Source organism: Cryptomeria japonica, chromosome 3 (genome assembly GCF_030272615.1).
Source record: "Cryptomeria japonica chromosome 3, Sugi_1.0, whole genome shotgun sequence".
Classification (NCBI taxonomy): Eukaryota; Viridiplantae; Streptophyta; class Pinopsida; order Cupressales; family Cupressaceae; genus Cryptomeria; species Cryptomeria japonica.
Window position 1 is genome coordinate 724,926,603 of NC_081407.1, and position 144,179 is coordinate 725,070,781.

Here is a 144,179-nt window from a genome sequence, read left to right on the forward strand (position 1 = left end):
GGCATCTACCCCTACACCTTTAGAAGTTTCACAAGAACCTTCCATATTGTCCTGATCAAAAAATACACCCAAGGATGCAATTATCCAAGAGCTATCCATAATTGATTGCCAAGATAATCCAATTCATGATGCACATCCTTGTCATGTTTCAGAAGTACTAGACCCAATGCAACCATGCACTTTATTGCCATTACCTATTTTAGAGGACCCCATTCGAAGTCCCTCTTCCTCATGTTCAAACATTGATTCCTTGCCAGAATCCATCACAAATGTTCAAAGTGTATTTCCTTCATGCCAAAACATTGGCTCCTTGTCAGAATCCCCCATGCATATCCAAAGTCTAACCCCATGTCAAGAGGATAATTTAGAGCATGAAGAAATGTGTCTTGAAATAGATGAAGATCAAGATCTTGAAAACCTTATCATCCCATCCAATTGTTGACCAAGACCCCATCTTCCCAAAAACTCATGATGATTCCCCTATTCTTGTCCATCCTATCCAAAGTCCTATTGACACTCCATTCCCCAAGCAAGATCAAGATATCCCAATCCATTTAATCCCAAACGATCCCCTTCCATTCCAAGAACACAATGTCCTTTCAAATCCCATTGACATTCTAGATATTCCTTCCATCCTTTCTGATGATCCCTTTGAAAGTCAAGAGAAAAGCACCTTTAAAGAGGATTCCAATGATCTTCCTCCTTGTCAAGATCAAATTATTCCTTTAAATCCTCCACAAGATCCTTTTGTTCCTCCATCTCCTTGTCTTAATGCTCCATATACACTCCAAGATCACATTTCTTTTGATGATCCCATTATTTCTCCCATTCCATCTCTTGAAGAGCCTATCATTGAACCATGTCCACTACACAATCCTAGTCCCTCTCATGATCCTATTCCCCCTCATGATTCTAATGTGTCAGTGCAAGATGTTCATGAACCCTCGACATGCATAATGGGTTCTTCCACTTTAGTCCATTCTGATCCACTTCAAGATCTCATTATTTCTCTCATATCATATCCACCTCATAATAGACTCGCGTCTTCTTCCCAAAGAAAAGAGTATCCTACAAGTCAAGATATTCATAAAGGCAAAGGAGTAGACCTTCATGAGAAAGAACCCCTCCATATCAAAGAAGATCTTTAGGGTCATGTCTACACAACCACTCTCAAGACGTTGGTATCCCTACTAAATCCAACATTCCATCAAAATCCAAACATATCCCTTCCCCATCATACCTTCCATCCATCTTAGGTCCTTATATCGCTTCGTCCTCTATGTAAGGTTAGCAAAGGCACACATCCTTGAGTAAATTTCATCCATCCAAAATAACTCCACTTCATTCATATCTATCCATGCATTCCTTTCCCCCTCCAAGCAATTTGGATGCCAAGTATAAAAGTCATAAGTCTAGCAATCCACATGTATTCAAGGATCAACATGTCCAATCTAATCGACATGTCAAAACAAAGAACAATATGATCCAAAAAGAAAAAGAAATATCCAAAAGGTCACAAAGGCCCACTGAGAAAAATAAAGCAAAGTCAAAATATATATGGGTTCCTAAATCCCTTGTGCAAGCAATGCACTCCAAGGAACCACAAAAGCATGAAAAAACAAAAACCATGTGGATCCCTAAGCGGCTCCTTGAAGCACAAAAGCCTAAAGAAACATCAAAATTGGCATCCAAAGTTGCTATTCCTCCATCCAAACATTCCAAGTCTATTCCTCCATCACCTTCTTTATCCATTTTGGGCCCTTATGTCCCAAAATCCATATCGTTCCTTCGTCAAAATCTCAATATCCAAAATGCATCTTTCCTCCATCAGTCCATCACCCCTCAAGTTGTGTGCCAATGTCGATCTTGCCTTCATTTCCATCCACTAAAGTCCAATTCTTCCAATACCCTATCCATTATCCAATGCATATTTTCCATCCTTCGATCCCTTTGATCCAATCCTTTGCATAAATCCTTGCCTTAGTTTCATCTCTTTTTCCATGTCCTCATCCTACCAATGTCTTTGAGCATACTTTTAAATGTCATGGTCCATTTTTTTTTTCAAGGCTACTATCCAAAAAAAAAAAAAGACGCTTGAGTCCTTCTTCCATCCCCTGTCATTTGTCCATCTCCTATTGAAAAAGTCAAAATACAAAAAAAAAGAGAAAAAAAGAAAAGAAAAAGAAAAAAATAAAGAAAAAATAATTTGTCCACTGGTGAAAACCTGGCAAACAGGCGCTTTGGGCAAGTACCATGATGAAAACCTGGCAAACAAGTGTCATGCATAATCTATGAACTTCTTGCACACCACACTTGGGGGCAGGTTTCCTCCTTCATATCCTATTGTCCTTCACTATCCTATCGAACCCCTGTCATTAACCTTCATATCCTATTGTCCCTCATGTCCATTTTCCCTTTCCACCTTTGATCTTGACAAGGCTGAGGATCGTCATGAACATCATGTATCTTGTTTGCAGCTTTTAGTCTATCATAGCTTTTGGTCTTTATCCATTTGCTTATTATAACCTTTCATCCATATTCCCTAGCTTATTGTGACTTTCTGCCACTATCCTGTATCCTATCTCGACCTTTAGTCTATGTCCCTTATCCATTCTTGGTCTTTCTTATCCTATCCATATCTTATCACTATCCATACACTCTTTTTCATTCCTTGATCTTGATCTGACATAAGGACACAAAATTTAAACATGGTTTTACAAACCTCTTGACATGTCCCTCATGCCATGTTATTGCTTTACATTGTCATATCCAGTCTCTTGTCCCATCACGCAATAGCCCTTGAAAATTGCATCTGCGTTGTCTCCATAATCAAAGGCCTTTGTCTTCCCTCTATCCACCATCATTTCAGCAAGCCTATTTATTCACCTATCATATTCCTTGCCTTGCTAGACACTGGGGGCAAAAATCATAAAAAAAATAAAATGTCCTAAAATAATTCAAAAAAATTGAAAAATGTCCTAAAAAAAATTCATAAAAATTGAAAAATGTCCTGAAAAAATCTCTTAAAAATTGAAAAATGTCTTGAAAAAATCCTAAAAAATTGAAAAATGTCTTGAAAAAATCCTAAAAAAGTCATATAAAGTCCTGAAAAAAATGAACACAAAAAAACATTTCAAAACATTAAAATCCAAAAACAAGCATTTTGTCAATAAAGGATCTCTTTTTGTGCATAAGACAGATCGCTGAGTATACATCCAACGACTTGCAATCCAACACTGTGCTTTAATGAAATCATGCGTAAACAGATGAACTCTTTCAATCAAACCAGACATTCAAACTGATCCGAATTGTCATATCAATCAACCTCAAAATCATTTGTCCTTGTCTCCACTATCATGGGTCTTATACAGGGTGTGGTATGCTCGAAACCAGACTGTGTCCTGTCTTAGACGGGGTACCTCATTCCCTGAAATCAGACAGCATGATTGTCCTATCAACACTTTCAACTTTTGACAATGAAGATCAAGATGTTTGTTTGACTTGTTGGAATTTGTGCATCTTATCTTTTTACTGATTTATCTTTGGCTTCGATCATGTTCCTATTTTGCTCGATGATGTCACTGAGTGATTTAGAGTAACCGAGATGGTTCATGGTCCCTTTCTTTTTGTTGTGATTGTTGTTTGTCTACGATGTGTCTGTCTTATGCAAAGGGATTGCATTATCTCTCTGGCCTTCATTGCCATGTAGCACCGCATCCATTTTGCCATATCAAATAAAGGTTCTCACCTACTTCTGTGCATTGGTGAAAGCAAGTTTTTCTTCATCTCTACCTGTCCTCTGTCTAATTTCTGCTTACTAACATTTCTTCCGTTAGTCTTGTCATTCTATTTGCTCCTATCAAGTTTTGTCATTATTATCGATCAATTGGCCTCTTTTCTGCATGTTTTCGGCCAATTCCTCGACGGGGCATGCATATGTCATTGCCAGTTGTCTGGGGCATTTTCATTATCGTTCTTTGAAACAACGCTTAAAATCACACTGTCTCAAAGAGCGACAAAATGTAGACACCTAAAAATGGTCAACGCTTGCGGAATCGTACTTTAACATTTGCGCATTGCCTCATTTTAGGTTTTTGCATCGCATTAACATTTTCTCCTATGTCACGCACTTGGTCTTTATCATTTGCGAGCATCGAGTCCTTCTTCTGCATTCTTCATTTATCTCGCTTTCAAAAGCGAGATAAATGAAGAATGCAGAAGAAGGACTCGATGCTCGCAAATGATAAAGACCAAGTGCGTGACATAGGAGAAAATGTTAATGTGATGCAAAAACCTAAAATGAGGCAATGCGCAAATGTTAAAGTACGATTCCGCAAGCGTTGACCATTTTTAGGTGTCTACAAACATGAATACAACAAATATTATTTCAATAACTATAAGAACTTAATCCAAAATAAACATTTCATTTTTGCAATAATAACTTAATAGAGTAATGCCTTTCTTTAAAGCATATTTAGAATACAATGTACTAAACATTACAAAGGGGTGAGATGCCCAACTAGTCTCTCATTTCTATTAAATGAGGACTTTAAATAAAATGAATACATTTCTTTTTCAAAATAAATACAACATATAGCTTTCTTTTACATTGCTGTAACTAAATTTTAATATCCCATTCCCTACTATTTTTCTGCAAATCAAGTAAAACCAACAACTCGTAGATTGTCTTTTTTCTTTTCTTTCCAAGCATCCTACAAATAAATCACAAGGCTATGACCATGGAGAGCTCACCTCCCAGCCTAGGCTTTCTAGAAGCCATCCCCAAGCTTGGAGAACCAAGCCCTAGATAGGTTACACTCAGGAAAACACAACAAGCAAGGGAAAAACATACAACAAACACTTTCCCAACCAAGGCTACACTTCATCACAAATGCGATGTTTTTACTTTGGTGGAAGTGGACCAAATACCCCAAGGAGACTACAAGAATGGTAGATCACAAAGCCATTTCATGGCAAACAAAGATATATCATAAGTTCATTAACCCCACATCCTTATGCCCCCCAAGGCATTCATGCCATTCTTTCTCTCCTTATGACCCCCGAATGCATACACAAGGCTATGCAGCAAGGGTCACACATACAACCCTTGAGATCACTCTCATAAAGAGAGCCTCTCACTCGAGGGCTATCAAAATCCTTCCACCCACAAGGCCATCCTACTCTCCCAAGAGTAGAAGGCCTTGGTTACTCCCAAATCACAAGAAAATGCATAAATGAAATAACAGATAGGTCACATAATAATTTCACAAAGGAAAATACAAGAAAACAACTTTTACATACAAACAATCTTTCCAACATAAACATGCAACGTGAAATGGAGAAGATGAATCCAACCTTCAATCTGCCCAAAGGTTTGCTAGAGCTAGTTTGAGGATGAGTAGCCCAATTCCATAATCTCTTCTTCTACACTTAGCCAAATTTCTATGAAAAAACTCTTCTTTTCAAAATTGCATGATCTCCAAAAATGGAGAGTGGGTGATTACCCACAAAATCTCTAATCCTTGCCTAAAAAGGCCTTAGTGAGAGTTCTCACAGGTTACTAAAACTGAAAAAGGAAAAAGTAAGAGAAAGTGGGGAAAAAGATCTCACATAAAAAAGGAAGGTTATCTAACCTAGATGGAACCTTCTAAATTGAATTTTCGCTCACCTTAGGAAACCCACTTTTTCAGGTGACTAAACAGTCAAATGGGAGTAGTCACATGCCTAAAATTACTCCTAACCCATAGGTATACCTTATGGACTTTAGGAAAAACCTTTAAACTACCCCTAGGAGTCCATTTGACCCCATAGAAACCCATCTGAAGTTAACTTTTGGTTAAAACCTGAGTTGACCACTCCAAAGACTCTCTACCCAAGGAAAATTTGGTACCACATTCAAATGTTTGAAAAAGGCTATGATTGAAACAACTCCCTCCAAGAGACAAGTCAAAAATCAAGACACAAATCAACACATGTGTCAAGTGACACAATAAAATACATTACAAAATTACACATGAAATTTGTCTCTTGTTGGATTTACACAAATTAATAAATTTAATTTAACACACATGCAACATTTACTTTCACAAATAAAATATGATACATACGGGGTGTTGTCTCTCCAAATAGACAACCCTTGGTTTTATGAACGTACATAGGTCTAGGTTTGGTTCTCCATAGTATTTGCATGGTCACATGGATAATTTTCCTGCACAACTCAATTACACATTAGTAATTCCAAATAACCTCATATAAAATTAAATACATGAATAAGAATACACATCAAACACTCTGCATACAATTTGACATTAAACAAAATCAATATATCTTATATCCAAATAGATCCACATAAGTAATTATCATAATCCTCATAATTTTGATCCATACATAAGACATGCATCCTATTTCTATCATCATAGTAAAGTCCTGCAAATCCAATAATGACATACATAATCACAAAGTTATCCTATTCTAGAATCATATAGAGTTCTATATCTATAATGCATAGAAATGAAGCATCTATATATATCAGTGTTATCCAAATCATGGAATCATATAAGTTCTAAATCCATAATGTATAAAAATAAAGCATCCATAATAGTCTCAACATGAAAATTACTGAAATGCTTGGATGAGTCGGGGTAGGGCCTCATAGTGGGCTTCTTCAAGGGCAAGAGATATTTCAACTTTAGTGAGACAATTAAAGAGAAGACCATTATAACACCTATGATAAAGAACATTAGACAATTATATGTAGTGAGTAACAAGTTTTTGAATTCAAACGCATGTGGTTTTACTAGGATCATCAAAAAAACTGCCATTCTTAAGATAATTATATATGTGAAATTTATTATTTCGAGTCTATATGGGCACACACGAAACTATCAAAATAAGGTTGATCAGAGACAACAAGAGAGTGGAGAATATGTACCATAAAATGATACTCGCCTAACTAAAATTTAGGCTTGCAAGGGAAGAAGTGCTTGCCATTAAATCTGCATGATAATTTTCTCTCCGAGATATGCCATCGATGGTATAAGAAGAAAAACATTAAAGAAGAGTCATGACTAAATCCTTATATTGAGATATTTTAGATTGTTTGGCTCTATATGCTCCCATTATTTGATTCACAATAAGCTTATATTCTTCATGAATGTTAATATGTTTTATTTCAGTTCCAATCACAACACATAAGCTAGCAATAAGAGCTTCATATTTAGTGATATTATTGGTATAATGGAAATTTAATCAAAAGGAGAGAGGTATTAGCTTTCCTTTAGGTGAGATAAATACCACACCTGCTCCTAAACCAATCTGACATCTCTATCCATTGAAGTACATACTCCACATAGAATCATGAGTAATTACTAACAAGTCTTCATCTAGGAAAATATTTAGGGTAGGATGTGATTTAAGAGAACAAGCTTCAACCAATTGTTTAGCAATAGCCTACCCTTTGATTAATTTTTGTGTTAATAATTTTAGGTTGAATTCAAAAAGTAACATCACCCATTTAGCTAATCTTCTTGTAAGATGACATTTAGAGAAAATAAGATTAATAAGATCTCTCTTGACAATCACTTGAGTTTCTACATGTAGGAGATAATGTATTAACTTTCATGATGCAAAAACTCGAACTAAGTATTGTTTTACCATTGTAAAATATTGAGTTTCATATTCTAAAAGACACGACTGATGTATTACACTTCTCTTTCTCTATCATCATCATCATACTGAGCTAACAAGGAAGCTAGAGCACTATATGAGGTTGATATATATAGTAGAAAGGGTCTATCGGACATAGCCATCATCAAGATAGGCGAGCTAGCGATATATTAATTCATAGAATCAAAGGTTTCCTGACAATCTTGACCCCATTTAAATTGCACACCTTTCTTCAACAAACATGTGAATAGAAGGGTATGATCAACCAACTAAGAAAAATATTTACAGATGGCCTAGATCTTCCCTTGCAAAATAAAAAGTTGAGAGATGTTCTTGGGTGGAGGCATTTTAACAATTGCATCAATTTTGTTTTTATCTATTTCAATTCCTCAACAAGAAACAATAAAGCCTAGAATCTTTCAAGCATCCTCATCAAAAATACATTTAAGGGGATTAAGTCTCATCTTATATAAGTGAAGCCTTTGGAAGTCCTATCGAATATTTTTATCGTGATCCTGGTGGGTCACTGATTTCACTAGACTATCATCAATGTAATCCTCTAGGATCTTATGAATCAAATCATGGAATATAAGGGTCATTTCTTATTGATGGGTTGCGCTTGCATTATTCAACCCAAATGACATGACCACATAGAAAAAGGTAACCCAAGGGGTCGTAATAGAAGTCTTGTATTCATCATCAAGGTTTATACATATTTGATTACAACCCAAAAAACCATCCATGAAGGATAATAAGGCATGGAATATAGTTGAATTTATGATCATATTAATATTTAGGAGTGTAAAGTCATCTTTAAGAGAAGCCTTGTTTAAATCCAAAAAATCAATGCATATTCCAATTCGACTATCAGGATTACCCACTAGAATAATATTCAAGATCCAAGGAGAATATTCAATAGGACAAATAAATCCAACCTTTAGAAGATTCTCTATCTTTGTCTTGACCAATAAAGATATCATGGGATTCATCTTTCAAATCTTCTATTTTACAATCTTGGCATAGAGACTTAACACAATATTATGAATCACACCAGGTTCATCAATCCTTGGCATGTCCTTGTATAACCAAGAAAAACATTGAGATACTGATGTAAGAGGTTTGAATGTACTTTAGATTCTTTAGGAGATATATATTTCTCAATTTTGATAATCTTATTTGAATACTTAGTATCCATGATAACATCAGTAGTATATCCTTGAAATAGTTTACTATGGTCTTCAGGATGAGAAATAGGTACATTTTCTTCATCATGAGATAAGGTTGATGCTTTTAATCAACACTCATAATAGACTCTCCAAAAGTATGCTTGATCATTCAAACAACATGAGAATCATTGCTTATAGTGATAAGAAGGCAATTCTGAATACACACCCTGTGGTATTTTGGATATGTTGATATGGTTTTGTCATTGATGTCAACAATTGTCAACACTTATCAGCACTTGGATTTATTTGGTTATGTTCGCCGGCAAGTCAAGTGACTTATGCACAGTCACTGGTATTTGGTTCACCGGCAAGTTATATTGTTCACCGACACTTGGAATGACTTGGAAACTACTTGGTTATGTCAAAGACATTATTTGATCACTTCGTTTTGGTGATTTGGTTATTGGTAATTTGGGTTTGCATATTTGTTGTTACCAAAAAATAGGTCCAGGATATACATCAGAAGGCATATCTATTCCAGATTAGCATGACACGTCATGGAGATGATTTGTTATTATTGTAAATGCATTAAGCCGACATGACGGTGTTGGCATTTCAATAGAAGGAGATTGTTGATATTCATTAAGGAAATTGAGAAGGTTGTTGAAGATTATTGATATAACTGAAAAAGGATGATAACTATCTTTATAACATTATTTTGTCATTGATGTCAAGAAATTGATTTTCTGATTCAGTATGATGTTGCCATATCTTGAGAAGATTGATTTGAAGAGAATTATGATGTCAGTAAGTGACACATAAAGAATGTGATAAGAAAAAGGAGAAATAAGTTATTCAATGGGTAACTATTACCGAGTTAGACAATGATGAGATTATGATGTTTAGATTGTTTTGATATCCTACATATATTGTTGATTGTAAGGTTAATACTACACTATGTCACTGAGCAAAGAACCTAGTCGGTAAACTCTAAAGAACCTAGTTGGTGAACCCTAAGGTTATCGATATCGGTTAATGAAGGTGGAATGTCTACCGAGTAAAGTTTAGTATTTAGCGAGTTGCAACTGAGTTATGACAGATTGTATTGGATGGATAAAACTATTATTTAATGAAGGACAATGATTAGCTGGAGATGTATAAATTATTGGTATGTCGTGCATGAAGTTTGTTAAGGATCTATGGCAATGGGAGATCAGCAGGAAAATCTACAGTGTAGATTGAACCGCAATAACCTTGTGCAAGTTCCAAGAAAGGAATGCAAGTCCCTAGGCAAGGTAAAATGTTTTTTCAGATCAAAGGATGCATTGAACCTAGTCAAGATTGAAGATCTGATGGCTAAGATTGTTCATGGGAAATGTGATCAAGGAGATTAAGCAGTTAGCAAATTGTTTATAAATAAGGAATTGTTGATAAACAATGTATGTGGGCAAGTGTAAGAACATGGATGCTACATAGTGATTACCGAGCACAGAAGCTTGAAGACCTGTTTGAATAATAGTGTAAGGAGCCTAGCAGAGGGACAAGATAAGTCCTATGACAAGATTATTTTGAGCAAATAAGAATTTGCTTTAGCATTTCGGATGTGAAGTTGCAGATGTATTTATTATTGTTGTATATTTTGTAAGTGACAGAAAATATCTTATTCGAGTGGACTTAACAGTCTTATTTGTAAACCCTCTAGCAAGGTAACATTCTAAATGAGTGTTTGAAATCCTTTGACAAGGTCACTTCTAACAAAGTGAAGATCCTAATAGATCTAAGGGAAATCCCTTAACTGGGTCACATCTAGCAATGTGTTTGTAATCTTTAATAGGATTTTCTTTTAACTGAGCATACTCTAGAAGAGTATATTTCTTAGTGGGTCCGAAATCCCATAGTGGTTTTTTCCTATTTGGGTTTCAACATTAAATCTGGTGTTATATGTGTTATGATGATTATGTGTTTACGAGTTTGCATGTTTAGCATTTTTTGGTTATATTGCTGAAGTATAAGTTACCGAGGTTGAATCTGTTGATTTTATGGAAGATTAAGTTTGTATGATTCACCCCCCCTCTCATCTTGTTAGCTATTGGCATCAAAAATTTACAACTAGTATCAGAGCCTTGGACTCCAGAAGAAAAAGTTTAAAGATACTTGAGGCAAAGATCCGAAGATGTATAAAAGAGATGCACCAAAGTTGAACAAGTCAAGTTTCTCCACATGGCAGAAAAGGATGAAGCTGCATTTATCAGGAATTGGAGAATATGCAACATATTATTTGGAGAATAATTACATACCACCAAGCACCAACCCGATGACCTTGGAAGAGATAAAGGCAAAGCAAGAACATATTCAATATATGATTGAAATAACATCAGCTTTGACCAACTCGGAGTTTAATGATCTAGAAGGCTGTAATGATGCAAAAGCAATGTGGACTAAGCTCATATCTATGTATGGTGGTGATGAACATGTTCAAAGAGAAAAATTAGATAGTCTAAGAGGACAACTTGAATCCATGACAATGAATGAAGGTGAGAACATAACCCAATACAGTACAAGGTTAAAGGAGACTATCAATCAAATTAAAGGAGCAGGAGAAACTATTGAAGAAAAGGATGTAACCAGTAAGTTTCTTAGAACACTTGCTTATGCCATTTGAGTCTCTGCAATCAATGAACTAAGGTCTGTACCAAACATGCCAGTGTCTTTGGATGCTACTATTGGTAAGCTACATACATTTGAGTTAAGTAATTTTGATAACAATGGGTCTTCGGTAAATAAAGTAGAATCTGCATTCAATTCTTTTCATATTGGTGAATCTGATGATTACAATGATAGAATGAGTAAGTACTCTAAAGGGAATCATAGTGGAGCAAGTGAAAGATTTCGCAAGAACATGGAAGAAGTGCACAAACTATAGGAGGAAATCAAGAAGCAAGAAGAGTTTGAAACATTATTAGCCAGAAGGTTGCCGAGAGGAAAAGGTAAGTATAAAGGAAAGCTACCTTTCAAAAGTTTCAATTGTGATAAAATAGGACATATGGCTTCTAACTGCCCTGACAAAGAATCTAGTGAAAAGAGAGAATATCAAGATAACAGGCAAAAAGATAGCCAATACAGAGGACACCGAGACTTCAGAAGGAGAGACAGAAAGACATGCATAGTAGCTGATGAGGAATCCAATGATGATAAATCTGATGAAACTGATACATAGGAAGTTTTTTATGTGGCTATTAAAGATGGATCTAATGAAGAAAGGTATGAAGAAAAAGCCCTAATATCTCACATAAATAATAATGATTCTTGGATCATAGACAGTGGATGCTCACATCACATGACAGGTGATAAACACAAGTTTGTTAAATAGAAGACTATGATGGAGGCTATGTAAGATTTGGTAATGATGCACCATGTCTGGTGAAAGGTAAAGGATCTATAACACTTCTTGACAATGCTAAATGTGATGATGTATACTAGGTTGAAGGATTGAAATACAATTTGTTGAGTGTGGCATAGCTAAACAATACAGGATACCGAATAGAATTTCAGAAAGGAATTGTCAAAGTTAATGACAAGCATGGAAAGTTAGCTGCTACCGGGACACAAACAAAAGGTAATACATTTCATCTGGACTCAACTCAGAACAAGTGTCTTTATGCTAAGATAGATGGCATCCGGTTATGGCATAAAAGGTTTTGTCATGTAAATTTTGATAATCTGATCAAAATAAGTAAGAAGCATCGAGTAAGAGGTCTACTGAGTCTGGAAAAACCTGAGAATGCTATATGCGAAGGATGCTAGATGGGTAAGATGACAAGATCAAGCTTTACAAGTCCTACACTTCTAAAGGAATTTCAGATCTAGTACACACTGATCTTTGTGGTCCCATGAAAGTTCAAAGTTATTAAGGTGATAAATATTTCATATTATTTGTGGATGATTACTCAAGGATGATGTCAGTTATGTTTTTAAAAGAAAAATCAGAAGCTTTTCAAATGTTTAAATGGTACAAGGCAAGAGTTGAAAATGAAACAGGAAGACAACTGAAATGTCTTAGATCTGATAGAGGAGTAGAATTCACTTCTGATGAATTTAACTTATTTTGCAATGATCATGGTATAAAAAGGAAAGTATCTACACCGAGAACACCTCAGCAAAATGGGATAGCCGAGAGAAGAAATAGATCAATTGTGGATTGTGCTAGAACCCTGATGATAGAAAAGAGGGTACCTCAAACATTTTGGAGAGAAGCAATCAACACTGCAGTTTACACCCTGAACCAAGTTCAACTAAAGAAAGGAACTATGAAGAGATAGTATGAGATCTAGTATGACAAGAAACCTAATGTAAGTTATTTTAAAATCTTTGGAAGTAGATTCTATCTTCACAAAGATGACAGAAATGGAAAGTTTGATTAGAAAAGTGAAGAAGGAACATTTCTTGGTTATTCTTCTAGAAGTAAAGCATTTAAATGTCTGATCACATCATCTAAAAAAATAGTAGAAAGTGCAAATGTGAAAATTGATGAATTTGCAGAAAGAAATGACGAAGGAAATTCCAAAGAACCAGAAGATTATGAAGAATTTGTTTATGTTCAACTGAAAAGTCCTACCAAGAAAGCTGCTGAAGAAAATGAAGATAATGTCCAGTTACCGAGTGATGAAGAAAATCATACAGAACCTACTGAGCCTATATTAACCAAATATGTCAGAAGACATCATGCATCAAGTCATATTATAGGAGATAAGGATGATCCAGTGATGACAAGGAACAAACTGAGACATAACACATTTCTGATATCTAAATTTGAATCGAGAATAGTAAAAGAGGCATTTAACAGTGAAGATTGGGTAAATGCTATGACAGAAGAGATTGATCAAATCAAGAAGAATGACCCATGGACACTAATCCCAAGGCTAAAGGACAAAAATGTAATTGGTACAAAGTGGATTTTCAGAAACAAGCTAAATGAAAAAGGTGAGGTCATTCACAACAAAGCAAGAGTAGTTTGTAAAGGTTATGCTCAAGAAGAAGGAATAGATTATGGTGAGACCTTTGCACTTGTGGCTAGACTTGAGGGAGTAAAAACATTGTTGGCATATGCTGCTTTCAAAAATTTCAAGGTATATCAAATGGATGTTAAATCTGCATTTTTGAATGGTATACTAGAAGAAGAAGTTTATATAGAACAACCTGAAGGATTTGTTAAAGACAAGAGTAAAGATCAGGTATGTAAATTAAACAAAGCTTTATATGGTCTAAAACAAGCACCTAGAGCATGGTATGAGAGACTTCACTCTTACTTAATCAAGATTGGTTTTATAAGGACAAGTGAAAACAACAACATGTACATGAAGAGTGATGAGAATGATGAAATACTGATCTTAGCCATATTTTTGATGATATTATTTTTTATGGTGATGACTCCTTATGCAAGAACTTTGGAAATGAAATGAGCAAAGAATTTGAGATGTCATTAATCAGTGAGATAAAGTATTTTATAGGTTTACAGATACTGCAAATGAAAGATGAGATTTTCATTACTCAATCAAAGTACATAAAGGAAATCTTGAAGAAATTTGGAATGGAGGATTCTAAACCAGTAAGTACTCCTATGACTACTAACTGTAAACTATCAAAGAATGATGAATCTGCATCTGTTGATGAGACCCTTTACCAATCTATGATTGGGAAGTTTCAATATGTTGTGCATAGTAGACTAGATACATCACATGTAGTAGGTATTGTTGCAAGATTTTCTGCAGATCCCAAGGAAACCCATATGACAACAATCAAGAGAATTTTCAGATCCCTAAGAGGCACTGAAGATTATGGCTTAGTATATGAAAAGAGGAATGATTTTGATTTAAAATTTTACACTGATGCTGATTGGGCAGGCAACATAGATGATAGGAAAAGCACAAGTGGTGGAGCTTTCTTTTTGGGAGAAAGACTAGTAAGTTGGCTTAGCAAGAAACAAGAATGTATTTCATAGTCAACAACAAAAGTTGAATATGTTGCAGCAAGATTGAATTGTACCAATATAGAATGGATCAAACAACTATTGGAATCTATAAATGAGAAAGTTATTGAGCCAGTAACTATATTTTGTGATAATACTAGTGCCATTAACATTTCAAAGAATCCAGTAATGCACTCTAAGACAAAGCATATCTCTATAAAGTATCATTATCTTAGAGAAGAAGTTCAAGAGAAGAAAGTTGTGCTGGAATATATCAGTTCAAAGGAGCAATTAGTAGACATCTTCACAAAGCCATTGCCAAGGGACATGTTTGAGTATCTCAGAAGCAAGTTAGGGGTCCTACCCCTATCTTCTACTCACTGACAAAGTTTGGTGAAAGCATCAATTCGATGAATCTACAAAATATTATGTGTGGATTGATGCTGATTTACGCACTTTAGAAGGTTTTCTAAAGGTGTGTAGGAAATAGTGAATAGAGACAAGTTTCTCTGACTGAGACTGAGATGATACACAATAAGGAAAATCACTTCACAGAGGAAGAAATCATGATTTAGTTCTTTTACTTTTTGGCATTGTTGTCAAAGGGGGAGAAGACTAAATGGTTGACTGAATGGTAAAGCCCTAAATGAAAAAGAACGAAAGACTAATGATAGGGGGAGTAGTAGACTACAAAAAGGAGAAGACTACATGCAAGACAACAGCTCAGAGGAGATTTTAATAGCCCAAGGATAATAGGAGAAGTCTAATAGCAATCTGAATCTGAATCAATTTGAATATCTTGTTGGTATAATGATTTAATTGTTGGTTTTGCCATCAATGCCAAAGGGGGAGATTGTTGGCATTTCAATAGAAGGAGATTGTTGATATTCATTAAGGATATTGAGAAGGTTGTTGAAGATTATTGATATAACTAAAAAATGATGATAACTATCTTTATAACATTATTTTGTCATTGATGTCAAGAAATTGATTTTCTGATTCAGTATGACTTTGCCATATCTTGAGAAGATTGATTTGAAGAGAATTAAGATGTCGGTAACTGACATAGAAAGAATGTGATAAGAAAAAGGAGAAATAAGTTATTCAATGGGCAACTATTACCGAGTTAGACAATGATGAGATTATGATGTTTAGATTGTTTTGATATCCTACATATGTTGTTGATTGTAAGGTTAATACTATACTATGTCACCGAGCAAAGAACCTAGTCGGTAAACTCTAAGGAACCTAGTCGGTAAACCCTAAGGTTATCGATATCAGTTAATGAAGCCGAAATGTCTACCGAGTAAAGTTTAGTATTTACCAAGTTGCAATCGAGTTATGATAGATCGTATTGGATGGTTAAAAGCATTATTTAATGAAGGACAATGATTAGCTGGAGATGTATAAATGATTGGTATGCCATGCATGAAGTTTGTTAAGGATCTATGGCAATGGGAGATCGGCAGGAAAATCTACAGCATAGATTGAACCACAATAACCTTATGCAAGTTCCAAGAAAGGAATGCAAGTCCCTAGGCAAGGTAAAACATTTTTCAGATCAAAGGATGCATTCAACCTAGTCAATATTGAAGATCTGATGGCTAAGATTGATCATGGGAAATATGATCAAGGAGATTAAGCGGTTAGCAAATTGTTTATAAATAAGAAATTGTTGATAAACAATGTATGCGGGCAAGTGTAAGCACAAGGATGCTACATAGTGATTACCAAGCACAGAAGCTTGAAGACCTGTTTGAATAACAGTTTAAGGAGCCCAACAAAGGGACAAGATAAGTCCTATGACAAGATTGTTTTGAGCAAATAAGAATTTGATTTAGCATTTCAGATGTGAAGTTGCAGATATATTTATTACTATTGTTTATTCGGTAAGTGACAGAAAATATCTTAACTGAGTGGACTTAACAGTCTTATTTGTAAACCCTCTAGTAGGGTAACATTCTAAATAAGTGTTTGAAATCCTTTGACAAGGTCACTTCTAACAAAGTGAAGATCCTAACAAATCTGAGGGAAATCCCTTAACCGGGTCACATCTAGCAATGTGTTTGTAATCTTTAACAGGATTTGCTTTTAACCGAGTATACTCTAGAAGAGTATATTTCTTAGTGGGTCCGAAATCCCACAGTGGTTTTTCCCTATTTGGGTTTCCACGTTAAAGATGGTGTTATATGTGTTATGATGATTATGTGTTTATGAGTTTGCATGTTTACCAATTTTTGGTTATATTGTTGAAGTATAAGTTACCGAGGTTGAATCTGTTGATTTTATGAAAGATTAAGTTTGTATGATTCACCCCCCCTCTCATCTTGTTAGCTATTGGCATCAGAACTTTACAGATGCGTCACTTATTGATTCATTTGCAATTGATTTTATTGTAATATATTTTAGTGAGATGACCTATTCAATTGGTCTTAGGTTATGGTATAAATGTAAGATCTATTTTGTGAGATTGATAGGTGATTGGAAAAAGGGTTGTAATAAGGTATATGCAAAAATAAACAGAGCTATACATGAAGACATCATTTGAAGGTTGAAGGAAGGTTTTTAAAGAAGATAATCAGAACTAAACTGGTACTGAATCCAGTATATGAAGATGCTATTTTAAGTAGTACATTATCATTAGATTTAACCATCCAATTGTAGTCAGTGTGACTCTCATTTTGTGATTGAGCAGTGAGCTCTAGGCAGTTGGCCTTTTTGCATGTGCAGAATCCATATTGTACCCACATACTATCTACAGTAGTATCATTTGATTGTGGGTAAGGCTTCCCACCCTAGTTTTTCCCCTTATAGGGTTTCCACATATAAATATTTGTGTTATGTGTTGTGGATGTTATTGTCTTTTTGTTTCATGCATTAATCTTTACTAGTACTACAATTAACTGATAAAACTATCTACTGACATAAAGTTTGGTTTACCAGTATTAAGAATTAATTTTTGGTTGAGTTAATTTTGGTTGAATTTATTAGACAGCTAATTCACCCCTCCCCTCTCAGTTGTCTCTGAGACTTAACAATCAGTATAAGAGCTTAGTCATCTTTTTACAGAAGTTTAACAGCTCGAGGAGATCCAATGTCTTCTAACTATTTTAGGAAGGAAAGACCGAAAGTTAATGGAACTAATTATGGCATATGGAAGATCAGGATGAAGACACATTTGAATTGCATTGGAAAGGACATATGGGATGTTATAAAGAATGGATATACTTATCCTATTGAAGGTCAACCTAATCCACCTAACTTGGCTAAAGATGAGAAAAATAATTACAAAGCAAGAGAAGCACTTTTGAGCACATTATCAAATCAGCAAGTCATGGGATTATCAAATAGATCTACTGCTAAAGCTATTTTTGACAAATTGGAAATATTGAATGAAGGAGATTCCACAGTCAAAATTACAAAACTTAAATGCTTCCAGGTTAGGTATGGAAATCTGAAAATGGAAGAAGATGAAAGAATTTTTTCTTTTATGGAAAGAGTAAATGAAATTGTTTTGGGTATACAATGTTGTGGAGGAACCTTAAGTGAAGATGAGATTGTTTATGAAGTTTTAATAGCCTTGCCACCGGCATATAAAATTAAAGTTACTACTATAAATGAATTGAAAATAATGCCTAATGCATCAGTATCTAGAGACACCTTGGTTGGAAAACTTTCAGCTTTTGAACTTGAGGAATTTGGTCCTGTTGCTACTATTAAGATAGATCTAGCTTTCAAAGCATCATCATCATCTGTAGCATCGTCATCATCATCTAAGAAATCTGATTGGAAAGCCTTTTATGCAAGAGAACTTGAAGAACTTGAATCACTATTTGCAAGAAAAATGCCTAAAGGTCCAATTGGAAGTAAGTATGAAGGTAAATCACCCTTTAAATGTTTTAACTATAATAAGATTGGTCATATGGATTCTAGATATCTTGATAGACATGTAAGACTAAGAGAAGAAGCTAAAAGAACATATAATCCTAACCCTGATTATCAGAGATACAAGTTTAAGAAGAATATAGACAAATCTTGTTATTATGTTGATGAAGGAGTTACTGATGATTCTGATGAGGATCCGATAGACAATGGATGGTCTTTTGTTGCTATAATAGAAGATCAACCAACATCTACTGTTCAACCGATAGAGTAGGCCCTGACAACTAAAGTTGAAGATAAGGATGAATGGATTATTGATTTAGGATGTTCACATCAGATGACCTATGATAAGAGTAAATTCTTAACCTTTTAGGATTACAATGGAGGTCTAGTAAGATTTGGAGATGATAAAGCTTGTATGATCAAAGGAAAAGGAACCATATCATTTTATGGTAAGTACAATACTGATAATGTTTACTCTGTTGAAGGTTTGAAGCACAATCTTTTGAGTGTTGGTCATTTAGTTGAAAAAGGATTTTATTTACAATTCAAGAATGGTAAATACAAAATCTTAAATAGAACTGGTTTGGAAATTGCAATCGATAATCAGACTAGAGTTAATATCTTTCATTTGAACAACAATGAGAAATCATGTTTGATTGCTCATATTGATGAAAGTTGGTTATGGCATAAGAGACTTTGTCATGTAAATTTTGATTGCATTGTGAAAATTAGTACAACTAAGGCGGTAAGAGATTTACCTAAGATTGTTAAACCTCACAATCCAGTATGTAAGGAATATCAATTTGGAAAGCAAGTTGGAGAAACTTTCTAGAGTATTCCAAAGAAGTTTAATAATGTTCTTGATTTAATTTATACTGATTTATATGGTCCAACAAGAACTAGAAGTATACAAGGAGATAGGTATTTTATGCTAATAATTGATGACTATTTTAGAATGTGTTGGGTTACTTTTCTCAGGGAGAAATCTGAAGCATTTGGGAAATTCAAACTATTCAAAGTAATGGTAGAGAATAAAACTGACAAGAAAATTAAATGTTTGAGATCAGATCAAGGAGGTGAATTCACATCTAAGGAATTTAATACATTATGTGAAGTGAATGGGATCAGAAGACAGTTATCAGCACCCCAGACACCCCAGCAGAATGGAGTTGTTGAAAGGAAAAACATAACTATCTTGGATGCAGCCAGAAGTATGATATCAGAAGAAAATCTACCTCATATATATTGGAGAGAAGCAGTCAATACAACAATTTATACATTCAATAGAGTTCACATCAAAGGTGAAACCGGTAAGACCCCTCATGAACTATGGTTTGGCAATACTCCTACTCTTAAATATTTCAAAATATTTTTAAGTAAATGCTATATTAGAAGGGATGAGTATATTGAAAAACTTGATCCTAGAAGTGATGAAGGGATATTTATTGGTTATTCATCTAAGAGAAAGGCATATAGATGTTTTAACAAGAGATTGTAGAAAATTGTTGAGAGTGCAAATGTGAAGATTGATGAATAGTTTAAAGGAAATTCAAGGTACACAGACTTTGAAATGGCAATAGAGATAATCGCAAATGAACCTACTATGAGTACACTAGTATAGAATGGTGATCCAGTTACACCAGCATCATCTGAGGATTCAACAGTCACTGAAGAACAACATCAAGTAAAAACGCCTTGGTATGTAAGATTGAACCACTCTGAAGATCAGATGATTGGAAACAAATTTCAAGGATTTATGACTAGAGGAAGATTGACAAATGAAGAGGTATGTCGTATTTCTCAAATTGAACCTACATCAATTAATGAGGCATGCAAAGATAAATATTGGATTAAAGCTATGGAAGATGAATTGGAACAAATTGAAAGGAATAACACTTGGTCATTAGCTCCCTGACCTAAAGACAAAAATGTAATTGGAACTAAATGGGTTTTCAGAAATAAAATTAATGAAGACGGTAAGGTAATCAGAAACAAAGCAAGATTAGTGTGTAAGGGATATTCATAGAAAGAAGGAATTGATAAATTATCTTTGAAGGATGAATCAACACCTGTTAATCTGACTAGGTACAAGTCTATGATAGGATGTTTATTGTATTTGACACAAACAAGACCTGATATTATGAATGCAGTATGTATTGTTTCAATATTTTAGAGTAATCCTAAAGAACATCATGAATCAGCAGTGAAAAGGATTTTTCGATACCTATAAGGCACTACAAATCTTGGTTTATGGTATCCTAGAGATAAAATTTTTGATTTATGTGCATACACAAATGCTAATTAGGCAAGAGATGTAGATGACAGACAAAGCACCACTGGTGGAGAATTGTTTCTGGGTAGCAGACTAATTTCATGGTTGAGCAAGAAACAGAGTTGTACATCACTATCAACAGCAAAATCAAAATATGTTGTAGCAACTACAAATTGTACACAGTTATTGTGGATCAAACAAATGTTGAAGGACATAAAGGTAAAATGCAAGGAACCTATAACTATTTACTGTGATAATATGGCAGAAATTGATATATCAATGAACCCGGTATTTCATTCAAAGACTAAGCATGTTTCTATCAAATTCAATTTTCTGAAAGAGAATATTGAAGCAAAAGAAGTGAAATTGGTTTATGTAAATACTAAAGAGTAGATTGGTGATATTTTTACAAAGCCTTTGCCTAAGGAAACTTTTGAATATCTCAGAGAGAAACTTAGAGTTCTACCACCACCGGTAGAGACTTAGAGAGTTGATGTTTGTCATCAACCGATAGAATTAATAAAAAAATATTTTATTCCGACCTTGATGAGGAGAGCTACTTCTCAGGGGGAGTAGTTGGCATGTTGTAATAAGTTGGTATTTTATACTTGTGTAGATAGGAATTTGGAAATCATCAAAGCAAATAACAATTAAACTAGCTCAATCACAAAAACTCAATTGCAATGATAAGAAAACCTACAAACATTCAATAGAGATATGGAAATAAAACATTCAATTCAAATGCAAACCATCACAAATGCGGATGTCTCCTCCATGATTCTTCATTGTCCTTCTTTCTCCTTCAAATTGCTTTGTTTTGTGGATCTCACCTTCAAGTGCATAAGCATAATGTGAAAGCAAGATTGACAAGACGGTAGCGCAAGAATACTAGAAGCATGATTGATTCAGGGATCAGGGACCATGACTGAAGAAATTCATCCAATTTATAGATAAATTGGAGAAACGACAAGATTAGCATGAAGAGATTTGAAAGGAAATTTCAAATAAATAATGACAAATATGACAAATTATGACAAAATTGACACTTTCTATGCGAGATTGATTGATTGACAAATTATGACAAATTGACAAGGTTGCTATGCAAAATTGATTGATTGACAAATTATGACAAATTATGACAAATTTGCTATGTCATTCCCATGAAATTAGGAGAAATATTAGAAAAATAGGAGAATTAGATGAATTAGAAATTAGGAAATTAGAAAATTGATGAAAATTAGAAAATTAGGAATTAGGAGAAATTAGTAAATTGGAAAATTAGGTAAATTAATTAATAATTTTTCATTCATTAATTAATTCACAAAGAGAGGAGGAATTAGTTAGCCAATTAAATAAATATTTAATTGTGACAAGAAGACTTAGGATAAATAAATAAATTATTTAACCTAGAGGGAAAATGACAAACAAGGTTAAATGAATAAATCATAAAACCCTAGAAGATGAATTAGAAATGCAAGGACGACAATTAGGTCTTGACAAAAGATAATTGATGTCGTTTCGATCATGATTCTGATTAACAAAGGACCAATGCTGACAAACGATTTGATTGATAAATGCACCAATTGACGAGGAACAATGACTAATTGATCCAAATTGACATGTTTTAGAAGGATGACGATCGATGTCAAATCGATCGCAAAATGACAAGATTGAAAATGACAACAATCGATGACAAATCGATCGCAAAATGACAAGATTGAAAATGACAACGATCGATGACAAATTGATCGCAAAATGATAAGATTGATAAGAGGACAAAACCCTAATTCCATCATCGATTAGGATTGATGATGTCCAAAATGAAATCGAATTGACGATGTCAAAATATGCCAAATGAGCACACACATTGATGCAACAGGATAAGATCAACCAAAATCATGACTGAAGATTTTTATCGACAAGACCAAATTCAAAAGTGAGACAAATGAAGAATGCAGAAGAAGAACTCAATGCTCACAAATGATAAAGACCAAGTGCGCAACATAGGAGAAATGTTAATGCAACGCAAAAACCCTAAAATAAGGCAATGCGCTAATGTTAAAGTATGACTCCACAAGCATTGACCATTTTTAGAGGTCTACAACTTGAATCTAGTTTTTGTATTGCTTTGGCATTTGATGTCAAAAGGGGGAGAGATATTATGGAAATAAAAATTTGGGGAGAGATATCCTTTTGGGAGAGATTATTCCTAGGGGAGAGACATTATGTATTTTGATTTCTAGTTAATGATCTCTTTGGGAGATTGTTGGTTTTTGGTTTTTGGCATTTTTGTTTTGGCACTTTGATGGTTTTTCCATCTTGTGTTGCCATCAATGCCAAAGGGAGAGATTGTTGGTATTTTGGATATGTTGATATGGTTTTGTCATTGATGTCAACACTTGTCAACACTTATCAACACTTGGAGATCTTTGGTTATGTTCACCGGCAAGTCAAGTGACTTATGCACAGTCACCAGTATTTGGTTCACTAGCAAGTTATATTGTTCACCAACACTTGGAATGACTTGGAGACTACTTGGTTATGTCGGAGACATTATTTGATCACTTGGTTTTAGCAATTTGGTTATTGGTCTATTTGGGTTTGCATATTTGTTGTTACCGGCAAATAGGTCCAAGATATACATCGACAAAGATATCTATTCCAGATCAGCACAACACATCATGGAGATGATTTGTTATTATTGTAAATGCATTGAGACAACATGATGCATCACTTATTGATTCATTTGCAGTTGATTTTATTATAATATCTTTTAGTGAGCCGACCTATTCAATTGGTCTTAGGTTATGGTATAAATGTAAGATCTCATTTGTGAGATTGATATGCGATTGGAAAAAAGATTGCAATATGGTATATGCAAAAATAAGAAGACCTATACACATAGACATCATTTGAAGGTTGAAGGAAGGTTTTTAAAGAAGATAATCAGAACTAAAATGATACTAAATCCAACATATGAAGATGCTATTTTAAGCAGTACATTATCATTGGATTTAACCATCCAATTGTAGTCAGCGTGACTCTCATTTTATGATTGAGCAGTGAGCTCTAGGCAGCTAGCCTTTCTGCATGTGTAGAATCCATATTGTACACACATACTATCTGCAGTAGTATCACTTGATTGTGGGTAAGGCTTCCCACCGTGGTTTTTCCCCTTATAGGGGTTCGACGTACAAATATTTGTGTTATGTGTTGTGGATGTTATTGTCTTTCTGTTTCATGCATTAATCTTTACCAGTACTGCAATTAACTGATAAAATTGTCTACCAACATAAAGTTTGGTTTACCGGTATTAAGCATTAAGTTTTGGTTGAGTTAATTTTGGTTGAATTTATTGGAAAATTGATTCACCCCCTCTCTTAGTTGTCTCTGGCACCTAACACACCCAATAATTCCCTCAAAGATTCTTTGGAAGGGAAGAGATCTAAAGGAATTTCACTATGCGATGCAATAATATTAAGATATTCAGGATACAAAATATTAAGAGGGAGAACATCCACATAAATCATGTTAACATTTAATCATGGTTTTACTTTATAAGATGTAGGTCGACGTCCAAGCCTGGTGTTATAATGATGGGATTTAGGTTGCAAAGGAATCTGAATACCTTGTTCATTAGGTCCACAAATATCGACCATTGTAACTGAGACGTGAGGAAAGAATATGTTGGAAAAATGGTATCTCAACCTTGCAATTACATGAGGTTACTGTTTATAGTAAGTTTTTGTTTGAGCACAAAATGGTGCGAAATTATCCCTGAAGCTTCTGGTTCGCTAGATAAGAATTCTAGTAAAGTTACGTTCCAAGATCACAACTAGTTTTGAAGATATTAAATTTTCCATTTTGGAGGGGTGCAATAAAAGATTTAAATTTGATTTTGATGACTTTAGAGGCCCGAAAACACCCTAAAAAGTGAGGGTAAATGGCATAGCTGTTTACGAGGCAATAGAGCACTTCTCAAGCTTTTTGGCACTTCAAATGGTTTGTCAAGAAGACACACAATTCTCAAGTTATGGCCTCTGGAAGTTTGTACTCTTGAAATAGGAAATATAAAATACATTGGACACATAAATGAGTTGTAAAAAGGAAGGGACATGTCATAGGGCATCTGGAAGGGAGATAAGGTCGGCTACACATTATTGGGTGGTTTTAGCCCATGGTTTTGTAATACCATTTGACAGTTTCTTGTATTTTATCTCCTATATACGAGGTGTGTGAGGTAGAGGTTGTGTGTAGGATTCTTATAGCTATTGAGTTACCTCTAAATCTCTAATTAGTGGTACTCCTATGAATAGCTTGCTCTACAAGTATATTGTAATCTATTTTTATTGCGGAATAATATATTTGATGACTTTTGGAGTTGGGTTTTTCTCCCGAAAGGGTTTTCTCCACGTAAATCACTGTGTTATGGTTTGAATGTTATTATATCTATTTCTATTTTTTGTAACTATTGTGACAATCTGTAAAAAAATTTGCATTACCCTCCTCTCAAGGTTAGTGTAGGAAGTTGTTCCACTACTTAACTTCCTTACAAGTGGTATCAGAGCTTGATAACCTTTGGTTTCAGTTGCAGGTTGTTGCATTTTTTGAACTAATCTAGATTTGAGTGGGAGCTTTTGCAGAAGAAACTTTTTGATCTTGTTACATGAATTTTTCAGATGGTAATTTCATTGGGGAAAATAGAGGTGGAGAAATTTAATGAAACAAATTTTGAGATGTGGAAGTTGAAGATGGAAGATCTACTATTATATTGAGATCTATGGGATACTATTGATGTGAATGTCCAAAGGCCCTCAAATCCTACTGTGGTGGCTCAGTATGATGTTAGGGACTGAAAAGACAAGGGTCTAATCAGACTGTGCCTGGAAGATTCTATTCTGATCAATGTCCATGAAGAAAAAATGGCAAAGAAGCTATAGACTAAGCTTGGTGAAAAGTATTAAGTGAAATCTTTATTAAATCAAATTTTCTTAAGGAAGAAATTGTATTTCTTGAAAATGGAAGAGGGTGGATGAGTTGTAGACCACCTAGAAGAATTCAATATGTTGGTCTCTCAATTAGTATCTATCGGTGTTAAGATGAATGAAGAGGATAAATTCCAGATCTTGCGGTGATCTTTGCTTGATTCGTGGGATTCTCTTGTTATGGCTATTGGTAGTACTTCTATTGTTTTGAAGTCTAAAGATGTGGTGGGTGCCCTACTTGGTGAAGAGATGTGAAGTAAGGTATCCCATAGTTAGAAGGAAGCCCTAAATGTTCATGGAAGACCTAAGGAGAAAGGCAAGAAGAATGTGAAGAGTGATAAGTCCAAATCAAGAGAGAGATCAAAATCTCTTGGAAAGTTCAAACTCATTTGCTTGAATTGTGGTAAAATAGGTCACATCCATAAGGACTGCAAAGAAGAAAAGAAGAAGACTGATTCTGATTCTAAGTCCAAGAAGAAAGATGGTGATGCATTTATTGTAGTTTTGGTGACTTATGTAGGTAATGATGCCTGGTCAATTGACTCAGGTGCATCTTTTCATATGACTACCAATAGAGATTGGTTTTTTGAATATGAAGAATTTAATAGAGGTAAGGTGTACTTGGGTGATGATTCCAATTTAGACATTGTTGGTCGAGGTAAAGTTAGAATCAGGTTTTCTAATGGTAGATTTAAAAGGATTAATGGTGTGTTGCATATCCCTGGTTTAAAATGAAATATGTTATTTGTGAGCAAACTAATAGATGCAGGTGTCTAGGTAGTTAATTATGAAGCAAGATGTAAGATTATTAAGGGTGTTGTGGTAATTTCTAGAGGCGTCAGGTTCGACACTTTGTATAAGCTAGATGCATGCACTGTTCAGTGTAATAGCACTTCTGTAAAAAGTAAATCTGTGGAAGATTTGAGGGTTTCACCTTCAACAGATGGAAATGGCTTTTGGGTACCTAAGGGTGCTCTTTCTTCTGAAGCAAAGTCACCTATAGAGAAGACTAGGTTATGGCACCAGAGGCTTGGCCACATTGGATAAAAGGGTCTAAGGAACTTGAAAAATAAAAACATTATTGAAGGTTTGAATGATTGTAATCTTGACTTTGATTTCTATGAGCATTGCATTCATGGGGAAAAAAACACATTCAGTTTTACTCAAGTTCTCATAAAACTTGTGGTGATTTGGATCTTATTCATTCTTATGTGTTTGATCCTATAGATGTTCTTTTGATTGCGAAATCCACATATTATATTTCATTTATTGATTATTTTAGTAGAAGGACATGGGTATATTTTATAGAGAGTAAATCTAAAGTTTTCAATCAGTTTAAAGAATTTAAAGAAATGGTTGAGTTACAGACTGCAAAGAAAATTAAAAAACTTGAAGACTGATAATGGTGGTGAATTTTGGTGTAATGATTTTTTATAAATTTTATAAAGACTGTAGCATTAATAGACACAAGAAAACTCTGTATTCTCTACAATAGATTGCAATTGCAAAAGGAATGAATAGGACACTGATGGAGAAGGCTAGGAGTATGCTGAGTGGTATTGGTCTAGAATAAAAGTTTTGGGTTGAAGTTGTTGCCACTGCTTGCTACCTAATTAACAAGTATCCTACATTAGCTCCTGTTGATAAAACACCTATTGAAGCATGGTTAGGTCACAAGCCTTCATTGAGACATCTTAGAGTTTCTAGTTATGAGGCATATGTGGATGTGCCAAAGGAGAAGTGAACAAAGTTGGAGAACAAGGTTGTGAAATGTATCTTCATTGGGTATAGTTATGGTGTAAAAGGATACAAGATTTGGGACCCTGTTGCTCAAAAGGCAATTCATAGTAGAAGTGTAATTTTTAGTGAAATTAAGTCTCCTTCTGTTACATTGTAGCCAAAACAGAATAAAAAGGAAGATGTGATTCAATTTCCTTCTAAACCTGAAGGAGTTGAATCGAGACCCCTAGATAGGCAGGAAGTTGAGGAGAGTTCATCTAGCTCTGAATCTTCAGAAGAGGAGGAATAACCTCTAACTCAGCTTGTTCGAAGGTCTAGAAGACATAGACAACCACCTGAAAGGTATTCACCTGGTGATTGGAGATGTATTTTTTCTTTGAATACTAATATGGATGAACCAAAATCTATAAAAGAGGCATTAGGTTTTTTCTTTGAATACTAATATGGATGAACCAAAATCTATAAAAGAGGCATTAGCTATGAATGATCTATAATCATGGAAGATTGCTATGGAAAAAGAAATGGCAGCTTTGAAAAAGAGTGATACATGGGATGTTGTACCATTTCCTAAAGGATAAAAGCCTGTTGGTTGCAAATGGGTGTTCAAGAAAAAGATTGGTTCAAATGGAAGCATTGAGAAGCATAAAGAAAGGCTAGTTGCAAAAGGCTACTCTAAGGTTAAGGGTGTTGATTATGGTGAGATATTTTCTCCTGTTCCCAAAATGCCATCCATTATATTTTTTCTTTCTATTGATGTTGCTTATGATTTAGAGGTTGAGCAAATGGATGTGAAAACTGTTTTCCTTCATGGTGGTTTGGAGAAGGATATTTATATGACATAGCCGAAGCACTATGTGGTGAAAGGTAAAAGTAATTTGGTCTTTAAATTAAAGAAATCTCCGTATGGCCTCAAACAGAGTCGTAGGATGTGGTACCAAATTTTTTATACATATGTGTTGATTTTGGGATTTGAGCATTCTAAATCAGATCACTATGTTTATTATAAAATTGATGGTGATTATTTCCTGTACGGTACATTATATGTTGATGATATGTTATTCATTGGTAAAGGGAAAGATATGATTTCAGAACTAAAGTCTTAGCTCACTGCTAAATTTGAAATGAAAGATCTTGGTGTAGAAAAACACATTCTTGGGATGGAGATTAGAAGAGATAAAGTGAACAAAAAGCTATGGCTAGGCCAGAGTAAGTATGTGAATTCAATGTTACAAAGGTTCAACATGTAGGATTGTAAACCATTGTGTGTTCCTTTTATAGTTGGAATGAAATTATCTACTGCAGATTGTCCTACATCCCCATCAAAGATGGAAGACATGAGAAGAGTTCCTTACCAAAGTGCAGTTGGAAGTTTGATGTATGCTATGGTGTGTACTAGACCAGACATTGCCCAAGCAGTGGGAGTTTTGTCTAGATATATGTCTAGTCCTAGTAGAGTTCATTGGGATGCAGTTAAAAGAGTCTTCAGATATTTGAAGGGTACCTCAAAGTATTTTGTGTTATCATGGTAATTCAGTTGGAGATGTGATTTCCCTTGACATTCATGGTTATGTGGATTCAAACTAGGTAGGTGATATTGATAGAAGAAGATCCACCAATACTTATGTGTTTACTTTATTTGGTGGTGTAATTAGTTGGATGAGTAAGCGACATGTTGTGGTTGCTCTGTACACTACTGAAGAAGAATATATGGAAGCTACTCATGCTCATAAAGAGGCCATTTGGCTTAAGAGACTTTGTTCAGACATTAGAATAAAACAAAGAGCCGTGACAGTTTATTGTGATATTCAGAGTGCAATCTACTTGTTGGCATATGGACACTCCAATGAGACATTGTGTGTGATTGAAGGTTTTGTCATTGATGGCAACCTTGCAATCCTATGGCACCGGCAAGACATTCTACCGGCAAAGCATTATTCAAGTAAGACAGTGCACCAGCATCAGCAAGACCACTCTACGTCGGCACCGGCACCGGTACCGACACAAAAGAAAAGATGTATACCGGCACAGAGGCCGACAGGATTTTTGATATGTAATATCTTGTTTATTATTGTAAGCCGACTTGGCAAATTGTAAAATGACTCTTGTCTATAAAGGAGATCATTATAGACATTTGTAGATATAGAAAAGCGTGCATAAAGAAAATTATTAGGCAAACCTAATGTGCGAATTGTAGGTCAAGGGTATATGTAAAGAACAGAGCAAGAACTAGTACTGAATCTAGCATTGAAGATTCTATTGTAAAGTAGTACAAAATATTGGATTAGCTTAATCCTCATTGTAAGTCAGTGTGACTTCTCACTGAGCAGTGTGCTCTAGGCAATTGGCCTTCCTGCATGTGTAGGCCCCTATTGTAAGTAATATTCTCTTATTGGCCAGTAAGTGAATATTGTGGGTCACAAATCCCACCGAGGTTTTTCCCACACTAGGTTTCCTCATTAAACATCTTGTGTTATGGTGTTCTTTTCATGTGGATGTTTTTGATTATGTTTATTACATTAATTCTTGCATACCGGTACACTGTTACTTTATGTTCTGCATGTTTTGTCTTAAGAAAATTTCATTACCGGTCAGATACTGATTCACCCGCCCCCCCCCCCCCTCTTAGTATCTATGGGAACCCTAACACTGCTTAGCTAAGAACCCGACATTTCATGCCCTGACCAATCACATTGATGTTCAATATTATTTTGTCAGAGATATGGTCGAAGATAATAGGGTGAATTTGGTTAAGGAAGAAAATTTGATGAATGTTGCAGATTTTTTAACTAAGGTTGTGAGCACATAGAATTTTAGATGGTGCTCGAATTCTATGGGCCTCATGGCCCCTAACAATTGATTTATTGTGTTGATACTCCCTTTGCTCTTGCAAGGTGTTCGAGAAGTGGCAGATTTTTTGGGAAAATGGTGTCTCAACCTTGGATTTACATGAGGTTACTATTTATAGTGAGCTTTCATTTGAGCATGAAATGGTGCAAAATTCCCCCTAAAGCTTTTGGTTTGCTAGATAAGCATTCTGATAAAGTTACGTTGCAAGATCACAACTAGTTTTGAAGATACTAATTTTTTCGTTTTGGAGGGGTCCAATGAAAGTTTTAAATTTTATTTTGATGACTTTAGAGGTACCAAAACGCCATGAAAAGTGGGTGTAAACAACTTAGTGGTTTACTAGGTAGTAGAGAACTTTGTCATCTTTCTGAAGCTTCAAACAATTCGTCAATAAGACATGCGGTTCTCATGTTATGGCCTCTAGAAGTTTGTACTCTTGAAATAGGAAATATAAAATACATCAAACACATAAATGAGTTGTAAAAAGGGAAATACATGTCATAGGGCATCTAGAAGAGAGATAAGGTTGGCTATACCTTATTGGGTGGTTTTAGCCCATGGTTTTCTAATATCGTTTGACGGTTTCTTGTATTGTATCTCCTATATATGAGGTGCATGAGGTAGAGGTTTTGTGTAAGAGTCTTATAGCTATTAGGTTACCTCTGAATATCTAGTTAGTGGTACTCTTGCAAAGATATTTCTCTGCAAGTATGTTGTAATTTATTTTAATTGTGGAATAATATATTGGGCGAGTTTTGGAGTGTGGTTTTTTTGGCAATTGACACTCATCTGGTAAGGTTCATGGGATTGTGGGTTGTCATTGATGGCAACTCATCATCTCAAGATAAATGGTTTCATACTTTGGTTAATCGACATTCATTGCACTTAACTGGTATTGGTATTCACATTGCTTTACACTGACACTGACACTGGCATTCACTTTATACCTGGCTAAGTTCTAATCCTGGTAATATGTTCAGATCCTGGTAATGTGTATATGGAACCTGATAATGGATAGGACCCAGCTAAGGAAATCTTTTGGTCCCGATTATGTCTTCATGGATTTTGGTGGTAATGTGTGATGGTTGGCATGGTCACTAGATTTATGTTTGATTTTCATTATGTTTTGGTAGCCGACTTGTTTATATTTCTTGTTGAACATGGTTAAGTTAGAAGGATATTTAAGAAGATCACCTCATTGATGGATCAGATGTGTTAGATGTGATGCAAGCTTTTGATTGTGAATATTTCAGTGAGTTTTGGTATGTCATTGGAAGCGTTTGTCTACAGCTTCACGAGCACAACTTAACTGGTAGCAAAACAAAGTATCAGAAAACTAGAATACAAAGGATGTTATTAGAGCATTCACTAAAAATTATCCAACATGGTCCGATGCTATTTATAAGTTCATTTTTAGTTGTAAACACTTGTATGTGTTCTGTAAGTTAGTGAAACTTCCTATATTTTTGTGTTTGAGCAGTGAGCTCTAGGCAATCGGCCTTTCTACATGTGTAGACCTTCTTATGTAATATTTGTATACCTTGATCAAGTATATAGATATTGTGGGTATCATCCCCACCGGGGTTTTTCCCTTTGTAAGGTTTTCCACATATAAATCTTGGTGTTATGGTATTGCCTTTCATTGTGTTATTCTGTGTATGCATTCTAATTTTATTTACTGATAACCGGTTAATAAGGAATAAGTTCAAAACTAAATTTACTGGTAGAACACTAATTCACCCCCCCACAGTATTCTTGGATTCCAACAATTGGTATCAGAGCTTGGTTCCTCGGAAGAAGTTTAACCACTTGAGGAAGATCCAGAATTTGGATTCAATGGAGACCGGTCTATAGCACTAACTTATACTTGCTCTTGAGGATATTGATAATGAATAGATAGAGAATAGTAAACTAATAAATTAATTGAAGCAAGACCGTGAACACATTATTTCATTGAAAGGAAAGCTTTTAGTTGTCAAGGCTAAGAGGAGAACTTTGTGATCAACTGCAAAATCAAAGTAGTGATGAGGAAGATGATATGAAGGATTATTGTCAGAAACTTACTCAACAGAACATTGTCTTGAAGAATGAAATACAAGCTTTAACTATGAGGGTGTGCAAGGAGATTGAGGACAGAAACAAAAATGCAAAAAACCTAGCTCAAGTGTTGAAGGATAGATCTGAGGAATGAAACAGATTGACTCATGAGAATGATATGCTAAAACTTGAGTTGACCCAATCCCAAAATAATCAACGAGAACTTGAAAGACATATTATAATTATGAGAGATGATTTGGTTATAAAAAATGAGTACAAGGACAAGTTCAAGGATATCTCTTTTAAACTTGATGAATTGTTGAAGAATCAAAGAGATGCTAATGATAAAAGAGGTCTTAGTTATGAAGAAGGACAAAGCTCCGGTACTGCACAACAAGATACATCAACTAGACATAAGCAAAATTATGTCAATTGGAACAAGAAATCATTGGTAAGACAATCTAATGCTCACAAATTCAATGGTACATGCTTTATCTGCAATAAATATAGTCATTTGGCTAGTCAGTGCAGAAATTGGAATAATCAGAACAATGCATCATTCACTGATATTGGAAATGTAAGATGTCATGCATGTATAATATTTGGACATATGGCTAACTAATGCAGATCAAAAGGAAATTAAGTAAATCAAGGAGTTAACAAGGAAGTACAGAAAAAACAATATTGTCTGTTATGCATGCAACAAGATTGGGCACATTGTTAAATATTGAAGTAAGAATCCACCGACAACTAATGGAAATGCAGATGAGAAAGGAAAAGAAAAAGTGAAAGACATCAGGAAATAACATGAGATGAGAAGGGTGAGAAGATCTGATACACCACCGACAGATCAACTAGCAGAGTCATCAGGTCCTACACCAACAACAGATACAACTGATAACTATGGCACTTGGCCTTAGGGGTAGACAAATCATTGAAGATCATGCAGATACCCTAGATTAGATCTGTAGTCAGAAGATTTTGATTGTGGATGGATATTGAGAAGATTCCAGTGGTTTACTAGAATCCGCTTACAGATCATGTGAACCGGTCAAGCCTAACTGACAACATTTATAACAATGGAAAATTAGGGTTAATGATGATAAAAAGGGAAGTTAAGTTATTTTCTTCACACAACAATCAAGTTTTGAAGTGACCGAATTTCTAGAGCATTTCAGAGTTCTAGAGTGAATTGAGCAAGCACTTTCTTTTGAGTAATTTGATCTCTTGGAATCATTTTTGAGGTATTTTTTGTGTTTGCAAAAACTCTAGATTTCATTTTTGGTTGCAATGGCTTCATCTTCATCCAACATTGATACTCCCTTGGTGGTTGAGATTAAGAACCGCCCTCGTCCCATTTTCAAGAAGCATCCGTACAAATCCCTTCTGGATGAGCCATTAGGTGCATTTTTGCAAGTTTATCATGGATTTTTTCATACAGAGGATATCAGGGCATACATCCACTACAACATTGAAGAGCTTGGAGATTATGAGTTGTCCTGCATTTTCACTGAAAACCTAATTTCTAACAACCAGTTGAAACTAGAATTTGCACATTTGTAGAGGAAGGGTTTCACACAGTTTATGCATTTCCCAACTTTTGATGAGGTGGAATGGGTACACTATGTTTTGAGCCACATTCATGGAGAATTTAGCTGGTTGGACCAGCCGTACAAGATTATTGAGGAAGTTATCAAGAATGTCACATGTCTTCACAAAATTGGAGGTGTTCCCAATACTAGATGTAAGTTATCTTACACTGAAATGAATAAACTTACTGCCTCAACTTTTGATGGAAGGTATATGAGGGTAGATGATGTCAAGGACATAGATGTTTAATTTTCAGCAATGGTTACTAGTTATAAGGTTTATCAGTCAAACCGATTAAACTTTGTAGCTAGCAACAACATTTTGGTCACTTATTAGATGGTAAAGGAGGATATCCATTATGATCTTTGCAGTGTAATTCTAAAAGAACTCATGACTAACCTATAGAAGGTCAAGAAAGACAAAAAGAATACTTTCTAGTATGGTTCCTTCATCATTTATTTAGTATTTTTCTTTTGGGGCACTGTTCCTAGTTTTAAAAAGACTCAGTGGGCTTTTGACTGCCTGGTAGCAACCCAAATTGCTCAAATTTTGGATAGACAAGGTGATAAGGATAAGAAAGCCAATCTATGGGCATTTTTCAAAACATTCCATAAGGAAATGAAGAATAGGTCCCGGATTCCTAAATCTATAGTTGAGAAATATAAGGACACAATTTTCTTTATGGTAGATATAATATGGTGAAAAGGGGTGATGGAGAAGTCAAGAGGAAATGTTTTCTCTCCTCAAGGAAAGGAGTGAAAGTTGTGCAAAAGATTCTCTTCAACCTCTCACACACATTACATTTAAAAGAAGGGGGAGAATTCACTAGATCCAATCTCAAGAGATTGAATGCTAAGTGAATTGACAATAAATTAAGAAAGTGAAAGTAACCCCTCTTTTAGAATGGAACAGTTTGAATTATGTGATTTAAAAATAAGTGTAAAAGCGACAAATAAATGATTATAAGCTGAGATAGAAGTGTGGTATGAAGATGTGCACCTAGAATTAATAGTAAAATGTCGAGATGAAGCTCCCCTACAAATTTGGGCAAACGTTATTGAGACCATGTTGAAATTGCACATGGTCCTCTGAAAAATCTATGCAACGAAAAGAGTTTTCTGCCTCTGAAAATGAAGTCTAAATCTGTAAATACAATTATGCACCTATAACCTACACATAGAAAAGAGAAAATGTTGTTGGGATTGGGGGTTTTCCTTCAGAACAAACCCCGGTTTTGGAATTAACCAAATGATGAAAAAGTACTTGCAAGTAATGAAAGCAAATGACTGAAATGGAATTCACCTCAAGAGAGGATGCAATTGAAATATTGAAAGAGTTCTTTGAAAGGATATGTAGAATCATATATCACAAGAGATCTCCTCTTCAATGGTTGAGTACATGATTTGAATACAATACCTAGCCTTGAAAGGAGACTTGAGAATGCTTAATGCTTGAAAGGAATGCTTGAATTCTTGAATACTTGAATGCTTGATTTTGCTTAGGATTGCAATTTCCATGTCATGTATGCTTATTGAAATTATCTTATCTTATCTTATCTTATCTCATCTTATCTTATGCAAATAAGAGAGAAGAGTGCATCTTATATATTTGCCAATTAGGGTTAATTGATTGATTTTTCATCCTAGGCCGACATAGGGAAAATTTTCCTGCTTTCCAAATGCAAATCCCAATGAAGGAATAATGTAGAGGGGGCCCAAAATAGGACAAGGACAGGGGCGCCACACCCCTGTCCCACCCTAATTCAAGATAGGAAGTAACAAAGGAGAGTGCGGGGGGTGAGGAAATGCAAACTTTGAGCAGTGCAAGCTTGTCTTGGGTCTCCAATCAGGCTTAAGGATTCTATTCGCCAATGTGAAGACCCAAATGTGGTTGAAAGTTGTAAGGTAACAATTTTATGATGCTACATTTATCCCCCACTTTAGTGGGAGTATAAGTACATGCAAATACTTCTAGTAAAGTACAAGGAAACAAGATTGAAAGACTTTTGCGACATCAAGGAGGAAAGATACACCAAGACCCTAGTGGACTGAGGATCTTAGGACATTGATTGACAAGGTAAAAGGGAAGATCAAGAGGGAAGGACCATGATTGCATGTAGCAAGGTTTCCCTCACAATGAGTCATGAAAAGAAAGGATACCAAAAAATTACAAAGTAAAGCCAAGCTCACTTAGTAACTTTGAGTATCAAGAAGGAAAATATGAGTAGAGTGTATGTCCCCACATTAAAGTGATCATGCACACCTTATCATGAGTGATTTCTTTAAGGTAAGATACACCTAAGAGAGAGAAAGAGAGAGAGCACGTTATCGCAAGAATTTAGCCCCCAACTGAGGAATAAACTAAAGGATAATAAACACAAACATAAATCATGAGGTATTTTCACTTTACTCGGGGTCAGTATGTTGTATGATAACTCATGTATATCATATATATATATGCATAGAATAGTTGTCATTCCCCAAAGAAAGGAAACTACCTTGGAAGAAAGGGAATAGAAGGTGTCTTTTGAGTCAACATGAAAGAGACCAAAAGAGATCTCAATGCTTTGCATCGTCCTCAAGTAGAAATTACTAGGGAACATAGAAGAATAAGGATACACATAGAGGAATTGTCACAAAAGAGCAAGAAAAGAGAGAGAGGTAGAGAATCTACAGTGCTAATGAAGCTAATTTGGCACATCATCCACTTCCTGATCTTTCTGATCACTATTTTAGGAAGGTGGGAAACACACCAGAGGAGCAACATCAAACACAATAGATGGAGCTATCACAAAATCCAAAAAGGACTATTCTCATGTGCTAAGTGAATTTGTTTGTTTCTAGGAGCTAGGATTGAGGCTTTTGAAAACTTTGTAGATAAATGTTTTTTCACATCAACATATGCATAGTCACTATCAGAAGCATTACAAGTTGTATTACCATCATCTATTTCTTCATCAAGATTTATAGAAAGAGGAGCGCGAAGATGAATGGGAGTAAAACAATAACATATTTTTTTCAACTTATGATTTGGAGATGTAGGTTCAACATCTTGTCTAGGAGAAAAGGGAATCATATGAACTGTTAGATTTTTGGGAGATTGAATAGTTTGAGGAACATCTTCATGAGCTCTAGCATGATGTTTTCGTCAGCGATCTCTCGCACAACAATTCTATCGAGTCTTAGTGGAAGGCTAAGAAGAAGGAGGAACATTTATAAAAGAAGGAATTAGGGATAAATTTAAGAAACCACCCCCAGGCAAAAGTGTAAAATACTGGCAAATCAGACATTATTTTTGGGAGAAAATTTTCATATTGATGGCAAATTTTTTTTCAAAGTAGGAAAAAAAATTATTTTGTATTGCCGATTTTTTCCTAGGGTACAAAAATTACATAAAATTCTGGCAAATAATACCTTGTTCTGTGGGTAAAATAGATATTGTATGAGGTTAATATTTTTCATTTAAAGGAACAAATATATAATTGTATGGGAGAAATTTTTTAGTCCGAAGGAAAAATTATTTATGCATATTGCCGATTTTTATCCACCGCTTGAAAATTATTTAATTTCTTTGGCTAATATTTTGTTATTTATGAAAAAATATATATTTTATTGGTGATTTCATGAATTCACTGCCATTAATAGACAAGTCACATGATACATCACATCACATTAGTACATCACATTGAGTTTGGACTTTGCATTATCGATAAGCGTGGCCTCATTGACATGTGAAGGGTGGCACATACCTAAAATCCATCAATGATTTTAAACCATTCGATGATTGTAGATCAATGGCTGAAGTTTTATTCCAGCCCAAATTTCTGAAGAGAACGTAGTTCAGGAGAAAGTGCCTAGAATGGAATTGGATTCAATAGACATGTATCAAATGTCCTGGTCGATAATGTCAATCATTTAATATATGTCTAGTCACTAACTGCAATCCACTCTGTCCCCGCAACTTCCAATGTGGTACTTGGTATTGGTTTATAAATTATAGTTGTTTCCAATTTGGTACTAGTTTATAGTTGTTTCTAATTTGGTACTCATACATTTATTGGAAAGATTTGCAGATATATACGAAAGATTTAAAAATCATTAAAGCAATTAATATAGTTAGACAAGGTATTATTACAATCAAGAGCTTCAACTATTCATATACTATCTCTGCTTCTTTCATCTTCAATTATCCTTTGGTAGATAAATCATCGGAGCTCACGGTATTTAAATTCTGCCTCTGGTTTAGGTCTATAGGCCCAGGCTATTTAATTTGGTAATCTAATTTCTCAAGATAGACACTCCTATCCACTTGAGAAGTATTTCTACGGAGGACCACATGGTCTTTTTGGGCTCCATTAGAGAGCCAACCCTCCAATTAGTCTACAACGAGGTTGGGATTTTCACTAATGAGGCTATGAGGATAGTGTTGGGCAGAGACTTTCTGCGTAATGAAAATAGATACCGTGTTAACACAAATGTTATATCCCGGTTCTTGGCGTCTTTGTTGATGTTGTTAAGGAAGGTATTTAAAGAAGACTTCCTTGGAGATGATGTTATTGTTGTCATCCTTGGAGAAGTAGGGGTGGGGATCCCTTGGGCGAGTGAATTAACCAAGCTTCTCCTCCCTAACCAAATAGTGCTAGTGGCCAGGAAACTGTTTCTTTTGAACCTGAATGCGGAGCAATTGACGCATCATAGGAAATGGGTGCGGATTGTTAGGGAATTTCTTCAGAAATGGTTCCTCCTAGACAACTTTCCAAACTACAGTTGGCTTGAATAATTCTCTCAACTAATAATTTTTGAAGAATTCTACATCGAGAGAGGGCGAGATTCTTAGGGTAAACCATGAATGTTTCCACTACTTGTGCCCTAGCCCTGACCCCCTAGTAGTTTTATTTTTTGGTTGTGTCCTCATAACCTCACAGGCTTGGTGGCTCAGTCATTTTGGCTTTAAATTTTTTGAGGGACTCAAGTCTCAGACATGTAAAATTTTTAAATTTCTGAAACATAAATGTAGATGTATAAAAATGACCACTTTCCTAAGTGAATATTTAATATTCATTTTATTCTCATTCCTCTATTTAATTAAATTAAATTTAATTAAAGCATTCACATTCATCTACATGATTAAATAAATTATTTAATTTATTTAATTAAATTCATCTAGGCCTTTCATTTAATTTAATTAATAAACCACTTTATTTAATTAAATCCCCTTTCTACTCTTTTTAATTTAATTTAATTTAATTAAATTGTTCACTTCAAATAAATAAATCTAATTTATTTAAATCCCCCATTTGCATCTATTTTTTTTGAAATAAGGCAATTTATTTTAATTAAAATTACCCTCCCATCAACTTGCATTCTCCTACATCTCCCACTTGCCTCTCTAACCCCCCTTCTATATTATTCTAATCACTTCTAAATTAGCCTAACCCATCCCTTAAATATTGTCACATCCCTAAACAAAGGGAAGTCACTTCTCAAACCCTTAAAGTTTTTGGAAACCATTAAAGGCTTTATGTCCTCAACAAGTTAACCTTGAACGTCTTCCAAACTATTAATGATTAACTCAACCCTCTTGCATGATTAGAGACTTTCTCTCTTAACTCAACCCTCACCTAACCCAAGGGTCTCATCAAGCATTCATTTCTTTACCCTTGGTTATCCCTTTAACCCTTGCACAAGAGTTTATCCTTTAGGTAAAAGATTTATCTAATGGATAACCCTAACCTAACCTTAACCCTTACATCCTAAGGTAACCATGAGGTCTTCTCAAGCATTTAATGCTTCTTACATCTACTCTCAAGTAGTCTTATGTTGACAATTGTCACCATGTCATTGGTGAGAATTGTAAACATGGATTGATAACTTTCAATCTTGACCCTTGATAAGATCACCCAATCCTGACCCTTCATTGCCTCGTTTTTCCTATAAATAGAGCCCTTCTTCTCTCATTTTTTCATATCCAATTCTTAGCATCAAACTTATAGACATTTTACTAAGCATCTAATCAAAATTATCTTTAACTAGAATTTAGTCTCTCTTTGATAGAAATAATCTTCATAACATCTTTAATAGGCATTTGCATTATAACAAAATAATCATGGTAGACTAGTATAATATGCTAGGATAGTTTTGTTACTAATCCTTTCATCTTATCATCATATATATGCTAGTTTAATTCATATTTGTTAATATCATGCATATCTAGGATTGCATTCATATTAGATTTATCAAACATCCCTCATTATCATGATTGTCATCCCTAAGTCACTTTTCTTAATGATCTTAGAGTAAAGGCATTGGCCTGAGGGGTCTTGTGAGATAGAGAACAATGGAACATCCCTCGGGAAGTTGAGTTATTCAATATAACTCCATAACTTGCACCAAGAGTTTTCTTTGTTGACTAGGATTTCATTGCTTAGTTGAAAAAATCATTGATTTGGGAGTTAAAAAAAACACCACGCCTTTTTGGAGCAACATCTCCCAATAGACTTAGCAAACAACTGAATTGTAAGATTAAAAAGAATCATTTTGTTCCTTGTCTTGAAAGTGGAAGGTATATGCTCTCCCCTTAATTAGGTGATCAAAAAGCCAAACCACTCTTACGCTTTCAGCATTTCAAGCATTTACAACCTTTAGTAGGCTTGCCCTCCCAAGTTGCTCTTAGAGTGCCATTTAAATGGTCGGTAGGAGGGGAACGACCTAAGTGGGAAATGACTTTATTGCCAAGTGTTACAAACCACTATAATCAAAATTGGAAGGTGATGAAAGTCCTTTCAATGGTTTTTCTCAACGATTAGCCTTCCTCCAGTATCTTTACAATACGTAAAGCCTTTGTTATAAAGGTTGGGAATCCTCTCGAGGGAGTTTATCACTGAAGACCGAACAAGAAGCCTAATTACGAACCTTAGAAATAGAAACCTTGAGTTGAGTCAGTATCCAGACATCCTCAATATAATAGCGCAAGGGTGGGGAAGAATCCGCCCCCAAGATTACTCACCATATATCTCCCAAGATAGCTACTCAATTGTGAAGCAATTCACTTTGGGTTAATTTTTGGCAAAAGGCAAAAATACAGGCACCCCCTTGGGGGTGAACGACTATTTGAGTTGACAAAGTATTGAGACTAGTGGGCTATGGTATTGTTGATGACCTTTGAATAAAGAGTCTGTCTGAATTGTATTATTTGTATGCAAACTAGTGAAAACATTGGGGATTTGAACACATCCTCGTAGAACATACACTCTTTGTTTAGAATAGGCAAAAATGGTTGTCTTTTTTGTGCTATGTTTGCATTTTATACTTCAAAAAATAATCCATTCAAGTTAAACAAGTGTTAAAAAATTTCCACAAAACAAAAAACAGAGCAAACAAAGAAGTTTAGCGCATAGGAGCAATATCCTAGTGTATTTGAGTCAAATTTTAACTCATGAAAGCTAAAACTTAGCGCATTCATCTTAAAAAACAATGCATAACCATCTGAACATTTGGCAACTTATCACTAGAGCTCTTAGGCACCATATTAGCACATTGAGGCATCAACCTAGTGCATTGGGGGAAAACTGTAGCGCTTTAGGCCCAAACTTTAGTGCTTACTCAAGATAGATTAGCGCATAACCATTCTTGTCATAAGAAAAATTTAAAACTCTGGGTTAGCATGTAGCACGGGCAACTTAGCACATTGGTAGTTTCAAATAGCGCATCTAAGGCAAACGTTAGCGCATCCCATCTCTGTCTTAGTGCATAGGTAAAACTAAGAAAAACAGAGAGCAAAACTGAACATTCTTGAAAATTTTTAACATGAGTTTCAAATACCATTTTGGATCTTCAGTCGACCTCATCAGGCAAAACTTGAATTGAAACACTAGAAAATATTCAAAACAATTGAACAAGTCATTCTAGAACAACAACTGTCAGAATCCAAAACTATCTAAGGATAACATTTTTTCCTATCAAAACCAGGTAACATCATCACACTAAACAAAAAGTTCACCAATTAAACGGATTCCATCATCAAGACATATCTAGTTTAAACCTAAGTTGTCAAATTGAGTTTCCATATTGGGAAAGCTCTTATTCCATATCATTTGACACACTTTGTCATGAGGGGGTATCTAAGCCTTCATTTGATAAAGTAGGCTTATGTTTTCAAACAAAGTATCATAATCCAACCAAATCAAAGGAAACCATTGATCAGCTATATATGACCACTCCTTATATTTTTAGAAGAAAAAGTCTTCATCACAACACTAAGTTGAGGAAACAACAACCTAGTTCCCAAAAAATTACCAAACGGAATAGATTTATCTACATCAATCACCAACTCTTCAAATCACATCGCACCTTTCTCCGTCATATGCGCTTGTATCTTCAAGACAAGTCCAACGAATTTGATGAAGAACCATTGAGAAGTGGAGCCTTTTGCCAAAAATTAGCATTCAGTCAATGCTTAAATCGCGGAGGAAAGATCAACCCAAGTTTCTTCCCGAAAGTCTGTATCACTTATAACATACCTCGATTTGAACCACCAACCCCCAAACAACATGAAGAAGAAGATTTTGTCCCCTTTATCACTGAAAGTTTTTATTAGATGCTCGTTGTCACTTGCTCTCAACAAAACAAGAAAAGAGAACCACAACCAAAGTCCAGTATGGGTCGAATATTATCAAATCCTTTAAAGTATCCAAATCTAGAGGACATAGAGATTACTGAGGAACTCTTCCAAGAATGTCAGGAAAGCACCTCATTTCAAAAACTCATGGAAAGACTCATAGAGGCTGACAAATAAAAATACCTACTCATGCTAACAAGCAAATGAGTTAGTATTCCCAAAGAATTTGACACTGAAATCTTTAGGACAAGGTCTCAAAATTAGACTTATCAAGAACAACAGAGAGAAGAGGAAATACATGAACCTGAACAAAACATACCTGAATAACAAAACATACTAGAACACATCCATGCTCGAACTAGGGATAATGATAGGGAAGATGTAATGCCCACCAAAATACCCCAAAGAAATATAGCTAAAAACATGCTAATTTAATTTATTTTTTAAATAATACAACACATAACATCACTTAAGCAATACAGTGAGCACACAACAACAACTAAGTGTTATGAACATAGAATAATTCACTCAAGCTATTCAAACAATTACACAAGCGGAATACAATAAATCATTTCTACTACTCCCTAGGGTATCTCAATGACATTACTTAATCTATCTACATAATAAATAAGCATTTACTTTCTTCCAGTTCAATACCTCATATTCTTAATCATTATACACACATAGGTGCAACATAGAAATACCTAACACTCATGATATGCAACCTTCTTAATCTTTCATTTAATATGAGATTCTATCTTTCAATGCACCACTATTTCCTTTTTCACTTAGTTTCATTTTATACACAAAGACCAAATGTTCCTATTACCATTAACCAACCTCTGACTATAAACATCACCATACACATACCAAGATTAATCCCTTACATTGCATTAACATGATTTCCATTTACAATTAACTTCTACATAGTCATCTATAATTCTATGTTCCTAGCATACTTATTACTTCATCATGATTCCAAAAGCACATAATGCAATACTCCCAAAGCCTCCTTAAACATTTAACCCATAGCTCATTTAATACTCATAAAATCTCTTACACTATATCAATTAACCAACAATCATCTTATTACAAATCAGGTAACTACATGAATTCATCTCAACACAAACAATGATACAATATCCTAATTCCATAACCACTAATAGCATCCACCAAATGGAGATATAATCTTAAACCATAACACATGATACATTATAATCCTTTTCTAAAAGACAAACATTTATTTTACCATCTACCCATACACTTACTAGTAATTTCTATTAATAAGATGAGCAATTCATTCACTAAGAAGATCCATACAATATTTCATAAGGAACCTTCAATTACACCCTAATCATCATAAGATTTCAATTCAATCATTAGATCACTATCTACGAAGTATGATACTATAATTTCAAATTATTTAATCATAACTCATAAACATGTGCTAAGATATATTCCAACATTACTCAAACTCATACATCCTATAAAGACATAACATTTATTCTACTTAAATCATTAGTTAAAGACATCATTTCCAATCTAATACCATTATCATAACATTTGCCCGATTTAGTTTTAACATGGTTCATCAAGAATACAAAATACATCATTTAGTTTCGAACAACAATACTTATCCACATCTCATGCATCCATTTCATTTAATATAAATGTGTTACAATACCACTCAAGGTTCATCATTACAATCATCTACCATAATAAAAAATAACACTATAACTAGAACAACATAGTGATTTCTCATATACATGACTTCTTTTACAACTGTTACATAATAATTTCATTACATAAATCACATCATCATTTACATTCTTGCTGCAACTATTATCCATGAACAATATGAAGAATCATCCTTATCCATGCAAGAAGAATCCAAAGACAGGAACATCCCAATGGTTTAAAAGCACCAACCACCTGACCATGTGGAACCAAAGGAACCACCCCCCATGCTAGGAGATGACACAAGGTCCCAATACACACTCTACATCTAGGCTAACACTCAAAACCAAAGAGACTAACCAACAAGGACTCTCAAGCAAGAACCTACACATAGCCACAAGAATAAACTCCCACAGGCATAAAAATCATCAGGACATAAATGCATCCAATAAGCATAATCATAAATCATAAAGGGGGAACACATGTAGGAGTGGAGTGTCATCACATGCCATCCTCATAACATAATAACACAAGGCACTAGCCTGATGGACATGTGGATCCATCTCAACCTATGAGAGACCAAAGGAGATTAGCTTACCATCTTCACAACCTTCTCATGCTTATCCTTAAACATCCTCCCTAGGACTAAGCCATTAGGATCAAAACTATTCATTATCTTGTTTAAATGAGTTATAATTAACCATCCCAATTGATTTATTATCAATGTTATCACTTGTTTACAAATCATGCGAAACTCCAATGTGCCCTAGTGGTCTAGACTTCATGCATCCTTACAAGGAACCTCATGCCAACCTATCTCTCGTGACCCTAGTCATCACAAGGAAGCCCACTCCTCCTAACATGGCCCAACAATAAATCACAAGAGGCTCTAAAATAAAATAACAATCTACAACATCACACTCATATGCATCCAATGTCTTACTCCCCAAAACAAGGATATTCAAGTAGCCAAAATCACAATGAACCTCATGGCAATACCACATAAAAAACTATAATTAACCATCAATGAAAAGAATCATAAATATCATAGAAGACTTTTAATTCAAATCTGATTTAAATCTGAGACAAAACTGAAAACAAAACAACCAAACTCATATTCATAAAGCCTTATGACAAGGAAACTTTACACAATCAAAACTACAACAACATAAAAAAAATGAGCCACTTGGCCAACAATAAACATAGGCATATCAAGCCATAAAATTTGTTGTCATTAATGAAAGTAAAACCACAACAAGGCCAACTCACTTGCTGCCCTAGAAACACTACCAACTCACCAACCATAGCACATCAATATGGATGAAAGCACAATTCTTTCCCCAATAACATAGGAAGATAAATATGCTTGAACCAACAAAATACATCAAATAAAATCAGATATAAAACTAGAAATCGTCAACACCCTCAACAATGCCTCTAGTACAAGAATTAATCTAGAAAGTACCACACAAGCAAGCAACTAGCAAATTAGGAAAAACTATAGGAAACATTACAAGAAAAAAAACAAAAAACTATAGGAAACCATTTCTCACATTCTAACTTCATTTCTCAAAAAACCAAGAAGAATAAAATAATCCCTTCCAAATCTGATTTGTGAAAATAAGAATCAATTTAAAAATTCTTTTCTAAATCCCCAAACAATATTTCAGACACCTTGCAGACAATCTTTTAAAAAAACACAATGCGAAGTGCCAGTAAAACCACCAACCTAGAAAATGCATTCGAATCCAACCACTAGCAATCTCTAAATCAATCTTAGAAATTCATTCACCAAAGATGCCAGTGAATGCACAGGAAGGCATACTTATCAGAAAAAAAAAAAAAAACCAAGCAAAACCATCCTCCAATCAAAATATTCCAAAAACATTATATTCCATACCTACCTTCCCAAAGTTCAAGAAAATAAAATATATTTTCTACCTACCATAAACTTCGCCAATGAAATCCAAGGGTAGGTAAAATAAATTAAACCATTGACCTGGGGTGAAAATGACTTTTAAATAAAAGAATACAAATTACTCCCTTTTAATTACTTAATGGGTAAAATAATATTACTCAATAAATAAAATTCACTTCAACATTAAATAAATAATTTCCCACCATAGAAATTTATAAATAAATATTAATAATAATAGGAAATCAATAAATAAAAATAAATGAATAAAACTCCAATAAATAATAACTCAATTGAACCCAATAAATAAAAGCTATTAAATTGAATATCAAATACTCAACATTAAATTAAATATATCAAATAATAAATAAATCTTTATTAAATAAATAAATAAAAGATCAAGCCAATTAGATTAAATACATTATTCACTTAAATAAATTCCTTATTAGGGGAAATCCAAATACACAATGAGAAAACCATACCTCAAAACTCACACAAAAGAAGCTAGAGGGATTTGATCTCCAAACCTCAACTCATGACAAAGGGACTTAACCAATACACCACAATGCTTACTTGACCTACAAAAAGGAAAATCAAAATAACATAAGACATCAACAAATCGGCTAACATCGAGATAACCTGACAAGGTGAACATCTTAGACCTAGACTACGTGAGGGGAACTTGTGCCAACTCCGAACCACATGCCATTGGGATTTAAAAACACGCTCAGACCCATGGAGCCAGGTGGAGCCGGTGTCTGGTACCCGCAAATCCTGCATGCACAAAAAGACAATACGACATATGCATATATATTATAACAGACAAGGATTAGAGAATCGCAATGACACATCCTACTCACAATGAGTGATGTGGCATTGTCTCTATCCCGAAGATAGTTAGAAAACAATCAAACACACCATACGATCAACTCATCATAGATAATCATTAAATATGGTCAGTACATAAAAACATCATCAAGTGCATGATTAATATAATTCATGATTATAGTAAGGCATGTAAAATCCATCAACACTTATACTCATCAAATCACATGATCAATATAATATTTTGATAATCAATCACATAATAAGTATATATTGTCTAATAAATCATGTGATCAATAATGATAGTATCAACATCATATAAATCATCCAAAATAGCTTATGCCAAATAATGCCTATCATGCATGAATTAAAAGTCAAATCTAGTCAAAACAAGTCAAGTCAAGTGTGGACACTATAGAGGAACCCTTCCCCCGACAAACAAATGCGCCCATGGTTGCTCTTACACAACAAATACAAATGTTGCAAAGGAAAATATAGGACATGCAATAGGGGACCATAATACGGTATTCTTTAAAAATAAATTGTCCTTACCCCTTTGACATAAGATTGAACATGATACCTTTTCCCCTGAATTTAGACATTCCCAAATATGACAAGTATGATGGTAAGAGTGATCCCTACGATCATGTTCAAGAGTTTTGTACCATGAGTTGAATTTTCTCATGATGGCACTTACTTGATGAGGCTATTCCCAAGAAGTTTGGGAGGGAGGACAATGGAGTGGTTGTCTAAACTTACACATCCTGTCAAATCCTTTGATGAGTTGGTCAATAAATTTATCACTCAATACTCCTACAATATTCAACATGCAATCACCATGTTGGATGTATGTAATACCAAACAGAAAAACAATGAAACATTCATGGTGTTTCTTAAACATTGGAAATGGATGGTTTCGAGATATCCTCAAGATGTGTTCGAAAAGGAAAAGATGAAAATTTTCATCGATAATTTGAACAGTGAGATGAGTTATCTACTCAAGCTCTAGTGCATACCATCTTTTGCCAAATTAATCAAAAATGGAATCCAGGTAGAGGAGGCATGTATTAAGAAAGGAACATTGAAGTTCTTCAAAGAAGGAACTAATTCATTCAACCCTCATTTCAACAACCAGAACATCAATAACACCTTAGACAAATCCAGATTCTAGACCAAAAACAAGAACACTGGTCACGAGGGAGGAACTGATGCTAATGATATAAAATCCAAACAACCAGTATTGGCTTTATCTGGTAATCCTCAAGCTGCCAAGAATCAAAAGGATTTTAACCAAAGCACTAACACTTATGTACCAAATACTAATCTGGGAGCTTCAAATGCAAACAAAACCAACAATACCCAGGGCAACAACACAAATCAAGGACCTAATCCAAATTCAAGGGGTAACACCAATAATTTTCCAAATAAATGCATTTACACACCATTGAGGCAATCCTTAGAATCAGCATTCCGAGAACTCCTAGCAAACAAGATTATCACATTACCAGCTATAAACAACTTTGAACCCCAGGTCAAACCACCTTAGTGGAATGACTCAAACTTCTGTGATTTTCATCGAAACAAAGGAAATCAAACAAATGATTGCATGAGGCTTCAAAACATTGCTCAAGACATGATTGATAGAGGTGATTTAATGGTCGATGGTCTCAAGACAAATGGTGATCATGACGCCTTTAAAAATCCTCTTCCAAATTACAACAAGGATGGATATTCATCATCAAACGATACCAGAGGAGCTCGCATAAATCACGTATACAATAACACCATCAATCATATATCGACAGATGACAATCAAGTAAATGTCATTAAATTTAAAGGCAAACATGAACATCAATCGATCAATGTAACCACCAGAGCTAAAAAATATGTCTTGAAAGGGCATCATCAACATCAAATACTATTCCAAAGACTCAATATGATTTGGTAAGTCAATTGTGTAGAACCCCTGCTCAAATATCCATACTCGACTTACTCAAACTTTCACCTAAACATAAGGACATCTTGGAACAAGCACTAATCAAAACAAATATACCTCAAGATTTGGATATTGACAAATTTCAATCCATGGTGGCTCACATGACAGGGCCTCATAATCTCACCTTTTCCAAGCATGATAATATATCTTTGAGCCATCCACATAATACTCCCCTTCACATTGAAGCGTTAGTCTAAAAACATCAAGTTAAAATAGTATTAATAGATGGAGGAGCTAGTCTCAATATATGTACCTTGAAACTTATCTGTGCATTGGGCTTCTCTAAACAATCTATTGATCCATACAAAAAGATCACCATCAAGGCATATGATGATGAAGAGAGATCATCCAAGCGAACAGTAATCCTACTTATTCAGGTAGGACCAATAGAAAGAGACACTATGTGCCAAGTCTTAGACATAGACTTAACATACAATATTTTATTGGGTCATCCTTGGATACATGAAATGCAAGAAGTACCATCAAATTATCATCAATGTGTCAAATTCCCATATAATGGATAGGAGATTTCCATCTCTGCTGACGATAACCCCTTTCAACATTGCAATGCTATGGGGGTAGCTCAAGACAGTTTGGTTCCGCACAACAAGGAAGCTCAAACTTCCTCAGCACTAGATCATCATCAAGAAAAGCTCAAATCTTTATCCATGGACTTCAAACAAAAAGATGAAAATCAAAGAGCAAGGCATGGGAGAATACTCTTTCGAACCCATGTGTCTAACCAAATTACCAACATCACCAAAATCTCATGGGCAACCTTCTGCATCAACACATCAAGCAACACAGCCTATCACCAATTTTGATGGCAAATTTATCCAATTAGGCACACTAGCACTTGAATCAGAAGAGAAAGACATCCTTAGTTGGCTATATAAGGATGAGGAAGAAGTTAGAGCTGCTACTATGGAGGTAGCTATACCAACACAATAGTATGGAAAAGGATTCCTAATCATGCAACAGATGGGATACAATGGCAAAGGACCTATAGGCAAATGTCAAGAAGGCAGTACAAAACCATTGGACCCTCCTTCATAGTTTTCAAGAAGGTAGTACAGAACCATTGGACCCTCCTTCACAATTTTCTAGGGACAAAATGGGATTGGGATACAGACACAGTTTACCCCCAAAGAAAAAGAAGAACAAATATCAAAAACCTCAGTGGAAAGCAAAGAAGAAATATAATGAGGACTCATGGCAGGAGGCACTACATGAAGAAACATAAACAATAAGGAAAGAGCGAGAACACTAGGAAAAAGAGAAACAACAAGAGGAGTTAGCCATTCAAAGAGAAGAATCATCTTATGCGGAAGTACACCACATTCAGGAACCTATTCCAAAAAGGCATAATCACACCTTGAAGAAATCACTACTCCCCAAGGAGAAATAGTATATGAATAGATGCAAAGAGTACAAGAAGGTTCTGATATGGAATCAGAGAAAAATATCAGACTGGTATCAATTATCAGGGATCTCTTTTCACCTTACAACATACCTATTAGCAAAACTGAAAGACTTTGGGACAACTCTTTGGAGATTGATTCTAATGACTATGAATGAGGCAGTTGTTTAAATTTTACTAAAGATATTCCTAAGAGTACTATTCATACACCCCTATCTCAAGAAGGACACGGCACAAAGTCTAGATTGCTTGAATTTGGTCCACAACATATCCATGAAGCCAAAGAAAATGAGAAGCGACACTATGCGCAAGTCTACACAGAAGATGATACCATCGAAGACCTCGACAAAATCATTAACTTATCTAATATCTCAGACAACCTTAATGATTCCTCTATCATGACACTTACCACAACCAACCTCGACCCACCCAATGACTCTTTACCACTCGTATTTCTTGATCTCATGGACTGGAATGAACCTAAAAACCATGACATACCTATTTTCCGAGATGATGAATCCATTATCCATTACTTATGTACTATTAACCTGGAAATAGACTCTACCAGCAAACAAGGTAACAATATCTACAATTAGGAGGGTGCCAAGTCTTTCAATCACAAAAACGAAAGAAATGAAGGGTCTAATGTTGAAGACCAGTCAATGGCAGCACTAGATCACAAAAAAGTCAAAATAAAGGACACATCTGAGGGTGAAAACCTTTTTAAGGCACCTAAAGATGGGAGACTTGACACTCTTCCTAAACACTATTAGGAGCAATCACCCATATTGATTGAGCCCACTTAGTCAATCAACATAGGTACAGAAAAAGCAGCTAAAAACATACGCCTAGCAAAATCTCTAACAAAAGGAGAAAAATCAGAGTTTATCACATTCTTCAAAGAAAAGAAAATCAACTTTTCTTGGTCCTATGTAGATATGCTTGGAATTGATCCACACTTAATCATGCATCATTTATCTATTTCTCCGGGAACTAAACCAATCAAGAAAAAATTAAGAAAGATGAATCTGCATGTAGCATTAATGGTTAAAGTTGAACTAAAGAAACTATTAGATGTCATCTTTATTATACCTATAGACTATGCTGAATGGATTTAAAACATTATTCTAGTTTCCAAACCAGATGGAAGCATCAGGATATGCACAGATTTTAGGGATGTTAACAAAGACTGTCCAAAGGATGACTTTCCTTTGAGCAACATCGACATAATTGTAGACTTCACAACAGGCCATGCAATGCTATCATTAATGGACGGTTTTTCTGGCTATAATCAAATCAAGATAGATCCAGAGAATCAAGATAGAACAACGTTCACCTATCCTTGGGGAACGTATTGTTGGAATGTCATGCCTTTTGGCTTAAAGAATGTTGGGGCAACTTACCAAAGAGAAATGATGACAATCTTTCATAATATGATGCATACCTTCATGGAGGACTATGTATATGATTTACTAGCTAAATCATTTACTTGGGCAAAAGATCTGGGCATATTAGAGAAAATATTTGAAATATTGGAGAAATTCCAAGTCACGCTCAACCCTAAGAAGTGTGTCTCCGGGGTAACATCAGGCAAATTATTAGGCTAGATTATGTTAGCAAAGGGCATTGAAGTAGATCCAGTGAAGGTACAGGCCATCGTGGAGATGCCACCTCCCAAGAATATTAGCCAACTTAGATCTCTACAAGGACGACTCTAGTCAATCAGGCGATTCATTGCCCAACTAATAGATAAAAGTCTACCATTCAATCATCTGCTACATAAGAACATACCATTCAGATGGGAAGCCAAATGTGCAGAATCATTCTATCAAATCAAGCAATATCTAATGAACCCACCAGTTCTGGTACCACCAATAGCAGGAAAGCCTCTCATCCTCTACATATCAACTACCGACATATCATTAGGGGCATTGTTAGTACAAGAAGATCAAGAAGGCAAGGAACAAGCTATATATTATATTAGCAGGACATTAAATGGTTATAATCTCAATTACACATTCATTAAGAAAGCCTACTTAGCTATAGTCTTTGCTTCTCAAAAGTTTCGACATTACATGCTATCTCACACAATCAAGCTAGTAGCAAAAATTTATCCTCTCAAGTATTTACTTAGCAAAGCAGCTCTCATAGGAAGACTGGCTAAATGGGTCATGATTCTCAGTGAATTTGATATCCACTACACAGAGCATCGGGCTATCAAGGGACAAGTAATTGCAAATCAATTAACTGAAGTGCCACTACCAGATAAGGCACCAATGGAGGTCAAATTTATAGATAGGGATGTTCTTATTGTTACCACCAAACAATGGACCTTGTAATTTGATGGTTCCTACACTCAACATGGCTCAGGTTCTGACATCTTGTTCATCACTCCTGAAGGACACACCATACCTCGATCATATCAACTCATGTTTCCATGCACAAATAACATTGCTAGGTATGAGGCACTGGTCACGAGAATCAAAATGGCCATGGAATGGAGAATCACGGAATTGAAATTCTATGGAGATTCTCAACTAGTCATAAATTAGGTCAACAATGAATATCAGACAAAAGATGACAAGCTGCTACCATTAAAAATAATGGTGGATGACTTCAAACAGTACTTTGTACACATTACATTTGAACAAATACCAAGGTTGGACAATAGAGCGACCGATGTAATGGCTACTATCGCTTCACTACTACAAATTCTAGAGCAACAAAGTCATTATGAGTTTCTGGTAGAGCAACTATTTTCCCCAGCCTATGACAATTCTACATCCCATGTTATCTATGCCTTAACCGGTTCAGACTCTCCTTTATAGGGAACAATATATGAGTATCTTAAAACCAATAACCTACCCATTGACTTATCTCAGAACCAAAAATGCAACTTTATTCGGCAAGCCACCCATTATACCCTAACTGCTGATACCCTTTACCATCGAGGTCTAGTTGGTACTCTTCTTTGTTGCCTTGATCATAATGAATCTGTCTCTGCTTTACATGAGCTTCATGAAGGTATATGTGGCACACATTCAAGTGGTCCTACTCTCGCTAAAAAGATTTTGAGAATGGGATATTACTAGCCGACAATGGAGAAAGACTCTTATCAATTTGCAAAGAAATGTCCTAAGTGCCAAATACATGGCAATCTTATCCATGCACCAACATGGGAATTGCGGCCATTTACAACATCTTGGCCTTTCTGGCAGTGGGCACTTGACTTAGTAGGCAAAATACATCCTTCATCTTCAAATGGACATAAGTTCATTATCACTGCAACAGATTATTTCACAAAATGGATTGAAGCAGTCCCCATGAACAAAGTAACTGGAAAACAAATTGCCTCTTTTATTCTCAATTATCTGATCTGTAGATACGACATTCCCAGTTCTATCATCACAGATAATGGGCATCCCTTCAAAAATCAAGATGTGTGAGAACTATGTGAGCAATTCAAGATCCAACATCATTTCTCTACACCTTACTACCCACAAGGGAATGCTCAAGCAGAGGCATCAAATAAAATAATATTGAAAATCCTAAAGAAAACAGTAAATGATGCAGGTAAGGATTGGCATGTGCAACTCAATCTAGCACTCTGGGCATATAGGACTAGCATTAGGACACTTACAGGAGCTATGTGATATTTATTGGTGTATGGATCAAAATCAATTTTGCCTCTTGAGGTAGAAATTCCCTCACTCAGACTACCTTTGAAAGGCCTCATTCTAGGTGAGGAGTATTGGGTCAACAAATTGCAAGAACTAGAGCTTCTAGATGAAAAATGCCAATAAGCCTATAATCACCTCAAAGCATACTAGTAGTGTATATGCAGAAGCTCCAACCACAAAGTCATCCCTAGTATTATTAAAGTCGATGATCTCATACTCAAAGAAAATTCCAAAATCCAACATGATCGGGAAAAGAAGGGCAAGTTTGAGCCCAACTGGTTAGGTCCCTATGTTATCATATCAACCTATGGATCAAGTGTCTATCAACTTACAACTTCAGAGGGAGATGTGCTCAACAAACCAATGAACAACATCCATCTAAAGAAATTCTATACTTAAGTGGTCTAATGCATGGAAAAAGTGAAAAATGAAAAAAAAATAAAAAAATAACAAAAATAACAAAAATCAAAAGGGTGCAATAAAAACAAGTAGTGAAAACCTGGCAATAGGTGCTACTTGTGAGGGAATAGCTCCTCTATCTATCATTTCTTATATCTTTTGTATCCAAAGTCAAAATAACTGGCCATATTCCAACACTTTATCAAACAACATTATCCTGGACATACTTAGCGTAGTCACTGTCCTTGCTTATCTGAATATCAGCTCATTATATCCCATCATGGCTTAGTATTTACTAAACATATCCACATCGATTAGTATCTCTAACTAGGGGCAACATTCATCTGACTTCAAACAAACAAGAATCACATCACGCCAAGAAAATCTTGTTAGCAACAACTCTAGCAGCCAAGAAAGAAAAATACTGATCCGATCAACAACTTCAACACACATAATGGATGATTTTCTGAAGTATAATTTGTTAACATCTTGCATGAAGTTTTTGACTATTTTTGCACTTAAAACTTTTGAATTATTGGATCCCCTAAATTTTCTCAACGATGCATCGAGCTAGAGAAAGTGGTTGGAGACTCTGATATTTTTTTAGTTTTTTGTTTGTGAGGAGATCACTTGTACAGTGCAAATACTTGTCTCGAGACATGATTCACATCATATCATTGAAGATATTGTTCCACTTTGCACATAAAATTGGTTCAATCTTGTCTGTTTATATGCAAGCAACACTTAGGTCATCTTGGTTCAAATATACCATTATGCTTGTATAAATTTTCAACATATCCACAACTCAATGATGATAAACATGAAGCAAGCAAAAACATGTGACCATATAGGAATGACAAACGACAGAATGAGGATGATCAATTACTTGCATCTCATGTTATAATTAGTTGCATATCATTATCATACATCTCATTTTCAAGATACATCTCACAACATATCATTATCATACATCTCATTTTCAAAATACATCTCACAACATATCATCATCATACATCTCATTTTCAAGATACATCTCACAACATATCATTATCATACATCTCATTTTCAAGATACATCTCACAACATATCATTATCATACATCTCATTTTCAAGATACATCTCACATCATATCATTATCCTACATTTCATTTTCAAGATACATCTCAGAAATCAAAATCATGAATCATACATTCACATCATAAGAAAATCAAAATCTTTTCTCTAAACATTGCATCATTATCATAGAAACATCATATCAAAGCATAAATCATCATTCATAAAAACATCACATATGGATTGGAAAATCGGTGTCATATATATCTCAAAAATGGTCAAAATATATAAAAGATGTCATGTCTATTGAAATACAATGATCAAAATAAAATAGAGACAAGTTTCTTAGGTATGACTATCTCTTGAGGCTGATGGTCTCGTAGCAGATGTCCCAGCACTTGGATCTCTGGGTGGATCACTCCGAGAAGGCCCTATAACCCCTCTTCTCTCTATCCTTGAATGAGTCTGTATGGATTAACTAGATGTCACCGTAGCATAACTAGGAGCTCTATGATCTCAAGGGAAAACCTCCTCATATAAGCACCAATAGTATTCAGCCTCTTTGGCCATGTAATGCATCTCTCTCAGTGTGTCTCTCATAGAACCAACAATCACCACTCTCTCCAAGCTATCTGCCTGAGCCTCTACTCGACCTAAGTGCTCTATCCTTGTATCCCACTCTACGATAATCTGCGTAATCTGGTACTGCTGAGCCAGTACCTCTGCCTGAAGCTGTTGCACTGTCTTTTGTAGGGACCTAATCTATGCATCATCTTGGTGGGTGGATACCTGAACCTGAATGGGTACCTATGTCCTGATACCCCCCATCCCTATCCCTGTCCTAGGTGTCGGTGGAGGTAATGCATTTGATATGCTCCTCTGAGTCGGTCGCCTGAACTCATCCCTCCCACCCACAACTGCTATCACCTCACTTGCCTGACCAACTCCACCAGCTCCAACCACCAAACCTCCCCTCCCTCCCTCCTCAACTACTCACTTGACTAATCCACCTCTTCTCCTCCCTCCATCTCCTCCTCCAATCCTCCCTCTATCTCCTTCATCCCCTCCTGTATATCCTTGTCTCCCTCCATCTCCTCCTCCAATCCTCCCTCTATCTCCTCCATCCCATCCCCATATCCCTCAAATAACTCCTCTCCCTCATCTCTCCATCTCCCTCCTCTCTCAGGCTGCTCATCCTCATCATCATCAAAAGCGGGAATCATCTCCGCTGGATTTGATATCCATGCTATGACATGGGAAATGAAGAGAACTACAAACTCCTTTGTCATCCCAGAATCTACCACTCCAAACCCATAGTCCCATATCTGTCTAACCAAATGCATGTACTCCTCCACATTCACTACACTATCAATAGTTGGACCTCACTCTGGCACATCCTGCCTCCAACAAGCATATAAACATGCTCCCTGCGTTATACCCTATTGTCGACCATACTGCCGCTGAACTCGACTGTGCAAGAACCTCTCAATGATAAAAGGTGTCTGCCCTATCAAGTATCATGACATATATACATAGGGCATTTCTAGCTCATCCTCTGCCCACACCTCATAATCCATATACTATCTCTAAATGACCATATCAATGTCATCTATCACCATCCTCCAATGCTCTAGTTTGCCTAGCTTTCGTTGGACAACTATACTTATATACCCATATGTATAAGCATGACTAACTAGCCTATCCCTATCTGCAATTTGCCTCACTACGGGAATGTGCTCTCAAGCCCACACCTGTAATAATGTGACCCCAACTGATAAAGTGTTGTATCCTAAATACACCACCTAGTGTAGATCTCTGTACAGATGGGCCAACATACAAGATCCCCATGCAAACCTGCGACCTTGTGTCACCACATCCTCTAGCACCAATCCCTATCCCACTACCAGTCCCTTCGACCTATGGTCAGGACGCAAGAAGGCACCTATGAAACCTGCCAGTACAAAAGGTAGTCGAGCATACTCCAAATATATAAACTCCTACTAGGGGATCTCATATCTGCAAATGATCACGGTCAAGACATAAGAAGTCACCTATGAAACCTGCCAGTACAGAAGGTAGTGGAGCATACTACAAATCTATAAACTCCTACCAGGGGATCTCATATCTACAAATTTGATCATCATGAAATATCCAGCACAGAGCATCTATCCCATCCTACTCTATCTTCTCATAAGGCAATAGTGATCCAATCACAGGAATCTATAGTATTTGATAACAGTCCTCTAGAGTGACTGTCATCTCACCAGTCGCCAAGTGAAAGGTGTTCAAATCACTGTGCCACCTCTCTGCCAAACCTATCAACAAACCTCAGTTAATAATATACTGAGGCATGTCTAACAAAGAGGATAATCCACAGCTCTCAATGATATCCCTATCTTCCTGTGTCAATCAAGGAATCAGAGACCATGGTCTAGGAAATCGCTCTCGCAACTGAAGTATGCCAAGTCATTCCTGTAAAAGCAAAACATGTCCAAATATCAGTTCCCACATCTATTGAAATCCAATCATCAAATCAACTTGTAACAACGCAAGTATCAAATCAAGTTCCATATCAAAAATCAAATTCCATATCAACTTGAAACAATGCAACTATCAAATGAAGTTTCATATCAAAAAAATCAGAATCCCATATCGAAATCCAATCATCAAATCAACTTGAAACAACACAAGTCTCAAATCAAGTTCCATATCGCAAATCAAATTCCATATCAAAAATCAAATTCCAAATCAACTTGAAACAACGAAGCATTAAATCAAGTTTCATATCAAACATCAAGACCCATAACGCAAGCACCATATCAAGAAATCATATCCAAAGATCCACATCAACAATCAAAGACCCATATCGAGAAATCACATCAAAGACCCATACCACAAACAACTCAAAAATCCATATCACAAGAATCATATCAGGAACCATATCGGAAATCATGAATCAGAACTCATATTGGACATCACATTCAATGGCAAGGAAAAATTCAAAGATCCAAATCAAAAGAAAATTAGGATCATCATTCAATCAATCCACTTAATACTTCAATAGCAAAAGTAATTTCCCAATCTAAACAAACTTGGGCATCATCATAATAGGCAAAAAACTAGCTAAAAACCCATCCCAAAGCACTTGGAAAACACCTACCCATCCCCAAATTATCTTATATCATCTATTTTTCCCCCGCAATGCCACCTTTCCACTCCTGTCTAGCTACTTTTTTGTTCACTTGCTAAGAAAACCCTCCCATGCGCTACACTACAACCTATGCGCTAGCTAAACTTGGCTATGCACTAAAACCTATACCCTATGCGCTAGGTTAACCCTATGCACTACCAAAACCACCCTACGCACTACCCTATGACCCCTATGTGCTATTCTATCCTATGCACTACATTATTCTCTGCATGCACTACCTTGTTACCTATATGCGCTATTCTACCCTACGCGCTACCCTAATCCTGCGACACACTATCTGACGACTCATAGACACTACCCTAGTTGACAAACCCTATGCTCTAATTGTTTTATCATATGCGCTACGCAACAAACTCTAGGTGCTAAACTGTGAAAATCAAACACAAAAAATTGAAAACGTAGCCAAATTCGACAAAACAAAAAGCAAAAGGGGTAAAATTTGGATGACTTACAAGTGGACCATACGTGGTAGACCTTTGGTATCGATGAATGTGCTCGAATCAATGCAAAGCATATCGAACCGACATCTTGTCACTCTCCAAATGTCACTCTCACAAAAAGTCAAAAGGTGCAAATGATACAAATAAAATCACTTTTTACCTTTTTATAGTGTAAAAGTAAATTAGGGTTAGTAAGTTGGGCATGTATTTTGCTCGTTCTCTCACTTTTAACCCTAGCAAACATCATTTTCAGGAGATGAATCAATTAAACACTGCATTCAAAACAAACAAAATTTTAAAATGTGATTAAATAAAAAACGATTATCAACTCAACAAAGTTTTCAATTATTTTGATTCATCTCTCGAGGGGGAATTATCAATATCATTCATCAAATCTGGGGCATGACATCGACATCTCGACATATGACATCACATCGATTAAATTTTGACGACATATCTGACAATTTTCTTTGAATCAACATGTGCACACACGTCACTTCAAAGAGGGGCAAAATGTAGACGTATAAAAGTGACCACTTTCCTGAGTGAATATTTAATATTCATTTTATTCTCATTCCTCTATTTAATTAAAGAATTCAAATTCATCTATTTGATTAAATAAGTTATTTAATTTATTTAATTAAATTCACCTAGGCCTTTCATTTAATTTAATTAATAAACCACTTTATTTAATTAAATCCCCTTTCCACTCTTTTTAATTAAATTTACATTTAATTAAATTGTTCACTTCAAATAAATAAATCTAATTTATTTAAATCCCCCACATTTTTGTATTAAGTATCATAGAATCACAAAGCTCATTTTTGCTCATTCGAGCATCCACGTTACAAACTTATTACAAAAACCAACTCCTTTCTAGAAAACTTATTACAAATACTAGCTCCTTTCGAGCACCAAACTAGAAATAACAATTGGAAGACCAAGGGTCACAACTTAGAAATCCACTTTAAACAATAAGACAAATACAACCAATGGAAGAACAAGAGTCACAACTTATAATTCTACACAAAGGTGTCCCTCGTGGGAGTTGAACTTGGGTCTCCACATTGAGAACTCAATGCTTTAACCAACTAAGCTCAACCCCTTGGACTTAAATCCCCCACTTGCATCTATTTTGTTGAAATAAAGCAATTTATTTTAATTAAAACTACCCTCCCATCCACTTGCATTCTCCTACATCTCCCACTTGCCTCTCTAACACCCCTTCTAGATTCTTCTAATCACTTCTAAATTCTCCTAACCCATCCCTTAAATATTGTCACATCCCTAAACAAAGAAAAGTCACTTCTCAAACCCTTAAAGTCTTTGGAAACCATTAAAGACTTTATGTCCTCAACAAGTTAACCTTGAAAGTCTTCCAAACCATTAATGGTTAACTCAACCCTCTTGTATAATTAGAGACTTTCTCTGTTAACTCAACCCTCACCTAACCCAAGGGTCTCATCAAGCATTCATTTCTTTACCCTTGGTTATCCCTTTAACCCATGCACAAGAGTTTATCCTTTGGGTAAAAGCTTTATCCAATGGATAACCCTAGCCTAACCTTAACCCTTACATCCCAAGGTAACCATGAGGTCTTCTCAAGCATTTAATGCTTCTTACATCTCCTCTCAAGCAGTCTTATGTTGACAATTGTCACCATTTCATTGGTGAGAATTGTAAACATGGATTGATAACTTTCAATCCTGACCCTTGATAAGATCACCCAATCTTGACCCTTCATTGCCCTATTTTTCCTATAAATAGAGCTCTTCTTCTCTCATTTTTTCATATCCAAGTCTTTAGCATCAAACTTATAGACATTTTACTAAGCATCTAATCTAAATTATCTTTATCTAGTATTTAGCCTCTCTTTGATAGAAATAATCTTCATAACATCTTTAATAGGTATTTTCATTATAACATAATAATCATGGTAGACTAGTATAATATACTAGGATAGTTTTGTTACTAATCCTTTCATCTTATCATCATATATATGCTAGTTTAATTCATATTTGTTAATATCATGCATATTTAGGATTGCATTCATGTTAGATTGCTCAAACATTCCTCATTCTCATGATTGTCATCCCTAAGTCATTTTGCTCGGTGATTTGAGAGGAAAGGCATTTGCTTGAGGGGTCTTGTGAGATAAAGAACAATGGGAGGTAAACACATTTGTGAGAACTTGACCTGGAATTAAACATTTTACATTTAATTATCTATAATTAAGCTCTATTTTGGATGGAAGTTGAAAAGGATTAAAAAGACTTCAAAAACAGTCTGAAAAAGTGACTCGTCACTCGAGTTTGGTGACGTGTTCACTGTCCTCAGAATTTAGACTAAAGTAATGAATTTTTTTTTTCCTTCGATGACAAATAGATATTAATAATAATTAATAAAATTACAACAGGATTCTAGATATTTTTCCCTTTAGGTATTACTTTTGTACTTTTCAGTGTTTTCAAAACAAGTGACTCATAAATCATAATCGTATTTAATTTCATGGACAAACCAGTAAATCAAGGGAGATTCAGAAATAGTTACTAGATTGAGGAATGCAAGTTGCAACAGAGTCTATCTGCGCCAATCTAGTGATATAGAAATTTTGAGTAAAAAGTAGAACACCTACATCCCGCATTTTTTACTTTTTATAATCTCATGGTTCAATTTAAGGATTAGCATTTTCATGCTTGTATCTAGCATTATTTTGAATTATTAATAATAACAGTGATGGGGAAAATGGGAAGCATTAGTTCAACAGGAAGCCAAGTGAAAAAAAATGTACCTAACCGAAGTGGTTAAAACACCAGGTTTCATGATGAATACCGTGATATTTATGACCCTGCTATCCATGGTGAAAAACATATCATAAATATTAGATATGCATTTTCTAATAAGGTGATAGATCCAAGCAGGGCAAAATTTATTGTTTTCAACACAATGTTAAAACAAATAACAAATAAAATCATAGCATGGGATGCTAGATTGGGAAGCATGGTGTTACCTAAAGTATGCCCTTGCCTTGATTTTGTCATGGTCTATGCCAAAAATTGTGATGAAGATAAAAAAGCAATTGTCAATAAAAATACAAAAGAGGAAATTCTATCCATAAATGTGGGAGAATTTTTTCATTTTTTGAACCTAGGGTTTGAAGCACAAAACTCAAACATCCATATTGACCTAGGAAAGATAGCAGAGAATTATGAGAGTCTCGATCCAGGTCATAGAGATTCATTTATCAAAGCTCTAATAATGTGTGGTACTCTATAGGATCTGAATCATAAGCCTCCTTATGATTCTAACATTTTTGTTCCATGGGTTCGGGATACAATTTCCTTGCTGACATTTTTCTCAGGATTGGAAAATGATAGGGAAGTGGGTGCTAGCCTTCTTGAAATGATTTTTAATATCCACTGTGTAACTCGACCAGTAAGATATAATTTTGTTGAGCACATTGTTCAATCCATGCAAAACCAATTACTAATGATAAAAAAAGGTTCTTGTAAGACATTTAGGTTCTCATCCTACTTGTGATATCTCCTTCTATCCAAGTATCGTGCAATATTCGAGACCAACAATCTTCACACTGTGAACTATAATATTGATGAGAAGACTCGAAACATAACAGAGTGTCCAATATATGAATGGACACCAAAGATAAGGATGCATGATAACATAAAGAACTACAACCATTTTGTAGACTTCTTTTTGGCACCAATGTATAATGAAATTACAAGCACTCCAATGCCTAGATTGCTTGTGTCTTGTAGAGATTTCATTCAACTCAGAAGCCAAATACAATTGGCTGACTGGTTCTTCATGGAAGAATATACTGTGTTAAGGTTTTACAGATCAGTAGTAAAACCCTACAGACTTCCAATACATGTGATAGAGAGGGTATTTGCATTGGGATATGTATGGTAGTTAGAGAGCACAAATAGGTACTTCCATGGTCAACAAAAGAAGAGCATATTTCCTTCCTTGCCTTTCTCAAGTGGAGGGTTCACATTTGAGAGAAAAGCGTTCAATGTGGCACATGATTTTTTGACAGTTTTTAGCTTTGGTGATGAGGGTCTCTGGAAGTATGATCCAATCGGTGTAGTTCAAGCAAGGCTCAAGAAAAAATGGAACACTTCAGTGTTATGTCAACATGAAAGTAAACCATTGCTAGAAAGGCTTAGAGATGTGGACTCCTAGGATGAGGTAAAAAAAGAGATGGAGAAAATTGCCGCTATGAATAACATTTCAATAGAAGAAATGTCATCACAAATTATTGCATTGCACACACAGAGGACAACAGAGGAGGGTCAAAAAATACATAATAGGAGGTCCTACAATTTCTACCAAAAATCTGCTAATCCATCTAACAAATCTATTGCCAAAACAATTATGCAAGAATGTAAAGACAGTTATTGGACTCAAACCAAAATAAAGGATTTTTGGACTATGAGGAAGAATCTCGGTGAACCAAAGACCAGTGCAGAATTTGAGTCCATCGACAAGGATGAAGAGTTTAGCAAATTATGGAATATGGAGCATCCCACAATAGTATATGACAGGAGTAAAGATGAAAATGAGTATGAGGTTGAGCCCACTCCAACAACTACTATAGTCCCTAAAATATTAGGTCGATTCAATGAGTTCATGAAAGCAAAATATAGAAAAGGGGCAAACATTATGGAAAAAATGGGTTTCAAAGGTGGTGGTCTAGGTCCTAGAGGAGAAGGCATTTGGTATCCACTTGAGGTACAAATTCCATCAAATTCAAAATCAAAAGCTCCTGTTAAAGCAGTCATTGGACTTGATTCTTCAGATTCATCAAGGAAAGGTACTACTCATTACCCTCAGGGTCCACCTGCATTTGTTTCAGGTTCAAATCCACAACCACCACCACATCATGGTATTACAATTGGTGGTGAATCAAGTGCCACTGCCATTGGTGGGGAATCAGGGGATAGTATTCCTATTATTGTTCAGTCATGTGCTACTGTGACTGGTGGGGTTGGAATGGGTACTACTACTGATACTAATTGTCTTGGTGTTGGACAAGGGCAATAACAAAATATCTCTCGCAAGAGGCCACTAGTGGTAGATACTCATACTATTCAGAATCCTATATCAAGTGCCACTAACACCACAAATCTATCATTTGCAGCTTTACATCAAACCTCTCAAAAGACTATAAAAACTACACATGAAAGTGATAGTGGAAAAGGATCAAGAATGATTGTTGGTAATCCTCGTAATGCATTAGTTAAAACATCAAAAATAGGTCGAACTGGAGCCACTACTATTCCTATTTCACCTTTCAAACATTCAATTGCTTCAGCAAGCCCAAGTTTTTAATTTCATTATTACTATGAAAAAATTGAACACACAACAAATGCAAATAAAGAAAAAAAAAGAGAGCATTTCATAGGGTTGCCTTGACTGAAGTTTTAAATGAGCAACCTACAAGGAACATGGTATTTCCAACATATGACTCACACAAAGATATGATGGAGTTCATGGTTGTTATGCCCCCAACTAAAGATAAACATCCACCACACAGTCAGATAGATCCCTCTGAATTTCAAGTTAGCGCCATCCAAATGGATTTTTCCAAATTAAATAATGTGGACAAAATTAGTGTGTCAAAAAAGATTAACGAAGTGGTCGACACTTCACTGCTAAAGATTGAGAGAGAAAAAAACAAACTGGAGAAACAAATACAAAAGTTACAGGCAGACCTAGCAAATGAAAAAATCAAAGAGGAAAGCATCAAATAACAAGTGCAATGATTTACAAAAAAGGATAAAAAATTTGGGCTTTGTAGTAGAAATTGCAAAGCAGAAAAAGATGGATGCAGAATTGAAGGACCTAAGAGAAAAATTGGCTAAAAGCAGTAAAAAAATTGATGAGGAGAGAGCCAATTTTCAAAAATTATACAAAAGTTATGAGTTTGCTACTATCAAAATAAGAAAAATAGAGGACCTATTGGATTATGAGAAGAGAAAAGAAAAACATTTGGAAGAGGAATTAGAGGAAGAAAGAAAAAAATGTGCACAAATGAAAGAAGACCTGCACAATGCAAATGATAAAATTAAAACTTCAGAGGATAGATTGAAAGATAATATGAAAAATACAACGAAGTATATACAAGAAAATATTTGGGGGAAAATAATGTAGAGGAGTGACAAGTTATGTGAATGGTTTGAATTGAAGGAAAGTCTAAGATTAATTTATATGAAAATCAAAGGGCACATTGAGAAGAGCATACATATTTATTCAAAAGAGGATATGGCAAAATAGATTTTGAAAGTAGTCTACAGTACCAGTGATAGCTATTTGGCATCCAAGGGAATTAAGAGTCGTATTGATGCCACTGTCAAGACATCATCTATCCTTCAAAAATGCCAGAAACTAAGGGAAACATCAAAAGTTATGGATAAATATGGCAAAAAGATATTGAAGCTACAAAAAAAGACAACTACTTTGATTAAACTTGGTTTGCCTAAGACCATTGGCCCATCAAATAAATTCATTGGAAAAAAAGATTACAGAAAAAACATGGAGATAAAAATGAAGTCTGATTTAGACTTGCTTCCTGAGAACACAACTCCCCAAAACTTTCTGGAATTCATGCAACCATTTACAACTCTGAATGTGGTATTGGGTGAAACAGTGATATCAAGTCACTCTTCTAAATATGGATTGTTGATGAAGTTGCAGTTGACTTTCCATAGTTTTAAAGAATATTGACCTTGCATCAGATGAAGAGTGGAGCACCCTACAAAAAATGGCACTGAAATCTTAAGAATCATAGTATGTATTGCACAGTTTTATGCTTTTACTCTTAATTTCAAGGTTTTATATTTTTTCTGTTTGGAATTTGGCATCGCTTGAAATAACTTTGTTTTATGAACAGGAAAAAAATAGAACTCACTATTGCTAATCCATCCTATGAATCTATCATCCACAGTGCAAACCTTCAGCCTGTAAATTTGTATTCTCAAATTCTCCCAAGTTTTAACATTTATGCATTTCTCTATTTTTGATTACTAGGTTTTGGGCACTGCTATTATCTATATTTAATTTTTCATGGCTTGAATTGATATTTAATTTTGAACTTTGTTTTTTGAATAGGAGACATTAGACATGTAGCAATTGTTAAATTGCTAATCCAATCTGTGATGGCCATGTAAATTTGTGCTGAGTTTGTGATTTTGATGTTGAATCTTCACATGTTGCAAATCGACCTGAAGTTGTTGTTTCTCCCTTGTTTCTATAAAAGGGAATTCAAGGTCATTTGCAAAGGGTTCTGAAACTTTGTATTGACTTTTGCATGGAGAATCACACAGAGTGGTGTATTGAATGAATTGTATCATATGGCTATATTTTGAAAGAATTAATAAAAATCTAAGTTCTCAACATGTCTAAATAAACATCTCTATATCAATAAACACATTATGGTCTTTTTTTATGTTATTTTAAATCTGGAAATAGAAAGTTGAAAAATACAATTATAAATCAATATTAAATTCTAATTGCAAAAAGTTGATAGAATCATAAAATATCATCAAGTTATCAACCATAATAATATGATTTTGTAATATGAATGATGAGATAAAGTAATAAGATTAATAAATATCAATCTCTTATAGTTGCCATTCAGCCTCATCAAATTCAAAGCTTTCTTGATTCTTGTTTGTGTTTTCTTCACTCTGAGTCTGCATACCTTCATTGAACTGCATCTCAATGCTACCTGTAGGTCTAGTACATGAGTCAGTAGTCCCACTAACACTTTGGTTTGAATTGTTTCCCAAACCTCTTCTTTCACATTTGGACCTCTAGATTTGCAGTGCCCTATCATAAGGAATAGTGTGGACATCATACCTAGATGTATAGAGCCTCAAGCAATTTTCCAAAATTTTGTCTAGTTTGTTTCTTATATTTGATTTTAGGAACCCCAAAGAACTGAAAACACTCTCATCTTCCACCGAACCCAATATCATGGTAAGACATAAATCAACAAGCTTCAAATATTCTAGCATTGAATCATGCAACACTGCGTTCTCAGCTATATATTTACAAAGCCTTGTTACTGATCCCTCTTCGCAGGGCTTCTCCATTGTGCCATATTGTTCCCTCATAGTGTATGCAAAACAAGATGATCTCTCTCTAACATGAAATTTGTCTAATATTTCATTTATACTTACTCCATTCAATTCTTTGGATATGCAAAATTGTTTTTTCAAAGTCAGTAGCTTACTTTGAAAATTAGCTACACTGTTGAGGCTCCAATATTGAGGAAACACAATAGACATGGCTTCAATTAGGTTGTCAGGAGGGAATTAGATCATAGGCAATTTTCTTCACAGAAGTGGTTACAGACTCAACAATCTTGTCGAAATCTTCCCTTGTAACTCTTGCTGGTTTCTTCCTGGGGTGCTTTCCTGGTTCCTCGGGGTCAACTGTGGCATAGAAGTGCATTGGTATCTCAACTCCCCATACATTGACACATACCTCCCTATTTGCACTGATCTGTAAAAAGCTATCAGGATTGTTCAAATTTGTGAGTGTCCACCACTAAACAAATTTTTCATCAGATAGTGTTGGTTGATTTCGATAGAGATTTTTGAGGGTCATGCATGTCATCTTACATAGCATAGCATATTCTGCAATATATAGAGCTCTTTTTTGGGCAGCCTTCATAATATTCCTCATTTCTTCTAGCATGGGCAGAAGAGCTGCTAAAGTTAAGAGTGTCTCTAGATTACTTAACCTCCGAAGAAGGTCAAGAAATTTCCATTGCTCTGATTCATCGCGAGTTGTGTTAAATAGTCCAATCAAGGATGGATATTCTGAAAAAACTCAATGCGTTGGACAATCCAAAGAGATCCATCTGGTATCATTATTCTTGAGAAGCTTGTTCCCATTAGTTATTCCATCAACAAAGTGTTGAAATTCCATAAATCGCTTGGGACTTCGACATAAGTGTGAGTAGAGCTCTCTGATTGAAATTTTAATTTTTTTTACCGAAGCATACTTGCTCACAATCCAAAAGCTAGACTCATTATGTGAGCCATACAGTGAATTGCACTAATGTACGATATAAATAAAGTTTCAATCTTTGGACAAAAACCATTCCTGTGACGTTGCATTATTGAAGCTCCATCTGCTCAAACACACACCAATTGTTTGCCAACCATTATGTCATCCATACCTCCATATTCAATTAAACTTCTCTTTCCTAGTTGAAATAAATTTTCTGTTGTCACACTCTCCTTCATTTTAGCAATAGATAGTAGATGAGGTTGGCAAGCATGATTCTGTACAATATAAACATGTATGCATACCCATGAAGTATTGTTTACTATCATAACTTCGTCTAAAGAAAATGCAATAAAGTTTGACTCTCTTATTTTTTCCTTTACATCTTCTTTTTCAACCTCAGCAAGACAACATGCCCATTCCCATCCACTGTTTACTGACCAGTGTCTATTAGGATAGTTAGGAACTTTCAAAAAGTGTTATAAACCACTAATTGATGAGAAATCTGTCATAGCACACCCTCTACTCAAAATATAAAAAACAACGCTTAACTGAACAACTTTTCCCAGTTGTTCTATTTGCATTGCTTTTCCAAAACTATCTTCAATAGAACCTTTAACTTCAGCAGGCTTTGTCTGTATTTTCTCATAAAAATAATACTCTTTGGCATTCCTCACATGCTTACATTCCTCCTTTGTTTTCCATCTTATCACTAATTTTTCAACTCTGTCTATCGTTTGTTTTTCACAAACTTTACCCATATGGTTTTCTATGGTGTCAAATTTTAGCTGCAACCTAATTTCCTTGTTATGTTTCCAAGTGCAAATCTTACACCTGTATTCTATTGGAGGCTCTCCTTCAATTAGATTCTCCACTGGTTCAATTAATGGATACTTTGATGCCCAATTAATTTGAAAATTCCTCACTGACAAATCCCACTCCCGATCTTTTTTTGATTGTGGTTGATCCTTTTTTGATCTGCCTTTTCTTTTCCCCTTCCATGCATTGTCATCAATGTCATTATCACCCAAGTTGATTATATCATTCCGACTAACTTGGGCATCTACTAGATAATCTTCTTCAAGATCATCTTGATGTGAGATATCAGGTTTGCCACCATCTTCAATATGTGGTGTAGGTTGGAAATTTTGTACTTGTACTTGTGTTGATGTACCTTCCTGATTTTCACCATAATCTTTTCCAAAGCCAAAGTACAAAGACAATGTTCTTCTTTTTGTTGGCCTCTCATGGCCTTCCCCACATCTAGGTTTCCTACCATTCTTCCTATTTGATATCTCCAGCAAAATAAAGGCTGCCAAAAAATATCAATTTATTGATGAACCAATAATAGACTATATAATATATGTTTCATTGGCCCTACGACCTACAATCTAGATGTTTGAGGTCTGAATCTCCCAACTAGCCACTTGACACTGACGAGTCCCCACTAAATAAGAATAAACTCAACAGTGCAAAGAAATATAGATAAATTTAAAATAATATTATAACACTTCAAAAATATGATCGCTCACCATTAGGTCACTAGTAGTCACCAATGCAGTCAACAACAATGATTTTCCTTGGTCTGAAACTTTGCTATTGATCAGAATTCAAAGTCTAGAACCCACCAAATTGCGTAGAGACGGATCTGATCTTTAAATGTATTTATACCAATCCTTATATGGCAAATTCTATGGGAATTTTATATGGTATACAAATATTTGGTGAATCCTGCGTAACTATAACACAACTTAAGTAATTTTTGAGGCAATTATGGGTCATACAAATAATTGGCAAATACAATATAGCTGGTGAAATCTGGCATGAATGGAGACACACATCGGTAAAATATCGGGAGAATTGAGTCCTCCTAGATGCCAAATCTTCATATGCCTATAGGCGAATTATGGCCATCTATTAAGGCAACCTTAGAGAGTGTAGGTGAAAAAATTAAATTGACCATGTGTCCACCATATATTGTATTGGCGAAATCATCGCATAGAAATATTTAATTACATAAAATATATGGCAATCGGGCCCTGAATTTGAAAAAAATTGATAATGTTCTGGCAACATGGCCACCCCCAATCGTTACAAAATATTCGTCATTTCCCAGGTCGCCAACATGGAAAAAATGGCATTGGCGAATATTCACCACTAAAGTAATCTTTGGAAGGAATATTTGTTGAAAGGAAAAATATTCTCATTTTTGGTAGTTGGAGGTTTATGTTGAGGTCTCTTAGGTTGAACAAGAGGAGAGGCAGGTCTCTTCTGTCTACAAGAGCAAGGAGGCAGAACTACAACATATGAAGGAGTAATGTTTGGTGTAGGAAAAAAATTGGAAGTCCATCATGATGAGGAATGTTTGTTCTTTGTAGGAGAAGGCATATTTTCATCCATAGTAATAGGTTGGGAATATTCCTTCTGAGGATTATTAGTTCTATCTATCAAGGGAAGATCCTCATCTTCAAGAAGGATGGGAATATCAAGTTTTGGAGTTCTAGGTTGGCTTTAGGATAGGATCATATCTTTCTTCCACTTTTGATAAGATTGAAAGAGAAAATTGCTTCTCGGTGGAAGAGATTGAAATTTGTTAGGGAAAAATAAATCAATAGGAACACCTGGGCTTCTTTCAGCTTGTCGAAGTATGATATGGTTAATAGTTATGATTTCTCCATCATGGGGAAATTTCAAACATTTATGGATTGGATAAGCAATAGCCTTCATGGAAGATAGCCAAGGATAGCCCAACTTCACACGGAATTTCTCAGAGGAGGGAATGATAACAAAGTTGACATCCATAGATTTAGTGTGAACCTCAATAGGAAGTGTGATAGAACCAATGATAGGATAAGAGAATCCATCAAATAACTTAACGACTACATTAGTGTCATCATAGATTGGTTTATGCAAACGTAAAGTGAAAAGATACTCCTTAGTGATGACATTAACCAAGCAAGAGGGATCGATAAGAACACCATGACAAGGCATTTATTATCTTTGCAACTATGTATAAAGGCCCATTAGGTGCTCTAATGGTCTCACTAGGGTCAAATGCGATACATACATCCTTAGGTTTTCTTTGTTTCTCTACCATAATCATGAAAATTTGAACGGTAGTAGTCACATTAGAAGGAGAGAAAGAGGTATGTTCAGTATCAATCATGTTAGAGGTATGAGAAGGTAAAGGATCAGTAAAATTCTTAAGATTTTTATTAGGAGGGGCTACTGATTTATTTCCCTTTTCATTCACACATGCCATAGATATAGTATTATTATCAATCAAATCTCGAATATTACTTTTTAATGCAAAACACTTCTCAGTGTCATGACCAGGTTGACGATAAAATTGACAAAAAGAATTATTATCAAAGTAAGATGAGGTTGCCTTAGAAGGGTCAACTGGTTTTATTAGAGGAATTTTGATAACATTTATTTGTAACAACTGAGACATAATTCTATGTAAAGATTCATTCAAAGGAGTATATTATCTTTCTCTTTTAAAAAAATTAGAAATAGGAGGCACACTAGTAGTAGCATTCACATTGTTGTTGTTGATGTTGTCAATGAATTTAATGAATCCTTTGCTTGGTTTTAACTTCTCAAATGGTTGTTGAGCACTGTCACCCTTATCACTTAGAGCCATAGGAGTGGATTGCTCTAGTTGAATCACAGTCAATTGATAATTGTGAAGTGTTGCACATAACTACGGAAAGGAAGTAAACTCCGAAAGGAAAAGTTTTTCTCTAATATCTTTTTCCAAATTAGAAATGAAAATTATTTGAATATCATTATCAGGCACTTGAAAAGGCATTTGAGAACACAAATGCTTGTATCTACCAATTAAATCAGTTACTTTTTCTTTAACACCTTGTTTACAATGCATTAAATCAGTCAAAGTGATCTTAGGACCTATGTTGGTTTGAAATTGTTGAATAAAATCATTTTCTAATTGTTGAAAAGAAGTAATAGAATAGGAAGACAGAGAGAAATACCATTGTAAAGCCTTATCTCGTAGTGTTCTAGTAAACAATTTAGCAAGCAATCATTGATCATAGGCAAAGTCAGTACATAAAGTTTCGAATGTCTTGACATTTGTTATAGGATCACATTTTCCATTATAGAGTTACAATTGAGGGACTTCAACATGTTTAGGAGGGACAAATCTAACAATATCAAGAGAAAGTGGGCTTGCAACATCAAATGTGGGCACACTAAATTTGGATTGACTCATAGAAGTGATTTGATATTACAATGATGACATGGTTTGAGAAAGATTATTAATGGTTTCTTCAGTTGAATAATTCATGTTAGACGTGTTTGATTGAGAAGGTGGTGTGATGTTGTTGAAAGAAGGCATTAATTGAGAATAAGGTGGAGGAACACTATGGTAAGTAGGCATAGGAGATGATTGAGTAGGAAATGGGACACTAAAAGGAGGAATAGAATGATTTGATGAATTGCCCCCTTGCATCACATTTATTGATTGAGAGACAAGGGGAATACTTATGGAAGGAATGGGTAAGGATGAAGGGCTTATTGAAGAAGAGGGATTGCCCCTATGTCTAAATGGTTGTAGGTATGACATGTTGAGTTGATGTAGCCATGATATTTGAAGTGAAAGTAGGAATACTAGCCATCAGAGTGGTCAAAGGAATAGAATGATTGATTTATGTAGAAGGTTGTGAATAACCTAAGTTCTCAGCAGAACTCTTTATAGGCATGACATTATATTCAACAATATGACCGATGCCATGCAATATATCAATTTCATTCTTATCACTTTGAATCATGTTATTTAGGCCTTCAATTAATGGAAGAGCTACACTAATAGGGTATTCTTGGGAAATCCATTGTTGAAAGTTGTCAAATTGATTATCCAAATTTGAAAGTTGATCTATGGAAAATCTAGTCAAAGCTTCTTCTTCATCATTGGAATCATCAATTGGGTAAATAGGAATGTTATTAAGATGGGAAGAATTAGCATTATCCTCATTGAAAAAGTCACCTAAATTAGGCTCCATCTTCTTGGTAATTAAATCTTGGGAAGCCTTCATTCTAATGGTTTATCTAATGGGGATAGTGTAGGTAGACTAATAGTGGTAAAACTCATGCACTAGAGGGAAAATTTGAATTTTGAATTTGAATTTTGGGAACAAAGTTTGGAAAATTGAATAATGCAAAATTCAAGGAACTTATGATTACACTTTGTTGAAAGGACAAATGACAAAATTTCCAAAAGAATTTAAGAAATTGAGTTTTAAAATTAGGGCCAATTCAATACCACTTAATTTCAAAATTAAATTTGTTAAAATTTGAATTTTTAAAATTAGGGGAGATTAGAATTAACCACTTAATTTCAAAATTTTCCTTTAAAGTTGTGATATTGAAATTGGGAAGTATTTTTAATTTTAGAAAGCAAAATTCGAGAAAATCAACCAATTTTCTTGATTTAAGAAATTAAATATAGTCATAACAATCTCTCAAAATTTTAGGAAAAAAGCCAGCGACCATGTTGAAAGTGCACACGATCCTCCCAACTTTTTAAGAAATTTTCAGGGATGAGAGTTACGATGATTTTAAAGCTAACCTCAAAAAATTGGTTGGTTTTATGAAATTTAGATATGTGAAATTGAGGTTTGAATATGAAAATAGGACCCCATAAGGGTTTTGAAAAAGACAAGAAGTTGTATTGCAAATTTGAAAAAAGTCAAACCTAATGGATAAGGCCATGTTGAAGAATGTTTAGAAATCTAAAATTGATTGAAATTGATTGAAATTTGCACAAAATCCAATTAATTTTGAAAATTAGGGTTTTAGGACCTAACCATTGAATTTTGAAAAAAAAGAAGGGAAAATGAAAATTTGAATTTTAGGCAAGAAGACAAATCTGAAAATAGTCGTAAATCTGAAAATTAAATGTGAATTTAAGTTTTGCACAAGTTCAAATTGATTTTTAAAAATTAGGGTTTTGATAACTAACCATTTAATTTTGTGAATTTGATTTGCAATTTGAAAAAGACAATGATGAAATTGAATTTTACAAGAAAAGAAATTTTTAGATGTAAAACAATAGATAGCAATCGTTACAAGACACAAGTTTAATTCCAAATTTTGAAAACTAGGGTTTTGATTGAATTAACCACTAAGTTTTATAATTTTGCAAGAAAATTAAACTTGTAAATAGAAAAAATGCAATTGTTTGAAATGTCAAGCATCTAAGACACTGGGTTCACCAAAATGTAATGTGGTGAAAAGGGGTGATGGAGAAGTCAAGAGGAAAGCTTTTCTCTCCTCAAGGACAGGAGTTAAAGTTTCACAAAAGATTCTCTTCAACCTATCACACACACATTACATTTAAAAGAGTGGGGGAGAATTCACTAGTGTAAAGCAAAAAAATTGAACCCTAGTTGTTCTCCCCTCCCCAACTCCAAGGAGAGAGAAGGGAGGTCACTAGGGTTGATGGTTTTCACTTAGGAGAGACTTTACATTCAAAAGAGGGGTTGAAACCCACAAGATCCAATCCCACACAATGCAGGATTGGATTCTAAATGAGTTTCAAGGGTTAAGACATCAAGGATACCCTCTTTTGTAAAGAATGTAGATAGGATGATTGAGCTAGGAATGCATGTAAAGTAGGAAAGATTCACTTATAAATAGAGATAGGGATACGAGATGAAGCTGCGAACCTGGAATTAGCAGTAAAATGTTGAGACGGTGCTGTTCTGCAAATTTGAGCGAAAGTTGATGGGACGATGGCGCCCGGAGTGCACACGGTCCTCTGAAAAATCCGCGAAACGAAGGGGGATCTGTTCGTCTATGCGAAGGTGTAATGTATGTAGTATGTTGTATGTTGTATGTGATCTCCTCTTCAATGGTTGAATCCTTGTCTTGAATGCAACACCTAGCCTTGAATGGAGACTTAGAATGCTCAATTGCTTGAAGGAATGCTTGAATGCTTGAATGTTTGAATGTTTGAATATCGCTTCCGCCTCTTGCGCACATATGTTTTTCTCTCCTTTTTTTGGAAGATGAAATGTAATTTATATACTTGTCAATTAGGGTTGAGAGACTGATTTTCCCAACCTTAGGCTGACTTAGAAACAATATTTTCCAATTTGCAAACTTAAAGACCCGATGCCCAACAAGAGACCGGGCCCAAAATAGGGCCAGGGACCAGGGCGCTGGGCGCCATGGTCCTGGCGGACTAGGGCGCTGGACACCCTAGTCCTGAAGGACCAAAGCACTGGGTGCCATGGTCCCACCTCCCGGGACAGCAGGGTGCAAGGAGGGATCAGGCCAAGGTGCAGAAAAATGCAGTTTTTGGTGTCACAAGCAGGTTTCGGGGTCTCCATTCAGGTTCAACATTGCATCACCATCGTGAAGACCCAAATGCAGTCGAAATTGCAAGTGTCACAATTTTAGGACACTACATTTAGCCCCCACTTTAGCGAGAGTATAAGCGTACGCCCATACTTCCGGTAAAGTATGAGGAAACAACATTGAAAGACTTTCACCAGGTCAAGGAGGCAAGATACACCAAGCCCCCAGTGGACTAAGGATCTTATGACTTCAATTGACAAAGTAAAAGGGAAGATCACGAGGGAGAACCATGACTGTCAGTAGTAAAGTTCCCTCACTATGAGTCATGCAAGAAAGATATCAAAAATTTTCAAGGCAAAGCTAAATTTGTCAAGAAATTTTCAAGTATCTTGAAAAGATATGAATGGGATGTATGCCCCCCTACGTTAAAGCGATTGCACATGCCTCACCAGGGGTGATTGCTTTAAGGTAGTGATACATATAAGAAATGAGAAAGGAGCACGTTATCACAAGGATTTAGCCCCCAAGTGTGAGATAAGCCCAAGGATAATAGACACAAAACACAAAGCACAAGGTGACTTCGCTTTCCTTGGGGTCAGTATGCTGTATGATAATTCATGTATATCATATGTATGTATGCATAATTGTTCTTCATTCCCCAATCAAGGAAGGTCACCTAGAAGAAGGGAACACATGTGTCTTTTGAGTCAACATGAGAGAGACCAAAAGAGATCTCAATGTTTTGCATCATCCTCAAGTAGACAACATTAAGGACAGCAAATAGAAGAATGAGAATAACACATAGAAGAAGTAACAAAAGAGATCAAGAGAGGAGGAGAGAGTCTGCTATGCTAATGAACTAGTCTAGCACGTCATCTACCCCCCGATCTTGCTGATCAATATTTCGGGAAGGTAGGAAACATGCTAAAGGAGGAACATCCAACACAGCAGATGGAGCTATCACAAGATCCAAACAAGGGCTATGTTCATGTTCCAAGCCACGTTGTTCTTGTCTAGGATCTAGGATAAGTGCTTTAGAAAATTCGTTAGATAAATGGTTATCAACATCAACATATTCATATTCACTATCAGAATGAACAGGAGTAACATTTTCATCATGAATAACATTTTCATCTATATCATCATCAAGATTTATAAAAATAGGATCTTTAACTCACACAGGATCAAGACCATCATGCACCTTATGTTTAGGAGATTTTGGCTCAATTTTTGGTAGAGGAGAAAATGGAATAATACTAGCTGAAGGTGTTTTTGGGGATTGCAAAGTTTGAGAAGCAGCTGCCTGAGCTCTAAGATGACGCTTTCGTCGGCATTCACATGCAGAACGATTTCATCTAGTCTTAGTAGGAAGTTGAGGAGAGTGAGGAGGAGGAATGTTCTCATCCTTATCACTTGGGTGTTTAGGTTGTGGTCTCTTAGGTTGAACAATAGGAGAAGAGGAAGGTCTCCTCTCTCTATAAGAGGAAGGAGGAGGAACTGCTCCATATAAAGGAGGAATATTTGGTTTAGGAAGGAGACCAAGTCCATCATGATGAGGAGGTATAGGTCTACTTTTAGGAAGTTTATTAGATATAGGCATAGTCACATCCATAGGGATGGGTTGGGAATCTTCTTGAGGAAAGACATTAGTTTTATCTTTCAAAGGAAGAACTTCCTTCTCAAGAATGATAGGAATATCAAGTTTGGGTGTTCTAGGTTCACTTAGAGATAGGATAAGATCTTTTTTCCACTTTTGATAAGATTTGAAAAGATGATCACTCCGCGGTGGAAGAGATTGAAATTGTTTAGGCCAAAAATAATCAATAGGAACACTAGAAGTTCTTTCAACTGGTTTAAAGAGGCTATGATTGATAGTAACAATTTCACCATTATGGGGAAATTTCAAACACTTGTGAATAGGAGAAGCAATAGCTTTCATGGAAGATAGCCAAGGATAGCCTAGCTTCACACGAAATTGTTCGGATGATGGAATAATAACAAAGCTCACATCAAGGGATTTGTTATGGACCTCAATAGGTAATGTAATAGAACCAATTGCAAGAGAAGAAAATGCATCAAATAGTTTCACAACCACATTTGTTTCGTCATAGATCACTTGATTCAATTGCAAAGTAAAAATAAATTCTTCAGTAATGATATTAACCATACAAGAAGGGTCAATAAGCACTCCACGGCAAGGTGTATTCTTAACTTTTGCAACTATATATAAAGGACCATCAGGTGCCCTGATAGTTTCACTGGAATCAAATGTGATGGAAAGTTCTTTAGGGATTTTCTGTTGTTCCACAAAGTTAATCACATTCGGAGTCATAGACACAAGATCATCAGGTGAGACAGAGGAATCATTAGTATCAATCACATTAGAGGTATGAGAAGGTAATGGATCAGTAAAAATCTTAAGATTTTGGTTAGGAGGAGCTACAGATGTGTTGCCTTTATCATTCACACCAGAAACAGAGATAGTATTATTATCAATCAAATCTTGAATTTTACCCTTTAAAGCAAAACATTTTTTTAGTATCATGCCCAGGTTGACGATGAAATTGACAAAAAGATTTGTTATCAAAATAGGGTGAGTTAATCTTTGCAGGATCTATTTTCTTTATAGGAGGAAGAGTAAGCACATTTTGTTCCAATAACTTATTCATAATACTATGCAATGATTCATTCAAAGGAGTAAACTTTATTTCTTTCTTGAAAAACTTAGAAATAGGAGGCACACCTGATGCTGCATTCACATTATTGTTGATGATGTTTTCATTGAATTTAATTGACTCTCTATTTGGTTTAAACTTCCCAAATGGTTGTTGACTACTATCACCCTTATCACTCGGAGCCATAGGATTTGCTTGTTCCATTTGACTCACAGTCAGTTGATAATTGTGAAGAGTTGCGCACAACTGTTGGAAAGAAATAAACTCAGATAATAGAAGTTTTTCTCTAATATCTTTTTGTAAATTAGAAATGAAGATTCTTTGAATATAATTGTCAGGTACTAGAAAATAAATTTGAGCATACAAATGCTTATATCTACCAATGAAATCAGTCACTTTTTCTTTAACACCTTGTTTACAATGCATTAAATCAATCAAAGTAACTTTAGGACTTATATTGTTTTGAAATTGTTGAATAAAAGCATTTGCAAGTTGTTCGAAAGAAGAAATAGAATAAGAAGGCAATGAGCAATACCATTGTAGGGCTTTATCTCTTAATGTTCTAGTAAACAGTTTTGCAAGCAACCTTTGGTCATAAGCAAAATCGGTACATATTGTTTGAAAGGTCTTAACATGTGTTAGAGGATCACCCTTACCATTATAAAGTTCCAAATGCGGAATTTCAACATGCTTAGGGGGGATAGCTCGAACAATGTCAAGAGAAAGTGGGCTCGCAACATCAAATGTGGGCACACTAAACTTAGATTGATTCACAGAGGCAATTTGTTGTTGTAAAGAAGAGACAGTTTGTGCAAGATTGTTAATGGTCGCTTCAGTCGAAGAGTTCATATTAGACGTGTTAGATTGTGATGGAGGTATTATGTTATTGAAAGAAGGTATTGATTGAGAGTAAGGTGGTGGGACACTATGATAGTTAGTCATAGGAGATGATTGGAAAGGAGGAACACTACAAGGAGGAATGGAATGGTTAAATGAATTGCCCCCTTGTGTCGTGTTTATTTGTGGAGATGTAATAGGGACACTCATTGAAGGAATGAATGAAGAAGTTGGATTGAATGAAGGAAGAGGGTTGATTGAAGAAGAAGGATTGCCCCCATGACTGGTGATCATAGGTGGAATGTCTTGTATTGAAGTAGTCATTATGTTTGATGTAAAAGTAGGTATACTAGCAATAGAAGTTGTCAAAGGAATAGAATGATTAACTTGAGTAGGAGGTTGTGTATAACCCAAAGTTTCGGCACAACTCTCCATAGGCATCACATTTGAATCCACAATGTGTGCAATACCACGCAAAATTTCAATTCCATTCTTATCACTTTGAACCATACGTTTTAGATCCTCAATTAATGAAAGAGCTTGACTATCGGGGTATTCTTGAGACATCCATTGTCAAAAATCATCAAATTGGTTATCCAATTTTGAAAGTTGTTCTACAGAAACCTCATGGAGAGCTTCTTCATCATTAAGAGGATTAGAGGAATTACCCATGTCTTCGTTAAAAAGGCCATTCAAATTAGGTTCCATCTCCTCATTAATTACACCTTGGAAGGACTTAATTCTAAGGCTTCGTCTAACGGGAATAGTGTAAGTAGGGCTTACTCATGCACTAAAGAGAGAAAGAAGATTTCGAATTTTATAGGTAGCAAATTTCAATAAAACCAGCCAATCTCCTAGATTTAAGCTGTTAAATACAATCAGGACAATCTCCCGAAATTTTGAAAAAAATGTCAGGGACCGTAGCGAATGGAGTGCACACAGTCCTCGCAACTTTTTTCAAAATTTTCAGGGATGAAAGTTATGATGATTTTAAAGCTAATCTGAAAAAATTGAGTGATTTTAAGATCTGTAGATAGGCCAAATTAAAGTTGCAATCTCAAAATTGAACCCTACCAAGATTGTTGAAAAATGCAAAATTTGAATTTTGAAAAAGAGAGGGAAACTGAAAATTTGAATTTTATGATTTTAGAGGGAATACTAAAAGCAATGCAAGCTTTGAAATTTAAAAGTTGACTCAATTTTATGCAAAATTCAAATTTGAAAGCGGAAATCAAAGTTGCGGCAATTAGACACTTAATTTCAAAAGTCACAAATTGTAAAACTTTGAATAAATCACTGAAATTTTGAACGAATGCTAACACACTTTTCAGATTTAGTACAGTAAGGAACACAATTTTGATATGAATTTTAATTTCAACAATTTTTGAATGATTATAAGCCTTTATCCAAGCAATCACTAGATCAACTTTGACTTTAATTTTGAAAGTGTTAGAATTGATAAAATCAGCCAAAATTCTGGATTTTAGCAGAAAAATACAGTAAGATCTAGCTCCCGAAATTTTGGAAAAAATGTCGAGGATGATGGCGCTCGGGGTGCACATGGTCCTCGCAACTTTTTTCCAAATTTTCAGGGATGAGAGATATTGTGATTTTGTTGCGGAATCCAAAATTACAGCCGATTTGGAGGTGTTTTGATCAGTGAAATTATCAGTCAAAGGTTGAATCAAGAGGGCTCTAAAAATTAGGGTTTTGACACTTAACCACTTAATTTTCAGAATTAAAGCACAAATATGAATTGACAATTTGCAATAGAAAGGTAGATCTGAAACAAACATTAACAATTAAACATTTCACAAGCTTAATTACTAAAAAGAAAATTTTAGAGTTTTTATGCAATCAACCTCTAAAATTTGCAAAAGATCAAACATGGAAACGTAATTAAGGAAGCAAATTTTTCAGATCTAACCATGAATAATCAGAATTAGGATGTTCACATCGAGTTCACCAAAATGTAAAGCGGAAAAATCGAACCCTAGTTGTTCTCCCCTCCCCAACTCCAAGGAGAGAGAAGGGAGGTCACTAGGGTTGATGGTTTTCACTTAGGAGAGAATTTACATTCAAAAGAGGGGTTGAAACCCACAAGATCCAATCCCACACAATGCAGGATTGGATTCTAAATGAGTTTCAAGGGTTAAGACATCAAGGATACCCTCTTTTGTAAAGAATGTAGATAGGATGATTGAGCTAGGAATGCATGTAAAGTAGGAAAGATTCACTTATAAACAAAGATAGGGATACAGGATGAAGTTGCGGACCTAGAATTAGCAGTAAAATGTCGAGACGGTGCTGTTCTGCAAATTTGAGCGAAAGTTGACAAGACGATGGCTCCTGGAGTGCACACGGTCCTCCGAAAAATCCGCGAAATGAAGGGGGATCTGTTAGTCTATGCGAAGGTGTAATGTATGTAGTATGTTGTATGTTGTATGTGATCTCCTCTTCAATGGTTGAATCCTTGTCTTGAATGCAACACCTAGCCTTGAATGGAGACTTAGAATGCTCAATTGCTTGAAGGAATGCTTGAATGCTTGAATGTTTGAATGTTTGAATATCGCTTCCGCCTCTTTTGCACATATGTTTTTCTCTCCTTTTTTTGGAAGAGGAAATGTAATTTATATACTTGTCAATTAGGGTTGAGAGATTGATTTTCCTGACCTTAGGCCGACTTAGAAACAATATTTTCTAATTTGCAAACTTAAAGACCTGATTGCCAACAAGAGACCGGGCCCAAAATAGGGCTATGGACTAGGGCGCTGGGCGCCATGGTCCTGGGGGACCAGGGCATTGGGCGCCCTAGTCCTAAAGGACCAGGGCACTGGGTGCCATGGTCCCACCTCCCGGGGCAGCAGGGTGCAAGGAGGGATCAGGCCAAGGTGCAGAAAAAAGTAGTTTTTGGTGTCACAAGTAGGTTTCGGGGTATCCATTCAGGTTCAACGTTGCGTCGCCATCGTGAAGACCCAAATGCAGTCGAAATCGCAAGTGTCACAATTTTAGGATTCTACAACTAGATCCAATCTCAAAAGATTGAATGCTAAGTGAATTGACAATGAATTTAGAAAGTGAAAGTAACCCCTCTTTTAGAATGCAATGGTTTGAATTATGTGATTTAAGACTAAGTCTAAAAGTGACAAAGAAATAATTATAAGTTGAGATAGAAGTGCGGGATGAAGTTGTGCACCTGGAAATAGTAGTAAAATGTCGAGAGAAATCTCCCTTGTAAATTTGGGTGAAAGTTATTGGGACCATGTTGAAAGTGCACACGGTCCTCCAAAAAATTCGCACAACGAAAAGGGTTTTTCCGCCTCCAAAAATTAAGTCCAAATTTGCAAATACAGCTGCACACCTATAACCTATACACAAAAAAGAGAGAAAATGTTGTTGGGACTAGGGGTTTGCCTTTAGGTCAAACCCCAATTTTGGAATTAACCAAATGATGAAAAAGTACTTGCAAGTAATGAAAGTAAATGACTAAAATGGAATTCACCTCAAGAGAGGATGCAATTGAAACGTTGAAAGAGTTGTTTGAAAGGATATGTAGAATTGTATGTCACAAGAGATCTTCTCTTTAATGGTTGAATCCTTGACTTCAATACAACACCTATCCTTGAAAGGAGACTTGAGAATGATTAATGCTTGAATGCTTGAATGCTTGAATGCATGATTTTTCTTAGGATCATAATTTCCACATCATGTATGCTTATTGAACTTATCTTATCTTATGCAAATAGGAGATAAGACTAAATCTTATATATTCTCCAATTAGGGTTAATTGATTGATTTTTTGTCATAGGCTGACATAGGAAAAAATTTACCACTTTCCAAATGCAACGCCCAATGAAGGATAAATGTAGAGGGGGCCCGAAATAGGGTAAGGACATGGGAGTGAAATATCACAATTGTACATAAGAAAAAATCCAAATTAGATGAGCAAGCTAAACCAAAATCTAAATGGACAACCGATAAGAAAAAGATGAATGCACAAGATTTGATTGAATAGATTGCAAATGATGGTAATTTAGATAACATTTCTTCATTGCTTGATTATTTTAGTGAGCAGGACAAAAAGTAAATAGAAGAGGCTATTCTTTTATATCTTGATTCATTTAGCAGGGCATTGATATAATTAGAGAAGGTTTGGCCTAAGATGTTATTTTATAGATTAGAGGTCAGAAAGCTACATGCTCAGTCTTTGGATAGACTGATTAAGGAGACCGAATTGGTCAACCTTTGTCCTTCTATAACCCCTTAGGAAATGGATAATTTAATCAATAAAACTGGATCATTAGAATTCAATCCCAAAATTAGAGTTAATAGTCTCATGTTGGACAGACTTGAAGAAATCAGAAAGGAGACAATTGATATATGGGTAAGAGTTCTTTTAGGTCTTGTCTATGAGTTAAGTTCTAGGTTTTTACAATCATAGAACATTAAATTACCTAAGGAAATGAAACCAATATATATACCAACTGTATATACTGATAAACTGGAAAGCAGTCAATCTGATACCACTGTACTAGTTACTGAGTCCCATTTTGAAATAGAGGATATCTCAATAGATAATGTACAAATTATAGAGGATAAAGAGGCAAATGTAAATAAGTATACAGGTGTAGAGGATTCTAAAGTTTTGGGTGAGGCATCAAGTGGTGAAGACACTGATGCACAAGAGCTAAAGGATACAAAGGTTATCTCTCCAGCTGATAAGAGTAAGGAGATTGTAGTAGATCTCTTTTCCGGCTTGGAAATTGACATTCTGCCATAGCTAAAGGGAATGTACCACAACTTTCCATCAGTTTTGACAAACTATACTGTATGATGTCAGCGACAGAGAAGATTTTGGCAACGATAGCTCTTCAAGCACATGCTACTTGGGAATTGGCTCAGGTAGAGTCAAAGGACGTGAAACAAATTGAGCACATTTTTGAGGTTTTGAACTAGTTAGTCCCAAAATTTCAAGCTCTGGATGGTGCAAGTTCTTTGGGTAAGTTAGAGGATATCATTGATTTTATCCATAAGAATTATGATTCTTTACTAAGGATTTCACTAATTGAGGCTAAAAAATGTTTTATTGTGGCCCGAAAGTTAACATTTTTGCAAATGATTGATATGGGTAAGGAGAAACTTCAGACTTGTTTGCAGTCCATTGCTGCAGCTTTGGTTGAAGGAGGTAATGTTTATAAGACTTGTCTAGATTTTGATAAGCTAACAAGCTCCATAGACAAACAAATGTCTCACTGTAGGAAAAACTTAATTCAAATTTCCAACTCCTACAATTCGACAGTCAATTTGACAAATTCTCCAGATGGTCCAATTTTGATGGTTATTGGTCAAATTTTTGAATTGGATAAGGATAGGGACATGATAATAAGGAAAGAAAATAAGCTCCAAAATCTAATTGGTCCCCGGCTTGATAATCTTCTATTTCATAAATTAGAGCATATTACTAACTTGCAGAAGGAGGATCCCACTACTTTGAAAGAAATAGAATATCATGCCAGCATCTTGAATGGATTCAACTCTATTTTTGAATATATCAAGAATGGTTGGGATACTTACTTTTCATTTTTGAAGTATATGTATGCAAGCATTTTGAAGTTTGTATAGAACTGGCTCATGTTTATAACTGTACAAATTTCTTTGTGGGAACCTCGCTTTGCCATTGATGTAATGGGGAGGAATAAGTGAAAAATGTATATATTTCTCAGGGGGAGCTTTGGATGTATATAGAAGACACATGTACAGATCAACAGATTTAGATTCAGTAGCATTTTCATGGATGGTATCATTTTTCACATGAGTGTTTCCATCAATGCTAATGGGGGAGATTATTGGTAATTGACACTCATCCAGTAAGGTTCATGGCATTATGGGTTGTCATTGATGGAAAATCATCATCTCAGGATAAATGGTTTCATAGTTTGGTTAACTGTCATCCATTGCACTTAATCGGTATTCATATTCACATTGCTTTACACCGACACCGACATTCACTCCATACTCGACTAAGTTTGAATCCTGGTAACGTGTATATGGAACCCAGTAATGGATAGGACCCGACTAAAGAAATCTTTTGGTCCCGATTATGTCTTCATGGATTTTGGTGGTAATATGTGATGGCTTACATGGTCATTGGTTATATGTTTAATTTTTATTATGTTTTGATAGCTGACTTGTTTATAGTTCTTTTTGAAGTTGACATGGTTAAGTTAGAGGTATATTTAAGAAGATCACCTTAGTGATAGATCAGATGTGTTAGATGTGATGTGAGCTTTTGATTGTGAATATTTTAGTGAGTTTTGGTATGCGATTGGAAGTGGATGTGTGCAGTTTCACATGCACAACTTAATTAGTAGCAGATCAGAGTATCAAAGAACTGGAATATAGAGGAGGTTATTAGAGCATTCACCGAAACTTATCCAGCATGGTCAGATGCTATTTATAAGTTCATTTTCAGTTCTAAACACTTGTATGTGTTTTGTAAGTCTGCAGGACTTCCTATATTTTTTGTTTGAGCAGTGAGCTCTAGGCGGTTGGCCTTTCTACATGTATAGACCCTCTTATATAATATTTTTATACCTTGATCAAGTATATAGATATTATGGGTATCGGCCCCACCATGGTTTTTCCCTTGCAAGGTTTTTCACGTATAAATCTTAGTGTTATGGTGTTGCCTTTCATTGTGTTATTTTGTTAATGCATTCTAATTTTATTTACTATTAACGAGTTAATAAGGAATAAGTTCAAAACTAACTTTACCAGTAGAACACTGATTCACCCCCCCTCTCAATATTCTTGGATTCCAAAGGGGTTTTCCCCACATAGATCATTGTGTTATGGTTTGAAAGTTATTATATCCATTTTTTCTTTTTGTAATTGTTGTGATGATCTGTAATAGTTTTTGTATTACCCTCCTCCTCTCAAGGTTAGTGTAGGAAGTTATTTTGCTACTTAACTTCCTTACAAATTATACCCCATACCATATATGCCATGAATTTCTCTAGAGAACAAGGGTTTGGTGTAGAACAAATGATCAACATGATAAGTATCACCTAGCTTTATAGATGCATAATCATCTTTTGTGGCCAAGGCAAATGCAATTTTAGGAAACCTTAGCTAGATGAGGTCAACTTTATATTCACAACATGAGAATTAGTGAAGTCTAAGGAACCCCAATCATCACCCAATCATGCATTCACTTTAGGTGGACAAGATGGTTTGGTAGAGGGGAAATTAATGAAGATAGACTCAAAGTTTTTTGCTTTTGGTAGGTTTTCCTTGGGAGGATCCTCTTTTGGAAGATCCTTCTTCTCATGTGATTTCTTTTTAAACTCTTCCTCACTCTTCTAAATCTCTTTATTAGGAGATGTCACAGAAGAGGAAGTTATCATTGGCGAAGATAATGTTAAAGTATAATTTTTTAATGAAGGCATAGTAGAAGTCTGACCTACTGATGCCACTTGACATAGGTACATGGCATCAGGGTCAACCTTGATTGTGACCACCTGATTATTTTCAACAAAATAAATCAGCCCATGAAGGGTAGAAGAGACAACTCCCAAAGAATGAAGCCAAGGTCTACCCAAAAGGAGGTTGTAAGATAAAGGCCTTGGCATCACATGTACTAGGGTTAGGACAATAACTTGTCCAACATTGAGGGATAGAATGATAGTGCCCACAATGATCTTTTCAGTATTATCACAACCATGAATAAATAAATAAGATGTTGCAAGCAAATGTGAATCCACTTTCATTTTTGGTAATAAATCTAAAATACAAACATTAAGTGTTGACCTTGTGTCAATAAGAGTCCACCTAATGATGACACCATTAACACGAACAATTATCATCAAAGGATAAGCCAAGTTCCTAACTTTAGGAGGTGGAAGCTCATGAGGATAGAACATAATATTTGGCGAATCCAAACAAATATGATCCATCAATGCATTCACATTCACTGGTCTTGTAGAAGAAGACAACAAAATCTTTTGTAAAGCCTCTTGCAACATACCTTGATACATTGAAGTAGTCTAAAGAAAGTCCCTTAGTGAGATCTTAGGTGGAGTAACTTTAAGTTGCTCGATAAGATCATAGTCACCTAGGTGCTTAGTTATGGCTTGAGGTACTTTAGGAAGACTTGGTTGAGATGATGGTAAAGGTGAACTTGAGTAATTTGGAATTTGTTAATTCATTCTTGTATTATATGTGTGAGCAATAGTGTTATAGGAAGATTTCTTAGACTTCATTAACTTAATATATAAATTAGGAGCATCTCACTCAAATGGTTTCCCACTAATGGATTTAACTTTATTAGGAGAAGGAATAGTTGTGGCCACATAAATTTATGGTCTCTTAAGCCTTCATAGAGATACAGAAACAATAATGACATTCAAGGACTCTTCATCCTTAGAAGAAGAAAAGATTGGGGATAAACAATCTCTAACATCTCCCCCTCTAGGAGGGGATGTATCTCGAAAGTGATCCAAAGCCTCATCTAGCATATCAAATTTATGCTTGGAGAATGTCTTATCAAATGCATAAAACTCTAAGAGAAAGATCTATCTGACATAACTCATCCATGTCAGATTCACCAAAATGTAGAGGAAGGAATTTGCTACCCTTAAGATGACAAATCTCAAGGAACAAATCTATTATCACACTACCTCACTTTATTGGCATTAAAGGTGAGGTAAGTGATACAAATACAATGAATAAATAAAACTAAACTAATAAATTTAAACTATAGAATATTAAAGTACATAACAAAACAAAGGAGTTATAATTATCAAGGAAATACATAAACAAAAAACAAGCTATAACAAAGAACCCGTTCGGTCTCGTGTTTAGGATGTCAGCACATTGTGGGTATGTCTACATACCATGCTATCCTCTGTATGGATTAAAAATTGAGAACACACAATAATTATTCAAGAATCTGCTCTTAATGATGTTGAATTTGTTCAGCAGCTACACACACTAAGATAGGGGAAAATGTTGGGGTTCTATAAGGGTTTGCCTCATTCAAACCCCCGCTTTGGTATTTACACTATCACAAATAGCTAGATTGATAGAATAGATAGAAAGATAAATCTTAACATAAGAAAACATTGCTTAATGGATGAAAACCCCTATTACATAAGATACAATGATAAAATAACAAAGAAATTAAAAAAAACCTCACTTAATGTAGGAAAACCCCTATTGCATGATATATAAAGATAATATATGCATTTTGTAATGCCCACCAAAATACCCCAGAGAAATATAGCTAAAAGCATGCTAATTTAATTTTTTTTAAACAATACAACACATAAAATCACTTAAGAAATACAACAAGCACACAACAACATTTAAGTGTTATGAACATAGAATAATTCACTCAAGCTATTCAAACAATTACACAAGCGGAATACAATAAATCATTACTACTGCCTCCCTAGGGTATCTCAACAACATTACTTAATCTACCTACATAGGAAATAAGCATTTACTTTCTTCGAGTTCAATACCTCATAATCTTAATCATTATACACACATAGGTGCAACATAGAAATACCTAACACTCATGATATGGAACCTTCTTAATCTTTCATTTAATATGAGATTCTATCTTTCAATGCACCACTATTTCCTTTTTCACTTAGATTCATTTTATACACCAAGTCCAAACCATTAACCAACCTCTGACTATTAACATCACCATACACATACCAAGATTAATCCCTTACATTGCATTAACATGATTTCTATTTACAATTAACTTCTACATAATCATTTATAATTCTATGCTCCTAGCATACTTATTACTTCATCATAATTCTAAAAGAACATAATGCAATACTCACAGAGTCTCCTTAAACATTTAACCCATAGCTCGTTTAATAATCATAAAATCTCTTACACTATATCAATTAACCAACAATCATCTTATTACAAATTAGGTAACTACACAAATTCATCTCAACACAAACAATGATACAATATCCTAATTCCATAACCACTAATAGCATCCACCAAATAGAGATATAATCTTAAACCATAACACATGATACATTATAATCCTTTCCTAAAGACAAGCATTCATTTTACCATCTACCCATACACTTACTAGTAATTTCTATTTATAAGATGAGCAATTCATTCACTAAGAACATCCATACAATATTTTCATAAGGAGCATTCAACTACATCCCAAACATTATAAGATTTTCAATCCTACCATTAGATCACTAACTATGAAGTATGATACTATAATTTCAAATTCTTTAATCACAACTCATAAACATGTCGTAAGATATCTTCCAATATTACTCAAAATCACACATCCTATCAAGAAATAACATTTCTTCTGCTTCAATCATTAGTTAAAGACATCATTTCAGATCTAATACCATTGTCATAACATTTACACCATTTTCTTTTAACATGGTTTATCAAGAACATGAAATGCATCATTAAATTCTAAACCACCATACTTATCCACATCTCATGCATCCATTTCATTTAATATAAATGTGTTACAACACCACTCAAGGTTCATCATTACAATCATCTACCATAATCAAAAGACATCGCTATAACTAGAACACACATAGTCATTTCTCATATACATGAATTCTTTTACAACCGTTCCATAAGAATTTCATTACATAAATCACATAACCATTTACATTCTTGCTGTAATTATTATCCATGAAAAATATGAAAAAGCATCCTTATCCACGCAAGAAGAATCCAAAGACAGGAACATCCCAATGGTTTAAAAGCACCAACTACCCGACCATGTGGAACCAAAGGAACCACCCCCCGTGCTAGGAGATGACACAAGGTCCAAACACACACCCTACATCTAGGCTGACACTCAAAACCAAAGACACTAACTAACAGGGACTCTCAAGCAAGAACTCACACAAAGCCACAAGAATAAACTCCCAGAGGTGTAAAACTCATCAGGACATAAATGCATCCAATAAGCATAATCATAAATCATAAAGGGGGAACACATGTAGGAGTGAAGTGTCATCACATACCATCCTCATAACATAATAACACAAGGCACTAGCCTGATGGACATGTGGAGCCATCTCAACCTATGAGAGACCAAGGGAGATTAGCTTACCATCTTCACGGCCTTCTCATGCTTATCCTAAAACATCCTCCCTAGGACATAAGTCATGAGGCTCAAAACTATTCATTATCTTGTTTAAGTGAGTTATAATTTTCCCATCCCAATTAATTCATTATCAATGTTATCACTTGTTTACAAATCATGGAAAACTCCAATGTGCCCTGGTGGTCTAGACTTCATGTATCCTTACAAGGAACCTCATGCCAGTCTATCTCTCATGACCCCGGTCATCACAAGGAAGCCCACTCCTCCTAACATGGCCCAACAACACATCATAAGAGGCTCTACCGACATAAATACATTAAAATAATACTCAATGCAGCCAATAACTTCCACACATACTCTCACAACATATGCAAGGCTACAACAACATCAATATAACAAAATGAGCCTCTTGGCTAGCAATAAACAAAGGCATATCAAGCCATTAAATTTGCTGTCATTAATGAAAGTAAAACCATAGCAAGGCCAACTCACTTACTGCCCCAAAATAGCAACACTTCCAACTCACCAACCATAGCACATCAATATGGATGAAAGCACAATTCTTTCCCAATAACATAGGAAGGTAAATATGCTTGGAACCAACAAAATACATCAAATAAAATAAGATATACAACTAGAAATAATCAACACCCTCAACAATGCCTCTGGTACAAGAATTAATCTAGAAATTACCACACAAGCAAGCAACTAGCAAATTGACCTACAAGAAAACTAGAGGAAACATTACAGGAAAGACTACAAGAAACCATTTCTCAAAAACAAGAAGAATAAAATAATCTCTTCCAAATCTGATTTCTGAAAATAAGAATTAATTTAAAATTCTTTTCTAGATTGAAAAATGGAAGAATCCAAAAAAAACCAGTCCAAGCCTTTAAACCAATTTGAATCCAACCACCAACAATCTCTAAATCAAACTCAGAAATTTATTCACCAAATATGCCAACATAACATCAAAACCCCATTCACGACACAGACTCAGAAAGGCATAGAAGACTCTCAGCACACCCAGAAATATAAATATTTCCCACAAACTCTAAAATAAAGTCTTATAATCAAACTAAATATTTCCTTCCAATTGATACAACTATAAATTTATTTTCCAAAGCTCATACATTAAATCGCAGATACGGAGCATACATGAAAACTGTAAAATAAAATATAAAAGGGTAGAATACATCTCCAACCTGCAACCTATGTTATGGAAGAAGTTGAGGAAGAGATCCCACAAGCCTAACCAAATCAAATCCAAGCTCCAACCAAAATCCAAGAGAGAAGAAAACCAAAACCAGGAAGAAAACCTGCTGGAGAAAATTTTCCAAGAAGAATCAACCCCCAAAAACTTCACGGGAAATAAAGTAAAAAGAAAAACATTAACCAAAAACCCTAGCCTCAATCTCAGCCAATCAAAATATTTCAATCTATAATATATTTCATACCTACCTTCCCAAAGTTCAAGAAAATAAAATATATTTTCTACCTACCATAAACTTCCAGCCAATCAAATCCAAGGGTAGGTAAAATAAATTAAATCATTGACCTAGGGTGAAAATGACTTTTAAATAAAAGAATACAAATTACCCCCTTTTAATTACTTAATGGGTAAAATAATATTACTCAATAAATAAAATTCACTTCAACATTAAATAAATAATTTCCCACCATAGACATTTATAAATAAATATTAATAATAATAGGAAATCAATAAATAAAATTAAATAAATAAAACTCCAATAAATAATAACTCAATTGAACCCAATAAATAAAAGATAATAAATTAAATATCAAATACTCAACATTAAATTAAATAGATCAAATAATAAATAAATAAATAAAAGATCAAGCCAATTAGATTAAATACATTATTCACTTAAATAAATTCCTTATAAGGGGAAATCCAAATACACAATGAGAAATCCATACCTCAAAACTCACACAAAAGAAGCTAGAGGGATTTGATCTCCAAACCTCCAACTCATGATGAAGAGACTTAACCAATACACCACAATACTTACTTGACCAACAAAAAGGAAAATAAAAATAACATAAGATATCAACAAATCAGCTAACATCAAGATAACCCGACAAGGTGAACATCTTAGGCCTAGAGTACGTGAGGGGAACTTGTGCCAACTCCGAACCACATGCCATTGGGATTTAAAGACACACTTAGACCTGTGGAGCTAGGTGGAGTCGATGTCTGGTACCTGCAAATCTTGCATCCACAAAGCAACGATATGACATATGCATATATATATTATAATAGGCAAGGGTTAGAGAATCACAGTGATACATCCCGCTCGCAATGAGTGATGTGGAATTGTCTCTATCCCAAAGACAGTCATACAACAATCAAAAACACCATAATATGAACTCATCATAGATAATCAGTAAATATGGTCAGTACATAAAAATATCATCAAGTGCATGATTAGTATAGTTCATGATAATAGTAAGGCATGTAAAATTCATCAACACTTATGCTCATCAAATCACATGATCAATATAACCTTTCGATAATCAATCACATAATAAGTATATATATTGTCTAATAAATCATGTGATCAATAATGATAGTATCAACATCATATAAATCATCTGAAATAGTCTATGCCCAATAATTCCTATCATGCATGAATTAAAAGTCAACTCTAGTCAAAACAAGTCAAGTAAAGGGTTGACTCTACACATTTAAAGATCAATTTGATATGATAATGCAACATTAAAAATGCATGAGATAAGAGAGAAGAAAAAGCACTTTAGCCAAACTCCTCTCTTGAAATAAGAGCATGATGAAGCTCAAAATGAGATTGTTGTAGTAAGAGTTACAATAACATAATAAAGATATCAATATTATGAGAGCCACACTAGATATTGTAGAGATTTTCTTAGAGCACCAAGAGAGCCTAAAAAGCCAAGAGCCAAGAGAAAGCTAGAAGAAGGAGAAAGAGAAAGAGAATAACTTTTTAAAACTACAAATGAGCGCAAGTGACCATTTTGGATGCGCCCAAGCCAAAGGACATGTGTTGTCAAAAGGTTGATGACAAATATGCAATTTTTCATTTGGGAGTCATCGGGACATTAGCGCACCACACAAATGTCTGTGCATCGCACTTGTGTCCATCCAAAGATAACCCTAATTAAGGTTTTAGGAAGATTAGGGATGCTTTGTCTTTGGAGGCCATGATGTCAAAATGGTAAAAGCTTGATCATGGGCCTAGTCATAATGCACTAAATGCCATTCGTAAGTGTCATAATGTTGGCATGATTGGCATAACTGTTGCAGATGAAGAATGATGGCTGAACCAGTAAAGGACTGTTTGTGATGAAGATATTAAGATTGCATGATTGGATGACTTTGATCAATTATTTGTGTTGTCATTGATGTTAACTGATTTTTACTATGTTATATTTTGTCATCTTAGTCTTTTTGGTCTACTCGAAAGACCTTACTGCTAAAGAAACAAGAAACTGGGATCTAGGACCTTAACTGGTAAATGAGGAAATATTTTGATTAGATTTGGTGATTGGTGATGATTGAAGTGTTGCAGGTTGGAATTTGAGTTTGTATCATTGTATTATGTATCTGACCAGAACTGCATCATGTTTTGGTTACTGGAAGTCATGTTTATGATTTTTTAATTTTTTTTGCTAGGGTTTAAGAAGGGTTTAAGGACCGATAAAGAATTCTCTTAACCGGTTATGATTTTGAGTTCAACGGTGGATCACATTATGTTTATAAGTTGGTGATGATGTGGCTGAAACTGTGTGAAGTGTTTGGATTATGTTTTGGCGCATTTGAAGAGCAAATTTATTGGGAATGTGCGAAGTGCTTAGTGGAATGAGCTAAGGGTTTGAAAGAGTATAAGATTGAGATGCGGTGATCATTCAATGATTGTAATTGATTGTAATGATCCATGATAGTCAATGATGATCTATAGTGAGTTGTAAAAGATTTGTGATGATCTATGTTGTAAGTCTTAGGGTTTTGTAATTGTCTAAGTTGTAAAGGTTATTTATGTCAGTTTAGTTGATGTTTGTTGTGTCGATGGTTTATGAGAAGATTGTGAAGCTGAACAAGAGGGTAAGAGATCTGCCAGAGTATAGCAGATTTTGAGTAAAATTGGATTTGATCAAGCAAGCAGTTAAGTGCTATACCTAGATCATTCATTGTTGTTATCCTGAAAGTTATAACAACAAAATCCTTTAACTGGGTAGGTCCTAACAGGCCTTACATTATAAATCCATTAACCAGGTAGCTCAACATTTGAGTGTTAAATCCTCTCATGAGATTGATCCTAATAGGTAAAAGCTCCTAATAGGGCTCATCATCTAAATCCCTTAACCAGGTGACTCCTAAAAGGGTCTGCTCCTAACAGGGCATCTTTGTAAGCTTCTAACCAGTCTAGCCTCCTATTAGGGCACTTTCTGAAAGTGCATAATTTTTTGTGGGTACCAATTCCCATCATGGTTTTTCCCTATTTGGGTTTCCATGTGAAAACATGGTGTTCAGATGGTGAATTTTTTTACGTTTTTTTATGTTTTACTTTCAATTTATGCATGTCAATGAACACTTAATGAGCAGTTTTGATAAACCGGTTTAACAGTTGGATATCGGTGATTACCGGTAATGGTAAAGAGTTTATTCCTAGTTTATGATTAATTTGGAGAAGTTTTATAACTTCAATTTTTAAGTTTCAAATTGTTGTTAATATTGATTCACCCTCTCTCTCAGTATTAAACTGATCCTCTAAGATTAAAAAATTGGTATCAGAGCATTGGTGCTCTACGTGCAAAAATCTTAACATCTTGAGGGAAAGATCCTAAAGAAAGATAATGAAGAAGGAGGGTCCCAAGTTTACCAAGGATAACTACCAGATATGGAAAGACCGGATGAAGATATACATTAAAGGATTGGGTTCTCATTATTAGAATCACGTGGTAACCAAGTATGTTGCTCCTACTACTAGCCCCTTGACACTGGATAATCTTAAAGAACAATAAGACAACATTCAAGCCTTGGGAGAAATTGTAAGTACTTTATCTAATTCTGAGTATATAGATGTTCATGGATTAGAAACTGCATTTCAGGTATCAAAGAAATTAGAATTGATTTATGGAGGAGATGAACATGTACAAAGAGTAAAAGAATAAAGTTTAAGAGGAAAATTTGATGACATGAAAATGGTTGATGGTGAGAACATTTCACAATATGGTCAAATTATTAAAGAAGTTGTAGGTGGTATTAAGAGTGTTGGAGGTAAGATTGGTGATGATATTGTTGTTAGTAAAATGCTTAGAACTCTCCTACTACAATATGCTATTAGAGTTTATGCAATTCAAGAACTGATATCTATTTCTAAACATAAAGTCATTGTTGATTCTCCTATTGGAAATTTGACTGCATTTGAGTTAAACAACTTTGATAATACTATTTCAAAACCATCTAAATCTGCTTTTAAAACTTTTGTAACCAGTAAATCTGTGAAGAAAGGAAAGGATATTTGTCATAATCATGACTATAGGTCTAGTCATGGTGGTAGCAGAGGTGAGGATGATAATGAAGATCATTTGATGGAACTTGAGGCACTATTAGGTAAAATATTTTTGAGAGGCACTGGTTAGTATAAAGGTAAATTACCCTTGAAGTGTTTTTCCTACAATAAGATTGGGCACGTTGCTACAAATTGTCCTAATGGGTGTAGAAAGGAAAATTTTTGGAAATTTAAAGGAAAAAGACAAACATTTCTATGTTGCAGTAGATGAAGGTGTGACAGATGAAGAATCAAAAGAAGATGACAATGAGGAGATAGTGTTTGTTGTCGTAAAGGAAGATCAGACTGATGAAAAGGCATTGGTGTCTCACATGGATAGCAGAGATGAATGGATAATAGACAGTGGTTGATCACACCACATGACCGGTGATAGAAATAAGTTCTTATCCCTTGAAGATTTTGATGGCAGTGTGGTAAGGTTTGGTAACAACTCACATTGCATGGTTAAAGGTAAAGGAACTATTTCATTGAATGGACAAAGCAATGCAGATGATGTCTTTTGGGTTGATGGATTAAAACATAACTTTTTAGTGTTGGTCAATTAAATGAAAAAGGATATCAACTAGAATTTAAAAGTGGAGTGTGCAGGATTATTGGATGTAATGGAGAATTGATTGCTACTGGAAAGAAGACAAGAGGTAATCTTTTTCATTCGAATACTAATGTGAATATTTGTTTGGTGGCAAAGATTGAAGACAACAGGTTATGGTACAAGAGGTTTTGTCATGTGAATTTTGACAATTTGACAAAGGTTAGTAAATTAATTATTGTGAGAGGTTTTCCCCATCTTTTTAAACTGGATAATGTGTTATGTAGGATTGTCATATGGGTAAGATGACTTCTATATCTTTTAAGAGTAAGTCTTTCTCTTCAGAAAATATTCTAAATTTGGTTCATACTGATCTTTGTGGTCCTATGGGGACTAAGAGCTATTATGGTGATAGATATTTCATGATTTTCACTGATGATTTTTCCAAGATGATGTGGGTAAATTTTCTAAGAGAAAAGTCTGAGGCATTTAAAGATTTAGTTGAGAAAGAAACCAAGAAGAATTTGAAATGTTTTAGATCTGACCGGGGAGGAGAATTTACTTTTGATGAGTTTGCAAAGTTTTGTGATGAACAGGGAATCAAGAGGTAGATGTCATCTTCTAGAACTCCACAACAAAATGGGATAGCAGAGAGAATGAATATAACAATTGTTGAAGCTTCTAGAGCCATGTTGATTCAAGGTGAAGTACCAAAAATGTTTTGGGGAGAAGCAATTATCACTGTTCTTTACAGTTTGAACCAGGTACTTGTGAAGAGAGGTAACAAAAAAATACCTTATGAACTATGGCATGGAAAGACTCCTAATGTAAGTTAATTTAAATATTTTGGGAGTGAATGTTTCATTAAATGTGATGATTTCACTGGAAAGTTTGATGCAAAGTGTGATGAAGGTATTTTTCTTGGTTACTCTACAAAGTGTAAGGCTTTCAAATATTATAAGAAGAGAAGAAAAAGGATCATTAAGAGTGCAAACATGAAGGTAGATGAACTCTCTTAGAAATTACGTCAGACTGAATTCTAAAATAGTAAGAGAGGCATTGAGGGATGATGATTCGATTAATTTTATTTATGAGGAATTGGATCAGATAGAGAAGAACAAAACATGGATACTTTTTCCCAGACCAGAAGACAAGAATGTGATTGGCTCTAAATGGGTCTTTAGAAGCAAGTTGAATGAAGAAGGAAAAGTTCTGAGGAATAAAGAAAGGTTGGTATGCTAAGGCTATTCACAAGAAGAAGGAGAAGATTATGGAGAAAACTTTGCACCGGTGGAAAGATTGGATGGATTAAGAATGCTACTTGCTTATGCTGCATTTAAAGGTGCTAAAGTCTACCAGATGGATGTTACATCTGTTTTTCTTAATGGCATCCTTGAGGAAGAAGTGTAAAAAGGAAAAAACTGGATGGATTTGCTTTGTTTGAGTATAAATATATGGTTTGCAAGTTACATAAGGCATTGCATTGATTGAAGCAGGCACCGAGAGCATGGTTTGAAAGATTGCATGCACACCTAATCAAGATAGGATTCCAGCATACTAGTGAGGATAGTAACATATATCTTAAGAATGATGGAGATAGAGTGTTGATAGTTGAAGTATTTGTAGATGATATAATTTTTGGAGGTGATGATGATTTATGTATGTCTTTTGCTGAGGAGATGAAGAAATAATTTGAGATGTATCTTATTGGTGAGATTAAGTTTTTCATTGGGTTGCAAGTCCAACAATTGGATGGTGGAATATTTATCTGTTAGAGTAAGTATATAAAGGAAGTGTTGAAAAAATTTGGCATGGAGGATTGTAAACTAGTTGGTACTCCAATGATGATAGGTTGTAAATTTTCTAAACATGATGATTCACCCTCTATTGATGAAAAAGAATAGAAGTCCATGATTGGTAAGTTGCATTATGTTGTTCACAGTAGGCTTGATATTGCACATGTTGTTGGTTTGGTTGTTAGATTTCAGAAGGATCCCAAGGAGAATCACTTGGTAGTGGTGAAAAGGGTATTCCAGTACTTGAAATGCACAATAGATTATGGTCTATGATATCCTTATAAAAATGAATTTTTCCTTGGAAGTTTTTACTAATGCAGATTGGCCAGACAATGTTGATGACCAAAAAAGAACTACCGGTGGAGCTTTTCTTCTTGGAGGTAGATTGGTTGCTTGACAAGTAAAAAGAAAACATGTGTATCACAGTCAACGACAGATGTAGACTATGTTGCAACATCAATGAATTGCATGCAAGCAATCTAGATGAGACATGTGTTAGAAGGTTTTAACCCTGATATGTTTGAACCGGTAACTATTTGTTGTGACAATACAAGTGCAATAAATATTTTAAAAATTCTTGTATTACATGCAAGATCTAAAGACATAATTGAAATATCACTTTCTAAGGGAGAGAATATAGGAAAAATAGGTTTGAATGGAGTATGTGACAAGCAAAGAGCATCTAGTAAACATTTCCACAAAGCCATTGCCAAAGACTACCTTTAAGTATCTTAGAGGTAAATTAGGGGTCAAAACCCTACATAAGAAGAACTAAGATACAGGAGATGCATCAATCCCATGGGCTTAATGAATATTTCTCAGTGTGGATCGATGAAATGATGGCTACTCTGCAGGGGGAGCAGCTTAGATGAGATTTGGAGAGATGTTGAAGACAACAACAAAAGATTTGATGACCGGCGATGCATATGCATCTTTGGCATTATTGTCAAAGGAGGAGAATAAGAAATATAAAGGGGGAGAAGAAATATATTAGCCTAAGGAGGAGAAGATGTGTAGTAGAAAGGGGGCGAAGAAATGAAGATTTAGTTCCAGGTGGACAAGAGAAAAACTGACAAAAGAGAGAAGTACATCAAAGAAGTTACAGAATTGAGTGCATGATTTTAGGTAAATATGTTTGTGTTTATGTTGGTGTTTCCATCAATGAAAAAGGGGGAGAATATGTGCATGATTGGCATAACTGATGCAGATGAAGAATGATAACTAGACCAATAAAGGATTGTTTGTGATGACATTGTGATGAAGAGATTGAGATTGTATGATTGGATGACTTTGATCAGTTATTTGTGTTGTCATTGATGGTAACTGATGTTTACTATGTTGTATTTTTTCATCTTAGTCATTTTGGTCTACTGAAAAGACCAACAGTAAAGAAACAGGAAACTGGGAATTAGGACCTTAACCGGTAAACGAGGAAATGTTTTGATTAGATTTGGTGATTGGTAATGATTTAAGTGTTTCTGTTTAGAATGTAAGTTTGTATCATTGTAATATATATTTGACCGGAACCACATCATGTTTTGGTTACTGGAAGTCATGTTTATGATTTATGTTATATTTTTTCTAGGGTTTAAGAAGGGTTTAAGGACTAGTAAATAATTCTCTTAACCGGTAATGATTTTGAGTTCGATGGTGGATCACATTATGTTTATAAGTTGGTGATGATGTGGCTGAAATTGCATGAAGTGTTTGAATGATGTTTCGGTGCATTTGAAGAGAGAATTTCTTGGCAATAAGTGAAGTGCTTAGTGGAATGAGCTAAGGGATTGAAAGAGTATCATATTGAGATGTGATTATCATTCAGTAGTTGTAATTGATTGTAATGATCCATATGATGATCAATGTTGATCTGTAGCGAGTTGTAAGAGATTTGTGATGATCTATGTTGTAAGTCTTAGGGATTTGTAACTGTCTAAGTTGTAAAGGTTATTTATGTTAGTTTAGTTGATGTTTACTGTGTCAGTGGTTTATGAGAAGAGTTTTGGCATTGTCTTGTCATTGAGGTCAACCAGTAAGTATAGCATGTCACCAGTATGGATGGTTACCAGTATGTAAGGTGTATGTAGGATGCAAGAAGGAGATGTTAGCAGCTTGGATGTTCACCAGTAAGTTAGCATGATCAACATGAAAGGTATGTTACTAGTATGAAGGCAATAACAACCTATCCACTGGTAAACAAGATAAAGACAAGCAAAACATAGTGATACCCAGTGACCGGTTGGGTAAAAAGACTGGTAGCATAAGGTAGATACTGGTAGGTTTCTTTTGGTCAGTAACCAAGCTTGAACCGACTAAGTGGACTATGCTAAGGTGGAAGCTGATGAAGGATGACATGTAGGATCCAAGTGTCTAATGTGTAGTATTTAGTGAAGTGTGTTTTATGGAGGCAGTTAAAGACCCAGTCGATATTAAATGAAGACTGCAAAAATCATGAGTGAGTTGCAAAAGTTTGCAACTCAATGAAGATCGATGAATGAATCCTATGTGCTGATCAATGCATGATATTTGATCCCCTTGTTGACCTAGAGAAGCAAACTACTAGAACTTTAATGGTGATTGATAGAAAGTGAGTCATGCTTGCCAAAAATAGAAAATGTGTACAGTTAGAAGGAGATATGGCAGTGTAGTGTTGGCATGTTGTAGGAGATCAATCTCAGAGGAAATATTTGATTTGATCTGATCTGATTCAAGTTAGTGAAGAAAACCCTAACTGTGCCAAAGTTTGAATCTGTATTTTGGGAGGAAAGTAGATAAATAAATATGTAGATCAAAGATCAAAAATGTGATTCCATTTGTGAGAAGAGAGTGTGCCTGAGAAAATAGAGTGCAGATCAGACTACGAAGTGTATTGCATCTAAGTATCTGAAGGAGAACCGATAGCAAAGGTGTAACCGATAAGGAGGTTTAGCAGACATTTAATCAAAGAATTGGTAAGAAGGCATCTGAGAGTGATAGAGTGCAGAATGATTATTAGAGGAAGTTAGCAAAGGTAGAGATTGACCGGTGAGGGATCACTGAGAGTGAATTGATAACCGGTAGTGAATGAACCAATGAAATTGAGAAGAGTTGTAACTGGTAGAGAGAATTTGAATAGGTGTTATAAAGCTCATTTGTAACAAGGTATCTTCATTGTAATAAGTTATTATTTCATTGTGTATAACTGAGTTGGGGCTCGGTGTAGGGGTTCGTTCTCTTTTGGGTTGGTGCCCATAAATCATTAGGGGTTGTTGCTCCTTGGGCTAGTGCCCTAAACATTGTAACTATTGTTTTCATTGTGAGGATGGATTGGAGCAGTAGACTCCAACAACATTTCTCACTGAGGTTTTTCCCACATGGGGTTTTCCTCGTATATCCAGTGTTGTGAGATGCATTCTTTGTGTGTTTGAGTACTAGTGTCATTATTGCTTTACCGATTGCACACACATAGTTGGAAATTGTTTGAAATCACTGATTCAGCCCCCTCTTAGTGACACATTGTGTTCTACAATTGGTATCAGAGCCTTAGGTTCTTGTTTGGTTAAATATGTCTCTAGCTTGTGTAGATTCTGGCCTAAGACCACAATGGCAAGAAATTAGTCCTCCTGATCCAAAGGTCCCTTGTTTGATGGAACCAACTATGCCTTTTGGAGCAGAAGAATGGAAACCTATCTGTCCTCCATAGGTTTTGATGTTTGGATATCGGTTAAGAATGGGTATGATGGACTTGAAAAGTATTGAGAGGGGGGTGTTGAATCAGTGACACCAAATTTAACACTACTTCAAACACTAATCGGTAGATGAACTTAACAAAGCTTTTAAACACAATGCACACAATCCAAAATGATATAACAACATCCACAAAAAGTAAAGCATCCACCATAACACAAGTGTTTATATGTGGAAAACCCAAATAGGTAAAAACCATGGTGAAATGGAACTCACAAGTTAACTATCTGCAGTAATAGATAACTAACCAGTTAAGGTCTAAAAAGTGCACTGCTAGGACTGAATCTTGTTAGAGATCCCAAAGCTTGGTTAGAAGCCTATACCCTATTAAGAGTAGTACCTTGTTAGGAGTGACCTTGCTGGAGTAATAGATAAATGACTGGTTAAGGTCTACAAAGTGCTCTACTAGGAGCGAATCTTGTTAGAGATCCCAAAGCTTGATTAGAAGCTTATACCCTATTAAGAGTAGTACCCTGTTAGGAGTAACCTCACTGGAGGATTTGAGAATCCCAACTAATGGATCACCTTGTTAGAGGATTTATACATTCAATCTTGTTAGAGCTTACTTGGTTAAGGGATTTGATTCTATTGTAATGGTTAGAAAACAACAAGAATGGTTTGATCTGTTCTGAGTAGCACACTACTTGCTTGATTAGATCCTTCTAACATCTCACTTAAATGATTCACTAAGATGTCTTTAAATAGACATTCAAATCTTATGTCGGTCTAAGGAAATTAAAACATAATTTTCTAGGTGCAGTGTATCTAGACACGTGATCATAACTCATCACAAAAATTACTGCCAAGTAGTCGGTGTTGGTAACTCATCACAAAAATAACCAAATACCAGTTGGAACAATGAATACCGATTTGAATAAAACATATGAACCATTGTCCTTGAATCTTTTATTCATCTCCATCTTGATCTTCATCTTGATTCTGACTTAGTATAACCATAGGTTGTCTCTTATGCACATACTAGTTGACATAAAGTACCGATTAAAGATAAACTTTTAACATACTGGTTAAAAGTGTAAACAATAGAAGCTACACTGGTAGTCAATATAATCATATGTGTGTGTGAGAGTGTTTCATCAATGACAACAAGTGATGAATTCATTACAATCAACATCAAGCCAATAGGGTATACTATCCCTAGTGTTACTCCTATAGCTCCAGATGCTAAGAAGGAGTATGAGAACAATGCAAAGGCTAAACATGCTATTCTCAATGGGCTATCAGATAATGAGTTTGTCAAGGTAATGCACTGCTCATCTGCCAAGGAGACTTGCGATAAATTGCAGATATTATTTGAAGGAGATTCTAAAGTCAGGAGCCCAAGATGCAATCACTAAGAGGTCAGCTTGAAGGCTTGAAGATGAAAGATGAAGAAAAGATTGTAGACTACCTTCACAAAGTTGATGAAACTATGAATACCATCAGAGGACTTGGAGAGGAAATTGATGATGAATTTATTGTCAAGAAGGTGCTTAGATCATTCACATCTAAGTATGATACTAAGGTCTCTACTATAGAGGAAGCCAAGGATCTGAAAAGTGTTAGATAGTTCAAATAACTAGAAGACAACTGAGAGGGGGGATGAATAAATACAAAATTTTCAAAAACACACATACATATTTCTACTCCCCCTTTGACAACAATGCCAAATTGATAATGTAAAATATATACATATATATAGAAAATTTGTATCAAACTGTTTAGCATATATAACAATAACTTTAAAAAAAAGTTCATGCATTAGCTAATCTCATAAAAATAGTATTGAAGCTCTTATTCATCTGTGACGAAGCATTTTCCCATGATTCCAATATGTTTGTAGTATACTCGAATGTAGATGCCAGTTGAGAATGGAATTCTTCCATTGAGTCCAATGTGTAGGTTTCAGGGGTTGCAAGAATTGCTTCTACATTGGAGTAGGCTCTCTGTACTATGTCTACCTGTGATGTGAGAAGATTGTTGAGTTCTTTAAGAGATCAAAGTCTCTTTGCCTTCTCATTATCATAGTTGTCCAATTTGTTATGCAAATCATCTACAGACTTGTCAAAGGCATGTATGGAGTCCTGGAGTGGGACATATGCCTTGCATATCCTTTCCATTTATTTCTATGTTTCAACTTGAGTTTTTGAAATTTTAGAATAAAAGAAAGTAACATTGGAGGTAGAGGCAAGATACTTTCCTCCTATTTTAATAGCTTTTCTCAACAAAATTTTATTGTGAGATAGAGCCATTTTGCCACTTTCAATATTCTTTGCCAATTTGTCTCCATATTTCTTCTTGTGGCTCTTTTGAGCATACAGTTGAGCAGTATCTTCTAGTGACTTGATTTGATCAGATGCATTTACAATTAACTAACCAAATCTGTTAATGGGTGTAGAAAAATGTGCTATAGATGTTTTCGGTAGTAGACCAGACAAAATTTCTACTGCAGTTTGAATTGTCTCTGCTTCAACCCTTTGCTCTTTCAGTCTCTTATTATGTGCTCTAGATTGCATAACACTAGCAATCTTCATCATTTTTAATGTGCTCAAAGTGTTCATATCAATAGGTCCAAAAATACTTAAAGAATCATCATTATGATATTCAAGTTGTTTCTACTTTGTCGGTTCAGGGGATACAACCTTAATGATAACTTTCTCTTTATTCATCTCTGTTGTCTTTTTAGGTGACTGTGTAGCAAATTTTTTGGTAGGCTCCTTTTGAATTTCTTGAATGACTGGTGGAGATTGGGGTTTCTCAAATTGTTTTGTTGCTAACGGATTGTCCACCTTTAGTTGAGTAGCCGGTTGCTCAGCTAGTGTAACCTGTACATTAGTGATTATTGGGGGCTCCATATCTAGTGCAGTGTTGTCTCCAGATAGGTCCACTATGTAAAGGAACATTATCATCAACAAGAATAATGGAATCATTCTTCTTCTTGAGTGGATAGATCTCATTAGGTTTAATATTCTCCTCTTCATCCATTTCCGGTAGAGTAACATCATCAGTAGCATTTGCCTCATTTTTAGAAGAATGGAGGAGTTCTTCCCTCTTTTTTATTTCACAGGCTATCTGATCTGTCTTGGATTCAATAATTGCCCTTTTTACATTAAGAGGTTTCAATCTTCTTGTTTTAAAAGAAAAATGTACTTTGTACTAATCAACCAAAGCACTAATTCCATCTGTAGATAAGTTGGGAAAATATTGTAAAAAAATTTCATCAATAATTTCTTTTTCCATTTGAACAACTTCCGCCCATTTATCTAAAAGAATATTATACAAAGAGATTGAAATATCCTTTTTCGAGTCATGTGGAAATCTATTGTAATGACCCAAATAAGTGATTACCCATTGAATGACTTGCTTCTTCTCATCTTTAGTGAAAGAATCAAAATATTCTTTGACATTGTCAAACCTATTCCTCCCTAGTGTCTTCATTGTTCTCTCAAAAACTGTCAGATTTGTAAGTATCTATATGAATAGGTGTAGTTTCCTTTGGCACTACCTTTACCTTCTTGGATGTTTTGTCGGTTGCATTTACCTTCTTTAGTTCTTCATCAGAATCCGTTCCCTTAGACTCTAGTTGCAAAATCAATTTCTTGCCTCTCTTCTTTGTCTCCTTCTTAGTATATACTTTGGGTTCCGGTTCCTTTTTGGTTAGGACACTCCTGGTAACCCTAGTACTCTTTGTTGTTGGAGATGCTTCATCATACTTTTTAATCTTTCCTTTTTTACTTTTAACACTTGATGGACTTTTAATAGGTGCAATACTAGCTTGTTCAGGTGCCTCTTGGACTGCCATAATGTCCAATTTTTCCTGCTTCTTGTCTATAGGTGATGTTGATGGGGTATTAGCATAACCAACCAGTAGATCATAGTTAACCTCATAACTCATGTCTTCCATTTCTTCTTCTCTTGGCTGAATTGCTTGCATTAAAAAAAAGTCAGTTGTAATGGTGAAGATTATGTCCTTCTCGAAGTGTTTTACCACATCTTCCGGTAACCTCATTCTCATACTTATCATCTATTTGAACTCACTAAAATACCTATTCCTGGCAGCATGGAAAGAATTCTTTATAGCATTGATGTTGTTCTTGATTTGAGCCGAGACTAGTGAGTCCTTCGACCACTCAATGTCTCCAATCCCTAGTAGAAAGTTCTGAAAGTAAAAGAATAGACCGACTAATAGTTGACCATACTTGAATTTCAGACTTCTATCCTTCTTGATAGATTGCAAATTCAAAAATAGTTGTCTTCTGATAGCTTCACATAGATCATAGTCTGTATTATCAACAATCATTCTGTGAGTTCTGTGAACTGCTGCAGATGGAATACTGTTAAGTCTACTAGAGTAAAATACTTGGTAGCCTATCACCATTGCTGCTAGTTTTACTGTAGGGTCCTTAATGTTGTTGAAGGAAAAGATACGCCCATCAGATGTAGAATCGGTTAACTTGAAGACAATATCCTTTAGAATTTTTCTTAGCTCAGGTACTTTAGTAGTTGAGAAGTATCTAGTCATAACCTAAATGGCTTCCTTTGTAATTGTTTGAGTCCTTTCTAAGTACATATTTTCTCCATGAACTCTACTCAAAATTATTCTGATATGTGCTTCTTCAAAGTCTTCAAGAAAATTGGAGGCATTATGAAAACCCTTTTCAAAAACCCTAGCATACTGTGTCTTAATTTTTCCATTCTTATCACAAAGTGATTTCAATTGTGTGTAGATGTATAGAGACCCTAAGTCTTCTAACTTGCAGTCAATATAACTGGACAAATCACCTTTGACCAAAACTATGCTTGGAACTTACGACAATGCATTATATGACATAATGTGATCTGCCTTTAGAGATTCCATAGGCTCAAAAGTGATCATCAACCTCTCTCCAGAGTTTGAAGTAGATGCCATTCTAGATGAACAAGATTCGAAGTGGTATGTTCAAAGAAATACCTTATTTCACACATGTTGGTCCATTTACTAGTTGAAATGCCCAAGTGCACACCAGTTCGACCTTCTGCAACCTTCAATTCAACTTAATTTCTCAAATCATGAAATAATTTGACTATTAACAACAAGAACAATCTTACTCAGCTTTGCAATCACTCCAGATTTCTTTCTCAAATGAGTTAGGGTAAAAATGACAAATTAAAACTCACTTTTATCCTTTTTACCTATTGCAATAAATGCTCACCCATTAGGTTTACAAACCCTAATTTCACCGCTCAAGTGGAAAACCGGTTGATAACATGTTAACAAAAAGTTACCAAAATTTCATACTTCAAAATTCTTTCCTGCTCATTTTTCACAAGGGGTTCGTAGATGTTTTACTGTTAAGCTCCCCTTAGCCATATTAAAAAGGCTTAAGTCATTGGTGCAGGGTTCTCTTCACGGGGTGAAGGGACAATTTCTTCTCCAGGTGAGTCATGACTTTTCTTCTTCCAAATTCAATTCATATCCTCTCTGGTTTCTTCAATATCAACTTTCTGCTTTCCTTTCTGATCCTTAGAAGAGTTGACCGGTTTTCTATTTTTGGATCTATAAAATTTTGATAAGTGCCCCAGTTTGTTACAGTGATAACAAGCCATACCAAATGAACTCCAAGGTCCTATATTTCCTCCTCCTATTCTTCTATAGTTCATAGCCACATGACCAAAGTTATTACAAAAGGTGCAAATAACATTTGTTACCTTTTCCATCTCGAATGGACTAAACTGGTTGTCGTAGGATCTTTGTTAGTTCAGGTTTACCTACTTATCAAAGTTCCTTATTTGATCACAATTTGGTCTTGGATGCATGTGTAGTACATTATTTTTTGCTCCATATCTGCACTCAACAAATCTATGTCCATACATTCCACATGTGAAACAATGACCTTCAAACTTTTTGGACACATACGTAGCATTAGTATTGTAATTTGCATTTCTGTTAGGTTTATCTCTATAGACATTTACAGTGTGACCAAGTTTATGGAAAACAAGGAAGACAGGTTTAAAGACCTTCTTACTGATAGGCTTATTGATCTTAGGAGCATATTTGTTCTTAGGATTGTTTCTCTTTCTACCAGAGGATTCACCTTTTTCAGTTGTATGAAAACCAAGTCCAGAGATATCACCCTTCATTCTCTGTGATTGAATTTGTTCTTCCAACATGGTAGAACTTTTGATGAACTTCTCCAATTTCTCATTGGATTCAGTAAGTTGTTTGATGAGATCTTCATTATAATTAGATAGGTTCTCTTTTAGAGATGATGCAAGTTCAAGATCTAGCTGCAGGTTCTCCTTTTCTTCTCTTTTAGCAATCAATTTCTCATGCATAGGGTCTTTTTCCCATTTGATCTTTGTAATATCTTGATCTCTTTCCTTGATAAGATCTTCAGCAGCTCTTCTAGCTTCCAATTCCTGACTCATGTAGATAGTGAGACCTTCTAACTCTCTCCTTAGATTTAGTTTCTCACCATTCAAATTTTCAACTTCCTCTACTAAAGAATCAATATTGGCTTCATGTGAAGAACTATTATCAGATATCTCTAATAGTTGTTCAGTTAGCTCTCTCATTTTGACTTGAGAAGCTTTCAGTTTGACCCTAAGGATTTCAAGTTCATTTCTTCTAGCTTCTAGCTCTTTAGCCATCTCAAAGTAACTCCTGTCCCCCATGGTGGTTTCAAGGCTCCCTTCTAAGCAGTTAGGCTTCAAAGAAGTTAGGCTTTGTACCAATTTATGGACTTGAAAAGCACTGAGAGGGGGCAAGGTGAATTAGTGACACCAAATTTGACACTACTTCAAACACTAACCGATAGATGAACTTAACAAAGCTTTTAAACACGACGCATGCAATCGAAAATGATATAACAACATCCACAAAAATTAAAGCATCTACCATAACACAAATGTTTATACGTGGAAAACCCAAATAGGTAAGAACCACGGTGAGATGGAACTCTCAAGTTAACTATCTGCAGTAATAGATAACTGACCAGTTAAGGTCTACAAAGTGCTCTGCTAGGAGTGAATCTTGTTAGAGATCCCAAAGCTTGATCAGAAGCTTATACCCTGTTAAGAGTAGTACCATGTTCAAAGTAACCTCACTGGAGGATTTAAGAATCCAAAATAATAGATCACCTTGTTATATGATTTATACATTGAAGCTTGTTAGAGCTTACCCGGTTAAGGGATTTGATTCTGTTGTAATGGTTAGAATACAACAAGAATGGTTTGATCTATTTTGAGTAGCACAATACCTACTTGATTAGATCCTTCTAAGTACATTCAACACTTCTCTTCAACACACTCTTCATCTTAACACTTATCAATCTTCAACAAAAACTTTCACTCTTTATGCATACCATCATTAACATAACATCTCACTTAAATGATTCATTAAGATTTCTTTAAATAGACATTCAAATATTATGTCGGTAAAAGGAAATCAAAACACAATTTGCTAGGTGCAGTGTATCTAGACATGTGATCATAACTCATCACAAAAATTACCGCCAAGTAGTCGGTGCTGGTAACTCATCACAAAAATAACCAAATACCGGTCGGAACAATCAATACCGTTTTGAATAAAACATATGAACCATTGTCTTTGAATCTTTTCTTGACCTTCATCTTGATGCTGACTTAGTATAACCATTGGTTGTCTCTTATGCACATACTGGTTGACACAAAGTACTAGTTAAAGATAAACTTCTAACATACTGGTTAACAATGTAAACAATTGAAGTTACATTGGTAGTCAATATAATCATATGTGTATGTGAGAGTGTTTCATCAATGACAACAAGTGATTAATTCATTACAATCATCATCAAGCCAACAAGGTATACTATCCCTAGTGTTACTCCTACTGATCTAGATGCTAAGAAGGAGTATGAGAACAATGCAAAGGCTAAACATGCTTTTCTCAATGTGCTGTCAGATTATGAGTTTGTCAAGGTAATGCACTGCTCATCTGCCAATGAGACTTGGGATAAATTGCAGAGATTATTTGAAGGAGATCCCAAAGTCAAGGAGCCCAAGCTACAATCACTAAGAGGCCAGCTTGAAGGCTTGAAGATGAAAGACGAAGAAAATATTGTAGACTACCTTCACAGAGTTGATGAAACTGTGAATACCATCAGAGGACTTGGAGAGGAAATTGGTGATGAATTTATTGTCAAGAAGGTGCTTAGATCACTCACATCTAAGTATGATACTAAGGTCTCTACTATAGAGGAAGCCAAGGATCTGAAAAGTGTTAGACAGTTCAAATAACCGGAAGATAACTGAGGGGGGGGGGTGAATCAGTTGTCACCAGATTATCGGAACCTTAAGAATTAAAATTTTAATACCAGAACATATAAGATCAATATCAGAATACATAAACCAATTACTAAAATAGCAGATATACCAATTAAGCACAAGCAATAATTAGAGAATAGATACAATCCACATGACACCAAGATTTGTACATGGAAAACCCGGTAAAGGGAAAAACCACGGTGGGAAGCATACCCACAACCAGATAATACTTCTACAATAAGTATGTGATTACAAATTGAGGGGCCTGGACTTGCAGAAAGGCCAACAACCTAGAGGACACTGCTTATTACAAAAGGAGTCTCACTAACTACTCAGAAACCCTGACTATAATCCAGAAGAAAGAATGAACTTCAATGATAGAATTTCCAATGCCTGAGTACAGTTCTAGTTAAGCTCAATACTATAGGTCTTAAACATCTTGCAAAAACCCAACTCGATCGCATATGATCGACCAAATCTAATGCATGAATAATTATTACATTATTCACTCCTATACCATCCTATCATGATCTAAAATGAGATCTTACATCATATTTATACAAACCCTCGACCACAAATGATAAGGTCAGCCACCAGACAATAAAGAAATTATATAATTATAAAACATGTCGGCCTTAGACCAAACAACACATTACATTAAGCTGGTCCATAACCTAGATAGTACCAGACCCAATTTAGGTCCATATATGCTAAAGCAATGATCCCAATCAGCCAAGTCTCGAACATGATCACCATCATCATCCTAAATCTCTACTAGAAGCCCCACCAATACCAATTATGCATAACATCAAAAGATCTTGAACAAAGCTATGCCAGTGAAACCCTCACCAGATCAACAAACTAGGCTTACTAGCATATAAGATAACATCCGATCACCAAATCAAAACCATCTGACTAAACATGAAACTACATAGCATGAATAGAAGATCTAAGCCAATTCCATAAGCCAAAGCATACCAGAGTATATTAGATCATCATGATCTAACCAACCAGAAACCAAACAACCTACTGGGACCAAAAGGATATCGGTAAAGAAGTCAAAAACAACTATTGTTGACATCAATGATAAAACATCAATTCCTCCAAATGGCCACCAATCTAACCCTTTAGAATTGATGGCAACACAAGATGTGAAAAACATTCAAGTGCCAAGAAATGCCAAACAAATCTCATATACAAGAATATAGCAATGAAGTTTTGATCCATACTTTCCCTATAGATGATATCTCAGTTAAGTTTTGATAAATTTCTCCCCCTAATGTATATAAATCTTTAAGTTTTTCACATGAATATCTCTCCCCCTTTATCATCAATTCTAGAGATTTGACAAAAATATCAAAGAAAAATAATAAACCACTGAATCATAAGACTAACTACTCCCCCTGAGTAGTAGCATCACCACATATATCTGAAATGAATAATATCTCTAATAATGCATATCAGACTGATGCCAAATAGCACCAATTAGTTCTCTGTCGGAGAGGCAGAAACCCCTAATCTATCTCTAAGGTACTCAAAAGATTCTTCAGGCAAAGGTTTAGTGAAGATGTTTGCAATCTTCTCTTTAGTGTTCACATAAACCAATCTAACTTCATTTTATTCCACCTTCTCCTTCAAAAAGTTATACTTGATAGATATGTGCTTTGTCTTAGAGTGAAATATCAGATTCTTTGATATGTCTATAGCAGCAGAGTTATCACAGTGAATAACTACCAGTCCATTGCAATGCACTTTTATGTCCTTCAACATTTGCTTCATCCATAGAACTTGTGTACAGTTAGTAGCAGCAACAACATACTTAGCTTCAATGGTGGATAAAGAAGTACATGATTATTTCTTGTTGATCCATGAAATAAGTTTCTTTACAAGAAACAAATATCCACCAGAAGTACTTTTTCGGTCATCAACATCACCTACCCAATCTACATCTATATATGCACATAAAGTAAAGTCATCATCTTTAGGGTACCACAAACCATATTCAGATGTTCCTCGTAAGTATCTAAAAATCCTTTTCACCTCACTCTCATGATTTTCTCTCGGAGCACTTTGATATCTTGATGTAATACAAATAACATTCATTATATCCGGTCTAGTCTGACTTAAATATATCATACCTCCAATCATAGACTTGTATCTTGTAGGATTTACTGGCATAGATTCATCTTTCCTTGTCAATTTATCACTTGTAACTGAAGGAGTACTAACTAGTTTATAATTTTCCATACCAAATTTCTTCAACATCTCTCTAGCATACTTATTTTGACAGATGAAAATGCCTTTATCAGTATTGTGCTTACCATCTAATGATATAGTTGCTCTTCCTTTGATCATGCATGCTTTGTCATCTCCAAATCTAACTAGACCACCATCAAATTCTTGTAAAGATAGAAACTTCCTTTTATCTCCAGTCATATGATGTGAACATCCACTGTCAATTACCTATTCATCCTTATCTTCAATTTTAGTAGCAATGGCCTTTTCTTTAGGTATATTCTCTGATACCAATTGTTAGACAGTTCAAATAAATGAGAGACAACTGAGAGGGGGGTGAATCAGTTGTCACCAGATTACTGGAACTTTAAAGAATTAAAACTTTGATATTGGAAGACATAAGATCAATACCGAAATACATAAACCAATTACTGAAATAGAAGATATACCAATTAAGCACAAGCAACAATTAGAAAATAGATACCATCCACATGACACCAAGATTTGTACGTGGAAAACTTGGTAAAGGGAAAAACCATGGTGGTAAGCCTACCCACAGTCAGATAATACTTCTGTAGTAAGTATGTGATTACAAATTGAGGGGCCTGCCCTTGCAGGAAGGCCAATAGCCTAGAGCACACTTCTCATTACAAAAGGAGTCTAACTAACTACATAAAAATCCAGACTACAATCCAGAAGGAAGAATGAACTACAATGATAACATCTCTAATGCCTGAGTATAGTTCTGTTTAAGCTCAATACCAAAGGTCTTAAACCTCTTGCATAAACCCAACTCGATCACCTATGATTGACCAAATCCTCTGCATGAATGAATATTACATTATTCACTCCTATAACATCCTATCATGATCTACAATAAGATCTTACATCATATATATACAAACCCTCGACCATAAACAATAAGGTCGACCACCAGACAATAAAGCAATTACATAATTATTAAACATGTCAGGCTTAGACCAAACATGGCTACTGGCACTGATTAATTTCTTTCTTAGATGGATTTTCATTTTTGTTTTTCGATCCATTAGCATATCTTAATGTGATCAAAGATTATCATTTATAAACACAAGTAAATAATTTGTGTTGCATTTGGTTAAGGGACTTGAAATATTACATAAACTAACTTACAGTTAATGTACAGTAACAAGTCTGTGTCGTCTGAATTTTATTTGTTGGACAAACTGTCAATCTAACTTGTGTGAAGGCAATAATTTGCATAGTTTCAGACATGGTAGAAAAATAAATTTTAATTGATTCAAATATAACCACAAAGAATTATTCATGAGAAAAAATGACCAAACCTGATAGCAGAAATAGAGATGAAGCAATACCAGCAACAAAGTGTAGAGATAAGCAACAGATCAAATATATTTTTACAATTGAGTAATTTATCATTAATTAATAACCCGCTGACACTATTGTGCAATTAGTCATAGTTTTGAAAAAAAATTAAAAAGAAAAAAATAATTTCATTTTAATTGTTGATTCTATTAAAATAGAAAAATATTGGAAAATGTGAGAAAAGACAAAAAAATTAAATTAAATGTGATTGGTAGGCATAACTAATAAAATGCATCCAACATATACGTTAATATCTTGCCTGAGCAAATAGAGTGCAAATCAGACAATCTAAGTATCTGAAGGATAACTAGTAGAAAAGGTGTAACTGGTAAGGAGGTTTAGCAGAGGTTTAACCGGTAGATAACATAGCTGAGAAGAACTAGTAAGAAGGCATCTGAGAATGATAGAGTGTAGAGTGACTATCAGAGGAAGTTAGCAAAGGCAGAGATTGACCAGTGAGGGATCAGTAAGAGTGAATTGATAACCGATAGTGAATGAACCGGTGAAATAGAGAAGAGCTGTAACTAACAGAGAGAAATTGAATAGGTGTTACAAAGCTCATTTGTAACAAGTTACCTTCATTGTAATAAGTTGTTGTTTCATTATTTATCACTGAGTTGGAGCTCGGTGTAGGGGTTGGTGCTCCTTTGGGATGGTGCCCATAAATCATTAGGGGTTGGTGCCCTAAACATTGTAACTATTGTTTTCATTGTGAGGCTAGATTGGAGCAGTAGACTCCAAAAACATTTCTCACCGAGGTTTTTCCCACATTTAGTTTTCCTCATATATCCGGTCTTGAGAGATGCATTCTTTGTGTGTTTGATTACTAATGTCTTCATTGATTTACCAGTTGCACACACATAGTTGAAAATTGTTTGAAATCACCGATTCACCCCCCTCTCAGTGACAAATTATGTTCTACAAAGAGTGTGAAGCCAAACCAAAGTGTAGCAGATTTGGAGTAGAATTTTATCTGATCGAGCAAGCAATTAAGTGCTATACCCAGATCATTCACTATTGTTATCCTAATAATTATAATAGTAAAATCCCTTAATTGTGTAGGTTCTAACATGCCTTACATTCTAAATCCTTTAATCGAGTAGCTCAACATCTGAGTGTTAAATCCTCTAGTGAGGTTGATCCTAAAAGGTCAAAGCTCCTAATAGGTCTTGTCATCTAAATCCCTTAACTAGGTGACTCCTAACAGGGCATCTTTGTAAGCTTCTAACTGGGCTAGGCTTCTAACAGTGCGCATTCTGAAAGAGTGCACAAAATTTTGTGGGTACCAATTCCCACCATCATTTTTCCCTATTTGGGTTTCCACGTGAAAAACATGGTGTTCATATGGTGAATGTTTTTCTGTGTTGTTATGTTTTACTTTCATTTTATGCATGTTGGTGAACACTTAATGAGTAGTTCTGATAAACTGGTTTAATAGTTGGATATCAGTGATTATCGGTAATGGTAAAGATTTTATTACTAGTTTATGATTGATTTGGAGAAGTTTAATAAGTTCAAGTTTTAATTTTGAAACTATCATTAATACTTATTCACACCCACCCCCCCCCTACTCTTAGTATTAACCGGATCCTCTAAGATTAACACATAATTCCACAAGGCATAATTTATGACACCTACAAAAAACCTAGTGCTCCACTTCACTCCCATATCCAAATATTATTAAAATTAATTTTTAAAATATTTAATGAATATTTTAAAGAAAATAATTAAAATAGAATAATCAATAAAAATATTTTTTAATAATAAAGAATATTTTTAATGGTATTCAAAAAGTATAAAATTTAAAATTATAGATATGAAATTTTTTTAATGAATTATTTCTTAATTAAAAATCAAAGATTTAATTAAATTATTCAAAAACTAAAATAATATTTAGTATTTTTTCAATTATCTAAATTATTTTTAATAAATAATTAATTTATTTTTAAAATTGATTTTATTGTATTAATATATGTAATAAATTACATTATAACAAAAATATAATGTCCCTTTTTATAATGTTATTCTTGATTTGTTATTAGCTTTGTTCAATAAAAAAGAAAACAAAAATGTAATATAAAGTAGTAAACCAAATATAAATGAAAATAAAAAAATTTAATTATCTAGATTATTTTAAATTGGAAGTTCTTCAATATTTTCATGCTTACATAATCTAAACTAGTCAATGTAGGAAGTATAAATGCAAAGGAATAAAATTATATATCAGAAAATATATTTTACAATGAGAACTAGTGGAAGTGTACCAGTAGTCATTATAGCTATTGCTCTAATGATGAACATTGTGGGATCCACTATGCACACAAGGGTCACAAAGTACACATTTAAAAGTGTCCCCTTATACCTACTTAAAGATGCCCCAATAGTCTTGCTTAAGATTGTCAATACTTATGCACAAATGCCTAAGTATAAAAACCACGACACAAAGTGAAGAAAAACCAAATAATATAAAGTAAATACAAACCTGCAAACAAAAGAACATATAAGAACTGTATGCAGGAAAAGCGGGTCGATAGAACTTAATATGTAAAAATGTTCTAAAAGACTTGTCCACACACACACACACAGGACTTCTTGGTGCAAGCTATGGAGTAATGAAGTATTACTCAGCTTCCCAAGGTTGGTCCTATGGTTCTCTATCTCACAATGTCCCTCAAACCAATGTTTTTGCTCTTCGATCACTGAGCAAAAGGGTTTAGGGATGGCAAATGCAAGAATGAGGGATGCTTTGATAGATTTTAGTATGAAATGCATCCTAAGCTATGCATGATTCTAGAAATGCAATAAACTAACTATAAGATGACAAGGTTAGTAAACAAACTATCGTAGCATACTATATTAGTCTATGATTGAGCTAAATGATAAAGAAAATATTCTAAACATCATATTTAGACTAATTTATATTCTAAAGAGAGGCCAAATGATGAGCATAAAAATGGTATGAAAGCTTGAATGTATTTGAGCATAAGTGTGATACTACAAATTTGGAGGCTGATAAAAAATGGAGGAATGAGAGCTCTATTTATAGCAAAAACAGGGCAATGGATGGTCAGGATTGAAAGAGTTGATCAAGGGTTGAGTTTGAAAGTTGGGGATCCATATTTGCAATTTGCACCAATGAAATGGTGACAAATGTCAACATAGCGTTGGTTTGAGAGAAGGGCTTGGAGGCATTAAATACCTGAGAAGACCTTAGGGTTATCTAGAAGGTAAGGGTCAAGTCTAAATTAAGATTACCCATTGGATTAAGAGTTAATCCAAGGATAAACCCTTGTGCAAATGATTAAGAGATAATCATGGTCAAAGCATTAAATGCTTGATGAGACCCTTGGGTTGGATGAAGGTTGAGTTAAAAGAAATTCTTTAACCATGTAAGAGGGTTTGAGTTAACCATTAATGGTTATGAAGACTTTGGGGAATTAAGTGGTTGAAGGCTTGAAGCCTTTAATGGTAATCAAAGACTTTGAGGAATTAAATGGTTGAAGGCTTAAAGCCTTTAATGGTTATCAAAGACTTTGAGGATTTGAGAAGTGACCTCCACTTGCTTAGGGATGTGACAAAGTTTAGAAGATGGGTTAGGCTAATTAGAAGCGATTAGAAGAGTCTAGAAGGGATTAGAAAGGGGTTTAGGAAGGCAAGTGGGAGATGTAGGAGAATGCAAGTGGATGGAGGGATAATAGGATTTAATTGAATTAAATGATTTTCATTCAATTTGGTTGTAATTAAATAAATTAGATTTATTTAATTTAGTATAACTATTTAATTAAATTTGAATTTAATTAAAAGTGGATAGGGGGAATTTAATTGAATAAAATGATTTATTCATTAAATGGGTATAGTGAGTTTAATTTAAATAAATTGAGTAATTTACTTAATTAAATAGAGGAATGTGGATAATTTAATTAAATTGGATTTAATTAAATAGAGAAATGAACATAAAATATTCATTTAGGAATATGGTCATTTTTATACGTCTACATTTTGCCCCGCTTTGAAGTGACGTGTGTGCATATGTTATTTCAAAGAAAATGATGCATTATCATGATTTATGATCAAATACCATTTTGTGTCACTCTTTTGATTTGTAAGTCGTGCCCCAGATTTGATTTGATGCATGATGCCCTAGTTTTGATATTTGATGGTGATGCCCCCTCGGGAGATGAATCAATTTTTTTTTTTTTTGGAAATTTTTTGATGTGATTTGATAAGTTGTGTGTTGTCTGTAGCATTTCGTTGATGTAAAATATGTGTAAATTGATTCATCTCCCGATAATGTATAGCGTGTAGGGTATAGGGGAGACTGCGACCATAGTACATGTCCGTTGGGCTAACCCTAATTTCATTTTCCTCCTATAAAAGGGGGAAAATAGCTTTGATTTGATTCATTTGTGCTTTTTTGACTTTGGAGAAAGAGAATTTGGTCTGAAGAGAAAATGCCTATTCCGTATTCCAGACACCATTTCGAGCGCGTTCGGAGTTACCGGAGACCTGTAGTGTATAGACCACCAGTAAGTCAACATTTTTGACCCTCTTTTGATTTTTGATTTGGTCATTTTTAGTCATTTTTTGATTTTCAAAACTCGGTTTCAGTGTTTTAGCACGTCAAAGTCATAGATTAGCGCATACGAACTTTTAAGTAGCGCATCAAGTCTATTTTTAGGGGTGCGTCCAGAATAAAATAGGGTAGCGCATAGGAAATATAGGTTAGCGTATAGACGTAGAATAGCGCATGGTGATAGTCGGGTAGCGCGTTAGGTTAGCAGGTTAGCGCATAGGGTAGACCTAGCACATAGGGGTCACAGGGGTTTGCATAGGTAAGGGGGTTTAGTGCGTAGGGTTAACCTAGCACATAGGGTCAAACAGGTAGTGCCTGGGAGGTATAGATTAGCGCGTGGGTAGGGTTTAGCACATAGGGTAGTTTAGGTGGTGCATGGGAGGAAAAGGTTAGTGCGTAGAGGCAGTCTAGCACATAGGGTAAATAGATTAGCGCGTAGGAAAGACAACCTAGCGCGTGAGTAAAGTTTAGCGCAGCGGGAGTCTGTTTTAGCGCATCTGGAAATTTTTTTGCAAAATGAGGTGTTTTGTAAATTTGTTGTGTCTGCTGTTATGTTTTATGGATTTGTCCAATATGAGTGTTGATATAACTTGTTTTGATGTGCGATATCTCAAGTTATGTATTGATATCAATGTGGTGTTTTGATCAAAATATGATTTATTTGCGTACCCCGTTTCAAGTTCAATGTGTGAAGCCTGATTTGTGTTACAAGCTGGTATGGGTTGGAAACTTGAGTTGTGTTACAAGTTGATATGGGTGGGAAAATTGAGTTGTTTTACAAGTTTATGTAATTGTGGAGACTTGAGTTGTGTTACAAGTTTTGATATGGTTTTTGATAACTTGAGTTGTTTTACAAGTTGATATGATAGGATTTTGAACTTGATGTAGATGAGCAAATTGTTTCATGTTGTTGATGTGAGTTTGATTTTGATATCTTTGTTTTGATGTGGAAACTGATATTTGATTTGTTTTGCTTGTTGACAGGAGTGATTGGGTGTGGTTCAGTCGAGGGAGAGATTTTTGAGACCGTGGACATTGATACCACAGTTGTCTCAAGTTGATCTCAACATTATTGAGAGATGTGGGTTGACCTCCCTTTTGGATATGCCTCGGTTTATCGTGAACCAAGGGCTACTGAAAGCATGGGTAGAGAGGTGGCATAGCGACACAAACACCTTCCATTTTGCTACTGGAGAGATGACAGTCACACCAGAGGACTGTTACAAGATCCTACGGATTCCCGTAGTAGGTGCACTACTACCGTATGAGTAGTCGGAGGAGGGTGGGACAGAGGCACTGCGCCGTATCTTCCATGACGAGATAGTCTGTGGCTATGAGATCCCGTGGTAGGAGTTTTTGGACCTGGATTATGCGCCACTGCCATCTATACTAGCAGGGTTCATTGGTGGATTCCTTTGTCCTGATTGTAGATCAAAGGGATTCTCTGTGGGATGGGGGCTGGTATTGGAGGAGATGGTCACACAGGGCCAGAGATTTTCATGGGGATTAGCTATGCTAGCCCATCTATACAGGGGCTTACATGAGGTGGTATACCTCGGTTACGACAATTTGTCAGCTGGTGTGACACTATTACAGGTATGGTGATGGGAGCACATTCCAGCGGCGAGGCCATTAGCAGACAGGGACAGGCCCGTGGGATGCGCATATGCATATGGATACAGGGGTCTAGTTGTCCAGTGCACGCTGGGCAAACTAGAGCATTGGAGGAGAGTGCTTGAAGATATAGATACGGTCACCTGGCGACCGTACATAGGATGTGAGGTGTGGGCAGATGATGGGCTGGAGATGCCTTTTGTTTTTATGACCAGATACCTGATCGGGAGGACCCCATTTGTGATAGAGAGGTTTGTGGTGACCCGAGTTTTGAGGTAGTTTGGGCGCTAGCAGGGTATTCCACAGGGAGCATGCCTATATGCACGTTGGAGACACGATGTAGAGGATTGGGGACTGACCATTGATAGCGTAGTGGTAGTGGAGGAGTTTGTCAGGTTGGCGAGGCAGATATGGGATTATGCCCCAAAGATTTAGGATGCGGGCATGACTGATGAGTTTGCCAAATTGTTTGCTGCGCGGGCGATGGCCAAGATATCAGATCCGAGGAGATGAGGCCAACTTTTGATTCTGATGAGGAGGAGGGAGAGGGAGATGATGATGATGATGAAGAGGATGGAGGAGATGGACGAGGGAGAGGAGTTAGAGAGAGGCGGGGAGGTAGAGCTAGGAGAGGAGATAGGGGTGTGGAGAGAGTGGTGAGATAGGGGGTGATAGACAGGGGGAGAGGTGGATTGACTATTGGATCCGGTGGAGAGGGGAGAGTGGGGGAGGTGCTAGCTGTAGTGGGGGGTGTTGATGAGGTGAGGCGACCAGCACAGAGGAGGAGGATGGATGTGCTCCCACCTCTAGCACCGAGGATAGGCAGGGTAGGAGGAGTTGCCCCTACACAGGTACCACTACGGGTTTGGGTCCCTACACATGTTGAGGATGCGCAGATTCGGACCCTATAGGTGACTATACAGCAGCTGCAGGCATAGACTTTGACATACTAGTGGCAGATTTCTCAGTTGACCACTGAGCGGGACACCGAGATAGAGCGGAGGGGGCAAGCGAAGGAGCTGGTATCCAGCATGCAGAGAGCAGCGGCGGGTGGTCTGATGAGAGACACCCTGAGAGAGCTAGCATTGAGAGCTCAGGAGGCGGAGTATTATCGGCGGCATTATGAGGCTGCGGTACCTAGGGACCGGTAAGTACAGAGCTTTACATAGTCGAGATCCAGTCGATCTCGAGATACTAGGTCACGGTCTGAGAGCCGAGGTGTTACAGGGCCACCGAGACAGGACCCTCCTGGGGATCTAGGGGTGGGTGCATCTGGAGCTAGACCATCTCTGTCAGGGGATAGTCATACTTGAGAGACGTGGTCTCTGTTGTATTTTTGATCATTGTTATTCTTTGTACTGGACATAATGTTGATACATTTTGTACCTTTTGATCATTTTTGAGATATATATATATATATACGACACAATTTTCTTTGATCATGTGGTGTGTTTATATGGATGCATGTTATGTGGGTTATTTCTTTATGATGATGCAATGCTTTAAATATATGATATAATGTATGATGCAGGATGTATGTTTTTATATGCTGTGAGATGTATCTTGAAAATTAGATGTATGATTTGATATGCAACTAAATCTAAAATGATATGCAACTAATTGTAAAATGATATGCAACTAATTGTAAAATAATATGCAACTATGTTTTTGGTAGCATCCTCATTCTGCATTTGCCATCCGATATAGCCATATTTTGTTTTCTTTCTTTTTAGGTATCATCATTGAGCATTGATTTGTTTAGGATATGTTGAAAATTTATACAAGCATAATGGCATAATTGAACCATAATGACCTAAGAAAAATTTACATGATATTTGATTTTGCAAGATAGCACAAGCGTCAAGGTATAATTGAACCAGGATGACCTGAGTGTGTATTGCGTAAATAGACAAGATTAGATCATTTGTATGCATGAAGTGGAATCAGGCCTTTAGTGATATTTGATGTATCACGTCTCGAGGCAAGTATTCACATAGTACAAGTGATCACCTCCTAGACAGAAGACTAAGAAAATATTGGAAATTCCTCATGATCTCCATCTTTTGAAGCTTTTAGTGAGAAAAGGAAGAGAATCCAATAATTCAAAAAGTGCAAAATGCAAAATTAGTTAAGTTTTTTATGCGATAATGCAACATTTAGTACTTCAAAAAATCATCCATCCTTGGTATTTCTGTGAATTGTTTTGTTTTGCGATGAAGTGTAGTTTTTGGTTTGTTGGATGCCATTGTTTTTGAGTTTTTGCAAATAACCTTGGTGTCTTTAATGTTTGCAATATTGAGATGATTTGAATGCCCCTAGCTAAGTGTGCCTCTTGATATGATCATGTACAGTGATTTTCAAGCCAGGGTGGATTCTGGTAAGAGTATATATATAGATAACCAGGATAGTGACTATGCTAAGTATGTCCTGAATGGATATGTGCTAAGTGTTGGGAGATGGCCGATAGTGTTTGTATGGATAAAATGGTATCGATATAGATAGAGGAGTCATTCTTTCACAAGAGCGCCTCTTTACCAGGTTTTCACCATTTGTTTTTATTGTACTTTATGGTTTTGCTTTTTCTAGATTTTTTTTTTTTTTTGCTTTTTCCGTTCACTAGGCTACTTAAGTGTAGTATTTCTTCAGATGGATGTTGTTAGTTGGTTCATCGAGCACATCTCCTTCTAAATTTGTTAGCTGATAGGCACCTGATCCATAGACTGATATGATAACATAGAGACCCAACCAGTTAGGTTCAAATTTCCCTTTCTTTTCTCGATCTTGCTGATTTCTTGGATTTTCTTTGAGGACTAGGTCACCAACTTTGAAGTTACGGGGAATGACCTTGTGATTGTAGCTCCTGCACATGCATTGCTGATATGCTTTGAGATGAGTATAAGCATGCTGATGTCTTTCATCTAATAGTTCAAGTTCTTGCAGTCGGTTAGCTCGATACTCTTCATCTGGGATTAAGCCTTTCAAAGAGACTCTGAGAGATGGGACTTCTATTTCCAGGGGTAAAATGGCTTCTGATCCATATACCAATGAGTATGGTGTTGCTCCTATAGGAGTGCGGATGCTGGTTCTATATGCCCAAAATGCTAGATTGAGTTGGACGTGCCAATCTTTGCCTGCATCATTTACTGTTTTCTTGAGGATTTTCAGGATAGTTTTGTAAGATGCTTCCGCTTGACCATTTCCCTGTGGGTAGTATGGTGTAGAGAACCTATGTTGGATTTTGAATTTTTCACATAGTTCTTGAACATCTTGATTCTTGAAAGGCCGTCCATTATCTATGATGATTGAACTTGGAATACCATATCTACAGATTAGATAATTGAGGATAAAAGAGGCAATTTGTTTCCCAGTCACTGTGGTCATGGGAACTGCTTCTATCCATTTGGTAAAGTATTCTATTGCTGTTATAATGAACTTGTGTCCATTTGAAGATGAAGGATGAATTTTACCCACTAAGTCGAGTCCCCACTAACAAAAGGGCCAGGATGTTGTAAATGGCTGCAGTTCCTGTGCTGGTGCATGTATCAGATTACCATGGATCTGGCATTTAGGACATTTCTTAGCGAAGTGATATGAGTATTTGTCCATTGTAGGCTAGTAGTATCCCATCCTTAGAATCTTTTTAGCAAGAGTAGTGCCACTTGAATGTGTGCCACAAATACCTTCGTGAAGCTTGTGTAAAGCAGAATCAAAATCATTACGATCAAGGCAACGAAGAAGAGTACCATCTAGACCTCAACGGTACAAAGTATCAACAGTAAGGGTGTAATGGGCAGCTTGTCAGATAAAGTTACGTTTTTTGTTATGGGATTGGTCAAGTGGTAAGATATTGTGCTTGAGGTAGTCGTATATTGGTCCATATAACAGAGAATCTGAACCAGTCAAGGCATAGAAAACCTGGGATTCAGAGTGGTCATAGGCGAGGGAGAACAGTTGCTCTACCAGGAACTCGTAACAACTCTATTGCTCTGGAATTTGTAGTAATGAAGTGATAGTAGCCATTGCATCAGTTGCTTTGTTGTTCAATCTCAGTATTTTCTCAAAGATGATGTGCACAAAATATTGTTTGAAGTCATCCACCATTCGCTTGTAGGGTAGTAGCTTGTCATCCTTTGTCTGATAGTCATTATTGATTTGATGGACGACTAGTTGTGAGTCTCCATAGACCTTTAACTCTGTGATTTTCCATTCTACGGCCATTTTGATACCTATAACCAGTGCCTCATATTCAGCCACATTATTTGTGCATGGAAACATAAGCCTATATGATCTTGGTATAGTGTGTCCTTCAGGAGTGATGAATAGAAGGCCAGCACCTGAACCATGTTGTGTATAGGATCCATCAAAGTATAGGGTCCATTTTCTAGTAGAAAGAGCAAGAAAATCCCTATCTGGAAATTCAATCTCCATGGTGTGTTTTCCTGGTAGCGGTGCTTCAGCCAACTGATCTGCAATTGCTTGTCCCTTGATTGCTTGTCTTTCTATGTATTGGATGTCAAATTCACTAAGAATCATGACCCATTTAGCCAATCATCCTATAAGAGCTGCTTTACTGAGTAGATATTTGAGCGGATCAATTTTTTGCAAGTAGCTTAATGGTGTGTGCTAGCATATAATGTCGAAACTTCTAAGATGGGAAGACCACTGTTAGGCAATCCTTTTCAATGAATGTATAGCTGAGTTCATAGCCATTCAATGTCTTACTGATGTAATATATGGTGCATTCCTTTCCTTGTTGATCTTCTTGTGCCAATAGTGCCCCCAACGATATATCTATTATTGAGATATATAGGATAAAGGGCTTTCCTGCGACTGGTGGTACTAGAACTGGTGGATTCATCAGGTATTGTTTGATTTGGTAAAAAGATTCTACACACTTGGTCTCCCATTTGAATGGTACATTTTTGTGTAGTAAATGGTTAAATGGTAGACTTTTATCTGCTAGCTAAGTGATGAATCGCCTGATTGACTGAAATCATCCTTGTAGAGATCTAAGTTGACTAATATTCTTTGGTGGTGGCATGTCCATAATGACTTGTACCTTTGTTGGATCTACTTCAATACCTTTAGCTGAGACAATGTAGCCTAGTAACTTGCCTAATGTAACCCCAAAGACACACTTCTTAGGGTTGAGTCTGACTTGGAATTTCTCCAATCGATCAAAGATCTTTGTTAGGATGCTGAGATGTTCTGCTTTGGTGAAGGATTTAGCGAATAAATTGTCCACATAGTCTTCCATAAATGTATGCATCATGTCATGGAATATTGTTGTCATTGCTCTTTGATAGGTGGCCTCAGCATTTTTTAAGCCAAAAGGCATAACATTCCAACAATACGTTCCCTAAGGATAGGTGAACGCAGTTTTATCTTGATCTTCTGGGGCTATTTTGATTTGATTATAGCCTAAGAAACCGTCCATTAGTGAGAGCATTGCATGGCCTGCTGTGAGATCTACAATTATATCGATACTAGGTAGAGGAAAGTCATCCTTTGGACAAGCTTTGTTGACATCTCTAAAGTCAGTGCATATTCTGATACTACCTTCTGGTTTTGATACTGGAACGATGTTGGAAATCCATTCTGCATAGTCAATGGGTCGGATGAATCCGACATCTAATAATTTCTTTAGTTCAGTTTTGACCATGAGTGCCACCTGTGGATTCATCTTTCATAGCTTTTGCTTGACTGGTTTAACTCCTGAAGAGATGGACAAGTGATGCATGATTAAGTGTGGATCCACTCTAGGCATATCAGCATACGACCAAGCAAAGTTAATTTGCTATTCTTTAAAGAAAATGATGAATGCTGATCTTTCTTCATCTGTCAGAGATTCTGCAAGGTGTAGGTTTTTGACTGCTTCTGTGGTACCAATGTTGATTGATTGAGTGGGCTCAATCAATATGGGTGATCACTCACGAAAGTGCTTAGGAAGAGTGTCAAGTCTCCCATCGTTAGGTGCCTTAAAAAGGTTTTCACCCTCAGATGCGTCCTTTATTTTTACTTTTTTGTGATCTAGAGCTACCATTGACTGGTTTTTAGCATCAGATTCTTTATTTTGTTCATTTTTGTGACTGAGAGACTTGGCACTCCCTAGTTTGTAGACATCGTTATTTTGTTCACTGGTAGAGGTTGTTTCCAGATTGACGGTACATAGGTAATAGATAATAGATTCATCATCTGGGAAAATTGGTATATCATGGATTTCAGGTTCATCCCAGTCAATAAGGTCAGGAAAGACAAGCAGTAAGGAATCATGAGGTGGATCAAGTTTGGCTACTATGAGTGTTAGGACAGAGTTTTCATCGTGATTGTTCTTGGTTTTAAAGAAGTCCAGGATTTTGTCGAGGTCTTCGATGGTATTATCCTCTACATAGACTTGTTCATAATGTTTTTGTTCACTTTCCTTGGCGTCATAGATATTCTGTGGTCCAAATTCAGGAGGTCTATCTCTTGCGCTATGTTCTTCTTGAGAAAGAGATATAGAATCAGTATCATTACAGATATCTGTAGTAGCATTGGAGAAGGTACCCCATTCATATTCATTGGAATCAGTCTCCGAGGCATCATCCTAGATTCTATCAGTGCTGTAAACTAGTATGTTGTATGGTGAAAACAAATCTTTGATGATAGATACCATTTTGATAGTTTTTGTTGATTCTGTGTCAGATCCGTCTTCTATTTTCTATATTTGTTCATAGACTATGCTTCTTCGGGGAGAAACAAAGGTATCTAGAGATGATTTTATTGTTTCTTGAGATATTGGTGTTTGAATATGAGCTACTGCTGTAGATATGGCCCTTTTGTGTTTTAGAAACTTTTCCTGATGTAACTTCTGATCGTGACATTCCCGTGCCTTGCAGATTGTTTCTGCTGATTCAAAGAGTGCTTCCTGCCAGGATTCTTCTTTGTACTTCATCTTTACTTTCCATTGAGGTTTTGTAGTTAGGTGGGGTGGCCTTTTTAATAGGAAGGTGAGCTCACGACCCAATCCTGCTTTGTTTCTATTGGGTTGTGAAGGAAGATTTATAGGGTCAGTGACTCCTTCCTTGCATTTCCCAATAGGTCCTTTACCATCATATCCCATTTGCTGCATGATTAAGTATCCTTTTCCATATAGGTGTGTAGGTAGAACAATATTCAGAGCAGCTCCTCTATTATCTTCTTTCTCATCTTTGTATAACCAGCTAAGAATATCCTTGTCTTCTGATTCATGTGCCATAGTGCCCAATTGGATGAAGGTACCATCAAATTTAGTGATGGGCTGAGTGACCAGATGTGTCGATGTAGTAGTCAATCTATGAGATCTAGGTGATGTTGGTAATTTGGCCAAACATATAGGCTCCAAAGAGTATTCTCCCATACCTTGGTCTTTGTTTTGCATTTTCTGTTTGAAGTCTCCCCATAAGGAGTTGGATTTTTCTATTTGTGGATCTGATGTTGAAGATCGCTGCTTTTCTCTATTATGAGGAACCAAACTATCTTGGGCTGCCCCCATTGCATTGCAATGTTGGAATGGATTGTGATCAGCAGATATGGAGACCTCTTGTCTGTCATAAGGAAATTTAACACACTGGTGATATGTAGAAGGTACTGCTTGCATTTCATGTATCCAGGGTCACCCTAATAAAATATTGTAGGTGAGATCAATATCTAAGACCTGACATATAGTAGCTTTTTGCACTGGTCCTACTTGAATGGGTAATATCACAGTTCCTTTAGAGGACCTTTCCTCATCATCATATGCCTTTATGGTGATCTTTTTGCAAGGATCGATAGATTCTTCTGAGAAGCCTAATGCACGGATAAGCTTTAAAGTACATATATTAAGTCCAGCTCCTCCATCTATTAGGACTCTTTTTACTCGGTGTTTGCAAACAATGACTTCGATATGGAGAGGAGTATTATGTGGATTGCTTAAGGAAGCATCATCATGTCTGAGAAGGTGAGGTTATGAGGTCCAGTCATATGGGCGACCATGGCTTGAAATCTGTCTATATCCAAATTTTGAGGTACATTGGTTTCCAATAGTGCTTGTTCTAATATGTCTTTGTGCTTTGGTGATAGTTTCAACAATTCTAGTATAGATATCTATGCCGGAGTTTTATGGAGTTGGCTAACCAAGTGATATTGGATTTTTGGTGTGGTAGTTGTAGGTGTAGTATGTCCTTTCAAGACATATTTCTGAGTTCGGGTTGTTACATTGACAGATTCATGATCATGCTTATCTCGGATGGTGATGACATTTACTTGATGATCTTCAGATGATATGTGATTTATGGTGTTGTTGTAGATATGGTTGACACGAGCTCCGCGTGTATTATCCGAGATTGAAGCTCCATCTTTGTAATTTGGAAGAGGATTTTTAAAGGCTCCATGATCACTATTTGTTTTGAGACCATCTATTGTTAAGTCAGCTCGATCAATCATATCTTGCACCACATGTTTTAACCTCATGCAATCATTCGTTTGATGACCCTTGTTACGATGGTAATCACAATAGTGTGAATCATTCCACCAAGGTGGTTTGATTTGGGGTTCATAGTTGCTATTTGGAGGCAAAGAAAGAATCTTGTGTGCCAAAAGTTCTCTGAATGTTGATTCTAGTGATTGCCCCAGTGGTGTGAAGATACGCTTTTGGAAATTGTTTGTGTTGTTGCATGAATTATTGTTAGGTCCTGGAATCATGCTTTTGCTTTGAGTATCATTGGTGTTGTCTGTGTTGAGTTGTCCGTGATCGGTGTTTGGTGTGTGTGTGTGAGCATTTGGATTAGCAGTTTTAGGATTTTTCGTGTTTTGAGGTTTTCCGGATAATGCGAGCACTGGTTGCTTAGATTTGGGATCATATGATTCATTGTTGCCTTCATTTTTGTTTCGAGTCCAAAATCGAGATTTGTCAAGGTTGGTGTTGTTCTGGTTATTGTAGTTTGATGAGTTGGTTCCTTCCTTGTAGAATTTGAGTGTTCCCGTTTTGACACATGCTTCCTCTACTTGAATGCCATTCTCAATTAATTTAGAAAAAGATGGTATGCATTGAAGTTTTAGTCTATAACTCATTTCTTTGATGTGCTAAATGATTTCACACTGTTTTTCTTTGAGATGAAACGCTACTATTTGGAACCGACGCGCTAATTTGATGTTTTGATGCACTAATGAAAAGTCTGCACGTGCTACGAGGTTGCTCTTATGTGCTAAACTACCCTGATTTTTCCTTTGGTTGATTTTTTTTCAAATCTTGAACTTTTGTTGTGAAATTTTCAAGTTTGATGGATAATTTTCTGAAGTAGTAAATGCAAGCACGACACAAAGAGTACAACTATTTTGCCTAATCTAACAAAAAGTGTATGTTCTGCGAGGATGTGTTCAAATCCCCAATGTTTTAACAGGTTTTGATACGAATAATACACTTCAGAAAGACTCTTTAGTCAAGGGTCATAAATAACATCATAGCCCACTAGTCTCGATACTTCATCAGCTCAAACAGCCATGTGACCCCTAGAGGGCGCCCGTTTTTTTGCCTTTGGCCAGAATTTAACCCAAAGTGAATCACTTCACAGTTGAGTAGTTATCTTGGGAGATATATGGTGAGTAATCTTGGGGGCGGATTCTTCCCCACCCTTGCACTATGATGTTATAAATGTCTAGTTACTGACTCGGTTCAAAGCTTCTATTTCTATGGTTCGTAATCAGGCTTCCCGTTCGGCCGTCAGTGATAAAATCCCTCAGGAGGCCTCCCAACCTTTAGAACAAAGGCTTTACGTATCTCAAGGATACTGGGGGAAGGCTAATCACTGCGCGCAATAGTTGAAAAGGACTTTCATCACTTTCCACGTTTGATTATAGTGGGTTGGAATTCTTGGTGTCAAAGTCACTCCCCACTTAGGTCGTTCCTTTCACATCGGCCATAAACGGCTTTAAGAGTTGATTTCAACTCCTCGGGAAGGCAGGCCTGCTAAAGGTTTTATTGCTTGAAGTAAAGAAAGCTTTTAAGAGTGGTCTGGATTTTTGATCACCCAGTTAAGGGGAGAGCACATTTCTTCCAGTTTCGAGACAAGGCAATCAAGTTGTTCTTTTTAGCCTTTAAGACAATGATTTGCTAACTTTTATTTGGAGATGTTGCTGCAACAAGTATGATGTTCCTTTTAACCCTTCATAGTGATGATTTTCTAATCTAGGAAAATAATTTGGTCAACAATGCAAAATTTTGATCTTTGGTGGTCAACAAAAGAAATCGATAAAAGAAAATTTTCCAGTTCTACCTACAAGAAATTGTCAGAGTCCTGCAAAATTCCAATCAAATAGTTAGAAAAATCTGGATTTTGGTGGACTTCTACAAGTCTAAATTTAATTTCGGTTACAATTTTAATTTTTGCCTTCTATCTGTGATGCGCTACAGAAAGGACTATACGCGCTACAATATAACCTAGATGCGCTAAAATTATGTCTAAATGTGCTAAACTGTTTGTTGGATGTGCTACTCTGTGCGTCGACAACACTACTCTATTTTTCTCCCGCACTGAGACCTACAGGAAAATTAGTGATTTGATGCACTAAAAGATGGACTTTACGTGCTGGATGGTGGACTCCATGCGCTAGACTGTGAACTGAATGTACTATCTAACAGACTCGACACGCCAAACTATTTTTCAGATGCGCTACTCTATTTTTCTTCCATGTTGAGACCTACAGGAAAAGATTAGTGAAAGTTATGCACTAAAGAAAAGACTTCACGCGCTAGAGTATAGACCCCACGCGCTAAACAGTAAACGGGACGCGCTAGAATGTTAACCGGATGCGCTAGGGAATGTTTCCCACACGCTGATTCCTGTTTCCCATGGACCTGCAAAAGTGGTTAATTTTAAAAACTGATTTGATATATGGGGTTGGGCCCCATGGTGGGCACCAGAAGAACCATGACACAAAGCAAAAAAAACCAGGGAACAAAAATAAGATAAAAAAAAAAACAAAAAAAAAAACACCAAACTAGCCACAATAAATGACTCCGAACGAGGGATAGAGCAACGAGAAAGGTGAAGGAGGGGTGGGGGGGGCAAGGAAGGGGTTAAGTTTGTGGGGGTTGATAATTGCTAATTCTAGAAAGAAAGGGGTGCCATGCTAGACTTAGACTCCATCCATCATCTCTATTCAAGTTATTGGGATGATTATGGATCTCAATTGCCTCCAAAAGTTTCCTTTTGAAGTAATTCTCTTCCTTGAAAAGGATTTGCCTGTCTTCCAAGAAAATATGGTATTTGGTGGATGACGAGTGGTCAGCAAGAGAAAATTGGTGGGTACGGTCATGTTTGATATTTGTGCCATGCTCTTAGGTACAAGTCGAGAAAGAATGGCCCATCTCACCTATATAAGGGGTACCACAAGAGAAGACCACCATGTAAACACTAGAGGACATGAGGATGTCTCTAGAGTCCTTGAGGGGAGGAAGGCGATTTTTAACTGTGGAAAATAGCTTGAAAGCACAATGGATGCCTTTCCTAAGAAGGATCTTGCTGATTTTACGGGACAAACCCTCAATATAGAGAAGGGATCCATTAAGCGAGAGGGAGGGTTGAGATAACTTAGGATCTAAAGTGAGCCAAGATCTAACATGGTTGAAAGCTCTAGAGAATTGTTTAGAAGAATACCCTTTACACAAGAAAATCATATGAAGATGGTTCAACTCTAGCTGCAAGTATTTTTTGTCACAAATACGATGAGCTCTAATAGTGAGCGACTTAAGGATCCCCATCTTTTGGCTAGAGTGGTGGTGGGAGGCGGAATGGGGGTAGCGGTCAGTGTGGGTAGCTTTAAGATACACACAACGACACAAGGAACCATCCAATTTCTTAATGAGAAGGATGTCCAAAAATGAAAGCTAGCTATTGTATTCGAGCTCCTTGGTGAAGGAGATGTAATGGTAAATGTTGTTTATATGAGCATGAAATTCATCCAACCTCTCTAAGCCATGAGGCCAATAGATGTTTTGTCTTTCACATTCCCAAACATGACACATATGCTATGGTGACAATCACTCTTGTGGAGAAGTACTATGTAGAGGAGAAGAACTGAATGGTTTATATCAATAAGCATCTACTTGAGAAGTCCAAAAAACCTAATTATATGGAGTAGATGAAGATTATTCACTAAGCCTACTAGCATATAGATGCAAGAGATTATGTCACCCTTTTGATCAGAGTAGTAGGCCTCCTAGATGTAAAGGAAAACCTTCCATGGATGTTTCTATTCATCAAAACTATCTCTACAAGAAAGGAGTTCATTGATTGTGGAAGGATGATCAGTGACAATTTAGATGAGAATTTGTTGAGGGTGCATAGAGATCCTAAGTTCTATATGACATCATATTTGGTGTATCTGCTAGTGGCTCAAGCCACATATCTAGGCTTGAGGAAAGTAGGATCTCTCATTGATCCTATGTTTACCCTCATTTGCAATTGGAAAGAAATAGGAAAATTCATTACATGGTTACTAATTTCTTTGTGTTTGCAATGATTAGGTATTTAGAAGGAGATTTCAGGAAAAGAATTGTTGGCAATTTGGAGGAATTAATTATGTGTTGCATTGATGTTTGTCATTGATGTTAACACTAGCTTGTTTGGTTGTCTACTGGGTTCCGGTAGAGTATTTGGATTGTGATGTTGATCTGGAGACCATCTTCGGTATTTTGTGGTATATTCAGATTGGTGGAAATGGTTTTATTCATTCATTCATGTGTGTATCACATTTAGTTGGTTCAAGATTTGGTAATCTGGAAGCTATCATCTGTTCTAGTAATCCTTTTGGTTACCGGTAAGGGTTTTACCAGTAGAGCTTTATTGAAGATCTTTTGATGGATTCGATAAGTGGTGTTAGTGCGGCTTCTATAAGGTTCTCAGGATGCTAATGGTTATCATGTTTGTGTTCCACTTGATCGGTGGTGTTGCATTTGGCTTATGGTGTTATTCTCCTAGGTTATGGACTGGTTTATGTAACGTGTTGGTGGATGCTCCCGATGCATTACTAGTTGGATTTATTGTTTGCTTAATGTAGTTTCACTCTCAGGTTGACTTGGGTTATCATTGGTTTGCAGGTTTATGTAATGGACTTATTGTATTATCTTTTAGGTGGTTGACCTAATTGTTTAGGTCCCGGGTTTGTATAAATATGATGTAAGATCTCTTTGTAGATCATGGGTTATGGGATTATCTGTGTGTGAATAAATTTGTAATCATATGCAGAGGTTTTGGTAAATCATAGGTGATCAAATTGGGTTTGTGTAAGAATTTTAAGACATCTGGTATTGAGCTTAACTAGAACTATACGCAGGCATAGAATATGTTATTCTTGCAGTTCACTCTTCTTTCTAGATTGTAGTCCAAAGATTTCTTGTAGTCAGTGAGGCTCCTTTTGTGATGAGCAGTGCGCTCTAGGATGTGTTCCTTTTTGCATGTGCAAGCCCCTTATATGTAACATTTATTCATCTAATTAGTGGATAGATATTGTGGGTCACCAATCCCATCATAGTTTTTCCTCTTTGAGGTTTTCCACATATAAATCTCTATGTTATGGTGTTGATCTTTGTGGTTGCATTATTAATTGTTGTTATTTTCTTTTATGCACACTAGTTACTAAGTTGTTGTGCTAATAAGGTTAAAATTAATCATACCAGGAGATCACTGATTTGCCCCCACTCTCAATGTTCTTGGATTCCAACAATTTGTATCAGAGCTTGGTGCCTTGGAATAAGTCTAATAGCTTAAGGAAGATCCTGAATCGAGAATCCATGGAGATGAGTTTGAGGAAAGAACTTGAAGTATCACTTGAATACTATGATGTTAAAAGTTTGAAGAACATGAAGCTGCAAGATGAGTTGAGATCTGCAAAGGAATTCATATTTACTCTGTAAGAGAGTTTGTCATCTTCACAAACCAAAAGGAAATAACTTTGTGATCAATTATAAAATCAGGATGATGAAGAAAAGAATGCTCTTAAGGAACTATGCCAAAAGTTGAGTTTGGAAAATTTTGTCATGAAGAATGAAATGCAAGCCCTAACCATGCAGATGTCCAAGGAGATTGAAGACTATAAGAAGAATGAAGAAAATATTCCCAAATCTCTGAAAGATAGATCTGAAGAATGCATTAGGCTGGCACATGAGAATGATATATTGAGAACTGAATTAGTACAATTTTAGAACAATGAGCAAGAGTTGGAAAGAATGATAACAGTCCTAAGAGCTGATCTGGATTCTGCAAATGATTACAAAGACAAGTTTAAAGTCAATTTTGCAAAGCTTGATGAATTATTGAAGAATCAAGGGACAATGGAGACACTAGAGGTCTTGGATTTGAGCATGGAGAAAGCTTTGGTATTGATAATTGGGATGATACATACAGTCAGAAGAATAATTAGGAGAATCAACCAATCAACCAGAATCATAGGTCATTGGTAAGACAACCCAATGCACATAAATTTAATGGTAGATGCTTTATTTGCAATAATTTTGGTCAGATGGAAAGTCAATGCAGAATTAGAGTCAATAAGAACAACAATTCATTTACCAGTCAATGTTTCAATTGCAAAAAGTATGGTCATAGGACAACATATTGTAGAGTGAATGCAAAATGTCATGCATGTGGAAGGTTTGGACATATGGCTGATCAATGTAGGTCAAGAAATGATTGAGGTTAAAACAAGGCAATTTAAAAGAATAATGTCACTTGTTGTGCATGCAACAAAGTAGGACACATTGCTAAATTTTGCAGAAGCAAGAACATACTGGTAGGAAATGACAAATCCAATGAAAGGGGAAAGAAAAAAGTTAATGATATTCAGAAGGAGAATGAGAAGAAGTGGGTTATGAAATCTTAGGATGAACCCACATAAGAAAATACCCTAGTTACTCAATCGACGGAGTAGAATGTTCCTACACCGGCAACAAGAACTCTTCCGGTAACTAAGGCAGATGACTTAGGGAGAGGCAAATTGATGATATATCTTGCATTAACCCTGATAATGGTCTGAAAGCCTGTTTTAGACATTGGAGAAGTCAGTTTGAAGGTTAACTGATGAATATTTGTTGGATCTGGTTTTGTTTATCGGCTAGACACCTTATGAGTTATGGTTTATACCTAAAGTTAAGTTTTTCAGAATCTTTGGAAGTGAATTGAAAATTTTGATCCTAGATGTGATGAAGGGATATTTCTTGAAAGAAAAGCACATAGCTATTATAACAAAAGTTTGCAAAGAACTATGGAGAGTGCTAATGTCAAGGTGGATAAGCAATACAAAGGTCAAATTAGAGCTTATGAGAGAGAACTAGAAGTGGAAATGATCATAACTGATCCAATAGTGCCTGCACCAGAACAAAATGCTAAACCAGTTATGTCGGCAATATCAGAAAATTCAACAATAACCGAAGATCAGTGTAGAGAAACAGAAAGTCAAAAGACTCCTAGGTATGTAAGGTTGAATCATTTAGAAGATCATATCATTGGAGACACAAGGAAGAGAGTGATGAAAAGGAGAATGTTGGCAGCTAAAGAGGTATGCTTAATTTCTCAAATTGAACTGACATCAGTAGTTGAGGCATGTAAGGATGAATATTGGATGAAAGCTATGGAAGAGGAATTAGATCAGATAGAAAAGAACAACACACGGACTTTAGTTCCCTAACCTAAAAATAAGAATTTTATTGGAACTAAATGGGTTTTTAGGAATAAATTGAAAGAAGATGAACAAGTTGTAGGAAACAAGGCTAGATTGGTTTGCAAAGGATATTCTCAGAAGGAAGAAATTGATTATGATGAATCTTTTGCTCTGGTAGCAAGGATTTTTCAGATAGTTTCAAGGAATCACTGTATATGGTTTATGGTATCCTAAAGATGATAACTTTACACTATGTGCATATACAGATGCAGATTGGGCTGGAGATATAGATGACTGGAAAAACACATCTGATGGAGTTTTCTTTCTTGGAAGGAAACTTGTTTCATGGATCAACAAGAAACAATCATGTACTTCTTTATCTACTGTTGAAGTTGAGTATGTTGTTGTTGCTACTATATGTACACAAGTTCTATGGATGAAGTAAATGTTGAAAGATATAAGGGTAGATTGTGATGAACTGGTAGCTATTCACTGTGATAACTCTACTGCTATTGACATATTAAAGAAATTGGTATTTGATTCTAAGACAAAGCTCATATCAATCAAGTATAACTTTTTGAAGGAAAAGGTAGAAGTAAATGAAGTCAAATTGTTTTATGTGAACACTAAAGAGCAAATTGTAGATATCTTCACTAAAAATTTGCCCAAGGAATCATTTGAGTACTTTAGAGATAGATTGGGGGTCTTTTCCCATTTGCTAGAGAGTTAAGTGATGTTGATTGGCATTAGTCCGGTATGAATTATCAAAACTATCATTCATTCTAGATTGATGAGTTTGTGCTACTACTTAGGGGGACCAGTCAGTTGTGTGGTTTAGAGAAATTATGGCTTTTCTTTGATGTTTATGTTAGATTTATGACATTGATGTCAAAGGGGGAGAGATATACATGTGAAAAACAAAGCTTAACTGAGATATAAGTCAAAGGGGGAGGAATAGGATTTTAGATTGGTTGTATCCCACTGGGGGAGTTTGGTTCAGGTCTATGGAGAGATAATTGGTTCAGAGCTTCATTAATATATCATTTATGGGAGATTGTTGGATGTCTTCCATTTAGGGGAGACTTGTTTGGCATTTCTTGGCATTTGGATGTTTTTAACCTCTAGTGTTGCCACCAATGCTAAAGGGGGAGATTGTTGGAAATTTGGAGGATTTGATTATATGTCGCATTGAAGTTTGTCATTGATGTCAACACTAGCTTGTTTGGTTGTCTATAGGGTTCTGGTAGAGTGGTTGGATTGTGATGTTGATTTGGAGACCATCTCTGGTATATTCAAATTGGTGGAAATGGTTTGGTTTGGTCATTCATATGTGTATCATATTTAGTTGGTTTAAGATTTGGTGATCCGAAAGCTATCATATGTTATAGTAAGTCTTTTGGTTACCATTAAGGTTTTTACCAGTAGAGATTTGTTGAAGATCTTTTGATGGATTTGATAAGTGGTGTTAGTGTGACTTCTAGAAGGTTCTCATGATGCTGGTGGTTATCATGTTCATGTTCTAATTGATCGATGGTATTGCATTTGTCTTATGATGATCTATTTTAGGTCCACTAACATGTTGTTGTTGGCACTAAGTTGTCATTGATGTCAACTGGTAGAGATTGAGCATGGAGGATGGTTGCTTGTTTATGATGAAGAGGCAAAATGTTAAGATGTGCAACCGGTACAAGATGCTATACTGGTCAACGAAAGAAGAAACTCTACTGGAAAAGGGTTTTATCGATATGTGTTTGCCGGACCAACTGCGTATTGGTAGGCCATGTCTTGATCGGTATGATGCCATGTGAAGCTGAGGTGGCTAGTAGGGTGCGGTTGGTAAAGCTTCATCCACAGGGTTGATGAAATAAATATTCATCATTAATGAAGAAACCACAAATCAAGGGATTGCATCAGACTGATTGTGGCTCGAGGAAGAAGGAATGAAAGAGGAAGATCAGGGGAGTAGTTGGCACTTGGATAAAATTAAAAAGATCAGATTGAGAGAATACCTCGAGAAGGAAACAATAGAGGTATTAATAGCTGTTTGACAAATGTAAATCTGCATAATGGATTGTGTTTCTCTTGTCTGGAAAACTTGTCTTAAAAGGCATGAAAATGATGGAGATGAACATATGGAAATCAAGGTGATCTAATCATGCAGGATATGATTGTATTTGGTTTGCCTCATAGATGGTGAGGAAACCCTAACCGTCAAAACTTTGAATTGCTTTTTGGCAGGAAACCATCTGATAAGAAATGGGATCTATGGACAAAAAAAGTGAGATGATGTTGTTGTGAAGATTGTGAAGAAGAGAAAAGTGATAGTGAGCAAGGAGAAAACTTGAGAAGGGGTTCTGATCAAGTTACAATGTGAGTGAGTAAGAAAACTGGTGAGAGGATTCTATGTTGGCATATGTGCAGAGCATGATGACATGATGATATTATATGTTGTCATTGATGTCAATATGCTGAAGTATGAACCGGTATATTGTAGTAAGCTATCTGGCAATAGAACTGATATGATGATGTAAACTGGTATATGTGAAAAAGTGAAGCGATATGTTTGTTAAAGTTGAACCGGTATATTGGAATGAGAACCGGTATATGGAAGTTTTGTATCGGGGTTTCATTTGGCATGATTATCGGTTGGTAGTCTGAGCTTCAGGGTTTCCGGTTGATGCATTGCCTGTGTGATTCAACCGATGACATCTTGTGATGAGGTAGAATTGTAATAAAGACCAGATCATGTTGCCATGTCAGCCTTGTGTACGTGAAATATTTCCTTGATGATCTTGCATGAAGAAGATAGATCCTATCTACCTTGGGAATGTACAAAGTCTCTGTAAATGGTGGAGAGCACGTGATGGGTTATCAGCTTCCTGAAGCAACAAAGAGTGAATGTTGGAGAACTTCTTGAGATCTGTTCAAGATTGTTGTATTCAATGTAGTGTGATTAATGGTCAGGATTGAACCAACTGAATTGTTAAACCCAAATGTTTAGGGTTTAGGGTTTATGCTACCAACCTATCTGTTTCCTATAAGGTCATTGATGTTTTTCATTTTGAAGTTGTTGGCAAATGTTATGTGTGTATCCAAGTGAAGAGATACTTGATTCTTGCTAGACAAGAGAAGTGTGTTGATACCTACAGAGTGTGATTGCAGAAGCAAAGGAGCTAAAGAGGATCTGCCTTGGCATTGTGTGTTGTTATCAGATCAGTGTATTACCCATTGACTTTTAACCATTTCAGCAGTTGGAAAATCCCTTAATTGGGTAGCTTGCATAGGCTTTTGTGTAAATCCTTTAACTGGGTGACTCAATTCAATGAGTTCTTAAAATCCTCTTGCGAGGTAACCTCTAACAGGGTTTTAACCTTTAACCATGTATTTAGCCATCCCTAAACTGGGTGATCCCTAGCAGGATCGGTTCCTAGTAGAACCTATTGTAAAACACTTTAACTGGACAAGGCTCCTAATAGAGCGGACTTCAAAAGAGTTCAAAGAATAGCTTGTGGTTATTCATCCCCACCGTGGTTTTTCCTAGTTGGGTTTCAACGTGAAAAATCAGTGTGTCATGTGTAATGCTTTTCATGTGATGGTTTAGTGTTTTATGTTAAGTGGTAATGCATGTTGAAGAAGTAGTCTTTATACTTCTGATGTATCACCTATTTATGCATATGAGTGAAGTGGAAAGGAGATATTAGGTGAGGTGAAGATCTAAGTGATAATGGGTTTATACTTGTCATAGTCATTCTTGGTTTTACCGGTAGTACTTTATTTTGGATCAGTGTTACTATTTATTAGTTAAGTGTAGTCTTTATAGTCAAACTGGTTGAGGGAAAGTTTTTGTCTGTACTGATTCACCCCCCCCTCTCAGTACTAGTTTGGTACTAACTATTCATCATTATTCATCAATTGGTATTAGAGCATTTTCTAGGTCCTCTGAGTTGTAAGATTAACCACTTGAGGAAAAGATCCTACTTTAGTGATGAAGAGGGAAGGTCCAAAGTTCAACAGAGATAACTTTAAGATATGGAAGGACAGAATGAAGATCTACATTAGAAGCATGGGTGCTCAACACTAGAGCTATGTTGAGAATGCCTATGTTATTCCTACCAGTACTCTCACTGATGATCAAAGAAGAGAGATTCATGAGAATGGGCAAGTCATGGAAGCCCTAATCAACAATTTATCTGACATTGAGTTAATTGATGTTCAGGATAAAGACAATCCCAAAGAAGTATGGGACGCTCTAGAGAATATCTATAGTGGTGATGAGCATGTGAAACAAGCTAAGGAAGAGAGTCTTAGGGGAAATTTTGAATACATGCGGATGGTTGAAGGAGAGACCATTCAATAGTATAGAATAAGAATCAAAACTGTTGTTGGAGACATAAAGAGTGCAGGAGGTAAAATTGAGGATTCCACTATTGTTAGCAAAGTCTTGAGATCCTTGTTACCAGTCTATGCAATAAGGGTTGCTACTATTCAGGAGTTGAGGTCTATAGACAAGACAAAGGTATCCCTAGACTCCATCATTACAAAGTTGACCGTATATGAGCTAAATATTTATGATGGCAGTATTCAGAAGACTAGATCAACCTTTAGAGCATCTGTTGCACCAGCTAGAAAGGGTAAAGAAGCTAGTACCAGTTGTGAACCAAGACAAAGCAGAGAAATGGATGATGAGGAGATCTTGATGGAATTTGAAGCTCTTCTTGCTAAGAGACTTCCTAAGGGAACTGGTAAATACAGAGGTAAGCTCCCTTTTAAATGCTTCTCTTGCAATAGGAAAGGACACATTATTGTAAATTGTCCTAATGGTGATAATAAGGACAAACTGGAGAAGTTCAAGAAGTTCAAAGGAGGAAACAAGAGAAACTATTTTGTAGCAGTTGATGAAGGTGTAACTGATGAGGAATTAGAAGATGAAGAAAGTGGAGACATTATGTTTGTAGTAGTTAAGGAAGATATGTCAGACAAGAAGGCTCTTGTCTCCTGCTTTGATAATTCCAATGAGTGGATTATTGATAGTGGATGTTCTCACCACATGACTGGTGACCGGAGAAATTTTCTATCTCTAGAAGAGTATGATGGTGGTGTGGTCCAATTTGGTAATGATGCACCATGTATGGTAAAAGGTAGAGGGTCCATCTCTCTGAATGGAAAAAGAAGTGTTGCTAATGTGTATTGGGTAGAAGGTCTTAGGCACAACCTTTTGAGTGTTGCCTAGTTGAATGATAATGGACTCACTCTAGAATTCAGAGATGGAATGTGCAAGGAAAGAGTGGTGAATTTATGGCCACTGGTATGCAAACCAAAGGTAACTTATTTTAGCTGAATGCAAATATTAGTACATGTCTAATAGCAAAGTTTGATGATAGTTGTATATGGCATAGGAGACTCTGCCAGGTAAACTTTGATAATATTGTGAAGGCTAGTAAGATCAAGGCAGTTAGAGGATTGCCTATGCTGAGAAAATAGGAGAATCCTTTGTGTAGAGACTATCAACTGGGGAAAATAACTTCCTCAACCTTCAAAGGTAAATCTTTCACTGTAGACAATTTACTTGATCTTGTGCATACTGATTTGTGTGGTCCTATGAAAACTAGGAGTGTGCAAGGAGATAGGTATTGTATGATTCTTACTGATGATTGCTCAAGAATGATGTGGGTCACATTCTTGAAGGACAAGTCTAAAATTTTTGGAAAATTCAAAGCCTTCAGAGCACTGATTAAAAAAGAAAGCGGTAAGAGGATTAAGTGCCTAAGAACTGATTAAGGAGGGGAATTCACTTCTGGTGAATTCAACAAGTACTATGAAGAGAATGACATCAAGAGGCAACTGTCTACCCCCTGGACTACATAGTAGAATGGCCTAGCAAAGAGGAACAATTGGATTGTAGTTGAAGTAGCCAGAACTATGTTGATCCAAGGGAAGGTTGCTCACACTTTCTAGAGAGAAGCGGCGAGCACTGTAGTCTACACAATGAACTAGGTAGTCATCAAGAAAGGTAAGGATAAATCACCTTATGAGTATTGGACTGATAAGACTCCTATAGTAAGCTACTTTAGAGTGTTGGGTAGCAAATGTTATATCAAGAGGAGTGAACATCAGAGCAAGTTTGAGGCAAAATGTGATGAAGGAATATTCCTAGGATATTACACCAAGAGTAAAGCTCTTAAGTGTTTCAACAATAAGACTTAGAAAATTATTGAAAGTATTAATGTCAGAGTTGATGAAACCTCTGAGAAATCTGAGGAAAGCTATAGTGAGCGAGTGGTAGATGAACCGGTTGTAACCATTTAGGAACCAGTTGTGAAACAACTGAGTACCAGTAAGAGTGCTTCTACATTGGTAGATGTTGATGCTAATGAAGATGAGGATGAAGAAGAAAAGCAAGAGGAAACAACAAAGATCATTCCTAGGTATTTAAAGTTGAATCATGATCCAAAGCAGATCATAGGAGACAAGGATGCAGAAATTCTTACAAGAAGAAAGGTCAGAGAAAATTCTTGCATGATCTCTGAATTTGATCCTAAAACATTTAAAGAGGCACATAAAGATGAAGACTAGATCAAGGGAATGGAAGAGGAACATGACCAGATAGAAAAGAATGGTACATGGTCTTTGGTACCCAGACTTGAGCATAAAAATGTCATAGGCACCAAATGGGTTTTCAGAAATAAGCTGAATGAAGGTGGCATCGTGGTAAGAAACAAAGCCAGACTGGTGTGTAAAGGATATGCTCAAGAAGATGGAGAAAACTATGGAGAAAACTTTGCTCGAGTAGCTAGATTGGAAGGAGTTCGTATGCTTCTTGCATATGAAGATTTCAAGGGATTCAAAGTATATCAAATGGATGTAAAATCTGCATTCCTAAATGGAATACTTGAAGAGGAGGTGTATATAGAGCAACCAGATGGGTTTGCCCTATCAGAAGACAATGACATTGTGTATAGGCTACATAAATCCTAGTATGGATTGATGCAGACACTTAGAGCATGGTATGAATGCTTGCACTCCCATCTTGTAAAGATTGGATTTGAAAGAACAAGTGAAGATAGAAATATCTATTTGAAGTCAGAAGGAGATCAGATTCTGATTTGTGAAGTATTTGTTGATGACATAATTTTTGGAGGAGATGACAAGATGAGTCATGATTTTGTAGATGAGATGAAGAAGGAATTTGAGATGTCACTTATAGGGGAGATTAAGTTCTTCATTGGACTACAAATTCAACAAATGAAAGATAAAATATTTATCACTCAGTCCAAGTATGTCAAAGAGGTATTGAAGACCTTTGGCATGGAAGACAACAAACCTATTGGTACATCGATGGTGACTAGATGTAAAATATCAAAAGAGGATGACTCAGCGTTGGTGAATGAGAGGGAATACCAATCAATGATTGGTAAGTTGTACTATGTAGTATATAGCAGACTGGACATTGCACATGCAGTAGGCATTACTGCACAGCTCCGAAAAAGTCCAAGAGAATCCCACTTGGTAGCAGTCAAGCAGATTCTGAGATATCTGAAGGGAACTATTCACTATGGATTATAGTATCCATACAGTAATGATTTCAACCTCATAGTGTTTACAGATGCTGATTGGGCTAGTAATGTGGACAATCGGAAGAGCACAACTGGTGGTGCATTCTTTCTTGGTGGTACAATAGTCTCATGGATGAGTAAGAAGCAGAGTTGTATCTCTCAGTCTACAACAGAAGAAGAATATGTTGCAGCATTTATGAACTGCACCCAGACAAATTGGATGATGCATGTATTAAGTGGTTTCAAGGTTACTATATTTGAACTGGTTAGTATATTCTGTGACAACACAAGTGCAATTAATATTTCCAAGAATCTGGTTTTGCATGCTAGAATCAAGCACTTTGAGCTCAAGTATCATTTATTGAGGGAAAAAGTTTGAAACAAAGAGGTTGTATTGGAACATGTTTCTAGTAAGGAGCAGTTAGCAGACATAATCACCAAGCCTCTACTGAAGGCTACATTGTTGGTATTTTGGTATGGTTTTGTCATTGATGTCAACACTTGCTAACACACCTACTTTGGAGATCCAGCAACATTCATCGGCAATCAGTAAACTATTCAACAATCACCGGTATATGGTTAACTGACAGGATATAATGTTCACCGGTACCTACAATAACATGGAAGACACTTGGTAATGTCGAAGGCATCATGTGGACACTTTTCCTTGAAGTAATATCATTGGTATATTCTTATTTGCATATTTGCTTTCACTGACAAATAGGTCCAGGTTATCTAGCGTTACACCGGCAGGTTTATCTTTTCCAGATCAGCATGGCACATTATGGAGATGATTTATTATTGTTGTAAATGCATTAAGCCAACATGCTCAATCGGTTATTGCATCGAATATTGTATTATTTGTAAAATGTTTTATTGTAATATTTTGTAGAGC